Raw genomic sequence first — 144,179 nt, forward strand, 5'->3', positions numbered from 1 at the left:
TTAGTCAAGGAGGTAACATACTTGATGAAACACGATCTCATATGACACCCGATTCATTAAAAGCACAAGTGTGAGTGGATGATTGGACCAAAGCCGAACTAAGAGCCCAAGAAAATCCAAAAGAAAATGAAGATTTATTTGATTTATACGATAGGTCCTCAACGGGAACATCAACCGGTGGTGCAAATAGCGATTAAGGTAAAAGGGATGAAATTGATATAAGGTAAGTAAGAACTACGTGGGCTTTGATTCCTCTAAACCCCAAGAGGATACGTAGGCAACTTAATTTTTTTTTTAAACAAAAAAAAATTAAGTTCAAGCCCATTTTTTTTTTAAATTATGTTCAAACTTAAAAAAAAAAAATTCAGTTCAAAATTTTAAAAAAAAAATCATTATGTTCAACACTCAACAATTCAAGTCTTTAAAAAAATAAATTTAATTGAAGTACTTTTTAATTTTTTAGGTGTATTTTTTAATTTTTTATGTTCAAATAATTTTTTTTTTAAACCGATCTTCAAAATTTAAAATTTTTTAGGTGTATTTTTTAATTTTTTATATTCAAATAATTTTTTTTAACCGGTCTTCATATTTTAAAATTTTTTAACTGTATTTTTTAATTTTTTATGTTCACATAATTTTTTTTTAAATCAGTACTCAAAATTTAAAATTTAAAATTATGCGATTCGCCGGAAAACCAATCGGAACCGTCGGTTTTATAATCGGATCGGAACCGGAACCGGAACCGGAATCGGAACCGGACCATTCCGGTTCCAGCTTTTCTGGAACCGGAACCGCCGGTTCCGGAACCGTGGCCAAGTCTAGGTCCGCTATCGAGTTGTAATAACGAAATCAAAGTTATTTGTAGTATTAACGTAATCAAACGCACAATTTTGAAGCGATATTTTTGTTATCGACCTTTAGAAACGAAAATTTTTGCTTTGTTTACCAATATCTTAATATATAAATTTAATCATGTACTTTGACAATTTTTTATAATCTCTTAAAATAATTGTCTCTCATCAAAATAAATTAATTCACTTTACATTTTTACATTTTATTTTGGCCATGCCAAAATTAAAGTGTATTGTTGTAATGGATCAGGCGGAATTAGGAGCCACAAACAAAATAAGGGCATTTAAGTAATTTTACAATAAACATATAATGAGCTTCTCTTGTCTAATTGCAATTTCCGTCCTAGTGACTAGCTACTTCTAGCGTCTTATAGGTCTTTTTATTATGGGGTCCCTCCAACATGTGGGACCCATACACATTTAAAAATAAAAAAAGAAGAAAATGAATGGTTGTGGGACCTACACAATTTTGAACAAAGAAAAAAAAAGGGGCACATTTTTTTTTGTTGTTCAAAGGTTGGCAGCAAAGCAATTCAAAAGTTGGCATGCAACTTTGACAAATATGGAGAGCCGTGAATGAATTATACACGGCTCTCTTGTAACCTCTCCTATAAATAGAGGTAGCGAATCCCTCTTCAATGTACAAAAACATAGAATAGGAATACACAATTGAGTGTAAAGAATTTTAGAAAAATGTTCCTAAAATTGGGAAAGAAAGAAAATAGAGAGGATTATAATTTTTGGGGCGTTTTTTGGAAAACACTTAGAGTACCACTTTTTTTGTAATCTCTTTTGTACCTACTATTTTCAGTGGAACAATTATTCGGAGTTTTTGTCCCGTGGACGTAGCTCATAACAGTTGAAAGGTGAACCACGTAAATCTTGGTGTTCTTATTTTTCATCTGGCATTTACTGTAATTATTTAATTTTTACCGTAGTTATTATTTCTGGTGGATTCGATCGTCAATATCCAATACGAAATTATTGGAGGTATATGTGGTAATAGTAATTTTAATTTTACTTTTACCACCAGTATTTGTCTGCGGGTCCCACTCAGGATTAGTTATAATCCCAACAACTGGTATCAGAGCCTTTGGTTGGTAAATTCTGTCAATTTTCTACAAAGTTACTATTCACGTGAATAGTGAATTTTGTGAATAGTAAAATTTTGTCAGATTTAGAATTCGACATGTCTAACGACGGGGCAATGATCAAATTGACGGATTCGAATTATTCAATGTGGAAATCCAGAATGGAAGACTACCTCAATTGCAAAGATCTGTACGATCCATTGAAGGTGACAGTACAAAGCCAGAAGAAATGAAACAAAGGCAGTGGGAGAAATTAAAAAAGCAGACATTGGGTACAATACGTCAATGGATAGATGTTAGCATGTACAATCACGTGAGAAAAAAAAAATATCCCCAAGTTCTCTGGAAGAAATTAGAGAATATGTACGAGGCTACGAATGCTCAAGGAAAAGTCTTCATGATGCGTAAAGTCATGAACTTGAAGCTGTTAGAGGGACGATCAATTATACAATACCTGAACGATTTTGAAGGACTCGTAATTGAGTTAGCAGTTAGCGGTATGTCCTTAGAAGACGAGATGCAAGCATGCCTACTGTTGGGATCTCTACCGGATAGTTGGGATACTCTTGTGGTGTCATTGAGTAACTCAGCTCCAAATGGTGTGGTAACGATGTCTATGGTAAAGAATAGACTACTTAATGAAGAGCTAAGAAGAAGAGACGTTGCCAGTACTAGTTCTCAAGCCCTTGTCATAAAGAATAGGGGCCGAAGCAAGAGTAGAGGTCGAGGGCATGTAAAGTCAGGTGGTAGATCCAAGTCCAGAGAGATGAGAAAATGTTACCATTGTGGTAAGGAGGGTCATCTCAAAAGAAATTGTCATTTACTCAAACAGGAGCATGCAAACCGAAGACAAGAGAATGACAAAAATACATCTGCTACAGTCTCCGCAGAAGATGGTGAGGTGACTTTAGTCACTCATGATGCAGATTGCTGTCAATTTAGAGATGCAGATACCGAGTGGATAGTAGACTCCGGTGCTTCATACCATTGTGTTCCAAAAAGGGAATACTTTTCCACTTATAAAGCAGGAGATTTTGGCACTATTAAAATGGGAAATAATAGTGTCTCGCAATTGGTGGGAATCGGTGATATCTGCATAAAAACAAGTGTCAGGTGCACATTAACACTTAAAAATGTGAGACATATTCCCGATCTTCGGTTGAACCTATTGTCTGTGAGTGTACTGGACAAGGAAAGCTATCACCATCATACAGGTGACGGTAATTGGAAACTCACCAAAGGGTCTTTAGTGGTGGCGAGAGAAAAATTATGTTGCTCGCTGTATAAGACGCATGCAATAATAATTGTGGGACAACTGAATACAGTTGCAGATGATGCTTCACCAAATTTGTGGCATAGGCGGCTGGCGCACGTTAGTGAGAAAGGGTTGAATATGTTGGCTAAGAAGTCCCTCATACCATTAGCCAAAGGTAAAATAAACCCTTGTGATTATTGTTTATTTGGGAAGCAACATCGTGTCTCATTTTTGAAAAGCTCTAGAAGGAGAGACAACAAGTTGGAGTTGGTACACTCTGACATATGTGGTCCCATGGAGTTAGAATCACTTGGAGGAAGTAGGTATTTTCTAACCGTCATTGATGATTTCTCGCGAAAAACATAGATATATTTGTTGCGCACAAAAGACCAAGTATTCAAGCACTTTCAGCAATTTCATGCGATGGTGGAAAGGGAGACTGGAGTGGCATTGAAGTGTTTGCGCACAGATAATGGTGGTGAATATATCTCTAAGGAGTTTAGAGATTATTGTAGTCAGCACGGTATCAGGCATGAAAAGACAGTTCTTGGTACACCTCAACACAACGGTGTTGCTGAACGGATGAATCGCACCATTATTGAAAGTGTCAGATCCATGCTCAAAATGGCCAACTTACCTAAGCCATTTTGGGGAGAAGCTGTCAATACTGTTGTCTACCTAATCAACCGATTACCTTCAGCACCTTTGGATTTTGATATCCCGGAGAAGGTCTGGATAGGTAGAAATATTTCATACTCTCACCTGAGGGTATTTGGCTGCAAGGCATTTATGCATGTTCCGAAGGATCAGACATCAAAGCTTGATGACAAGTCAGTTCCTTGCACTTTTGTTAGTTATAGAGACGAAGAGTTTGGCTATAGGTTATGGGACCCAGTGAAAAAGAAAGTTGTGCAGAGCCGAGACGTAGTATTCCACGAGAATGAGATCGTGGCAGATACAACTTGTGAAGAATCCACAAGTGATGGTGTTGTTGATATTACACTAGGAAGCATTCCTACAGATGATGCCACAAGAGGAGGAATGCCAGAATCAGAACGAGAAGAAGAAGAAGAGCCAGTCGTAGGGGATCAAGAGACAATTGTAGATGATAACAGTGATGCAGAGGGTGTTGAGCAGGGGGAGCCAGAGAACCCCATTACACCAGAAGGAGTTGAACCTCAGTTAAGAAGGTCAACCAGAGAGCGCCAACCATCTACAAGGTACTCTAGTTCTGATTACATTTTGATTACTGATGAGGGGGAGCCAGAGAGCTTCCATGATGTGCATTCTTGCAAAGACAAAGATTGTTGGACAAAGGCCATGCAAGAGGAGATGAATTCTTTGAAAAAGAATGACACGTATGAGCTGGTGAAACTTCCAAAAGGGAAGAGAACACTCAAGAACAAATGGGTGTGCAAACTGAAGAAAGATGATGGCAAACTAGTGAGATACAAAACTCGATTGGTTGTCAAAGGCTTTACTCAAAAGAAAGGTATTGACTTTGATGACATTTTTTCACTAGTTGTGAAAATGAGTTCTATTCGAGTGGTGCTAGGTCTAGTAGCCAGTTTGAATCTTGAGTTGGAGCAGCTTGATGTAAAGACGGCATTCTTGCATGGGGATCTAGAAGAAGAAATCTATATGGAACAACCAGAAGGATTCAAGGTCAAGGGAAAAGAGGACATGGTTTGTCACTTGAAGAAGAGCTTGTACGGGTTGAAACAAGCGCCATGACAATGGTATAAAAAGTTTGATTCTTTCATGGTGAATCAAGGATACAAAAGGACATATGCAGATCCTTGTGTATATGTCCAGAAATTCCCTGATGGTAAATTTATCATCCTTCTCTTATATGTTGATGATATGCTAATCGTTGGACCAGATGCACACATGATTAGCAGGTTAAAAAGTGATTTGTCAAAAGCATTTGACATGAAGGATTTGGGATCGACAAGGCAAATTCTCGGAATGGAGATTATTCGAGACAGAAAGTCCTGCAGGTTATGGTTATCGCAGGAAAAATATATTGAACGAGTTCTAGAGAGGTTCAATATGAAGAATGCTAAACTAGTTAGCACTCCGCTTGCCGCTCACTTCAAGTTGAGTAAGAAATCCTACCCATCAACAGAGAAAGAAAAAGGAGATATGTCAAATGTTCCATATTCTTCAGCGGTCGGAAGTTTGATGTACGCAATGGTGTGTACGAGACTAGATATCGCTCATGCAGTTGGCGTTGTGAGCCGATTTCTGTCAAATCGCCAGAAGACACATTGGGAAGCAGTGAAGTGGATCTTCAGATACCTGAGAGGAACTTCAAATTTATGTTTAACTTTTGGAGGTGAAAAGGCTGCACTTGTTGGTTACACAGATGCAGATATGGCAGGTGATCTTGATGAAAGAAAATCTACATCAGGATACCTATTTACATTCTCAGGGGGAGCTATTTCATGGCAGTCAAGATTACAAAAATGTGTTTCGTTATAACCGACTGAAGCAGAGTACGTTGCAGCAACGGAAGCAGGAAAGGAAATGCTTTGGTTAAAGAGATTTTTTCAAGAATTGGGTGTGCAGCAGGAAGAATATATAGTTTATTGTGATAGTCAGAGTGCGTTAGACTTGAGCAAAAATACTATGTATCATGCACGAACGAAACACATTAATGTAAGATACTATTGGCTTAGATCTGCCATTGAAGAGAAGCAGTTTCAGTTGCGAAAGATCCACACAGACAGAAATGCTGCAAATATATTGACAAAGGTCGTTCTGAAGGAGAAGTTCGAACTATGTGTCAAAGCGGCAGGAATGGAGAGTCTCACCATGTAGTCGGGGGGGGGGGAGAATTATTGTGGGATCCCTCCAACTTGTGGGACCCACACACATTTGAAAATAAAAAAAAAAGAAGAAAATGAGTGGTTGTGGGACCCACACAATTTTGAACAAAGAAAAAAAAAGGGGCACATTTGTTTTTATTGTTCAAAGGTTGGCAGCAAAGCAATTCATTTCAAAGAGGTAGCGAATCCCTCTTCAATGTACAAAAACATAGAATAAGAATATACAATTGAGTGTAAAGAATTTTAGGAAAAGATTCCTAAAATTGGGAAAGAGAGAAAATAGTGAGAATTATAATTTTTGGGGTGTTTTTTGGAAAACACTTAGAGTGCCACTATTTTTGTAATCTCTTTTGTACCTACTATTTTTAGTGGAACAATTTTTCGGAGTTTTTGTCCTATGGACGTAGCCCATAACCGTTGAAGGGTGAACCACGTAAATCTTAGTGTTCTTATTTTTCATCTGACATTTACGGTAATTATTTAATTTTTACCGTAGTTATTATTTCTTGTGGATTCAATCGTCAATATTCAATACAAAATTATTGGAGGTATATGTGGTAATAGTAATTTTAATTTTACTTTTACCACCAGTATTTTTTCGCAGGTCCCACTCGGGATCAGTTATAATCCCAACACTTTTTCGGTTCTCGATTTTTTTGAAAAAATTTTGACTCAAGTTGAGATCAAGTTAGCTCATCTACTAAACGAGGTGAGCTCGAGTCTAATAATACATCAAATCTAATAATATTCAATTTAAAAATTCATCAATTTTTTTATATATATAAATATAATATTTATTTTATGCTCACTCAAACCTTGAGCTTCAAATCTTAAACATTTATTGAGCCAAGTTCAAACTTTTATCGAGCCAAGTTCAATCCCAAAATTTTTAGATTTATCAAATTTTGAGTGGAGCTAAATTTTATCGGCTCGATTCAACTTGTTTACACCCTATCTGCACCCACCCAGTTATATACCAAGCTAATTTGATGAAAATAAGAGTCCTAAATAATAACAAAAATTTAAAATAACAAAACAAATAAGCAATGGAGAGATCGATGATCCATGAGAAAACAAGATTTACTGACTGTAATTTTGAGTCAGTTTGAATTGGTTTGAACGGTTTAAGCGGTTTAACGAGCATCCTTAGATGATACTATATTCATGGCTAGTGTTTTTGAGAAAAGGAACAAAAGCACAAAAGAAAAGAGTAGAAAGGGAAGGGAAGAAATATTAAAATCGAGAGGGAAGAGAAGAAGATAAAACGATGAAGAGAGAGAGTAAAGGAATAAGATATCATGAACAACAAATTGACAAATATGCCCATTTTGCTTTTCGTTTCTTTTTCTTTATATAGCTATCACGTTCTCCTAAAAAAACTAACTGCTACACATGTTACTTACAAATACATATTACAGTTCAGTCCTCAATAGTAACCAATATTAACAATTAAGTCCTATTATTAATTATAGTAAAATTAAATTATATTTTACCTTGTTTGTAAAATCCTCCGATTTTACGATACGAGTTCATATACCCTCCATTGATTCCAACTAAATATGTGATTTTAACAACCTTGTATGTAACATTAGGGATAATAATAGAAGAGATAGCATAGCAGGAACAAACTCAGTCAAGAGAGCAATGTTGTTATTTTACATAGAAAAACCAAACATCTGAGAAGCAGTTGTTCTTAATATCGAAAACTGTTGTTCTTAATACGAAGGTGTCTGCAGTGGTACTGAAATCTCTGTCAAAGTTTAAGGTGCCAAATCAGATTTCCTCCCCTTAAAGTTCAAAGTGAGTTTATGTATTTGACCCCCTCCCTCCCCTGTTTATCACATGCTTCAAGTTATAGCAGAATATCATGTGAAGACACTTGTGCTATATGTTTGGACAGAAGGAAAATGTACAAAGAAAATAATAAGAAAACAATATCTTTTTCTTGTTTGCAAAGGAAAAAAAAAAATGAGGGAAGGAAAATAATAATATTTAGAGGAAACATGTAAAAAACCTTTAGTAATGATCCAGTGATGGGAAAAATTTTATTTTCCTCTTATACCCAAATATAAGAAAGAAAAAATAATTTTCTTTCAAAGATTCTCTTTTCCCTCTTTATCTTCTTTTTTTCTATGATTCAAACATAGTGTCAAGAGTGCATCTATTCTTTGAGGTGTCCGCTTTGGCCCTTAGGCCTCACAAGTTTCCTTTTTCGGAAAAAAGGCCCTAAAGGGCTTGCAAACTCTTAGCTACCTTGATTCCCAGTCGATGTAAGATTGGGTGTCATCACCATACAACTAGTTTAACTAGAAATTAGTGTAGCAGACTTAAAATTAAGCATTATACTGAACAAAGCAATACAAATAAATTATTTAGATTAAAGATTGGCAAAAGATAATATTAGAAATCCGATTTCTGTCAAAGCATCCCTAAGTAAATCTCCAAAAGTTCCTCCAGCATACATTACTCTCTGTTTTACCCATTTCTGGTTTGCATAATACAGTCCTAAGTTGCATCACTTTATTAGGCGTAATATATACAGTCCTACGTACAACTAAGTAACTAAGAGGTTCCTCTAACCTCATATTGATGGGAAATTCTGAGAGGAGATTGGCTTGAAACAGCCCTGTCTTCAGACCATAGCTCCAAATTAACAGTCCCAGTGCCCCAATGGATGTAACACTTGAACACCTCGCTAGTGTTAAAGTGATTGACTAACCCGACACCCAAACATTTATCAACAAGCATCCATTCTCCTGAAGTGGGAAACGCAGAAAAAAGTCTAACAGTATTAACAACATCATTTCAAAAATCATCCATTTTTTTGTCATTCATGGAAGTTCTATTATTAAGAGAATTCCAGCTTGCAAGAAGAAAAAGCGGTAGCGGAGGAAGGGAAACATCAAATATTGATCCGTACAAACAAAAGAATTGAAGGGAAAAAAAAAAAAAATACTATTAAGCACTTCTCCAAAGTTGTAAAGCTGCAATTAATAATAGACGACTTGATGCCTGAAATTAGTTTTACTTGTTTGATGGCAATAATAGGTTTCACCATTTCTTCGCATTTGCTCTATTGACTGACTAAGACAACTACTATAGGACCCTAGTGTATATATGAACTGCAATTTCACATTTAACTAATTTTGACCATTGTATCAGTATATATAAGAAATGAGAAAAGGATCAGCAGCACATCGCATTTATATACATTTTATGCCAGGAATTTCAGCCTCTAATGTAGCAGTCTAGCAATGTTAATGGCATAATACTAGCAGTCAAAGGCCTTGAAAACGGCTGGAAATATAATCACCTAGTTGAACCTTATCATAAGTGGGAACAACTCATGTAGTTTCTATATATGATTTACAACTTTCTGTGTAGAGGAGGCTCTTTCAGTGAGTCTAGGAACTCATGTTGAGCATTTTGAGTTGCAGGTTGGCAGCCATCATCTTTACTTGGGATTATTGTAATTTTAATCTCTATAATTATGGTGAATTTACCAATTTTGTTTTAGCCTTATGCATGTAGATCTAATTCAAGAAAAGTGAACTATTTGTATATATCATTTTGATTATTTTCTGTTTTTTTGAAATTTTAATTTTCCAATGCAATTAAATTTTGCACTTTTTGAAGTTGCTGATCAGATGATTAGGTAGCATCAGATATTGTTTCACAAGCTAATACATGGAATTTGGTAATTAAATCATGCATGTAACCGAAAAGCATTTCTGTTCAGATGCTTGAGTAAATTAGAAAATGTCACAATGCACAGATACACACATAGGCTCATGCACATAATTTTTGAGGTCTCAAAAGTAAAAAGGCAGGGACGAAAAAAAAAAAAAAAAAAAAGAAGAAGAAAAGTCAGATTTGATAAGTTGAAGCATGGATACAGACAGACACAAATGCAGAACACATCATAAATACAACTTCACATGGACATACCAATACAGCTATTTCAAAAATTAGTACACAACATGGGAGGGACACAATAATAAAAAATTTATTTCATTATATTTTTTATAAGCAGTATATAACTGTATTTAAAAAATAAGCCAAAATTAAAAATAAATTTAACACACTCAACCATAATTTTAACATATTTATCAATAAAATCCATAATAAATTCAAAACTTAAAAATCTAATACATCATAAATATTATTGGTGAAAGAGCACTGTTGAAAGTTAATTTTTTTCATATTTAGCTCATATTATTCCTTACAGCTTTAAAAATTTCAAACTAATGAAAACAAGATTATCTTAAAAAAGCGTTTTATGATAATTTTGCTATTCCAGCTGTGTATATATAATTTGGACTATAAAGCCATGTCTGATACATGTGGAATACGTGTCAGACAAGTGTTGTCAGACACTTCAGCAGAACAAAAGTGTTTGTGCTTTATAGTAAATGCATCACACAGATAACTTTGCATACAATGAATGCAAATTTAAGTTCATTAAGAAAATGAGACTGAGGAACATGGATTTTCAAGCTGAATATAATGCATCAGCAAATAAATTCCCACAACCCCAAACAAACAGAACATCATCAAGGAAGACAACTCTAAGTGACAAGAATGAAATCCATGATCAATTAGAGAAGCATTTACCCTGGGACATATAGTTCGTACATGTAAACTAATTTCATAAAAGGCATGACGGGTGTTAACAAATCCATGAATGGAGCCCCATTTGTTGTCCAACAAAGAACTAGGTAACTTAACAGGGAAATTGTTTTAGCCAAATTTGTTCAGACCTTTTGCTTTATGTGTTTTTTTTTTTATATTTTTTTCATTGCAATTCTTCTGTTTCACATATGTTTTTTCACTTTTTTATTGTAGTAAAAAAAATTAAATTAAATTTATAGAAGCAAAGAATAGGAAAAGACAGATGAAGAAGACAGGCACCTACTAAAATAAAGGGAAGCAAATACCATTTGGAAGAAGATTCCCTTGATAAAATTGATCCCCAGATTCAGGCCAAATTTCATGCTTTGATCCATCAATGGAAGTGAAAGAGACAAAAGTGTCCATGGGATGCAACAGGGTAAAGGTCGGATGTACTCTCAAGCAAACAAGCCTACATCACAACATTAACAACAACAAAGAGGTAAGAATCAACATTTATTTTTCACACAATAAAATAAAAATTGATCAGAAGAAAGAAGAAAATGTAGCATGCAAGAGAAGCAACCAAGGAAGAAGAAACTAAAGACAACTCATGATCAAATATGACTGAAATGAAATATCTCAATTACCATCTCAAAGAGACAATAAGATGTACTGAATTAAATGAACTGCAGAATGTAGCTGCATAATAAGTACCAAGAACTGTGCATAGCAGATTGTCATACACTTTCATCTGCCATTGTCCTGACCAACTCCAAATGCACAATAAATGACATATACTAAAACTTAGTTGGCGCACACCAAGGCATAGCCTAGTGATAAGTGCATATACGACCTGGGAATAGATCCAGGTTTGAATCCCTCACCGCAATACTCAAAAAAAAACACTTATTTACCAACAAGGTATTGGTTGAGGTGGTTAGCGACTTCAATCCATGTAAGGGTGAAACCACAAGTTCGATCCCTGGAAGTGCACTTTGCTGGGAGGGCCAAAAACCTTTACGTAAGCGTACTTTGCAGGGAGGGACAAAAAGCCTTTACGCTAGACGGTTCGAGGGGGATTAAACCTCCTGGTTATAATAAAAAAAAAAACACTTTGTTGGCATTTGCTTCCAGAATGTATTTCATCTTCAAGAGTCAACAGGAATATGATGTCAAGGTATAAAATGTTAACGAACGTATTATTGTTTATTAATGATTAAAAATTTTGAGGAATACATCATTACCATATTTGAATAAAGCTATAGTTGAATTAAATCTTTCAAAATTTCGATAGGTATGCTTATTCATTTAAACTACTTTTACCTAAAGGCAAATGAAAAAATGTTAAACTTTGTGCACTATTCCAGTATTTTTCAATCCTATTAATTCTATCAATTGTAGAGATAAGTTTTCGATATTGAAAATAATTGTGGCCAATCCAATAAAGTCGTTGTAGGTTCAATTAGGGGAAAAAAACATTTTTTCTTAAAAATTTTCTTTTTCATATATAATTCTTGTTTCTTTATCAATCATTGCTTTATAATATGCGAAAGGAAAATAAAAGAACAATATTTTTTTATGTATTAGCATTGTGAAAAAATAAAGGGAAAAAAAAAACAAACGTTTAGGTTCTTTTGCATCTCTTTCTGACATGGGTTCTATTCAGTGCACCTCTACCATCAATTCAAATTTTGTTCACCTTTTTATCTGTTAGTTCTATTATAAAAGCTCTTAATTGTAAAGTTGTGTTTTTCCTATTTATTATGTTTTGCATAATCTGAGAACAGGGAAACGATTGGCTTTGGTAGATTGCAAGATGATCTAAATCTCCTTGAAAAGAGTAGCAATTGGCTAGCTCCAAGTGTATCCTGAGCACTGTAAGGAAGTAGTAGTGGTACTAGTCAAGAAGTAATTATGTAGAATAAGCGATTAGGACATCCCTTTGTCGTTCTGAAAAAAATTATATCCTAACTTGTTTGGCCAGTGTCAATTAGAATCCCTAGTTTGTGATGCTTGTGAACTTGCTAAACATGCAAGGAACACTTATGTTTCCCATAATAATAAAAGTTATATTCCTTTCACAACTATTCAATCTGATATATGTGGACTACTCCTATTTCATTATCTAAAAAGAGGTGGTTAGTTACCTTCATTGATTATTGTATTAAATTAACTTGGGTTTATTTGTTTAAAACAAAAAACGAAAGTGTTCTCTTGCTCCATGGTTATCAAAAACATATAAACATATTGCTACGAATCTGTTGATACTGCAAGTTGAGTTGTTGGATTTATCCATGGTAATCAAAATCACAATTAAAATCGTACGAGTTCATGATCCCAATTGCCTAAAATGTGTTCACTTGCAAAATTGCAAATTACAAAAATCGTTATGACGTCATGAAATGACTTCAAAAATTGATGAAATAGTTAAAATCACAAATTGCTTCCCATGGAATTTTAGAAAAACACCAAGTCTCTGTGAAAATGCAATGCAAATTAGAATCTAATAGCAGATATATTTCGGGCTCTAAAACACTAAGTCTCCATGAAAGAATCAATGTCAATTACCTTATCAGAGAAGATCGAAGAAATCAAGAGAAAAATAGAGATAAAGAAGATATACAAGCTTTTGTTTTTGATCCTTAGAATTGGTGTGAAAAACCCTAACTTTTCTGTAAGAGAAAAGAAGAGAGAGATTTAGAAGAGAAGAGATGGAGACTTAGGTCATGAATCATAAGAAAAGAAAAGAGATAGGGACTCAGAAAGGTCGTGAGATGGAATTCAAAAGAGACAAAAAGTTTGACCTTTTCCCAGTTGCTTTTAAGGGAGTTTTATGGATTTAAAGAGATGGGTGAGCTGTCTAATAATGATTCAATGGGACTAATTGCCCCTTGAAGCATATGCACCCTTATTCATGACCAATTTATTTGACAGCTATACAATGGTCCAATTATAGGTCGAGCCACCAAGCACAAACTTTGGGTTTTTTACGATATGACTTTTCTAAATTAAAATTCAATTAGAAATTTTTATCATATAATAATTTTTTACTATTTTGATTTAAGTGATAATTAATAATTTTTATTTTAGGCGTGTTTATAAAATCTTCTGATTTCACGATTCAATTTTACAATTTGATTTTCTAGACCCTCTACCTATTCTGCTTAGAAAAGCGATTTTAACAACCTTGGATTGATTAATATTGCAGGTTGGACAATAGGCAAAATGAATGTATTTTCACCATCCTTACACTCAATCTATTCCGAATTATTAAGTATCACCAGAAATCATTAGCAAAGATATTAAAAATAAATCTCTTTTGGTCTAACCTGGAAAATCCACCAGAACCAGCTCCAACCCTACGGGCTATAATGCCAGAATAAATATGGACAACCTTTGGATCATCTTTTTTAATAGATATCTGTCGTTGAAGAACCAATCCTCCACCAATATCACCTTCCAGTATAAGAGATTCCACCTCTCCTGCATGCTCAAGATCCCGCCTACCCAGAAATAATTTAATTTCTGTAAACTCAAGTCCATAGCAAGCACATAAACAGAAGTGATAGTAGCAGAAATTAAAGTTCCTTTCAAGTATAAACAACCATTAAGAAATTGCAAAGCTCTGACCCTTCCAGGGTATAATAGATTCCTATGATTCCTGAACCTTTGTGGTTCAGGCTGTGGTAAGTATAATTATCTCCAGTGGAGATGGGGTGAAAATTGGACAGCAAGATCTCAGTTTCATAGGAGAAAGATTGCAAAACTACAACTGTGTAAGGAGAAACAAAAGCTTAGCAACACCAGCTTAGCACATCTCGACCCACTTACTCAATGACATTGTATTCCTCTGAGCATCCTGCAGACCGGTACTCCATGCCACTATATTCTTCATATCCATCAACCTCAATCCTGCTATGCAGCCACTGTATTCCTGTGATTGATCATCAAGAAAATAGAAATCATATATTGCATAACTAAATAGCAGAAGGACACAAGAAATTCTCACTTTTATCTTCTCAAAATTCATGAAGCCCCCTAAATGAATCAGCAATAAACCCCCTAAATAAATCCGAAATATCCCTCTTTAAACCTTTGAAAGAGACAAAAATACATTTTCCTTAAATTGTATCTTTGCATCCATTATATGAGTTCTACTAAGAGATGTTAGCCAACCTTCTCCTTGTGTTTGTCTCCTTTTTCCATTTTTTTTGGTATATAAAAACGATATTGATTATTGAACAGAATTTAGCTGACGAAATGGTAAAATTTATTTATTCCAGAAAGAAAGTATGCTTTTGGTAGGGCCTCAACAAATTGTACTTCCGAGTGCTCCATTTTGATAGGTTATAATTGGGTAATGACCAAAGAATTGTATAATGTGATCTCAAAGGGCTAATGGTATTGTGGATCATATAAAGAGAATTATAATCAGTACGTGATGGAAGATGCTCCATGGAAATAATTCTCCCCCCAATCCAGGGAACTATTTTTAAAATCCAATCACCACTTTTCAATTCAACTGGTACTCTCGAAAGTTCTGCTCCCTTGGGTCCAGAAACCTCTTCAACATCTGGAATATGCCTAGAGCTTTCTGCATTTAACAATTTAACAATGAGTAAAGAGCTTCACATTCCTATTAAAATCACATATGATATAAAGAACCATGTGAATTTCAGAACTTATAAGTAAATTTAAGCATATAGGAAATAAATTTGCTAAATAACCTACTATAAAAGTTGAATGCAAGAGAGTCGTAGCTGTTTTGCACACTTATTTTAACAACGGAAAAAACTAGAAAATAGACATAAAGAGGACAACTCCAAATGGCCTAGCAAAAGCTCAGTCAAAATTGTGTAGTAAGAACAGTTGACACTCATCATTTCTGAGGCATGTTTATCCACAATAATGTGAGTTTCCAACTCCCCTTTCACCAAATTAAATTTTGCAAATTTACATATTGAAGCAATATATTACTTTTAAAATTTTTCCAATTTCCTGATCTTCGAATTTCAGCTGATTAACAATTTAGTTTATGCTTTACTTTCAATTACATCCTTAAAATTCTGAACAAAATTCCGATTCAGCACAGGCACCAAATTTTCATCTATTAACAGCAGTTAACAGTAAATTCAAACCCAAAATCTATGAACTGTAGAAACCACATTTAATTTTATCCCAAGCCCAAGAAAGCAACATACAACCATACCAAAAAGTAAATCTTGTAGCTAAAAGAAAATCCAAGGGACAATAATTGAAAAAGGAGACAAGAAAAAGAGGCAGCTTTCAACTATGAATTCAAACCAAACCTGCTCATTTTGTAGAAATTAAAGGAAAGAATATGTTTTATTTCTTTCAATTGTGACATATTTTCAACCTCTACTCCACTATATATATACAAAAAATTGTTCCAATATAGGAAGTAATCTAAATAGGAATAACATTAAACTAGGAAACATAATCTTTACACTAATTCGAAATAAACCTAAACTAGGAAACACAATATTTACTTTAATCACAAAGATTTCAACACTCCCCCTCAAGTTGGTGCATAGATATTACTCATGCCCAACTTGCAAACTAAAGGATCAAACAACTTGCTAGGCAAACCCTTTGTGAAAAACATCAGCTAGTTGCTCTTTTGAAGCTATATAGGAGACGCTTATAAAACCTTCAACTATCTTCTCTTTTATAAAGTGACGATCAATCTCTATGTGCTTAGTTCGATCATGCTGGACTGGATTGTTCATAATACTGATGGCTGCTTTACTATCACAAAATAAGGATATATTTGTTGTTTCAACCAACTTTAACTCTTCCATTAATCTGCGCAACCATAGAAGTTCACAGATTCTCTATGCCATAGCTCTATACTCAGCTTCTGCACTGGACCTTGCAACAACAGCCTGCTTCTTGCTTCTCCATGTGACCAGGTTTCCTCCAACAAAAACACAATAACCTGAGGTTGATCTCCTGTCATCAAGGGAACTAGTCCAATACGCATCTGTATAGCCTGTTATTGTTAAATGGCCATGTTTAGAAAATAAAAGTCCTCTACCTGGAGCTGATTTTAAATATCTCAGAATCCGATGCACTGCTTCTAAATGAGACTCCCGAGGGTCATGCATGTACTGACTCACTAAACTTACAGCATAGGCAATATCTGGTCTAGTATGGGCAAGGTAAATCAACCTCCCAACCAATCTCTGATACCTGCCAATGTCAACTGAACTTCCCACTCCAGCTTGAAGCTTATGATTAGCTTCAATAGGTGATTCTGCAGGTTTACATCCCAATATACCAGTTTCTTTAAGGAGATCAAGGATATACTTTCTCTGAGAAATAAAAATCCCTTTTTCTGACCTAGCAACTTCTATCCCAAGGAAATATCTCAACTTTCTCAAATCCTAAGCTCAAACTCCCTAGCTAACAAATTTCTCAAGTGAGTCATTTCTTCTTCATTATTTCTATTCATCACTATATCATCAACATAGACAATAAGCAACGTGATCTTACCTTCATGATGTTTAATGAATAAAGTATGATCAGCATCGCTCTGAATATACCCAAAGGAAAGCATAGCTTTACTAAATCTTCCAAACCATGCTCTTGGTGATTGTTTTAGCCCATATAATGACTTCTTCAGCTTGCAAACTTTTCCTCTGGTTTTGTCATCATCAAATCCAGGAGGAATCTCCATATACACCTCTTCTTTCAAATCACCATGTAGAAAAGCATTTTTAACATCAAATTGATGTAACTCCCAGTCAAGATTGACTGCACAAGACAACAAAATTCTGATTGTGTTCATCTTGGCTACAGGGGCAAATGTTTCCTGATAATCAGCACCATAGGTCTGGCTGAATCCTCTGGCTACCAATCTAGCCTTGTACCTCTCAATTGAACCTTCTGCCCTATGTTTAACTGTGAACACCCATTTACATCCAATTGGCTTCTTTCCTGGTGGAGGAGTTACAAGATCCCATGTCTCATTTTTTGCCAAAGCTCTCATCTCCTCAACCATTGCAGCCTTCCATTTTGAATCCTGTAATGCCTCTTGCCAATCCTGCGGTATAGAAACAGAAGAAACAGACAAAACAAAGGCTCTATAGGAAGGGGACAGAGCATTATAAGAGATGAAATGGGAGATGGGATGTTTAGTGCATGTTCTAACTCCTTTTCTAAGAGAAATAGGGATATCAAGGTCATTGTCAGAAGGACTGGAATCAAGATTAGGATCAGAATCAACAGGAATTAAAGAAGACTCACCAAGTTCTTGTTCTTCTGTATCTTCAGGGACTGAAATTGGAGAGGACGGTTGATCAGAGGTCTCATGCTCCATGGTTGTATCTGTATTAGTCCGCCGTGTGTAGGTTTTCAAATCAGGTCTATCCAATCTTCCTAGAGATTTGGGTAGTTGCTCTCTCTTACTATCTATGTCTATAGGAATCTCCCCCTGGAAAGAAATGTCATCCATCACCTCTTCCAGCTGATATTTCTCCCCTTGAAGAGGTGACTGGGAAGAAAAATAAGATTCAAACTCCCGAAAGGTAACATCCATACTCACAAAGTATTTCTTGGAAGAACGATGATAACACTTGTATCCTTTTTGAGTAGTAGAGTAAACGACAAACACACACTTCAAGGCTCTAGGATCTAATTTGCTGAGACCATTCTGATGAACAAAGCAAACACATCCAAAGACTTTAGGAGGTACAATATAAGAGTTTTTTTTCTTGAAGAACCTCTAATGGAGTTTTAAAATTCAAAGTACGAAGAGGCATACAATTGATAAGGTAAGCAGCAGTCAAAATAGCATCCCCAAAATATGGTTTGGGAAGATTCATAGTGAACATAAGGGACCTAGCTAATTCCAGTAAATGCCTATTTTTCCTTTCCGCTACTCCATTTTGAGCACTAGTATTGACACAACTAGTCTGATGGCTAATACCATTAGAATCTAAATAGGTACGAAAATCTGCATTCATGTATTCAGTACCATTATCAGTTCTTAGGATTTTAACATGCGCATCAAACTGAGTACAAATCATTTTATGGAAATTCTGAAAACACGAAAAAACTTCATTTTTTGTTTTCATCAAATAAACCCAAGTCAATCTAATGCAACAATCAATAAAGGTCACAAACCATCTACAACCAGAAAGAGAGACAGTTTTAGTAGGACCCCAAACATCAGAATGAATAGTAGCAAAAGAAATCAAATTTTTATTATTAATCGGAGAATAAGAATGCCTGGTGTGTTTGGCAAGTTCACAAGCATCACATACTAATGAATTAAAATCACATTTAGCAGACAAAGTGGGAAATAAACGTCCTAAAACAGAAAAAGAGGGATGTCCTAATCTCCTATGCCATTGAATAACTTCATCGGAAGGATTTCTAGAAGTTCCTAACAAAGCTTGACTTGTACCCGAATTTGAAAAACGACAAACGTCATCCAACAGATACAGTCCATCGCGCAAGCTACCACTGCCAATCATTCTCCCCGTGTTCAGTTCCTAAAATATACAATGAGTCGGGTAGAAAGTTACTTTGCAATTAAGTGCTTTTGTGAGTAAGCTGACAGATAACAGATTAATGGGAAATCTGGGAACATGAAGAACATGGGAGAGTTTAATATTGGAAGTACAGTCAATAGAACCTGTGCCAGCAATTGGTACTAAGGAGCCATCCGCAATGCGAATTTTGTCTATGCCTTTATATTTAAAATATGTGAGGAAATGTTTTCTAGAGCCTGTTGTATGTTTATTTGCTCCAGAAATCTATAACTCAAGAGGGCCTTGCAATTTTTGCAAGAAAGGTAAGGAAAGCATTACCTGAATTAAAAAAATTGAAGGCCGTAGTCTGAGTTAAGGACGAATCAAGCTGTGACAATAATCGTTTCAGGGACTGAATCTCCTTATCAGAAAAGCTTCCAGCAGTAGATGGTTCCTCAGATAAAGCTCCACTATCAGATATGTGTGCCTATGGTCTAGAAGAACTGACTCGCTTTCCTCCACGCCCTTTAGTTGGGCGTCCATGTAATTTCCAGCAGAACTCCTTAGTGTGTCTGTTCTTACCGCAATAGTCACAAAATAATTGATCTCTATCTGAAGAACTGTTCTTTACAGCCTGGATATGTTCTCTTGCAGAATTAGCAATCAACCCTGCTTTGTCAATGGTAGATCTGTGAACCATAGCGTTCCTCCTAGTCTCCTCTTGCTGTACAAATGAGTATGCTTGTCGTAAGGATGGAAAAGGATCTCGTCCAAGAACTTGGACTCGAATCTGATCATACTCGTTATTTAGGCCAGCGAGAAAATCATACACACGTTCTACTTCAATCAACTTCTGAACTTGAGTCGCATCATCAGTACATCTTGCTTGAAAGTCTTGATAATAATCTAGTTCCTGCCATAACCCACTGAGTTCAGCAAAATACTGAGCGATGGTCAGATCTCCCTGCTTGGTTTCATGAACTTTCTATCGCAATTCATACCTCTGAGCATAGTTTCCAGTTTGTGAATACGTCTGTGAAGCAGCATCCCATATCTTCTTAGCTGAATCAAGAAGCAAATATCCTCAAGAAATAATTGGCTGCATAGAATTTATTAACCAAGACATAATAAGAGAATTCTCAGATTTCCATTTGTTAAAACCCGAATCTGTCGAAACTGGATTAGTCGCTCCACCATCAAGGTATCCTTGCAAACCTCTTGCTTCAATAAATAATAAACAAGACCGAGACCAAGCTAGGTAGTTTGTTGCATCTAACTTCACTGGACTAATCTGAAGTGAGGGACTCTCCGAGTGAAAACTTATATCCACCTTCTTTCCGTCGCCCATACTGTCAGATTAAAAAAAAAAAAAAAAAAATTCAAACAACAGTGTGAAGAACCAACAGCGGTAGAAATACACCGAAAAAAAACGGAAAAAATTCCAAACGCAAAACTGGTGCTGAAGAACAGTAGGGGAAAATAGCCACAACAAGTCGAGCTCGTCGGAACAAGAAATGTCGACGGAGCTTCGCCGGAAACAGCCGCACGCGCCGGCGCGTGAAGAACGGCCGAAATCTTCTGGAGGCGCGTGTGCACACGCACGTGGTCGGACGGCGACGCGGCTTGGACGGAGGGCCGATCGGCGGTCCCTCTTCCTTCTGAGCTGGGCAGTGACGGCCAACTCCCACTCCCGGCGGTACTGTGTGTATCTCAGCCCTATTTCAAACCGAAACCGTTGCCGATAAATTCACGGCAATGGCTCTAATACCATGTAGAAATTAAAGGAAAGAATATGTTTTATTTCTTTCAATTGTGATATATTTTCAACCTCTACTCCACTATATATATACAAAAAATTGATCCAATATAGGAAGTAATCTAAATAGGAATAACCCTAAACTAGGAAACATAATCTTTACACTAATTAGGAATAAACCTAAACTAGGAAACACAATATTTACTTTAATCACAAAGATTTCAACAAATATACTAATAGCAAATCATGAAATTAAAAAAAAAAGACTAACTTATAACAAATTAGAAAGTACAGAAATTAAAATAGGGTTTGGCCAATTGAATTAAAGCATACGATGAAATGAATCAGAACTTCACACTACATATAGTAAGAGTGTAAGACTACAATAGACATTGATCAAGTTACATGCGTGTAAATCCACACAGAGGAGGAAAAGGGGCGGAAGGGAGCTGCAGGTTAACAGCCCTACAAGAGAAATATTACCTAAACGACTCTTGTGTTGTTTCTCACAAGTGGATATCATCTCAGAAACATCAAGTTCTGAAGGCATTGTTATTTGCACAATTTCTCCATCTATGCCCCATGAATCAACCTGTTTAGGAACATATTAAATAAGTTCTGCAAAATAAATATTTCCAATGGTATAATGCTAATCCTAAGCCAATATCACATGAGTACAAAGGATGTACCATTGCACCTCCACCAAGCAATAACTGCACATGTACACGTCTTTTGGGCCTCTTCCAAACCCCTTCTGTTTTGGAAACTCTAACAGTAACAACTGAAGATTGAAGTTCGGCAACATAGTGTGTGAATAGGTAGCCACCTTTGGTGAATTCATATCCATCACCAGCATCTTCAAATAGTACACCTTTAGCTTTTCCTGCAGATCAGAAGAAGGGATTCACACAACCCTTTTCCTTTTTTTATGTTATTGTGTATGTATTAAGATCTGTGACCTCCCCACCAGATCCTAAGAAACTTGGTTTTAAAGCCCAAGGTCTCTAATTAATGCTACTGTATGGAAGTATCCAGAAACTCAGTTCAATATAGAGTTACTCGTGGTTAAACTCAATTCACTGTTTAAGATATTAATTATGCTATTTGCAATCACGTATCAAAAAGTTCATGCATGTTCTCGAAAAGCTTCAAGTCAAATTCTTGAACCGCATGTAAATTAACCCAATTGACACAACATTCTCCAAGCTGAATCATTGTCTATGATTTATATGTACAAGTCAGAGGTTGAAATTCAACCATTACAAGTTAATGACCAAACTCAGATGTTCCCAGCTCATAATATTATATCACTCCTTTTCGACACTTCAATATCAATAAGCTGTACCAAATATACACCATAATCATGTTCTCCAAGGAAACACATAGGTTTATGCTTGTTGATTTTTATGCTGCACACCAGTCCCTCATGTTTGTTATTTCATGGCTGTATCAGTATCTTAACCAGCGATAAGTCTTTCTAATTATTCTTGGGATAAATGCAGATCATAAACACAGGTGCAAGCAAAAGATCAAACTTCATCGAGCAGCCCTAAATTCAGTAATGTTTAAACTTATAATTATCCCTTCAAATGAAAATGTTGAATATATGCTTCATAAAGAATAATGTCTATCAAATTACCATACTCATCTAAGGCTACGAGGAGTGTTAAGTCATCTGACAAATTAGCTTCACCAACATGCTGATGAGGTGGACCCGAAGGAATTATTGATCCACCTCGCAAATATAAATTTGGTAAATCCTGTTAAACATGATTTCAATACAGTCAGGGGCAAGTAAGAATACAAATTCAGAAAGAAGCATGATAAGGTGTGTTAGATACCGGATGTGAATCATCAAAATCAAATCTCAACCAGATTCCTTTGGGCAAAGTCTGAGTCATCTTGTCCATCCCCTGGTCAGGAATTGTGCTACAGCAGATGAAAAGAACTTCAGTACAATTGCATGAGCATAGCACAAAATGGGTCTCCCCAAACAAACAGCTCTCTTTTCCAAACTCAAATTAGAAATTTGCAACTTTAATGGATATTAAACAACAGGAAATGTTCTTTTTCATACAAAACCAAAAAAAAAAAAAAGATCTTGAGATTGGAACCTATAAACATAACCGTAAAGAAGAGGTCATTAAAGTTGTGATCTCTGCATCATGCTGCATGATGGGCATGGATACATAGACCATTCTAATATCAGCCTCGTAGAAAAGAACCAACTTTTAACATCCTTTTGTACATCAATTGTGTTCAAAGACCAAAGTTCAGCTCTATATGCTAACTAAACTATGTTAACCATGGAACAGGCATTTGAGGGTGGGTGATGCGGAACCCCAAGAATTGAGTCTTGACACCCCAAATCAGATTTGATATAAAAACCCTAAATCCCAAATTAGGAATTTCTTCTTGGATGGAATTGCGGATCTTGACCCAATACTCAACTAGAAGTATGAACCATAGATATCAAGGTGAAAGGATGAATGTCACAAAGATTAATTATCGTTAATAAGTTCGAAAGCATGTTCAATGAAGAACCAAAAAGAATTTGCCTCTCTTCAAATAAAATGAATAAACTGAAATCTGTCTTAATCATCTCCTTACAATACTGAAAACTAAGTGTTTATAAGCTAAGAAACCCTAAAAATTAAATAAAACATAAAGCTCAATATAAATATGCCCAATTGTGCTAATTAAAATATAAAACTAATTTAAAGACTCAAGCCCACATGTTTGGACCATGTTAATTAGCATTGAATCTTCTTTTAGGTCCATCTCTTCATGATCACCATAAGCTTGTTGTTTTTCCATTATTCAACACGCATCAGTGGGTTTCAATGAAGGAATAATATTTGTTTAATGTTGGTTGAAAATATATAGGATCTACAAAAAAGTAGCTCGGTATCAAGCAAAAAGTCTATGGAAACTGCAGTCAATATAAATAGCTATTATTTTAGAATATCTAACCATCATCACTTGTCATCCATATGCATATATCCACTTGCAACTGGATACAACCAACTAATTCTCATCAAAGATTTTCAAGCATGATATCCAATAGCAAGGCTATAAATGAGCCAAGCTGTTTGAAACTTAGCCTGAAAATGGGTCATTCAATAAGCTTAATAAGCCAAAAACTCGAGCCTAGCTCATTCAATAATAGAGCTTAGCTCAAGCGTTCAAATGAGACTTGTGAGTTGACTCATGAGCCTCACTATCAAGCTAAAGAGACTTTAAATAAGCTTGAACTTGGCTCGAACTCCACAGTTTTTTTAAACTATAAATTGCAAAAGAGTTGAGCTTGAGCTCAATTTTTCTAGCTCAATCTGAGCTCAAGCCAAGGTTGAGCTCAAGTACAGATTAACAAGGTGAACTAGAGCTCAACAGAACTCACTTCAACTCTGCATACCCTACCAACAGCTACACCAAAGATTCCTTGATACTGAAAAGGTTTTCTTTTATCAAGTCAAAAGGTGAAGTAGCTTCCTCCATGAATAGACATGCCTTTGCAAGAATTTTATCAGAACTGATTACATGTGCTTGATCAGCAAGGTGCTTTATTGATGATACGTTGTGTTAAGGAAAATCAATACAGTGCAAGTATTCCTAATTAGTTCCTAAGTATATTCCTAATTAGTTTATGATTTGTATTCCTAAATAGCTAGGTAGCCTAGGAATTCCTTATATATAAACCTATGTAATTGATTGATGAGATACAAGAAATACAACTAGGAAGCCTTCCCGCAACTTCCCTTACAAGAAGCCACTGCCACCCTAGGAAGCCTTTCTAGGGTTAGTATTTTGTCTCACCACCCACCTCAGCACATTATCCGACGATCAGCGCATCCTCAGAATCCGATCATCGGATTCTCAGTGAGTGGCCCCTACGCCCCACCTCTATCTTCCTTCCCGGTTCACATGCTAGCCCTTGAAGGCACATCCGGTGGAATTTTTCACTCCAGTTCCTCTCTCTAACATCGAAGAGAGACGTGCAACCCGGTGAGTTGCATCGTCATTCTTGGACTTATTCAGTAGGTTTGTTTGCTGCAAATCTGTTGCAGCTGTGTCGGGCAGTCTTCTGCTACTAGTGTTGCTTTAATTTGCTAAGGAAACCTATTTTTCCTTTGGTGCGACAATTGGTTTAGGTAATTTTCGATGATTTTCTAGTGGTTCCTCATTGCATTAATTTGTTTTTTCCATCTCCTGTGCATCAACCACCTTCTCCGGCGTCGACCTATTGAGAGCAGAGCAACCCCAGTGAGTTACGTTGTATTCTTGGCCTTCAGTGGTGTGCTCCATTTGCCAGATTTTCCTTTGCTGCATTTATGAATATTTGCGCTGCTGGGCTTCCTCTTTGAGGCATCGATTATGGAAGCTTGAAACAGCCCTGTGAGTTGTTTTCTGATTCAGTGAGATTTGTTTCTAAGTTCCCCTTGAAATAGCCCTGTGAGTTGTTTTTTGGTTCAGTGAGACTTGTTTCAACAACCCAAGTGTATGCTGTCTTGATTCTGCTATTCGACAACCCAAGTGCCTTTTCTTGATTCTACTACTACTATTTGGTTTGGGATTTTTTTTATCACAATTATGAAGTGGGTATAGTTGCTAAGTATGACATTGTGCTTTGCTGAAAGTAGTTTGTAAGAAGTTGAGCATGATTAACATCTATGCTCCAGCTTAAGGGAGAGTATTAAGGAAAATCAATATAGTACACGTACTCCTAATTAGGTTATGATTTGTATTCCTAAATAGCTAGGTAGCCTAGGAATTCCTCGTATATAAACCTATGTAATCGATTGATGAGATACAAGAAATACAACTACAATATTTTTCTTAACACATTGTTCAAGGTCTTGGAATTTTTTTGTTTAAACCAAAATGGAATTGGTGAAATCGGTTAACTAAAGTTTTAGAAAATGGACTCTACTACTTCAGCTAATTGATTTTCAGCCTTCTCACTTCTCCAAACTTACAATTATTTTGCCAAGAAAAACAAAACTCTCTACCGTCATTTCTCAATTTGAAATTGAGGACAATCCCAACACTATTGTACACTTCATAGTTATAAATGCTAGTACACTACCACACAAAAATTAGAACACAATAACCAACTACTAAAGGGGAGAGAGGGTCCACAATTTTAAATGTGAAACATGAGTGGGTGAATGCAAGATAAAGATAATAAAAAGGCGTCACAAGTGACAGAGAGATGAGTTAGACAGCTGTGAAGAGTTATAGAAAAGTCTAGAACAGTATATAAATAGGGCAAAATAAGCAAAAAACAATGAAAAAGAAAACAGGGGCACAATAGCAGAAAACTAGGGTAAACGAACAACAATCTGCATGAATAACTAATCAGTGGATTCCTATGGGAAGGAAAAAGATGAAATAAATCAGCCAATCAAGTAGGGATGACATCTTTGTGGTTAAAACAAGGCAAGGAACTGATACTAAAGTGCTAATCAAAATTAGCTCAATTTTTTGGTAAATTAATGGATTATTAAATTGAAACACATAACCGAACAACAATCTGCATGAATAACTAATCAGTGGATTCCTATGGGAAGGAAAAAGATGAAATAAATCAGCCAATCAAGTAGGGATGACATCTTTGTGGTTAAAACAAGGCAAGGAACTGATACTAAAGTGCTAATCAAAATTAGCTCAATTTTTTGGTAAATTAATGGATTATTAAATTGAAACACATAACCAAACATCAAAACTAACAAGTGCTTAATTAATTAATCCTGTTAAAGTCCATGGGCCCACACACATAAGCTTATAAGTGAGCGAGAGTTGAAACCCAGTTGCAGAAAACCAATTTCAGACTTTTGATTACACAAAAGGAATTTCAGACTTTGGATCCTTCTCTTTTGGATGCTTATTTCCAGACCATTTCAAAGTCAAATTCTTTCCGACCAAGAGGAGTTGATGCAACTCCTATTCCTAGAGATTTTAGGAGTACTTATTTTAGGAAAAGAAAGTAGAGATTGTAGTGCTTTGTGATTGCATATTCCTACGTATATTAGGATTCCCACTCCTAACATTCTTTAGAACTATTTAAACACTTCGCATTGTAATTAGACTTTGATATGAGAATTATTTTAGCATAATACAATTGAGAATTAGTTTCTCTCTTCCTTAATGATTTGTCCCTTGTTTGCCTTTATTCTTTTTGGTTCTACATCATTTGTAATAAGTTCATACTCATTCCATTATAAGTTCTCTAGTTATTATATTATTATTTCACGTGGATTCATCCCCCAACAAATTTCTTCAATTAGATTTTTGAATCCTAGTTGTCCTTCAATCAGTCATAACGTGTAGGTGGGGAAAGGGGAAAAAGAGGCAATTACCAAATGATGACAATGGCAAGTAGGACCTTCGAAAGGCAATTTAGGAAACAGGACATCCTATTTTGCATGAAGTGAGGACTCTCGGTCATCAGATGCACAAGCCTTCATTTCCAACTTAAAATCTAACCATTCCACCGCAGACCAGTCCTCTCACGCAACTAATAATAATAATTAGAAGAAAAGGTTATAAACCACTTCCCATTGTGAGTGATGATATTAGGCCCCTCAAGTACATACAAGTTTGTAATTGCATCATAATCTGTTGACTTAGAGGATTTTTTGGAATTCTTGTTTTCTTTACTTTATTGTAAATTTCCTATATAGTTGAAGTTTTATGTGTATATATACACCTTGATTTAAATCACAATTGGAAAAGAGAACAAATCCTGTTTCTACAAATCAAAATAATCTATCAAATTATCTCGGGATAAAGAGAACAAAACCTTGCGTGGATAAGAAGTGGACCCAATAAGAAGGAATTTTCAAGCGTTCTTAAGCTCAGATCTTTAGAATCTGCATAAGCCAATTTATGTTCACCTATCAGTATTAACTATTGAAAAGAATTTATGTTATCAAAAGTCCTTTAAATAGCAATATATTGTTAAAGAGCACATGATCATACCAGCAAAAAAAGTAGGAGTTACTACCGGACTACCCGTAGTGTGAGCAACATAAAACAGTGTGTATATGTGTGGTATCAGGCGATAACGTCTCTTTAGAGCAACACGGCAAACTTCTTCACACTAATGAAATTGAATTTAGTTCATAATGAAGGTAACAACATAATAGGATAAGGAACCCAAACTTAGAAGGTGATAGAGAAAATTTAGAAAGAGACAAAAATATGAATAGAAACATCAATATATCATTTCTATCTACTAATTCATTCATAACAAGGATTAATTATGAGCCAGTGCAAGGCTATTGAATCACTGGTTTTGGCATGATCAGCTTAGGGTACAGCCCATCAAGAACAAAAGTTCCCCAACTCTTGACCTTGTTTAACAGACAACGTGCAACTCAATCTTTGAACATTAATCAGTAACAAGCCTTTTCCATATCAAGACAACCTCACTAGACGCCTTAAAACAATGCCATGTGGCATGAGATTAACGATGCTCAAGCCTCATGGTTTCTCTATAGATACCCCAGTCAGTTATTGTTTTGGAGGACCTTGAAACTCACCCTCACTACCTACTTCTTTCTCTCTCTAGCCTCATGAATTTATATATATTCTTTAGCTACATCAAAGCGCAACATCCCCTTTTTCACTTCATAAATTCTTATCTCAATTATCAATACAAGACAGTCCAAGAGGGCATCACCTTTCTAGTTCTTAGGTCACATCATGCACAAGGTCCATTAACCTTGCCCATCCTTCCTCTCATGCCTCTTCCTAGCCAGTTCATTTCTTGTTGTGCAAAGCATCATGCACTAAACCTCTGCTTCTCTATACTCTTGTCCTATGAACCTCCATCTACATTACAATATGCAAGCACGTGATATCATCACACATATCAACTTTGGGCTCCACTCAATTAAAATGGAAAGTTTATATATCATTTTGGTAGCTATTATGAAATTGCTAGTTCATTGGACAAACCTCTTCCCCAAAAGACCATGGCTCATGGTCAGAACTGCCAATTTCAGAGTGTCCACGGCAGAAAGGAAACATTGCGCCTACACCCATCCACCTACCAAACAACTTGGGCGTTGCATTTCCTCCAACTCCACCAATATCAGGCCCTGAAAGTGGCTGACCACTGAGTCCCTGTTCATAAATTAAAAACAAAAAATCAGGGCCAATAATTATGTGGCAAGAGGTAAATTCAAAATAAATTTTACTTGTTTAAGTAATTTATTTCTCTCTCTAGGGGAATAAAAAAAAGAAGCGTTTTGTTCCTTCAAACTCAAATTATGACATTAGAAATACTGAGGTTCAATTATGAATTCAAGAGAAGAAGGAAGAACTTGTGAAGATAAAGGGGGTTACTTTAAGGAAAACAAGGTCAGCAATTTGCTTATTATCATGAATAGGTTAGAATTCTGGGTCGAGCTTTGTTCAATGGTGCTCTTCGATTTCCTTGGGTCTGTGTGGAGAGGTAGAGCCAGAACAAAGCATTTGGAGGGGCTCTAGTTTTAGAGTTCTGTACAAGGAGTTGAGGAAAGCATCGCTTTGGCAGTTTTGTGGGCTACAAGGATGCGGCAGAATTTAGGAGAACTTGAGAATCTAGAAAATTTGGAGAGATTAAAAGAAGTGGGTGCGAGGGAGCATACAGTTCATTGTTTTCCTTGGGTAATTTTGTCAATAGCCTTCAAGTATGACTTCATACCTCTGGTGGAGCATTAAAGTCTCCAACTTTCCATCCAGTGTTTACCAAAATTACTTACCAATTGAAGTACCATGGCGATAGACATGTGCAGATGCTCCCAATTTGAAAGATTATCTCCTGTCCGTGTTGCAGCATACCTTTGGCTACCAATATATCCAGCTCTAGTGAGAACAAAGGGACGCTTGTTTTCATTAGCTAATTTCATGCCTTCAAATGTTGATCTTGCCATCAGCATGCCATACACCTAAAGCAAGGACTTCGATTTCAGAAATTGTCTGGTTTTCGATATAAAAAATAAATAAAACAATCACCACATTGAACTGTCCCTAAATTACATTAACAGAAATCATTCTGCCATTAAAAAATTACAAAAGTCAGGCTCAAGATGAATACATTGTGATAGTATGAGTGATCTTGACATCCTCCAAGTTCACCATCGCCTCGATGAATATTGCTTTCAGGCATCGTCTTAGTTACTGTCTGAAAAGTAAAATAATAAGCCAGGTGGCGCTGCAGAAATTGCAAGCACTGAGAATAGACACGGTAATCACCTTAAAAATGGCTGGCTCATTCATATCATTCCATATGCCATCAACACCATTTGAAATAAAATCTTTAACCAAATTAGCCCACCAAGAGCGAACTTTTGACTGAGTGAAGTCTGGAAAAACACAAGGTCCAGGCCACACCTCTCCTGAAAATGGGTAATTAAAAACAATGACAATAGTTTTTCTTTTTTTTTTTTTTCCTTTTGCTTTTTCTTTTTTTTTTTTTCTTCAATCCCGGAGCAAAGGCTGGGAGAAGGCAAGAAAACTAAAGTTAACTACTCATGCGAGACTGAAAACACACCAATAAAAGGTCTTCCATCTGCTCTTTGAATCCAATAATCATTTTCAGAACCACTATCATATACCGAATAGCCCTCTTCACATTTGATACCAGGGTCAAGCATCCAAATTGCTTTAAATCCACTGTCATGGAGATCTTTCACCAAAGATTGAGGATCTGGAAAACATTCCTGAAACAATTCATAATGAAATCTTCCTATCAAAATTGAGAATCATGAAATTATCAAACAAAAGGCAATCTATCCATGCCAAAAACCCTTCATTCAGAAGACATTAAAGACAGAAAATAATGAAGTTGTAAAGCTCAGTAATAAATGCATATTATTAACTGCTGATAATATCTCCGTATTCCACTGTTTCTCCTATAAATAAAAATTTAGGAGGGTTAGTTTGCTTCCTTTAAAGACTTGAATACTTCAGTGTCATTGTATTTGCATCCCTAGACTTACACTGTTATGTAGGAAGGCAGGTTTCACTTTCTGAGTACAGGTTGCAATAAATTTAATATCCGAAGGATCTAAGAGAAGCATACCTGGTCAAATGTGAAACAGCGAAAACCATCCATGTAGTCAATGTCCATCCATATGACATCACATGGTATATCCTTCTCCCTAAATGTTCTGGCAATCTTGTAAAGACAAATGCAACCATCAAAGGACCCATAGTGCAAGAAATAGAAAAGACTTTGAGAATGAGAAATAATAAAAACTGTATTTCCACAGTTAAAACGGTATAGCTTGAGATCCCAAAGTGTTCAACATGCCATAAGACGGTATAGTTGAGATCCCAAAGTGCTTAACACGTCAACTGCGTAAATGCATCAAAATCATACCGCACGAACCCTCTTATCGGAATCATAGCTCCAACGGCATTGGTGATATCCCAGGGACCACTTTGGAGGCATAAAAACAGTTCCTAACCACAGGTTTTAAGCATAAATTACTAACACAAATAAAAAAATTAGAAAAAAAAAATAAACAAATAGATTTCACCCAAAGGCTACCTGGGTACTGATTTAATTATTTAACCCATAAGGTAATATATACCACATAAATAACAGTTTTGTGTCTTCTACCATTGGTTATAAATGGCATGATCTTTGTCCAAGATGATGGTAGGAATTGAAACTATGAACCACCACCTAGGTCAAAATCCATCACATAAGCTATATATTGTATGTAGAATAAAATATTAACATAGTGTAAGACCAAAGCTGACACAACATGCACACAAAAATATCATCAAAAGACAGAATAGATTAACAAAGAAAAATCTGGAATGGTCAAGAAAATTACCAATAGCTCGGGATAAAGATTTAAGAACATCTGTAGGTGAAGCAAAAGGACCAAATGTAATGATAGGATACAATGCTGGAGCAATGAACTGAATTCTTGACTCTTTCCTCAGATCAATCTGTTTAATATGTTTGGCAGTAAATTAGGTAAATATATAAGCACTTCATTAAAGATTTTAAAACAGTTGCATAATAAATGTAACATTACCTCACAGCGACGAGTGGTGTCAGCAAGAACCCCCAGTGCCTCTCCATTTGGAAGAACAGCTAGCACCCAAGGATGCGATTGGTACAAAGATGTCGTTCCACGGCCGTAACCCCATGCAACTGTATTCCAAGTGAAAACCTGCATTTTTGAAACGAAACTGCTGAAATTTAGATGTTGCGAGCCATAGCATTACTAATTTGGTTTTTATTTGAAAGTCTAAATTTCTCTGATGAATAAGGGAAGGGATTTCTGGAGCTTGTGATCCTGGGAATCTATAAGGATTTGGTTTGAGAACTCTATACGAGTTTGATGCCTCTAATCCAACAGGTAGAGGTAAAGATTAGAAAACTTTTGAACTAAAATACGCACTCCAGGGTTTATTTGTATGGTTGTTCTAGCTGTGTGGTTATCAGATTTTTGCAATTATTACACACATATACAAACTTGTGCAAAAAGCAAGAGTTTTTGAGTCTATGGAAGTTTGGAGTTATGAGTGAGGATCAAAACTTTCACAAGTTAATAAATGATCACAATTTACAAATTTTACTCCGCATGCCTGTATATATAGACCAATAAATATGGGTTAACTGCTTATAAACATAAACAAAGAAAGAGGGCTAACTGCAAAAAGAAAACATTGTTAGAGCTGCTTGTGAGCAACTTGTTACTTGATGTTTTTGGTATTGACATGAGAAACAATGACTTACTCTCTTCCCTGTCCGCTCGAGTGGTCCACTAACTTCTCCAGTTCCATAAAAGGAGGTACCATTGGGAAACTAGACCAGAAAAAAGGACATTCACATTAAAGATGCTGTGAAGAAGAAAAATAAAACTAAAACCAAACGAGGTTCCAAAAAAGAAACCAACAAAATTTAACTAGTAACTGGGTACAAATATGAAAAATCTATGAATATCTCACCTCAAGTTTAACAATCAGCTTGCCTAGAAGACATTCAAAAGTAGGTATATATAAAGGAACAGAATGATTGTTGATTGGTGTATCCCTATCTCTAGTATTGATAAATGAAATACTAGGACATGCAGCAAGTCTATCATCACCAAAACAATCAAATCGGAAAATTCCATCCTCCAATATAGGCTCAAAAATCATATCCCCCGAGATGACATCAGAAGTTACTGTCTTCTTTTCATGATCAGCCATTCTAGAAACCAACAATGTCAACTTCGTATCGAGTCTCTTCTTTCTGATTCTGCAAACAAGAATTTAATTCGAACTACCAAAATAAATTAGAAATTGTACAAAAATCAGCCAAAGTTAATTCAACCAAACAAATTGATCAATCCCAAAATTAGAAAGAAATAAAGAGAGAGAGGGATGATAAATAGAAACACATGAAATAGAGTGTACATTCTACCTTACTGGCTGCATGGTTATGGAATTGAACTTACATTTTCAGAAATTAAAATCAAAATCAAAATGCATAAATAAATTGCAGACACTTGAAAGCAATCAATTAATCAATAACCAAAAAATGACAAATTAAAATAAAAAAGGAATCAAAATAAGAATCCGAATGCAGAAACAGTTGACACACGAATAAATATTGCACTTTTAGAAACTTGAAAGCAATCAATAAAAAAAAGGGAGAGAACCTGGATGATCGAAAACGAGAAAGTGGAGTAAGAGTGAAAAGCGAGCGAGTAGGAGAAGCAAGCTTATAATGGCTGAGGAATAAGAATGGCAGTCCTTGTCCAGGCAGTACTTGTTCCATTGAAATCCTGTTAAACTGCTTATTTATTTATTTATTTATTTATTTATTTATTATTTTCGTTCTATCTTGCCAGTTAAAGTGAGAAAGACGAGAAGTTTGGTGGGAAAGTTTGCATATCCACGTGGCGTCTCTTTGTTTTTTTGGATGAGGCTGAGATATTCATATTCCTCACTATGGGCTCTGTTCTGCCCGTGCCCGTTTGGTTTTGAATGCTAGCATTTAGTGGGTTCGGTAACGAGTTGTAATAACGAAATCAAAGTTATTTATACCATTAACGTAATCAAACGCACAATTTTGAAGCGATATTTTTGTTATGGACCTTTAGAAACGAAAATTTTTGTTTTGTTTACCAATATTTTAATATATAAATTTAACAATGTACTTTGACAATTTTTTATAATATCTTAAAATAATTATGCCTCTCATTAAAATAAATTAATTCACTTTACATTTTTACATTTTATTTTATCCATGCCAAAATTAAAGTGCATTGTTGTAATGGATCCCGAGGAATTAGGAGCCACAAACAATATAAGGGCATTTAAGTAATTTCACAATAAACATATAATGAGCTTCTCTTGTCTAATTGCAATTTCCGTCCTAGTGATTAGCTACTTCTAGCATCTTATAGGTCTTTTTGTTGTGGGATCCCTCCAACTTGTGGGACCCGCACACATTTGAAAATAACAAAAAGAAGAAAATGAGTGGTTGTGGAACCTACATAATTTTGAACAAAGAAAAAAAAAAGGGGCACATTTTTTTTTTGTTGTTCAAAAATTGGCAGCAAAGCAATTCAAAGGTTGGCATGCAACTTTGACAAAGATGGAGAGCCGTGAATGAATTATACACGGCTCTCTCGTAACCTCTCCTATAAATAGAGGTAGTGAATCCCTCTTCAATGTACAAAAACATAGAATAGGAATACACAATTGAGTGTAGACAATTATGGAAAAATTCTTAAAATTGGGAAAGAGAGAAAATAGTGAGAATTATAATTTTTGGGGTGTTTTTTGGAAAACACTTAGAGTGCCACTATTTTTGTAATCTCTTTTGTACCTACTATTTTTAGTGGAAGAATTATTCGGAGTTTTTGTCCTGTGGACGTAGCCCATAACCGTTGAAGGGTAAACCACGTAAATCTCAGTATTTTTATTTTTCATCTGGCATTTACGGTAATTATTTAATTTTTACCGTAGTTATTATTTCTGGTGGATTCGATCGTCAATATCCAATACGAAATTATTGGAGGTATATGTGGTAATAGTAATTTTAATTTTACTTTTACCACTAGTATTTTTCCGCGCGCTCCACTCGGGATCAGTTATAATCTCAACACTTTTTCAGTTCTCGATTTTTTTGGAAAAAATTTGATTCAAGTTGAGATCAAGTTAGCTCATCTACTAAATGAACTGAGTTCGAATCTAATAATATATCAAATCTAATAATATTCAATTTAAAAATTCATCGAGTTTTTTATATATATAAATATAATATTTATTTTATGCTCACTCAAACCTTAAGCTTCAAATCTTAAACATTTATTCAGCCAAATTCAAGTTTAAAATTTTTTAAATTGAATTCGAGCTTCAAATCAAACTTGAGCCAAGTTCAAACTTTTATCGAGCCGAGCTCAATCCCAAAATTTTTAGATTTATCAAGCTTTGAGTGGAGCTAAATTTTATCGGCTCGATTCAACTTGTTTACACCCTATCTGCACCCACCCAATTATATACCAAGCTAATTTGATGAAAATAAGAGTCCTAAATATTAACAAAAATTTAAAATAACAAAACAAATAAGCAATGGAGAGATCGATGATCCATGAGAAAGCAAGATTTACTGACTGTAATTTTGAGTCGGTTTGAATTGGTTTGAACGGTTTAAGCGGTTTAACGAGCACCCTTAGATGATACTATATTCATGGCTAGTGTTTTTGAGAAAAGGAACAAAAGCACAAAAGAAAAGAGTAGAAAGGGAAAGGAAGAAACATTAAAATCGAGAGGGAAGAGAAGAAGATAAAAAGATGAAGAGAGAGAGTAAAGGGCTAAGATATCATTAACAACAAATTGACAAATATGCCCATTTTGATTTTCGTTTCTTTTTCTTTATATAGCTAGGGGTGGCCATATTAAGGTTCCGGGAACCGGAACCGTCGGTTCGAACCGGTCCGGAACCGTAACCTGAACCGGTGAGAACCAGAAACCAGGCCAAACCGGAACCGGAACTGGAGATTTCTGTTTCGGTTCCGGTTCCAAATTTCTGGAACCGGAACTGGCAGTTCCAGAGAACCGGTTGGAACCGGACTGGAACCGCCGAACCGGCGGTTCTAGCCGTTATAAACTGTCAAACCAATTTTTTTTTAAAAAAAATTTTGTTGTGAAATCTCTTATTTACCCCTCCCAACAGCCATAAACGGCTACATAACGGCTAGTTTCAAGGGTATTTTTGGAAAATTGAATTTTTGGATTTATTATAAATACCTCATTTTATTTACAAATTCATTACAAAAAAATCTCAACTCTCTCTACTTATTCTCTCTACAATTTACTACACTCTACTTACTCTCTCTACAATATACTACACTCTACTCTATATTATTCATTTATTCTTCTCTACTCTACAATCTCTCTTATTAAGTTATTATTCTCTCTAATTTTTTTTATTCAATTTTCCAAATTATATCTTATTATCATATAATGGAAAGTGGAGGAAACTCAAATTCGGGTAAGGGCAAGGGAAAGATTGGAGAAACACAATATTCATCTATCCCTACAAACGACATCTATGATTTCACTCCCAACCAATTTAATTTTGAGGGATATCCAAATGAAAATTTGGAAATTCCAACTCAAGAATCTGAATTTAATGAGCAATTACAAGAAGAGGAAGAGCAAGAGCAAGAGCAACGAGCACAAATTATTGGAAGAGCAAGACAAAGTTCCGACATATTCGCCATTCATTTCACGAAAAAATTCAAAGGTGAGAAAATGTACAATGTAATTTGCAATTATTGTGGAAAATCTTATAAATTTAAACAAGCGGGCGGCTATGGATCATTTTGGAAGCATTTGGAGACAAAACATCCAACAAAAATAGGAGTTGATCGGTCTCAAACACAAATTTCCGGGTACGCATCTTCTAACATTTCTTTATTTCAATATTCTGAAAAAATACAAAAAGAAGAATTAGCAAAAATGATTTCTATGGAACATTTATCTTTTAGTTTTGGTGAAAAAGTAAGTTTTAATAATTATTGTCAAAAAACTCTAAATCCTTCTGTTAAAAGAGTACCAAGAAATACTGTAAAACGAACTATTATTTCTTTATATAATAAAGGAAAAAAAGAGTTAGAGCTTTTATTTTCTCAAATGAAAATTCGTGTTTCAATTTGTTGTGATATTTGGAGTGATCATTGGCAAATGCATTCTTATATGGGTATTACATGTCATTGGATTGATGATGATTGGAAAATTCAAGAAAGAACTATTGCTTTTCGTGTTTTTGATGATAAACATACTGCAAATAATATTTATAGAATAATTGTTTCAATTTTAGATGAATATAAGTTGACAAAAAAAAAAATTCAATTTCATTTGATAATACTTCTGCAAATACTAAATCAATTATTGAACTTAAAAATATTTGTGAACCAAATATTAGTGGAAAATTTTTTCATATAAGATGTGCATGCCATATTTTAAATTTATGTGTACAAGATGGTTTAAAAATTCTTGAATCTTTTATTTCTCCAATTAAAAAAGTTATTTCATATTTATGGGGACATTCCCAAGTGATGAAAAGTTAGGCTAAATTTTGTAAAGAAAATAATAAAAGACCAAAACGTTTTACAAGGGATGTCCCAACTCGTTGGAATTCAATATATGAATTACTAAACGAGTCTTTTTCTTATAAAGAATTATTATGCTTTTTTGTTACTAATAATATTGAGGATATTAATTTATATCCACAAAATTGGGATATTTGTGCAAAAATTTTAGGTATTTTAAAAATTTTTAATGATGCTACCTATAAATTTAGCGGGGTTTATTATCCCACTTCTCATTTATTTTTACCTATGTGTATTAATATTGTTAGTGCACTTCAAGAATTTGAAAATGATGATTTATTAAAAGATTATATTTTTTCAATGAAAAAAAAAATAGTTATCTTATTTTAAAAATATACCACCCCTTTATCTTGTTGCTATTGTATTTGATCCTAGATGTAAAATTAATTTTTTATGTGATTATTTGACTATTTATTATGAAGTATTAAATCTTGATGTAGAAGATAATGTTAATATAAATGTAGTAATGCATGAAGTTAAACAAAATATTATGCAATTATATAATGAATTTGTTCAAGTTTCTATTTCATCTACTTCTACTTCTTCTCAATCTAATATTTAACAATTTCCAACATAAAGGGTAAGTGGTGTTGGTGTTGCTCAATAAGTTTTACTACAAAGGCAAAAAAGAACAAGGGAATCCAGTTTTTTTTCTGAATTTGATAATTATCTAACCACTTCTATTGAGTTTGATGATGATTATGCAGATACTGATTTTCCAATTTTAGATTGGTGGAGTCGTCACGCAAATACTTTTCCAATTCTTTCTTTAATTGCAAAACAAGTTTTAGCAGCTCCGGTCTCCACTATTGCGGTTGAACAAACTTTTAGTCAAGGAGGAAACATACTTGATGAAACACGATCTCGTATGACACCCGATTCATTAGAAGCACAATCATGCGTGGATTATTGGACCAAGGCCGAACTAAGAGCCCAAGAAAATCCAAAAGAAAATGAAGATTTATATGATTTATACGATGGGTCCTCAACGGGAACATCAACCGGTGGTGCAAATAGCGATTAAGGTAAAAAGGGTGAAATTGGTATAAGGTAAGTAAGAACTACGTGGGCTTTGATTCCTCTAAACCTCAAGAGGATACGTAGGCAACTTAATTTTTTTTTTTTAAAAAAAAAAAATTAAGTTCAAACCCTTTTTTTTTTTTTTTAAATTATGTTCAAACTTTTTTAAACAAAAAATAAATTCAGTTGAAAAATTTTTTTTTAAAAAAAAATTATGTTCAAGTCTTTAAAAAAATAAATTTAATTGAAGTATTTTTTAATTTTTTAGGTGTATTTTTTAATTTTTTATGTTCAAATAATTTTTTTTTAAACCGGTCTTCAAAATTTAAAATTATGCGATTCGCAGGAAAACCGATCGGAACCGTCGGTTTTGTCACCGGACCGGAACCGTACGATTCCAATCCGGAACCGGAACCGGACCTTTTCGGTTCGGTTCCGGAACCATGGCCACCCCTAATAGCTATCACGTTCTCCTAATAAAACTAACTGCTACACATGTTACTTACAAATACATATTACAGTTCAATCCTCAATGGTAACCAATATTAACAATTAAGTCCTATTATTAATTATAGTACAATTAAATTATATTTTACCTTGTTTGTAAAATCTTCTGATTTTACGATACGAGTTCATATACCCTCCATTGATTCCAACTAAAAATGTGATTTTAACAACCTTGTATGTAACATTAGGGATAATAATAGAAGAGATAGCATAGCAGGAACAAACTCAGTCAAGAGAGCAATGTTGTTATTTTACGTAGAAAAACCAAACATCTGAGAAACAGTTGTTCTTAATATCGAAAACTGTTGTTCTTAATACAAAGGTGTCTGCAATGGTACCAAAATCTCTGTCAAAGTTTAAGGTGCCAAATCAGATTTCCTCCCCTTAAAGTTCAAAGTGAATTTATGTATTTGACCCCCTCCCTCCCCCTGTTTATCACATGCTTCAAGTTATAGCAGAATATCATGTGAAGACACTTGTGCCATATGTTTGGACAGAAGGAAAATATAGAAAGAAAATAATAAGAAAACAATATCTTTTTCTTGTTTGCAAAGGAAAAAAAAATAAGGAGGGAAGGAAAATAATAATATTTAGAGGAAACATGTAAAAAACCTATAGTAATGATCCAGTGATGGGAAAAATTTTATTTTCCTCTTATACCCAAATATAAGAAAGAAAAAATAATTTTCTTTCAAAGATTCTCTTTTCCCTCTTTATCTTCTTTTTCCTATGATTCAAACATAGTGTCAAGAGTGCATCTATTCTTTGAGGTGCCCGCTTTGGCCCTTAGGCCTCACAAGTTTCCTTTTTCGGAAAAAAGGCCCTAAAGGGCTTGCAAACTCTTAGCTACCTTGATTCCTAGTCGATGTAAGATTGGGTGTCATCACCATGCAATTATTTTAACTAGAAATTAGTGTAGCAGACTTAAAATTAAGCATTATACTGAACAAAGCAATACAAATAAATTATTTAGATTAAAGATTGGCAAAAGATAATATTAGAAATCCGATTTCTGCCAAAGCATCCCTAAGTAAATCTCCAAAAGTTCCTCAAGCATACAGTACTCTCTGTTTTACCCATTTCTGGTTTGCATAATACAGTCCTAAGTTGCATCACTTTATTAGGCGTAATATATACAGTCCTACGTACAACTAAGTAACTAAGAGGTTCCTCTAACCTCATATTGATGGGAAATTCTGAGAGGAGATTGGCTTGATACAGGCCTGTCTTCAGACCATAGCTCCAAATTAACAGTCCCAGTGCCCCAATGGATGTAACACTTGAACACCTCGCTAGTGTTAAAGTGATTGACTAACCCGACACCCAAACATTTATCAACAAGCATCCATTCTCCTGAAGTGGGAAACGCAGAAAAAAGTATAACAGTATTAACAACATCATTTCAAAAATCATCCATTTTTTTGTCATTCATGGAAGTTCTATTATTAAGAGAATTCCAGCTTGCAAGAAGAAAAAGCGGTAGCGGAGGAAGGGAAACATCAAATATTGATCCGTACAAACAAAAGAATTGAAGGAAAAAAAAAAAAATACCATTAAGCACTTCTCCAAAGTTGTAAAGCTACAATTAATAATAGACGACTTGATGCCTGAAATTAGTTTTACTTGTTTGATGACAATAATAGGTTTCACCATTTCTTCGCATTTGCTCTATTGACTGACTAAGACAACTACTATAGGACCCTAGTGTATATATGAACTGCAATTTCACATTTAACTAATTTTGACCATTGTATCAGTATATATAAGAAATGAGAAAAGGATCAGCAGCACATCGCATTTATATACATTTTATGCCAGGAATTTCAGCCTCTAATGTAGCAGTCTAGCAATGTTAATGGCATAATACTAGCAGTCAAAGGCCTTGAAAACGGCTGGAAATATAATCACCTAGTTGAACCTTATCATAAGTGGGAACAACTCATGTAGTTTCTATATATGATTTACAACTTTCTGTGTAGAGGAGGCTCTTTCAGTGAGTCTAGGAACTCATGTTGAGCATTTTGAGTTGCAGGTTGGCAGCCATCATCTTTACTTGGGATTATTGTAATTTTAATCTCTATAATTATGGTGAATTTACCAATTTTGTTTTAGCCTTATGCATGTAGATCTAATTCTAGAAAAGTGAACTATTTGTATATATAATTTTGATTATTTTCTGTTTTTTTGAAATTTTAATTTTCCAATGCAATTAAATTTTGCACTTTTTGAAGTTGCTGATCAGATGATTAGGTAGCATCAGATATTGTTTCACAAGCTAATACATGGAATTTGGTAATTAAATCATGCATGTAACGGAAAAGCATTTCTGTTCAGATGCTTGAGTAAATTAGAAAATGTCGCAATGCACAGATACACACATGGGCTCATGCACATAATTTTTGAAGTCTCAAAAGTAAAAAGGTGGGGACGAAAAAAAAAAAAAAAAAACAAAACAAAAAGAAGAAGAAGAAGAAGAAAAGTCAGATTTGATAAGGTGAAGCATGGATGCAGACAGACACAAATGCAGAACACATCATAAATACAACTTCACATGGACATACCAATACAGCTATTTCAAAAATTAGGACACAACATGGGAGGGACACAATAATAAAAAATTTATTTCATTATATTTTTTATAAGCAGTATATAACTGTATTTAAAAAATAAGCCAAAATTAAAAATAAATTTAACACACTCAAACATAATTTTAACATATTTATCTATAAAATCCATAATAAATTCAAAACTTAAAAATCTAATACATCATAAATATTATTCGTGAAAGAGCACTGTTGAAAGTTAATTTTTTTCATATTTAGCTCATATTATTCCTTACAGCTTTAAAAATTTCAAACTAATGAAAATAAGATTATCTTAAAAAAGCATTTTATGATATTTTTGCTATTCCAGTTGTTTATATATAATTTGGACTATAAAGCCATGTCTGATACATGTGGAATACGTGTTGGACACGTGTCCGTGTCCTAGAAGTGTTGTCAGACACTTCAGCAGAACAAAAGTGTTTGTGCTTTATAGTAAATGCATCACACAGATAACTTTGCATACAACGAATGCAAATTTAAGTTCATTAAGAAAATGAGACTGAGGAACATGTTTTTCAAGCTGACTATAATGCATCAGCAAATAAATTCCCACAAACCCAAAACAAACAGAACGTCATCAAGGAAGACAACTCTAAGTGACAAGAATGAAATCCATGATCAATTAGAGAAGCATTTACCCTGGGACATATAGTTCGTACATGTAAACTAATTTCATAAAAGGCTTGACGGGTGTTAACAAATCCATGAATGGAGCCCCATTTGTTGTCCAACAAAGAACTAGGTAACTTAACAGGGAAATTGTTTTAGCCAAATTTGTTCAGACCTTTTGCTTTATGTGTTTTTTTTTATATAATTTTTTCGTTGCAATTCTTCTGTTTCACATATGTTTTTTCACTTTTTTATTGTAGTAAAAAAAATTAAATTAAATTTATAGAAGCAAAGAATAGGAAAAGACAGATGAAGAAGACAGGCGCCTACTAAATAAAGGGAAGCAAATACCATTTGGAAGAAGATTCCCTTGATAAAATTGATCCCCAGATTCAGGCCAAATTTCATGCTTTGATCCATCAATGGAAGTGAAAGAGACAAAAGTGTCCATGGGATGCAACAGGGTAAAGGTCGGATGTACTCTCAAGCAAACAAGCCTACATCACAACATTAACAACAACAAAGAGGTAAGAATCAACATTTATTTTTCACATAATAAAATAAAAATTGATCAGAAGAAAGAAGAAAATGCAGCATGCAAGAGAAGCAACCAAGGAAGGAGAAAACTAAAGACAACTCATGATCAATAATGACTGAAATGAAATATCTCAATTACCATCTCAAAGAGACAATAAGATGTACTGAATTAAATGAACTGCAGAATGTAGCTGCATAATAAGTACCAAGAACTGTGCATAGCAGATTGTCATACACTTTCATCTGCCATTGTCCTGACCAACTCCAAATGCACAATAAATGACATATACTAACACTTAGTTGGTGCAGACCAAGGTATAGCCTAGTGATAAGTGCATATACCATCTGGGAATAGATCCAGGTTTGAATCCTTCACCCCAATACTAAAAAAAAAAACACTTATTTACCAACAAGGTGTTGGTTGAGGTGGTTAGCGACTTCAATCCATGTAAGGGTGAAACCACAAGTTCGATCTTTGGAAGTGCACTTTGCTGGGAGGGCCAAAAACCTTTACGCAAGCGCACTTTGCAAGGAGGGACAAAAAGCCTTTACGCTACACAGTTCGAGGGGGATTAAAACTCCTGGTTATACTAAAAAAAAAAAAACACTTTGTTGGCATTTGCTTCCAGAATGTATTTCATCTTCAAGAGTCAATAGGAATATGATGTCAAGGTATAAAATGTTAACGAACGTATTATTGTTTATTAATGATTAAAAATTTTGAGGAATACATCATTACCATATTTGAATAAAACTATAATTGAATTAAATCTTTAAAAATTTAGATACTTATGCTTAATCATTTAAACTACTTTTACCTAAAGGCAAATGAAAAAATGTTAAACTTTATGCACTATTCCAGTATTTTTCAATCCTATGAATTCTATCAATTGTAGAGATAAGTTTTTGATATTGAAAATAATTGTGGCCAATCCAATAAAGTCGTTGTAGGTTCAAGTAGGGGAAAAAAACATAGCAATCCTAATAGAAAAAACATTATTTCTGAAAAATTTTCTTTTTCATATATAATTCTTGTTTCTTTATCAATCATTGCTTTATAATATGTGAAAGGAAAATAAAAGAACAATATTTTTTTATGTATTAGCATTGTGAAAAAATAAAGGGGAAAAAAAAACAAACGTTTAGGTTCTTTTGCATCTATTTCTGACATAGGTTCTATTCAGTGCACCTCTACCATCAATTCAAATTTTGTTCACCTTTTTATCTGTTAGTACTATTATAAAAGCTCTTAATTGTAAAGTTGTTTTTTTCTTATTTATTATGTTTTGCATAATCTGAGAACAGGGGAAACGATTGGCTTTGGTAGATTGCATGATGATCTAAATCTCCTTGAAAAGAGTAGCAATTGTCTAGCTCCAAGTGTTTCCTGAGCACTGTTAGGAAGTAGTAGTGGTACTAGTCAAGAAGTTAATATGTGGCATGAGCGATTAGGACATCCCTTTATCGTTCTGAAAAAATTATATCCTAACTTATTTGGCCAGTGTCAATTAGAATCCCTAGTTTGTGATGCTTGTGAACTTGCTAAACATGCAAGGAGCACTTATGTTTCCCATAATAATAAAAGTTATATTCCTTTCACAACTATTCGTTCTGATATATGTGGACTACTCCTACTATTTCATTATCTAAAAAGAGGTGGTTTGTTACCTTCATTGATTATTGTATTAAATTAACTTGGGTTTATTTGTTTAAAACAAAAAATGAAAGTGTTCTCTTGCTCCATGGTTATCAAAAACATATAAACATATTGCTATGAATCTGTTGATATTGCAAGTTGAGTTGTTGGATTTATCCATGATAACCAAAATCACAATTAAAATCGTACGAGTTCATGACCCCAATTGCCTAAAATGTGTTCACTTGCACACAAAATTGCAAATTACAAAAATCATTATGACGTCATGAAATGACTTCTAAAATTGATGAAATAGTTAAAATCACAAATTGCTTCCCATGGAATTTTAGAAAAACACCAAGTCTCTGTGAAAATGCAATGCAAATTAGAATCTAATAGCAGATATATTTCATGCTCTAAAACACTAAGTCTCCATGAAAGAATCAATGTCAATTACCTTATCAGAGAAGATCGAAGAAATCAAGAGAAAAATAGAGATAAAGAAGATATACAAGCTTTTGATTTTGATCCTTAGAATTGGTGTGAAAACCCCTAACTTTTTTGTAAGAGAAAAGAAGGGAGAGATTTAGAAGAGAAGAGATGGAGACTTAGGTCATGAATCATAAGAAAAGAAAAGAGATAGGGACTCAGAGAGGTCGTGAGATGGAATTCAAAAGAGACAAAAAGTTTGACCTTTTCCCAGTTGCTTTTAAGGGAGTTTTATGGATTTAAAGAGATAGGTGAGCTGTCTGATAATGATTCAATGGGACTAATTGCCCTTTGAAGCATATGGACCCTTAGTCATGACCAATTTATTTGACAGCTATACAATGGTCCAATTATAGGTCGAGCCACCAAGCACAAACTTTGGGTTTTTACGATATGACTTTTATAAATTAAAATTCAATAAATTAGAAATTTTTATCATATAATAATTTTTTACTATTTTGATTTGAAGTGATAATTAATAATTTTTATTTTAGGCGTGTTTATAAAATCTTCTGATTTCACGATTCAATTTTACAATTTGATTTTCTAGACTCTCTACCTATTCTGCTTAGAAAAGCGATTTTAACAACCTTGGATTGATCAATATTGCAGGTTGGACAATAGGCAAAATGAATGTATTTTCACCATCCTTACACTCAATCTATTCCGAATTATTAAGTATCACCAGAAATCATTAGCAAAGATATTAAAAATAAATCTCTTTTGGTCTAACCTGGAAAATCCACCAGAACCAGCTCCAACCTTACGGGCCATAATGCCAGAATCGATATGGACAACCTTTGGATCATCCTTTTTAATAGATATCTGGCGTTGAATAACCAATCCTCCACCAATATCACCTTCCAGTATAAGAGATTCCACCTCTCCTGCATGCTCAAGATCCCGCCTACCCAGAAATAATTTAATTTCTGTAAACTCAAGTCTATAGCAAGCACATAAACAGAAGTATAGTAGCAGAAATTAAAGTTCCTTTCAAGTATAAACAACTATTAAGAAATTGCAAAGCTCTTACCCTTCCAGGGTATAATAGATTCCTATGATTCCTGATCCTTTGTGGTTCAGGCTGTGGTAAGTATAATTATCTCCAGTGGAGATGGGGTGAAAATTGGACTGCAAGATCTCAGTTTCATAGGAGAAAGATTGCAAAACTACAACTGTGTAAGGAGAAACAAAAGCTTAGCAACACTAGCTTAGCACATCTCGACCCACTTACTCAATGACATTGTATTCCTCTGAGCATCCTGCAGACCGGTACTCCATACCACTATATTCTTCATATCCATCAACCTCAATCCTGCTATGCAGCCACTGTATTCCTGTGATTGATCATCAAGAAAATAGAAATCATATATTGCATAACTAAATAGCAGAAGGACACAAGAAATTCTCAATTTTATCTTCTCAAAATTCATGAAGCCCCCTAAATGAATCAGCAATAAACCCCCTAAATAAATCCGAAATATCCCTCTTTAAACCTTTGAAAGAGACAAACATACATTTTCCTTAAATTGTATCTTTGCATCCATTATATGAGTTCTACTAAGAGATGTTAGCCAACCTTCTCCTTGTGTTGTCTCCTTTTTCCATTTTTTTTGGTATATAAAAACAATATTGATTATTGAACAGAATTTAGCTGACGAATGGTAAAATTTATTTATTCCAGAAAGAAAGTATGCTTTTGGTAGGGACTCAACAAATTCTACTTCCGAGTGCTCCATTTTGATAGGTTATAATTGGGTAATGACCAAAGAATTGTATGATGTGATCTCAAAAAGCTAATGGTATTATGGATCATACAAAGAGAATTATAATCAGTACCTGATGGAAGATGCTCCATGGAAATAATTCTCCCCCCAATCCAGGGAACTATTTTTAAAATCCAATCGCCACTTTTCAATTCAACTGGGACTCTCGAAAGTTCTGCTCCCTTGGGTCCAGAAACCTCTTCAACATCTGGAATATGCCTAGAGCTTTCTGCATTTAACAATTTAACAATGAGTAAAGAGCTTCACATTCCTAATAAAATCACATATGATGTAAAGAACCATGTGAATTTCAGAACTTATAAGTAAATTTATGCATATAGGAAATAAATTTGCTAAATAACCTACTATAAAAGTTGAATGCAAGAGAGACGTAGCTGTTTTGCACACTTATTTTAATAACGAAAAAAACTAGAAAATAAACATAAAGAGGACAACTCCAAATGGCCTAGCAAAAGCTCAGTCAAAATTGTGTAGTAAGAACAGTTGACACTCATCATTTCTGAGGCATGTTGATCCACAATAATGTGAGTTTCCAACTCCCTTTTCACCAAATTAAATTTTGCAAATTTACATATTGAAGCAGTATATTACTTTTAAAATTTTTCCAATTTCCTGATCTTCGAATTTCAGCTGATTAACAATTTAGTTTATGCTTTGCTTTCAATTACATCCTTAAAATTCTGAACAAAATTCCAATTCAGCACAGGCACCAAATTTTCATCTATTAACAGCAGTTAACAGTAAATTCAAACCCAAAATCTATCAACTGTAGAAACCACATTTAATTTTATCCCAAGCCCAAGAAAGCAACATACAACCATACCAAAAAGTAAATCTTGTAGCTAAAAGAAAATCCAAGGGACAATAATTGAAAAAGGAGACAAGAAAAAGAGGCAGCTTTCAACCATGAATTCAAACCAAACCTGCTCATTTAGTATACTAATGGCAAATCATGAAATTTAAAAAAAAAAAAAAAAAAAAAAAAAAAGACTAACTTATAACAAATTAGAAAGTACAGAAATTAAAATAGGGTTTGGCCAATTGAATGAGAGCATACAATGAAATGAATCAGAACTTCACACTACATATAGTAAGAGTGTAAGACTACAATAGACATTGATCAAGTTACATGCGTGTAAATCCACAAAGAGGAGGAAAAGGGGCGGAAGGGAGCAGCAGGTTAACAGCCCTACAAGAGAAATATTACCTAAACGACTCTTGTGTTGTTTCTCACAAATGGATATCATCTCAGAAACATCAAGTTCTGAAGGCATTGTTATTTGCACAATTTCTCCATCTATGCCCCATGAATCAACCTGCTTAGGAACATATTAAATAAGTTCTGCAAAATAAATATTTCCAATGGTATAATGCTAATCCTAAGCCAATATCACATGAGTACAAAGGATGTACCATTGCACCTCCACCAAGCAATAACTGCACATGTAGACGTCTTTTGGGCCTCTTCCAAACCCCTTCTGTTTTGGAAACTCTAACAGTAACAACAGAAGATTGAAGTTCAGCAACATAGTGTGTGAATAGGTAGCCACCTTTGGTGAATTCATATCCATCACCAGCATCTTCAAATAGTACACCTTTAGCTTTTCCTGCAGATCAGAAGAAGGGATTCACACAACCCTTTTCCTTTTTTTATTTTATTGTGTATGTATTAAGATCTGTGACCTCCCCACCAGATCCTAACAAACTTGGTTTTAAAGCCCAAGGTCTCTAATTAATGCTACTGTATGGAAGTATCCAGAAACTCAGTTCAATATAGAGTTACCTCGTGGTTAAACTCAATTCACTGTTTAAGATATTAATTATACTATTTGCAATCAAGTATCAAAAAGTTCATGCATGTTCTTGAAAAGCTTCAAGTCAAATTCTTGAACCGCATGTAAATTAACCCAATTGACACAACATTCTCCAAGCTGAATCATTGTCTATAATTTATATGTTCAAGTCAAAGGTTGAAATTCAACCATTAAAAGTTAATGACCAAACTCAGATGTTCCCAGCTCATAATATTATATCACTCCTTTTCGACACTTCAATATCAATAAGCTGTACCAAATATACACCATAATCATGTTCTCCAAGGAAACACATACGTTTATGCTTGTTGATTTTTATGTTGTACACGAGTCCCTCATGTTTGTTATTTCATGGCTGTAGCGGTATCCTAACCAGCGATAAGTCTTTCTAATTATTCTTGGGATAAATGCAGATGATAAAAACAGATGCAAGCAAAAGATCAAACTTCATCGAGCAGCCCTAAATTCAATAATGTTTAAACTTATAATTATCCGTTCAAACGAAAATGTTGAATATATGCTTTATAAAGAATAATGTCTATCAAATTACCATACTCATCTAAGGCTACGAGGAGGGTTAAGTCATCTGACAAATTAGCTTCACCAACATGCTGATGAGGTGGACCCAAAGGAATTATTGATCCACCTCGCAAATATAAATTTGGTATATCCTGTTAAACATGATTTCAATACAGTCAGGGGCAAGTAAGAATACAAATTCAGAAAGAAGCATGATAAGGTGCGTTAGATACCGGATGTGAATCATCAAAATCAAATCTCAACCAGATTCCTTTGGGCAAAGTCTGAGTCATCTTGTCCATCCCCTGGTCAGGAATTGTGCTACAGCAGATGAAAAGAACTTCAGTACAATTGCATGAGCATAGCACAAAATGGGCCTCCCCAAACAAACAGCTCTCTTTTCCAAATTCAAATTAGAAATTTTCAACTTTAATAGATATTAAACAACAGGAAATGTTCTTTTTCATACAAAACCCAAAAAAAAAAAAAAAAAAAAAAAAAAAAAAAAAAAAAAGAAAAAAAGATCTTGAGATTGGAACCTATAAACATAACTGTAAAGAAAAGGTCATTAAAGTTGTGATCCCTGCATCATGCTGCATGATGGGCATGGATGCATAGACCATTCTAATATCAGCCTCGTAGAAAAGAACCAACTTTTAACATCCTTTTGTACATCAATTGTGTTCAAAGACCAAAGTTCAGCTCTATATGCTAACTAAACTATGTTAACTATGGAACAGGCATTTGAGGGTAGGTGATGCGGAACCCCAAGAATTGAATATTGACACCCCAAATCAGATTTGATATAAAAACCCTAAATCCCAAATTAGGAATTTCTTCTTGGATGGAATTGCAGATCTTGACCCAATACTCAACTAGAAGTATGAACCATAGATATCAAGGTGAAAGGATGAATGCCACAAAGATTAATTATCTTTAATAAGTTCAAAAGCATGTTCAATGAAGAACCAAAAAGAATTTGCCTCTCTTGAAATAAAATGCATAAACTGAAATCTGTCTTAATTGTTATGATTTGCTGCTGTAATTAGCTGTAATTAGCTGTAATTAGCTGCTGAGATTAGGAGCTATAATTAGCAGATCTTTAGCAGATTATTTGGGATCCTAGATTATCATTAGCAGATTATTTGGGATCCTTGATTAGTTACCTATATTGTACATATGTAGTACTATTTATATCCCCAATTCTTGAGGGAATAATCAAGTCAATATTTCCTCTCATTCTTCTTCTTCACATGGTATCAGAGCCAACAAAGGGCCTGAATACATTCCTCTTCTTCTCTCTTTCTCTCTTCTAAGGGATTTCCAATTACCCTATTATTCTCTCTCTTCTATAGTCATAGCCACACGCCGTCGACAGATTCTGCCACCTTCCTCTTCACTGTTCTGCTACTGAATATGGCTGAATCAGGTCTAATCAAGTCTCTTCTTCCTAATTCTACAGGTATTACTACTGTAAAACTTCAAGGCAGTAGCAATTACATTTCTTGGTTCAATTCTATTGAGCTATGGTTCTTAGGTCAAGGATATGATGATCATCTTATTAAGAATGCTACTGATATTGTTGCAACCGATAGGACGGCATGGATTAAAATTGATGCTCAGTTGTGTAGCCTATTATGGCATACTCTTGATCCCAAATTACTTCCTCTTTTTCAGTCCTGTAAAACCTGTTGTAAGGTCTGGACAAAAGCCAAAACATTGTATACTAATGATATACAAGGAATTTACAATGTTGTCTCTAATATTGTCCATTTGCAGCAAAATCAAATGGATATGGCTAGTTATATTGGGCAAGTTGAGACATTGAAAGATGAGTTTGTTTCCATTATGCCTTTCACAGAGAATATTGCTGAACAAGAAAAACAAAGAGACAAGTTTCTTATGGTCTTGGCTCTAATCGGCCTTCGACCCGATCTTAGCTCTGTTCGAGATCAAATTTTGACCGATTCCATTGTTCCTACCTTAGAAGATATCTCTGCTCGACTTCTTCGTATTTCCACCACTCCAACTGCACCTCCTAACATTGAAGCCTCTGCTTTTGCCGTCCAGAATAGTAATCAAAAATGGAAAGGTAATAGGTATAAAGTTCACTGCACTTATTGTGATAAACCAGGACATACTCGTGAAACCTGTTGGAAATTACATGGTAAACCGTCTCAGAATCAATCTGCTAGTACTGGACGACCTGCAGCTCATATGGTTCAGAGTAATGGAGCTGGAATTCTTCCTTTGCTTGGTACATCAAGCAACTGCATCACTCTGACAGGATCAGAATATGAAGAATATGCCCAATTCCAGGCAGCCAAACAACAAGCTCAACAACAGCCACCTAGTCTACAGCACTCTAGCACTTCAGTTGCTTGTTTGTCTAAATCCTCAACTGGTACTCCTTGGATACTTGATTCCGGCGCTTCCGATCACATTTCTGGTAATGAAACATTGTTCTCTACTCTCATTCCTACTCTAGACTCATCCACAGTCACCTTAGCTAATGGTTCAGAAACTAAAGTTAAAGGCATTGGGACAGTTCAACTTATTCCATCAGTAACTTTACAATCTGTCTTGTACACCCCTGGCTGTCCTTATAATTTAATTTCTGTTAGCAAAATCACCGAACAGCTTGATTGCATTGTCTTTTTCATAGCTAACTATGGTGTTGTGTAGGATCGGCGTACGGGGAAGACGATTGGAATAGGATACAAGTCACATGGCTTGTATTACATATCCCCTCTGAAAGCCACTATTACATTAGCTTCTGCTTCCGCTGAGCTTCTACACAATCGTTTTGGTCATCCTAGTCTTCTTAAACTTAAACATTTAGTTCCTAGCTTATCTTCATTAAGTGTTTTGGAATGTGAATCTTGTCAACTTGGAAAACAATCTCGTGTTTCATTTCCTAAGATTGTCAATAATAAAGCTTTGGCTATGTTTGATATTGTTCATTCAGACATTTGGGGTCCTAGTCGTGTTAGTACAATTCTGGGATTTAATTATTTTGTTACTTTTATTGATGACTATTCTCGTTGTACATGGCTGTTTCTAATGAAAAGTCGTTCTGAACTATTCTCTATCTTTCAAAAATTCTGTGCTGAAATTCGAACTCAATTTGTGTTTCCATAAAAACATTACGCAGTGATAATGCTAGGGAATATTTTTCTCAGCAATTTAATGAGTTTGTCTTCTTAGGGTATTCTCCATCAATCTTCTTGTGCTTATACACCCCAACAGTATGGAATTGCCGAAAGAAAGAATCGTCATCTTATTGAAACAGCATGAACATTACTTCTTCATAATCAAGTCCCATTTCATTTCTGGGGGGATGCAGTACTTACTGCTTTTTTTCTTATTAACAGGATGCCTTCTTCTGTTTTACAGAATCAAAGCCCTCATTCTGTTTTGTTCCCCGAACAGGACCCCTTTCATCTGCCACTTCGTGTTTTTGGGAGTACTTGTTTTGTTCATGATCATACCCCTGGCAGGGACAAGCTTCAACCAAAGTCCATTAAGTGCATTTTCTTAGGATATCCTCGTCTTCAGAAAGGGTACAAGTGTTATGACCGAATCTCTTCCAAGTTCTTTATCTACGCTGATGTTACTTTCTTTGAAACTACCCCTTATTTTTCTAAACAGCCAGAGCTTGAACAATCTGTTTCCAATGTTCTCCCCTTCCCTATTCTTCCTCCTCCAGCTACATCTCGTCCTCTTCAGATCTATTATCGTCGTCCTACTACTAACCCTGTTTTGAATGCAGATATACAGCCTAGTGACTCATCTCCTATTCCGATCTCATCTCCTGCATCAGTCGTGCCAAACACTGAGGCAAAAAATGCTCCCATTGCCCTTCGCAAAGGTATTCGCTCCACTCGTAATTCTCATCCTATTTACAATTTTTTGAGCTATCATCGTTTATCTCCTTCATATTATGCCTTTGTCTCCACATTGTCTACTGTTTCTATCCCTAAGAGTGTCAGTGAAGCACTTAACCATCCTGGTTGGTCTGCTACTATGACTGAGGAGATGACTGCTTTGCATAATAATGGTACATGGGAACTTGTTTCTTTGCCTCCTGGGAAGAGCACTGTTGGCTATCGATGGGTTTACACGGTTAAAATTGGACCAGATGGTAAAATTGATAGGTTGAAAGCTAGGCTTGTGGCAAAGGGGTACACACAGGTTTATGGCCTTGATTATACTGATACTTTTTCCCATGTGGCCAAAATAGCCTCTGTTTGTCTTCTTCTTTCTTTGGCAGCTATCTATCAATGGCCTCTTCATCAACTTGACATCAAAAATGCTTTCTTGCATGGGGAATTGACCGAGGAAGTACGTATGGAGCAACCTCCTGGTTTTGTTGCTCAGGGGGAGTCTGGTTTGGTATGTCGACTACGTCGATCTCTCTATGGCTTGAAACAATCTCCACGTGCATGGTTTGGAAGATTTAGTGCTGTTGTACAGAAATTTTGCATGCGTCGAAGTGACGTTGATCATTCAGTCTTCTATCGGCATGGAAATCATGGGAAATGTACTTATCTAGTTGTTTATGTTGATGATATTGTCATAACTAGCAATGATCATGAATGGATTTCTCAACTAAAGCAGCATTTATTCAGCAACTTTCAAACTAAAGATTTGGGAAAGCTAAAATATTTTCTTGGGATTGAGGTAGCACAGTCCAAGATTGGAGTTGCAATCTCACAAAGAAAGTATGCTCTTGATATACTAGAAGAAACAGGTATGATGGATTGTAAACCTGTGGATACTCCTATGGATCCCAATGTAAAACTTATTCCAGGACAGGGGAAGCCATTTAAAGATCCTGGCAGATATCGAAGGCTTGTTGGAAAATTAAACTATCTTACTATTACACGACCGGATATTTCTTTTGCCGTGAGTGTGGTTAGTCAATTTCTTTAGTCTCCATGTGATAGTCATTGGGATGTTGTTGTGCGCATTCTGAGATATATCAAAGGAACTCCTGGGCAAGATCTGTTATATGAGAACAAGGGTCATTCACAAGTGGTTGGCTATTCAGATGCAGATTGGACAGGTTCTACCTCTGACAGACGGTCCACTTCTAGTTATTGTATCATGATTGGAGGAAATTTGATATCATGGAAAAGTAAAAAGCAGGATGTTGTGGCTAGGTCAAGCGCAGAAGCAGAGTATCGAGCCATGGCCTTAGCCACTTGTGAACTTGTTTGGCTCAAGCACCTTCTTCAAGAGTTGAAGTGTGGAGAAATAAAACAGATGACATTGATATGTGACAATCAAGCAGCACTCCATATTGCCTCAAATCCAATGTTTCATGAAAGAACAAAACATATTGAGATCGATTGTCATTTCATCAGACAAAAGATTGAGTCAGGATGCATATCTACTTCCTTTGTCAGTTCGAACGATCAATTGGCAGATATACTGACCAAATCTTCACGAGGGCCACGAATTGAATACATTTGTGGCAAGCTAGGAACATACAACATGTATGCTCCAGCTTGAGGGGGACTGTTACGATTTGCTGCTGAGATTAGGAGCTATAATTAGCATATCTTTAGCAGATTATTTGGGATCCTAGATTATCATTAGCAGATTATTTGGGATCCTTGATTAGTTACCTATATTGTACATATGTAGTACTATTTATATCCCCAATTCTTGAGGGAATAATCAAGTCAATATTTCCTCTCATTCTTCTTCTTCACATTAATCATCTCCTTACAATACTGAAAACTAAGTATTTATAAGCTAAGAAACCCTAAAAATTAAATAAAACATAAAGCTCAATTTAAATATGCCCAATTGTGCTAATTAAAATATTAAACTAATTTAAAGACTCAAGGCCCACATGATATTGTGCTTTGCTGAAAGAAGTTTGTAACAAGTTAAGCATTGTTAACATCTATGCTCCAGCTTGAGGGGGAGTGTTAAGGAAAATCAATATAGTACGCATATTCCTAATTAGTTTATGATTTGTATTCCTAAATAGCTAGGTAGCCTAGGAATTCCTCGTATATAAACCTATGTAATCGATTGATGAGATACAAGAAATACAACTACAATATTTTTCTTAACACACTGTTCAAGGTCTTTGAATCTTTTTGTTTAAACCAAAATGGAATTGGCGAAATCGGTTAACTAAAGTTTTAGAAAATGGACTCTACTACTTCAGCTAATTGATTTTCAGCCTTCTCACTTCTCCAAACTGACAATCATTTTGCCAAGAAAAACAAAACTCTCTACCGTCATTTCTCAATTTGAAATTGAGGAAACAATCACAACACTATTGTACACTTCATAGTTATAAATGCTAGTACACTACCACACAAAAATTAGAACACAATAACCAACTACTGAAGGGGAGAGAGGGTCCACAATTTTAAATGTGAAACACGAGTGGGTGAATGCAAGATAATAAAAAGGAAAATAAATCAGCCAATCAAGTAGGGATGACATCTTTGTGGTTAAAACAAGGAAAGGAACTGATACTAAAGTGCTAATCAAAATTAGCTCACTTTTTTGGTAAATTAATGGATTATTAAATTGAAACACATAACCAAACATCAAAACTAACAAGTGCTTAATTAATTAATCCTGTTAAAGTCATGGGCCCATACACATAAGCTTATAAGTGAACGAGTGTTGAAACCCAGTTGCAGAAATCCAATTTCAGACTTTTGATTACACAAAAGTAATTTCAGACTTCGGATCCTTCTCTTTTGGATGCTTATTTCCAGATCATTTCAAAGTCAAATTCTTTTCGACCAAGGGGAGTTGATGCAACTCCTACTCCTAGAGATTTTAGGAGTACTTATTTTAGGAAAAGAAAGTAGAAATCGTAGTGCTTTGTGATTGCATATTCCTACTTATATTAGGTTCCCAATCCTAACATTCTTTAGAACTATTTAAACACTTCGATTGTAATTAGACTTTGATATGAGAATTATTTTAGCATAATACAATTGAGAATTAGTTTCTCTCTTCCTTAATGATTTGTCCCTTGTTTGCCTTTATTCTTTTTGGTTCTACATCATTTGTAATAGGTTCATACTCATTCCATTATAAGTTCTCTAGTTATTATATTATTATTTCACGTGGATTCATCTCCCAACAAATTTCTTCAATTAGATTTTTGAATCCTAGTTGTCCTTCAATCAGTCATAACATCTAGGTGGGGAGAGGGGAAAAAGAGACAATTACCAAATGATGACAATGGCAAGTAGGACCTTCCCAAGGCAATTTAGGAAACAGGACATCCTATTTTGCATGAAGTGAGTACTCTCGGTCATCAGATGCACAAGCCTTCATTTCCAACTTAAAATCTAACCATTCCACTGCAGACCAGTCCTCTCACGCAACGAATAATAATAATTAGAACAAAAGGTTATAAACCACTTCACATTGTGAGTGATGATATTAGGCCCCTCAAGTACATACGAGTTTGTAATTGCATCATAATCTGTTGACTTAGAGGATTTTTTGGGATTCTTGTTTTCTTTCCTTTATTGTAAATTTCCTATAGAGTTGAAGTTTTATTGATTTGTCCCTTGTTTGCCTTTATCATTTTTGGTTCTGCATCATTTGTAATAAGTTCATACTCATTCCATTATAAGTTCTCTAGTTATTATATTATTATTTCTCGTGGATTCATCTCCCAACAAATTTCTTCAATTAGATTTTTGAATCCTAGTTGTCCTTCAATCAGTCATAACATCTAGGTGGGGAGAGGGGAAAAAGAGGCAATTACCAAATGATGACAATGGCAAGTAGGACCTTCCAAAGGCAATTTAGGAAACAGGACATCCTATTTTGCATGAAGTGAGTACTCTCGGTCATCAGATGCACAAGCCTTCATTTCCAACTTAAAATCTAACCATTCCACTGCAGAACAGTCCTCTCACGCAACTAATAATAATAATTAGAACAAAAGGTTATAAACCACTTCACATTGTGAGTGATGATATTAGGCCCCTCAAGTACATACAAGTTTGTAATTGCATCATAATCTGTTGACTTAGAGGATTTTTTGGGATTCTTGTTTTCTTTCCTTTATTGTAAATTTCCTATATAGTTGAAGTTTTATATGTATATATACACCTTGATTTAAATCACAATTGGAAAAGAGAACAAATCCTGTTTCTACAAATCAAAATAATCTATCAAATTATCTCGGGATAAAGAGAACAAAACCTTGCATGGATAAGAAGTGGACCCAACAAGAAGGAATTTTCAAGCGTTCTTAAGCTCAGATCTTTAGAATCTGCATAAGCCAATTTATATTCACCTATCAGTATTAACTATTGAAAAGAATTTATGTTATCAAAAGTCTTTTAAATAGCAATATATTGTTAAAGAGCACATGATCATACCAGCAAAAAAAGTAGGAGTTACTACCGGACTACCCGTAGTGTGAGCAACATAAAACAGTGTGTATATGTGCGGTATCAGGCGATAACGTCTCTTTAGAGCAACACGGCAAACTTCTTCACACTAATGAAATTGATGTTAGTTCATAATGAAGGTAACAACATAATAGGATAAGGAACCCAAACTTAGAAGGTGATAGAGAAAATTTAGAAAGAGACAAAAATATGAATAGATACATCAACATATCATTTCTATCTACTAATTCATTCATAACAAGGATTAATTATGAGCCAGTGCAAGGTTGTAATTTAATCGCTGGTTTTGGCATGATCAGCTTAGGGTACAGCCCATGAAGAACAAAAGCTCCCCAACTCTTGACCTTGTTTAACAGACAATGTGCAACTCAATCTTTGAACATTAATCAATAACAAGCCTTTTCCATATCAAGACAACCTCACTAGACCCCTTAAAACAATGCCATGTGGCATGAGATTAACAATGCTCAAGCCTCATGGTTTCTCTATAGATACCCCAGTCAGTTATTGTTTTGGAGGACCTTGAAACTCACCCTCACTACCTACTTCTTTCTCTCTCTAGCCTCGTGAATTTATATACATTCTTTAGCTACATCAAAGCGCAACATCCGCTTTTTCACTTCATAAATTCTTATCTCAATTATCAATACACGACAGCCCAAGAGGGCATCACCTTTCTAGTTCTTAGGTCACATCATGCACAAGGTCCATTAACCTTGCCCATCCTTCCTCTCATGCCTCTTCCTAGCTAGTTCATTTCTTGTTGTGCAAAGCATCATGCACTAAACCTCTGCTTCTCTATACTCTTGTCCTATGAACCTCCATCTACATTACAACATGCAAGCACGTGATATCATCATACATATCAACTTTGGGCTCCACTCAATTAAAATGGAAAGTTTATATATCATTTTGGTAGCTATTATGAAATTGCTAGTTCATTGGACAAACCTCTTCCCCAAAAGACCATGGCTCATGGTCAGAAGTGCCCATTTCAGAGTGTCCACGGCAGAAAGGAAACATTGCACCTACACCCATCCACCTACCAAACAACTTGGGCGTTGCATTTCCTGCAAATCCTCCAATATCAGGTCCTGAAAGTGGCTGACCACTGAGTCCCTGTTCATAAATTAAAAACAAAACATCAGAGCCAATAATTATGTGGCAAGAAGTAAATTCAAAATAAATTTTACTTGTTTAAGTAATTTATTTCTCTCTCTAGGGGAATTAAAAAAAGAAGCTTTTTGTTCCTTCAAATCCAAATCATGACATTAGAAATACTGAGGTTCAATTATGAATTCATGAGACGAAGGAAGAACTTGTGAAGATAAAGGGGGTTACTTTAAGGAAAACAAGGTCAGCAATTTGCTTATTATCATGAATAGGTTAGAATTCTGGGTCGAGCTTTGTTAAATGGTGCTCTTCGATTTCCTTGGGTCTGTGTGGAGAGGTAGATCCAGAACAAAGCATTTGGAGGGGCTCTAGTTTTAGAGTTGTGTACAAGGAGTTGAGAAAAGCATCCCTTTGGCTGTTTTGTGGGCTACAAGGATGCGGCAGAATTTAGGAGAACTTGAGAATCTAGAAAATTTGGAGAGATTAAAGAAGTGGGTGCTAGGGAGCATACAGTTCATTGTTTTCCTTGGGTAATTTTGTCAATAGCCTTCAAGTATGACTTCATACCTCTGGTGGAGCATTAAAGTCTCCAACTTTCCATCCAGTGTTTACCAAAATTACTTACCAATTGAAGTACCATGGAGATAGACATGTGCAGATGCTCCCAATTTGAAAGATTATCTCCTGTCCATGTTGCAGCATACCTTTGGCTACCAATATATCCAGCTCTAGTGAGAACAAAGGGACGCTTGTTTTCATTAGCTAATTTCATGCCTTCAAATGTTGATCTTGCCATCAGCATGCCATACACCTAAAGCAAGGACTTCGATTTCAGAAATTGTCTGGTTTTCGATATAAAAAATAAATAAAACAATCACCACATTGAACTGTCCCTAAATTACATTAGCAGAAATCATTCTGCCATTAAAAAATTACAAAAGTCAGGCTCAAGATGAATACATTGTGATAGTATGAGTGATCTTGACATCCTCCAAGTTCAACATCCCCTCGATGAATATTGCTTTCAGGCATCGTCTTAGTTACTGTCTGAAAAGTAAAATAATAAGGCCAGGTGGCGCTGCAGAAATTGCAAGAACTGAGAATAGACATGGTAATCACCTTAAAAATGGCTGGCTCATTCATATCATTCCATATGCCATCAACACCATTTGAAATAAAATCTTTAACTAAATTAGCCCACCAAGAGCGAACTTTTGACTGAGTGAAGTCTGGAAAAACACAAGGTCCAGGCCACACCTCTCCTGCAAATGGGTAATTAAAAACAATGACAATAGTTTTTTTTTTTTTCTCCTTTTGCTTTTTCTTTTTTTTTTTTTTTTTTTTTCTTTAATCCCGGAGCAAAGGTTGGGAGAAGGCAAGAAAACTAAAGTTAACTACTCATGCGAGACTGAAAACACACCAATAAAAGGTCTTCCATCTGCTCTTTGAATCCAAACATCATTTTCAGAACCACTATCATATACCGAATAGCCCTCTTCACATTTGATACCAGGGTCAAGCATCCAAATTGCTTTAAATCCACTGTCATGGAGATCTTTCACCAAAGATTGAGGATCTGGAAAACGCTCCTGAAACAATTCATAATGAAATTTTCCTATCAAAATTGAGAATCATGAATTTATCAAACAAAAGGCAATCTATCCATGCCAAAAACCCTTCATTCAGAAGATCATTAAAGACAGAAAATAATGAAGTTGTAAAGCTCAGTAATAAATGCATATTATTAACTGCTGATAATATCTCTGTATTCCACTGTTTCTTCTATAAGTAAAAATTTAGAAGGGTTAGTTTGCTTCCTTTAAAGACTTGAATACTTCAGTGTCATTGTATTTGCATCCCTAGATTTACACTGTTACATAGGAAGGCAGGTTTCACTTTCTGAGTACAGGTTGCAATAAATTTAATATCCGAAGGATCTAAGAGAAGCATACCTGGTCAAATGTGAAACAGCGAAAACCATCCATGTAGTCAATGTCCATCCATATGACATCACATGGTATATCCTTCTCCCTAAATGTTCTGGCAATCTATTAAAGACAAATGCAACCATCAAAGGACCCATAGTGCAAGAAATAGAAAAGACTTTGCCAATGAGAAATAATAAAAACTGTATTTCCACAGTTAAAACGGTATAGCTTGAGATCCCAAAGTGTTCAACATGCCATAAGACGGTATAGTTGAGATCCCAAAGTGCTTAACACGTCAACTGCGTAAATGCATCAAAATCATACCTCACGAACCCTCTTATCGGAATCATAGCTCCAACGGCATTGGTGATATCCCAGGGACCACTTTGGAGGCATAAAAACAGTTCCTAACCACAGGTTTTAAGCATAAATAACTAACAAAAATAAAAAAAATTAGAAAAAAAATAAACAAATAGATTTCACCCAAAGGCTACCTGGGTACTGATTTAATTATTTAACCCATAAGGTAATATATACCACATAAATAACAGTTTTGTGTCTTCTACCATTGGTTATAAATGGCATGATCTTTGTCCAGGATGATGGTAGGAATTGAAACTATGAACCACCACCACCCCCCCCCCCCTCCCATCAGATCAATCAATTTTCTAGGTCAAAATCCATCACATAAGCTATATATTGTATGTAGAATAAAATATTGACATAGTGTAAGACTAAAGCTGACACAACATGCACACAAAAATATCATCAAAAAACAGAATAGATTAACAAAGAAAAATCTGGAATGGTCAAGAAAATTACCAATAGCTCGGGATAAAGATTTAAGAACATCTGTAGGTGAAGCAAAAGGACCAAATGTAATGATAGGATATGATGCTGGAGCAATGAACTGAATTCTTGACTCTTTCCTCAGATCAATCTGTTTAATATGTTTGGCAGTAAATTAGGTAAATATATAAGCACTTAATTAAAGATTTTAAAACAGTTGCATAATAAATGTAACATTACCTCACAGCGACGAGTGGTGTCAGCAAGAACCCCCAGTGCCTCTCCATTTGGAAGAACAGCTAGCACCCAAGGATGCGATTGGTACAAAGACGTAGTTCCAGGGCCGTAACCCCATGCATCTGTATTCCAAGTGAAAACCTGCATTTTTGAAACGAAACTGCTGAAATTTAGATGCTGCGAGCCATAGCATTACTAATTTGGTTTTTATTTGAAAGTCTAAATTTCTCTGACGAATAAGGGAAGGGATTTCTGGAGCTTGTGATGCTGGGAATCTATAAGGATTTGGTTTGAGAACTCTATACGAGTTTGATGCCTCTAATCCAACAGGTAGAGATAAAGACTAGAAAACTTTTGAACTAAAATACGCACTCCAGGGTTTATTTGTATGGTTGTTCTAGCTGTGTGGTTATCAGATTTTTGCAATTATTACACACATATACAAACTTGTGCAAAAAGCAAGAGTTTTTGAGTCTATGGAAGTTTGGAGTTATGAGTGAGGATCAAAACTTTCACAAGTTAATAAATGATCACAATTTACAAATTTTACTCCGCATGCCTGTATATATAGACCAATAAATATGGGTTAACTGCTTATAAACATAAACAAAGAAAGAGGGCTAACTGCAAAAAGAAAACATTGTTAGAGCTGCTTGTGAGCAACTTGTTACTTGATGTTTTTGGTATTGACATGAGAAACAATGACTTACTCTCTTCCCTGTCCGCTCGAGTGGTCCACTAACTTCTCCAGTTCCATAAAAGGAGGTACCATTGGGAAACTAGACCAGAAAAAAGGACATTCACATTAAAGATGCTGTGAAGAAGAAAAATAAAACTAAAACCAAACGAGGTTCCAAAAAAGAAACCAACAAAATTTAACTAGTAACTGGGTACAAATATGAAAAATCTATGAATATCTCACCTCAAGTTTAACAATCAGCTTGCCTAGAAGACATTCAAAAGTAGGTATATATAAAGGAACAGAATGATTGTTGATTGGTGTATCCCTATCTCTAGTATTGATAAATGAAATACTAGGACATGCAGCAAGTCTATCATCACCAAAACAATCAAATCGGAAAATTCCATCCTCCAATATAGGCTCAAAAATCATATCCCCCGAGATGACATCAGAAGTTACTGTCTTCTTTTCATGATCAGCCATTCTAGAAACCAACAATGTCAACTTCGTATCGAGTCTCTTCTTTCTGATTCTGCAAACAAGAATTTAATTCGAACTACCAAAATAAATTAGAAATTGTACAAAAATCAGCCAAAGTTAATTCAACCAAACAAATTGATCAATCCCAAAATTAGAAAGAAATAAAGAGAGAGAGGGATGATAAATAGAAACACATGAAATAGAGTGTACATTCTACCTTACTGGCTGCATGGTTATGGAATTGAAGTTACATTTTCAGAAATTAAAATCAAAATCAAAATGCATAAATAAATTGAAGACACTTGAAAGCAATCAATTAATCAATAACCAAAAACTGACAAATAAAAATAAAAAAGGAATCAAAATAAGAATCCGAATGCAGAAACAGTTGACACACGAATAAATATTGCACTTTTAGAAACTTGAAAGCAATCAATAAAAAAAAGGGAGAGAACCTGGATGATCGAAACCGAGAAAGTGGAGTAAGAGTGAAAAGCGAGCGAGTAGGAGAAGCAAGCTTATAATGGCTGGGGAATAAGAATGGCAGTCCTTGTCCACGTAGTACTTGTTCCATTGAAATGCTGCTAAACTGCTTATATATTTATTTATTTATTTATTATTTTGGTTTTATCTTGCCAGTTAAAGTGAAAAAGACGAGAAGTTTGGTGGGAAAGTTTGCATATCCACGTGGCGTGGATGGTTTCTCTTTGTTTTTTGGGATGAGGCTGAGATATTCATATTCCTCACTATGGGCTCTGTTCTGCCCGTGCCCGTTTGGTTTTGGATGCTAGCATTTAGTGGGTTCGGTAACGAGTTGTAATAACGAAATCAAAGTTATTTATACCGTTAACGTAATCAAACGCACAATTTTGAAGCGATATTTTTGTTATGGACCTTTAGAAACGAAAATTTTTGTTTTGTTTACCAATATCTTAACATATAAATTTAACGGTGTATTTTGGCAACATCTTATAACCTCTTAAAATAATTATGACTCTCATCGAAATAAATTAATTCACTCTATATTTTTACATTTTATCCGCGGAATTAGGAGCCACAAACAAAATAAGGGCATTTAAGTAATTTCACATCAAACATATTATGAGCTCCTCTTGCCTAATTGCAATTTCCGTCCTAGCGACTAGCTGCTTCCAGCGTCTTATAGGCCTTTTTACCTTCTCGACCTTTTTGGAAAAAAATTGACTTAAGTTGAGATTAAGTTAGCTCATTTACCAATACATCAAATCTAATAATATTCAATTTAAAAATTCATCGAATTTTTTATACACATAAATATAATATTTTTTTTATGCTCACTCGAACCTTGAGCTTCAAATCTCAAATATTTATTGAACCAAATTCAAGTTTAAAATTTTTTAAATTGAATTTGAGCCTCAAATCAAATTTGAGCCAAGTTCAAACTTTTATCGAGCCGAGCTCAATCTCAAAATTTTCAGGTAAGTTTTAAGTTTATCAAGCTTTGAATGGAGCTAAATTTTATCGGCTCGATTCAACTTGTTTACACCTTATTTGCACCTAGTTATATACCAAGCTAATTTGATGAAAATAAGAGTCCTAAATAATAATAAAAATTTAAAATAACCATTATTGATTGGGTTGGTATATGGTTGGTAGTAATTTCCATGGACATTAGACAGTTGATTGCAAAATTTTATGTAGTATAGACACTAAATTGTAAAAAAAATTTACATTCAAATAACAAAATAAAAAATTTAGACATCAAATTTATAATTCTCCCATCATATAAAAATCTAATAGTCAAAAGATTGAGTCCCACTTGTAAAACTTTGGAATCATATAAAAACCTATTTCATTCCCAATTATGTTATATCAAACATGGGAAAAATATATACCTAAATACTTTCATTGCCAAGAATGCCATGCCATTTTGATAAAATAGCTTCCGGACGCTGCGATTTCAAATCAATACGATGTGTCAATAATATAGAAGGAAGGAATAATATATGATGATCTTGACATCACCTTGGAGCATCTTTATTCAATAATTGCAGGCAGAACCATTACAGCACGGAATTAACGATAGCCTCAGTTTTCCTTCAATCTTAATAGCCCAAGATTTCAGAAAATAACATTGCATGGAACAAAACACAAATACTCGGACCAAATGAGAAAAATTACATATACATATAACGAATCAATTTAATTTTGATATTCTTCAAAGAGTAAAATGATGTACAAGTAAATCTTGCCTCTAAAACCAAGTATTTCCCCAGGAGATGTAAACATAAAAACATATCAATTCTTCACCCACAACGAATTTCTCTTAACACAAGTAAATGTCAAATTAGCCTAAAAAAAAGCACTGCACTTCCACCTTGTATGCCAAAATTGATAGCTGTTTGAAACAAGTTTCCTGCTTACAATCTCTCTCTCTCTCTCTCTCTCTCCCTTTTCTTTTTTCTACAACAAAACATTCACACACACAAGAAAAGGGTTTATAGTATTGTCATTTTTTTACTAGCTGTATACCTTCTTGCATTGACTAACAAAACAAATAAGCAATGGAGAGATCGATGATCCATGAGAAAGCATACCAACCCATCTACTTCAGATATCATTTTCATGAATTAGTTTGTTCAGAAGAATAGTCAACAAGGCATCTCTCCTCTCAGCTCTGCTCTCTTCTCTTATCCGCCTCTGTTCTTCCCTCTCCCTAAAAGCCTGCTCAATCATTAATCTTTCTCTCTCAATTTTCTCCATCGACTGTCTCCATTCCTGCTCAAACAACTGCTGCTCATGAGCACGCCTTTCCATCATCTCCCTCCATTGCAACTCCATCTGCTGTTGCCATTGGAAGAACTCCTTAAGCATTTCGTGAATACTACCAATGTCAGGATTTGAGGTGATGGTTACTCTTGAAGACATATCTGTTAGAATTCTTTCACCCTTTCTCTTACGAGAATTAGTTCTTGCTAGCCTCTCCTCCCCACCACTACCATTTTCATCTTCATCTTCATCTTCTGAGAGTTCATTCAATGATCTGTCCACGCTCATTCTCTTTGCCCTTTTCTTTGCCTGGGTAGAACCTGCCTCAGATTCAAAAAGCAATCGCTGCATGTTTTTTGCCCTTTCATTAAATACTGTATGCAGTTCCTTGAAGAATGGACAATGCAGACCATTCTCAGGGTCAGATGTCTCCTTCCCCTGTTAAATTGATAGAATACAATGTTGCTTAATTAAGAAGAAAAAATGTTTTATGCAACATACATACATCTTATGCAAAGAAAATCAATTTCATGAAACAAGAATACTATGAATGTCTAAAAGCACTTCATTTTCCAGTTTTACAGGTTTTAACTTTTATGTTATGGGATTTAGCACCAGCAACCATAACATGGCTGGAAAAGTTAGTTTCTCTTTGGAATCCAAAGCCACAAATATCAAATATTTTCACAGTGACCAAGAGCAACAACATAAAAAGATAAGGCCAGCAGAAGTTAGTTTGTTAATCAGTTTTTCTAACTGTTTCCAGCCACCTATTATCATAGTTTATTGTGGGAAAATCAATTACTAGTATACTATTTGATATTTTTGGTTACTTAAAATTAGAAGTTACAGCTTACAAATTTAATGTTTTTATGTGCTTGATAAATGGAAAGAGGCTTAGTTGGGATAAAAGTTATTTTGCATTTAATGTACTAGTATAGCTATATCTTTGCCAGCAGCTCCAATCATTCCTTGTTAAGTAGCTTATACACATATATGTTTCAAGTAGCTTAAGAATTGTCAAGAATTTCTCAGCAAATTCCTTTACTACTACGTTTTGTACGATGAACTGAAACAGAGTTTATTTGCTATAATCTAGAAAACTAGTAATGCCTCCCTTTTCCAGGCCCAACTCGAAATGCTATTCTGCTGAGTGATAATCTGACTTGTAGAATACGAACAGGTGTTGCAATAAAAATTGCTTAAAACTAGTGTAGCTGATGCTAAGAAGTTGAAGTGGGAAACTAACAACTTTGGCAAAACTCTTTCCAGTGTATAACCACCGGCATCCGAAAGCCCATTGGGCTCCAACCATATTCGGCCCGAGTACTGCAGAGCCTATATAGGAGGCTATTCTCCCAACATAGAAATTTCCATACCAAAGCTTGAAACCAAAGCCTTTGGTTAATGGAGAAGTCCCAACCAATGTTGGTAAAAGGTGATGTCAAATCTGGAGCCTAGGAGCAACTAGTCAAATTCTATTAACTTTCATTTAATAATTTGAGCTTGTAATGAGCTGGACTTATCTTTAACACAAAATGTCACAAACTTTTTAGAGAAGATTGCTCCAAAATGAAGAATTTGCTATTTCAGCTATTGGTTTGCAAGCTTCAATGCTGGTGAGCTGCCAACAAGTGACTAAGATTGGCAAAAATCGGTAGTCTATAAGCAACCAAGATGATTAAATGGAACAATCTCGCTATTGAAATGATTACCCCAAGTATTTTATTGAGCAACGACAAATACTAAATACTTGGGTAATCATTCACATAGCAGGAACACCAACCACCTCATCTCTCCAAGTCTTATGGAATGCCAGAATGTTATAAATGCTTCTATCTATGTAACTAACAACACAATGATCCACGCTATTTTTGGCCTCAAAGTAAACCTTCAGCTACTCAATGCATTGCACACAACTACTCTAGTGAATGAAATGAAATTAGACTGCTCAGCATCCCCAACTCCTAGATTTTCTTGCTCTAAAACTTCATTTGCTGCTTTTATCTAGCTCCCCTTCCCCTGCAGTCAAAATTATCCCACTCTCTTAAGGTTGCTACCAATTGTAGGAACCCTTTCGGCATTGTTACAACAAACATGTTCATAACAATTTCTATTCTACAGCCAAAAAATAACCAAAAGTCATTTGTTACTGAGTAAAAAAATTTTGAAGTAAAAAGTTATACTGGTAAAGTTTGTTGGTATAATTATTAAAGGGCCTAAAGGATGGTGTAAAAATAGTAGAATATTGATTAAGTATGTTTAATTCATATTCGTGCATAATAAGGGTTAGAAAAAGATGATAAACCATAGTGACAGTAATAGTGGTGAAGACTCATCTATAAAGTTCTTGGCGAAGTAGTGACTAAACCATACGTTAAAGAGCACAAGGGAAATTTATTTCAAGTTGAACAAGTTGTGATTTGCATAAAGTTAGTTTTCATTCAATGAATCTTACCCAATTATGGAAAACGTTATGGAATAATATATATGTTTACACTTTCTAAATATAAGGTTTCTCAGTTTATCATCAAATGCAACAACTTTTTTTTTTATTCCACAGTTTTATTACATATGAAAAGGGCTTATGCTATTTAGAACTCTTGAGCTAAATTGCATTTGCTTACAAGCATCATATGTATAAAATCTTCTGCATATATTTGATTGAAAATATATATAGCCTAAAATACTAGAAATGATTACCAAAAACAACTTAAAGGAATATACCAAAAAATTTGAGAAGCAATTATAGCCATAATCAAAAGGAATAAAAAAGATGATACCTTGTAACGATTGACGAGATTCTTCCACTTACATTTGCACTGGTCGGGAGTCCTGCGGTATCCTCTTTCTCTCATTTTAGCACTTACAATCTCCCAAAGCGCCTTATTCCTCTTTGCGATGGTGAAATCTTTCTCCAGCTCCCCTCGAATCCCAATCAAGTCCTTCGTCTCTTGTTCCGTCCACTGTAGCTGTTGCTGCTGTGAGACCCTTTCTCTTGACACTGACGGCGACATCTCCTCCGTTGGACTCACCATTGTTGATGCCGCCGGTATGCTTACCGACGGCCGGAAGGAATTGTTGTTCCCGCCTCTATACATCAATAAATTAACGTTCTACAATACCGTATTAGGGTTTTTCAGATTCTTTCACCACTCTCTCATTTAAGTTTATAATAATAATAACAAGCGCATATTCTTTCTTACAAGAGCGGTATCTATTTTCATGAGTGAAGGATGGGTTGAAGAAACTGGCCATCGTTTTTGCTTCATTTCACAATTTTTGCCATTACCAAAAAGTTACTGTTTTATGGTTAAATGAAAATACAGCCTGAATGTTGGTTATTTTTGTAATTTAATCATTTATTTTTTTCAGTGACGGTGGAGTTCATATTGTGACACTATTAGCACCACATCACCGCCCCATGTTAGAAAAAAAAGGTTAAATTACTAGAAAAATCTGATTTTAGCTGTATTCGCAATTTTAATCAATCTATTCTTTTAATTCAGCCATTGATTTTCTGAATTTATTTATTTATTTATTTTTAATTTTTTTATAATTATTTAATTTTAAAATTTATTATTTTTAAAACAAGTTATTTTCGATTACAAAAATTTTATTTTTTATATTTCAAAAATTTCGAATTTAAGTTGAATTGGAAAATATAGAATATATTTATGTGTTATAATGTTATTTTAGTATTTTGAAATTAAATTGTTGTTTTTTATATAAGTGTATTAATTATTAATTAAGTGAAATAATTAAATAATAAAATTTACATGGTAGACTAATTAACTGTAATTTGAAGACTCATTTAAGAAAAAATAAATTTTACATGATTAAACAATAATTAATTATGTGTTAAGTATGTATAAACAAATCACATGATATTGTCAAAATAAAAAAAAAAAAAAAAAAAAGCTAAAATAGCAAAAACAACCAAAAGTTCAAGTTTTTTTCTTTATCGTTTAGCCTTTTTTTATGTAGCATGGTGATGTGGTATTAATGTGTCAAAATATGGAACTTATAGCATAAATTCACTGTAAGAATTGTCAAAATTATAAAAAAATTATAAACTTACAAAAATAAATAAATTCAATTTTTGTTTTTGTTATTTGGCCTTTTAATTTACCTAATTGACTCTCTTCCTCTCCCTTTTGTATTTTGTTTTTGATAATTTCTCTATTCAGCAACCACCTTGACACAGTATTTAGGGTCATCACTATTTCTATTATTTTATAATGCTTAATTGTGCAGCTTTTATGTTAGTGTTTAGAATTTATAAGTAAATTATAGAATGTTGCTCCTTTTAGTCTTATTAAGGAAAATTAGTTGGTTAAATAGTTAATTTGTATTTATATTTGAACTTCAATGACCTTGTGATCGTTTTATTTGTAGTTAAAAACAATATTTCAATCAAATATTATTTTAAAAAAATTTAATTAGTATTTTTATTTATATGACACATTAAAAAAATTAATATAACATCATATATATAAAAACAATTAATATAACAGTAATTGCTACCGAAATTTTCTCAAATACTAACGCTCATCCATTAATTACTATTATTAACTAATATAAACAACTAAGCTAAATGAATCATAAAATAAATAATTTTATCGAATAAATATAAAATAATATTTGTGCCCGTACTTACAAAATAAATAAACAAAAATATGCTTTCCTAAAAAATTATTTTTAATATATATTTCCTCAAAAATTTTATTTTAAGTTTTAACCGATTTTTTAATTTCAACAAAAAAAAAATTCAACCGGTTACCCTAATTGTGCGGCTTAGTGAGCTTAGACCAAAATCAACAAAAGAAAAAACTACAGTATGATCTCGTGATTTGTAAAATATAATTAGTTCGTCCGTATGCATTGGAAATAAACTAAAATTTCCGAAATAATTTTACTGGTAGTCCCTCCACTTAGGACCTCCACTAGTGTTGACCTTCGGCCAATTCCGATCGGTTTAAGTAAAATTTTTAAAAGAATTTTTTTGTGACTTAACCGAATTTAATCAAATTAATTTTTTAACTGAACTGAATTGAACCATTTTTGATCGAATTAATTTTCATCGTTAACCGAACAGAAATTAAAGAAAATGAAAACTTAATTAGTAAATCGAATTTAATCGAAATTTATGATTAACCAACTTTAACTGAAATAAAAACTAATCGAAATTATTAATCACTATTTAATTAAAATAAAAACTGAAATATTTTTAATTTTATTATTTACTTAATCAAAACGATGTAGTTTTAAAATTCGATTAATTTGATTAATTCAGTTAAATTAAATTTTAATCGAATTTTTAACCAATCTATCGAAATTTTAAATTTCTTTAACTGAAGTTTTAACCGAATATTTTTTCACCGAAATTAATTGGCTGAATTAATCAAATTGGTTGAACCGAATGGTCACCCCTCATCTCGGCACTTAATTGGGCTTACACTTCTATTCGTAACTTTAAAATGCTTCGACTTTAATTCTATAACATTGAAAATGTCTTTGACCGATTTAATTAATTACACGTGGCATATAAAAAAAATTAAAACAGTTTAGGTGGCGTATTACTTTTTTTTTTGTTTTAAAAATACTTTTAAATAGTAAAAAAAATTAAAATTTAATTGATATAGTATAGATATAGATTAATACCATACCCAAATTTTAGCTTAACTGCTCTTTTTATTCCCTAAACGTGTGTAGCGGTTGTTAAAAATTCACAGCATTAATTAAAAATTAAAACAAAAAATAAAAATAATTATCTAGTAATTGAAGCATGAAACTTTAACCATTTGTCTGTACCCCAATGATCCAGTGACCTTACTATTTTGCCAACAAATAAAATTAATTTAATTTGAGTAAATGGTAAAACCTTTCTATTATTATAAATTTACAGCTTAAAACCTAAATAAATTAATAATGTATTTCTTAAAACCATTAATAAATTTTTAGATTTACCAAAGAATATAATTTAATTTTTAATCATTATTTAATTTCAGGTAAGTAATGTAAATTAAGTAATTTATTTTTTAAGTAATAAAAAACATTATTTTTTTAAAGAATACTTTTAAGTAATAAAAAAATAAAATTTACAAATAATTAATTGATTTATTTTAATTTTTTATTACAAAAGTATTTTTAAAATAAAAAATATAATATGCCACATAAACAGTATTTTCATTTTTATATGCCACATGTCATGCCATTTGGCAATCCGCGTTGAAAAATTAATTAAAATGGCCAGACATTTAAGTGTTACAAAATTAACTATGAACATTTTTAAGTTACAAATTGAAGTGTAGACACAATTAAGTACATAGGTTTTAAGTTGAGAGACCACCAATAAAATTAACACAAAATTTTTTTATAGTTTATTTCCGTCAGATTATAAATCTTTTCATTCAATTTTTATATTTTTTTTATTAAGTACTATATGAAATGATAAAAATATTATTTTATTTTAAAAAACATAGGAACAGACTAGATGTATTTTTAAAATATAGAAACTATATTTTAATTTTTCTGATATAATATTTTAGGATCTCTCTTTTAATCTCGTGTCTTCTTATTGCTTAATGAAAAAGATACAAAATTAGACAAAAGAATCTAATAATACAGAAGCAAAATATAAAGATAAATTGATATATTTAAAAAAAAAAGAGCGGATAATACTAGTTGTAATTCAAAACTACGAGATTTATTGTAATTTTTTTCTTAACAAAAAAAGGATGACGTCATCGTACGTTAATAACCGGGTGGAATCCAAACCCTACCCAATTTCATTTCCGAATTCAACATTGTCATTCTACGATCATCTTATGGTCTCGTTGCCCAGCAGAGCCAGGTTTCTGTAACGCTAGATTCAATCGACCATTGCCTGCTTAATCTCGCAAGGTTAGTTTCTGTATTTCTTTCACAAATTTCTTATCCCTGATTAGTATATTAACAGTCAGTTTATGTGCTTTTAGATTTAGGGTTCGATTTATAATTCGTTTATTGTGTTTCTGGTTGAGGTTTGTGATATTCCTAATTGGGTGTCGCTCAATATGGCCTTTATCTGCTCGTGTATGGTGATTTTGTTGATCTGCCCTTTTATGTCTGTGATTCTCTGTTTTGATTGGATTTTAGATGAATATTCGGAAAAAAATTACATGATTTTTAAGAAATAGGGTTCCATTCTTTCATTTACGGCTTACTCCACCACCTCCGTTCCTTCATCCACCGTTTACTCTTTCTTATCATTCATAGATTGCTTGGTTCACAGGTACATATTCCCTTTATTTTTTAATCTGTTCTGTTTTATGTTTTTTTAGGATTTGCTTCTTCTTTTTTTTTTTTTTTTTTTTTTTTTTTGGATTTATTTGTGATGGGCTAATAGGGATAATTGAGCAATATAGGTTGTTAATTTAACATTTGAAATAGATTGCTTTTCAAAACTATGAAAAGAAAAAGATCTAAAATATGTGAAACATATGCTTTTAACTAAATATTGAAGTTACCTGTTGATTGAAGTCCTTTACTTCAATTAATTCGGGCATGGTAAATTACTAAGAGTGGAATGATTTTTGGAAAGTGCTTGTGAAATTCCTGAAAGAAGAGGGAATTAATTAGGTGAATGACTAGATTGACTGATGTCAGGGAAGGGTGGGGGAGAGGCGAGTTTTTGTAAGGGACATAAAGGCAACTGGTCTCTTTTTCTTGGCATGATCTACACCCAATTTAAGCATGTGGATTCCACTTGATGAAGCTTTGGTTCTCCTGTATCTTCTTGTTGTGCACTGGGGAGTGACATGGATATCCTCCCTGCTCTAGTTCTTGGGATTTGATTTCTTAGTTTGATTCCTATTGCTTGATGATATCATGTTTCTACTTTCTGGTATCATTATAAAATTTAAACATGTCCTTTTCTGTCCGTCCTAAATGTTTCTCCTCTCTCTCTCTCTCTCTCTCTCTTTCTATATATATATATATATCAAGCCTAATAACTCTAGGTTTTGAATGTCATCTCATTCTCATGATTCTTAATCAAACTGAGCCGCTCTCATTCCTACTCTCACCAGTCACCATACTTTTTTTTAAAAAAAAAAAATCTCATCATTTGAATCTCATTGCTTGAATCTAATACTGCTAATCTCACCAGTGTCTTCTTGTATGATTTTCTTCTTTTTGATTTTAGATTATATTTTTTATCTGATGCTATGCCTTAAACAAATTTGGCCTTTTTCATGCTGTCATTGTTTGGTCATGCTATTGGTATGCTTTTTCCCTCCTTGTTTTTCTTGTTTTAAGACATTTCTTGTACTGTGTTTTGTTACTAATTTCATTGCTATAGTTTTGGTGAATATGATACTTCTTATAATCCTATGTAATTACAGTTCTGATGGAAAAAATCTCTATGATTTTTATTTTTAAATTTTAGAAATTCTTGGTAATTGAACTTTTATTCTTGCAAAACTTTTCTTCCATTTCTATATTCAATTATTCATGCACCAGAGGATGTTTCTTTTTTTGGGTAATGAAATTAACCCATTTTTCTATTTAGAATGACTTGTGCGGATAAATTTATCTTACATTGCTCGGTTCTGCTAATTTTTTCTTTTTCTCCTTGCAATGAATTAAGGCTTTTTTCTTTTTTCCTAAAAACCACTACTATTATAGACTTTTCATCCTTATTAGATATTTTAATCCCATTCTTTTTAACAATGTGTTGAACTCTTTTCCGCTATCCCATAAAGTTTATCCATTATTCCATTTTGGGATATTCCAAAATAATTGGCCAGTTTTATTTATAGTATGCACTTAAATTTTTTTTCCCATTTTACCCTTCAATAAATTCACTTTTACATGTAGTTTCATTGCATCTTATGTGAATTAGGAATGGCAATGGTAGGGTTCGGGTCGGGTAGTGCAATAACCAAACGCAAACCCAATCCATTCTCAATCCCTATGTCCTACCCAATACCCTATCGGGTAGGGAATGTTATACTCATCTCTGAATCCAGTGGGTTTGGATATACCCACGGGTACTCGTTATGCATAGTTAATCATGGGTATCGATAGTGTTTTTAGAATCGTATGATTCACGATTCAAATCGTACGATTCGTATCGAATCTAATGGAAAATGATATGAATCTTATTGTAGAATGAGAAAGAAGCCTGAATCGATCGAATCAATTGGAAAAAAGTAAAATAAAAGAAAATTGTACCATGCATTGTCTAATCTATGTTTGTTTATTGAGAAACAAGTAGAAAATAGAAGAGAGAACATATACGAAGAGAGGAGGAGAACGAGAAATAAAACAGAGAATTTGAACAGATATTACTATAGGATAAATGACTAATTTTTTCATATATGCATAGTAGACTATTTGTAGCGCACTTTAATCACTGTCACATCACAAGGGAACAAAATATTTCCATTTAAGTCCAAACTAATTCACTCAGTTACTATTATATTCTCTGCAATTACAATCAGGTAATGACATATTATATGTCATTCAATTCAATTTTATTTTATGATTTGCATTTGGATTTTTAATATTTTTTGAATAAAATTAATAAGTTTTAGTTGAACAATCGAATCTTATGATATGATTCGATTCTCGATTCTCAATTCAAAAAAATAGGGATTTCAATTTTCGATTTGACAACTATGGGTATTGATTACCCACGGACCCTCGTTTATCCACTTACTCATATTGTTTAAAAATTAAATTATATAAAATAAAAAATTAATATGAAAATATGAAATACCTAAAAAAATATGAAAATAAATTAATATATAAATAAATATTCGAACAATGATAAATTAACATTTTAATTCCAAAGTTAATTTTCTTATCATAATACTTCACTCAAATGTAATGATAGTGAACTCTCTAAGTGTTAATTGTAACAAAAATTAATTAATAGAATAACTTAAAAACTCATCTAACAGAATCACTGCACGAATATTGACACACCTTGGACTTCACAAAGAAAAAGAGATGTGTAATCATTCTCAACACTCCAAATCACTATTATCATTATGATTTTCTCCAATGATTGAAATTAAAGTTTAAATCAAATATTGGAAATTAAATTTGAAATTTCAAAATCTAAAATTTTAAAATTTTGATCAATTCAAATTCATATATGAAACTTAGAGTGAAGTTATTTTTCACTACACTATATTAAATTAAAAGTAAAATTATAAATTTATATAGATAATGTACTAGAAGTTACCCAATTTATTAAAAATTTCATATTATAATTTTTAAAACATAAAAAACTTTTAAATCTCTCGGGACTTGAATTTCGGGTATGAGATCAGGTTCAGGTTTATTATAGCAATACCCATATCCTACCGATATCTAAAATAAAACTTTCGAATTTTACTCATATTCCACTTAAACCCAGTCAAAACCCTAAGTTTCGGATTTGACTGGGTTCAGGTTGGGTACATACGTGTCTGGTCGGGTTGATTTTGCCAACCCTAATGAGAATGAGGTTAGAAAAGAGAAATACATAAATTATCACTATATAAATTGCATTTTCTTAAAATTTGTAGAAAAAGAAACGTGAGAATCTTTTTGGATGGAGGGAATATTTTTTTCCATATGGGGTACAGAACTGAATGAGCTAATTATCTTATAGTCTTGTCTTCAATGTCAATTCTTTTCATGCATCATTTCATTTTGTACCTTATATGCAAGTTCAATTTGTTACTTAATAAATTGCAGTCTATGTAGTTTTCTTGTATGAACTCGCTATTATAGTTTGTTAATTATAGATAGAACTCATCATTATCATCAACTATAAATGTTTTGTTCCGACGATATAATCTTGAATTTCCATGTACCAAACAAAAGTCGTGTAGGATCACTACTAACCAATTGCACACGTCTGGAATTTAACATATTTAATTTTTGTTAGTCTATTTTTTTTTTCCATCTTAAAAACATAATCTTTATCAAGGATTTCCAATGCCCATCATATCACCATCCAACAGCCTGGATTTGCTTGCATCTGAACTTTTTCGCCTTACATGATGTTGTCTACTTGTGTAAGCAAGCATAATCTCAATTATCATGATATTGTCAAGTAGGAAAAACCTTCTTGAAAATCATTAACCTGCTCTTTAGTTAAAACATCATCAATCTTAATTCTTAATTATATTTCCTTGAAGCAAATTAGTTATCAACAAAGCTACTTAAGCAACTCATATATGCGCTTCTTCCTCAAACTCAAAGTGGTTAGATAAAACTTGTATGTTGTTCATAGAATATTTAATTTAATTTGTTTGGTCCATCGATTGTTTAAAAAGGTACTTCAATGGTCAAGCACATACGTGTATTGGAATTTTAATATTTTGAATGCATGCTAATTTTTTAAATGATTGAATGTCAATGGTCCATGTTGCATTATAGTTGTCTCTTATATGTGTGAAAAATTAACTTTGATTAATTTGATTGCGTGGGATTTCTTTTTTATTAATTTGATTCATTTGTATAGATGGCTATTGTTGATTCATTTGTGTACATGAGTAGCATTAAAATTCAAATTCTAGTTGGAAGAACTTACAAATATATCATGGAGCTTAAGTTAGAGCGCATGTAATTACACAAAAATGATGACATTTGTCCTTCTCATCTAATTCTGTAACTTAGATGATATTTATATACGTTTTATTTGGAAGAATTTGCATGGTGCTTATTGCTTATTTAGAATTTTTATGTATTTGTGTCTATTTTACAAGAGTTTTAAATTTTATTGTTGTGTTAATTATTTTGTTTATGGCTTTTTTTTTTTTTTTTTTTAAGATTCTTGAAGAACATATGCATTTTGTTTATTTAGAATTTTTGGGCCTGTGTGATGAAGTACAAACCTGAGGTTTAATTCCTCGACCTATCGATTGAACTTCTCGGAATCCTCTTTAATTGATTGAAAAGGGTGACAGCCCTAAGGAGTCCTTAGAAATAGAAAGCGAACGAGGACTCCCATGGTCATGATTATTGACTAAACTGCCCTTCTTATTTGATTCTCCTTGCCGACTGCGACTCTGAACGAGCTAACATACATGTTAACTGGGTCATGTTGGTTTTTTGGATCTGTATGCAACTCATTTAATCAAAAGGGGCTATGCGTGTCTTGTTTGTGTAACCCATTTAATTCTCATGTTGTGTTATTGTTCAAATATTTGACACGATTATTAAATGAACGGTGTTCATATTGACCATAATCATATCATGTGTTAGATGAATCCATGTTGAGGAAAGGTAACATAGTGGAGTGAGGAATAAATTTATGAGATCTAATTGCATGCAATTCACTTTTCTTCTGCATGTAACGTGTGGTGGAGTTCGTAGACTGTTATGATATTGCTTTTAAGCTATTTATGCTGGATTAATTGGGCATGTGAACTGCATTTCAAAGAGAAACATATGAATGGTCTGTTGAGTTAAGAGTGTTGCATCATAAACAAGTTCTCACACTGGGTTTCAAGTTCTTTTTGAGGTGTTTGATAGGTCATTGTGCTCTCTGAGTTCTGATTGGTTCCCCTATATCTACTTTGGTGTGTATTGGGGAGTGCCATGGAGATCCTCGCTGCTCTAGTTTTAAGGATTTGATTTGTTAGTTTGATTCCTATTGCTTGATGCAATATGTTTCCACTTTCTGGGTATATGTATCGTTACCTTTTTCTTTACACGTCATGTATATCTGCCCTATATCCCTTTCATTATGATATTAAATATGGTTTTATTCCTATATAATGATCTTATCTTATCTAATTCAATAAGAGAACATGGCAGAAATGTGTTCATGTTAGGGTTAGCTTTCTTACATTTTAACTCGAATGCAGGATGTCAGAACCACCTTTTAGACCCCGGGAGAAGCTCCTTGAGAAGCAAAAATATTTCCAAAACATCCACAAGCACACATATTTGAAAGGACCTTATGACAAGATCACATCTGTTGCCATTCCTTTAGCTTTGGCAGCTACTTCATTGTACATGATTGTGAGTCTATTTACATTTATAAACTCTCAATGATTTTCAATCTCTACTTTTGTAAAGAGATGAGTATCATGTTTCTTTATTATAACTTTGTCACACAATGCGTTTTCAGGGTCGAGGGATTTACAATATGTCCCATGGGATAGGGAAGAAGGAATGAGGAGGCTGTCGGTTTAACGATGGGCTACATGTTTTCTGCTCATATTTTGAAGGATTATTTGCTCTTGAACATGGACCAATGTTGTTTCTCAAGGTTATTTTGTTTAGTGCCTTCAATAATTGCATAGTTGCAGACTTGTAGCTACCAATGGAAATTGACACTTCAATCTTGATGGTTTTATTTTCTGAATCCTTAATATTTCATCTTTGAATATCAAGGTCGATACGTTGGCTTAGTCAGTCTTGGCTCGTTGATAAACTACGCGAGACAATTGATACATTTTTCAGTGCATGGCAAGGATCCCATAGGTGGATGACCATTCTCTTATTAGGAAGTATACTAGGTATTCAGTGGGCACTCCAAACCTATGACCAAATTGTCAAAATGTACGTTGGCAAGGTGAAGCCAACTTCAACTACAAGCAGTGCTGACTTTTTAGTAGTCAGGTAAATAAAAAAAATAATTTGAAAATTCAACTAATGGCAATTGAATAGAAAGAATTATAAAAAAGTAATGTAAAACAGGATATGAATAAAGCGATTTATCAACTGCTTTATTCAAAGCATTTGAAGGCAGAGTGGAAATTTATTCGGCTCAACCTACTAAAAAAAAAAAAAGAAAATTACAAATTGTGTATAATAAAAAAAAAAGAGAAATTACAAATTGTGTAGTTTGGGAAAAAGAGAGGGTCTGTTGCGATCCGTCACCTTGGTTGCTCCGGCAGTACAAGGACCTGGGTGTTTTTATTACTCCGGCATCATTAAGATATGGGTATTCTTAAGGCCGTTAAAGCTTATAGTAAGCATTAGGATCTGGATGTTCTTAAGGCCGTTAAAGCTTATAGAAAGCATGAAACATAAATAATATATGTATTTCTGTATTCACGTAGGACTTAGGGCTGGTAATCAGTTTCAAAAAAGAATTATCTTAAATAATTAACAAAATATATATATATATATATTTTTTCAAGTCAAACGGAAAAGTAAGCCATTTTAAAAGGAAGTGTATTCTCCTTAAATGAGAAAAATTTTTTTCTAGATATTAGCAGACTTCGCATAATCTTTTAAACACATTTGTTTAGACATTGATCATCAGTGGTTACTATTATAGACCATCACTAATAATCACCATTCACTAACCTCCAGCATGCTATTCGTCATTCCAAGTCTGCCACCAGCATTGATCACTAATGTCCAACACAATTTATTATTTTTACGCATTTTTTCTCAGATTTAATAATAAAATTTTACAATATGAAATTTTTAGAGTTATATATATTTTTCTAGTTTATTTAATTAAAAACTAGATTGTTGTCACAATAATATCTTTTAATTAATTTTCAATATTGTCACAAAATAACAGAAAATAGATTGTTGTCTTAACCATTAAAGCTTTTACGATTAAGTTTATTTGGTAGGAATTTCTTTGCCACAATGTAAAATTTACTATTGTAACTAATTTTTTTTACTTTATTTATTTGAGAATGAATTGTTATTATTTTCATTGTTAATTTTGCCGTGGAATATCTAACAAAATTAAGAAATATTTAAATATTTAAAAAATATTTAAATAAAATAATTGACAAAATCAGATACTTTTCCTTTTTCTTGTAGAATACAATTTACAAGCGGAATTTGGCTTGGGCTTGTATTTCCTTCTTAGTCAGGAAATCCAGCTTGGTGTGTTTTTTAATCCCTTGTCTGCAACAAATAAATTTCACAAAATTTTTAAAGAATTTATTTAGAAATTCGTATTTTTGTGTTCGGAATGAAAAAAAAAAAAAAGGATTTCAATTTTAAGAATTCAATTCTATGGAATTGAACATAATTATACCAAATCCACAAAAATAGATGAAATTTCCAAATAAATTACACAAAACTAAGTCATCGAACTTTATAAGACAAAACTATCATTCGCCTTCTATAATGTCATTTTTTTCAATTTTTTACTTATTTAAATTATTTATTCTGTCAAATTTGGTCAAAACCATTTAAAAAATTTATTTTTTAGAAAAATATTTTCTTGTTATTGTGTTTTATATTTTAATATTTTCATTTTTTTTGTATTTTTTATTATTGTGGAGAGAGATTGAAGTTCAATACAAATTTATCACTAAATTAAATGTAATAATTTTATTAATATTATTTTATTTTATATATTTATTTTAATAAAATATAAAAAAAGTATATATCATAACATAAATATAATTATTATTTATTATTTATTTTTGTGAAATTACTATTTCAAAGATATTTTAAGAAATAAAAGCAAATGAATTTTCAATTATGAATTTATTCTATGTACGATAATCGAATATAAAAATTCATTTACAAATGAATTATAGTAGAATTCGTTTACGAATGAATTTCATATTTTAAATTCATTTATACCAACCCATAAATTGAGATTCTATAAAATGGTGTCTATTTTTCGATTTGGATGAATTGTTGTTTCTGCCAACGAAATGGCGTCCTGCTCTTTGACTCCCAAGCGTCAGCCTTTGTGTTATAGTGGTGGTACCACCATCAACGATATTCCTGAAAGTTTACTGGTTGAAATTGGTCCACCTTCCATTTAAATTAGCCAAGCAATCTATGCTTGTCTCTAAGCACTGGTACGCTCTCATGTCTACTCCTTATTTCACTCACCGCTTCTTTCAACTCAATGATACTTCTACTCTCCTTGTACTCTTTGAAAACTACGAGGAGGGAATCCAAAAACTGTTGGTGATGTCAGAAAAAACTATTTTCTGATCTCCTTACTTACCTTGCGAGCCAGTTGTGGTAGCGTGTTGCCAGGATTTGTTACTGTATAGCCCTAGGCTTCTAGGCCAATCTGTTTATTATATATGTAATCCACTTACGAGAAGAAGGATTGAACTCCCACCTTGTCCTCCTCATGATATTCCATCGGGCCTTGGTTTTACATTCCAAGGCTGTGGGAGTAGTTTTAAGTATGGGGTGGTTAGGATTCCATATTTTGGAGGCCACCGCAATGGCTTTAAAGTTCAGATTTATACTTCTGATTTTGCTGCTTGGAGTGAAAACATGTTTACTTGTAAGACTAAGATCTTTAAACGGTTTTTATTGAACCGTGGTGGCATTCTATATAAAGGTATGCTGTTTTGGATTGCTAATATGGATGTATTTGATGGGTCTAGATCCATATAAAGAAGGTGAATTCCCTCGTTTAATTCATCGACCACCAGGATATAGAAGATTTTCCTTTGCAGTTGACAAATGCCTTTGAGTTTGTCAGGGAAACTTAAGATATCTGGAGACTGAATGGGATGATAGAAAATATTTTTTATCCATTCGTGTATGGGATCTAAAGGATTATGAAGAAGTTGAATGGGGTTTGAAGCATGACATTAGCTTCTCTAGCTTGCAATACAACTACAGTTATTGTTTGATTACTCGGACTTTGTTAATCTGTTTACTTGCAATCCCAACAATAGTGACATTGTGTACCTTGTGACGGGTTTGTGCACAATCCTATTGTGCAACATGCGAATGCAAACAGAGATGTGATATGTGTCGTTGATGATATGCTGAACAATTACTGTTACAATGATGCGTTCATCTATGAACTTCCTTGGCAGCCCACTTCCATCCCTTCACTCCCGCTGCAAAACGGGGCTCATCATGTTCAAGGAAAAGATTAAGCTAACCAGGAGGTGTTTTTCCTCCGGAACACGGTGGTCGTTTTGATCATGCTGCTGTAGTGTGCTCCTTTGTGAAGGAAGTTATGAAAGCTATTGGATTGTTTAAGTTGCATGGCGATGGGTCCTTTTAGCTCATTATCGATGGGCACTTGGACAAGAGGTTTTGCTTGCAATTTGGGTAGTTGTTCTATCTTAACAGCTGAGTTATGGGAAATGTTTCTAGGCTTGCAATTAGCTTGGGATTCTCGTATGAGGCAATTAATTGTGGAAGTCGATAGTTCTCAAATATTTGATTGTATTGTTAGATTATAATTTAAATATTTTTAATTGGAAGAGGTAAAGAAAAAGAAAAATATATAAGGAGTGATGGTCTGATTGGTCTTTTCTCTAAAAAACTATCTTTGTATAGTTGTTATATTCTTTTATAGTTGTTATATTCCTTTATTTTTGGCAATGATTATATTCTTTGTATAGTTGTTATATTCCCTTACTCTTAGTCGTAATAGATGCACCCATCATAGTGTCGTAGCTTTATAGTCGTTATATTTTATGGTTTCCATCGTTATCTTTTGTAAATCAAATGTATTTATATTTGGCTATTCATGCCTAAGAGAATATATAATTTTGCTTTCTTTTCGTTTTCATTTATGTGAGGAGTAAGATGTCTCAACTTCGAGTCCTCCCGATCAATTCGGTGAGTTAAGGGCCACAGTGTTATTTTTACTTGTAAATGTCACGACCCGATTCCATGGGCCGGACCGGCACTAGGGCCCAGGTAAGCTTAAGGCCTCCGAGGCCCGTAGTAAGCCTGAAACACTAAAGTTTGCTATCTCAATATAAATTTCAAATATTTAGCCCATATTACAAATAAATAAATAAATAAACCTCAAGATTTTATTACATCTCGGCCCAAATTTATCTTCTACAAAATTTCACAGTTCGGGCCAATTTACAATACATCACATTTCTAATATGGACTCACAGAATCATTTCATCTACGATAATACACAACTAAATGTAAGTAAATTCTACAACTGCGGAGTCACTAACTATTTGGTATACGTAGCTTTTTATACATATAATTACATAGTAAAATAATTATAGAACTAGGAAAATTTCTTTATAGCCATGCGGCGAAGAAACATAGCTTATACCGAATTAAAGAAAAACTTACTTCCTGAAAAATTAAACAAGACATGTGAGTTTTCTAAGGAGTGATAATTATTGCACAACACACGCAGTCACACAAATGTGTAAACATATCAATCTAGTCATCCGACTAGTTATATGCTCACGCAGCCAGTCACACAAATGGCACATCACCAGCACTCACAATCATTAACATCTTCATATAATCACATCACGTGGAAATTGGTCTGTGGCGTCACCGAAACCCCCGATGAGCCGTCCTCCCACATGGCCCATCCTCTCACGTGTGCACCAGGGAGCCGATCCCCCATTCTGGCCGACCGGTCTAATCCTCACTTGACCAGCCCTCTCATTGTTTTTCCATTCTCTTTTCTTTTCCATACCAACAGGAGGCAACCCGGTCGTCTCCATCAAATCTAGATCATCAGGTGCTCACAACAGGAGACCACCCTGCGGGCTGCGATCAAATCTAGATTATCAGGTGCGCCCAATAAAGAAGCCAACCTGTGGTTAACAGTAACGGTAACAGTAGGTGCACACGGGGGTGCCGATCTCCCATTTACCCGGCTAACAGAAACAGAATCAGGATCCATATAACAGAATCAGAATATAACAGAAATCAGAATCAGGATCCGTATAATAGAAACAGTCTCACAAACCCATGGTGACCCACTTCATCCCAATTCCACACAAACAAAGCACAGCAATATCACAACACAATTAATCAAGTATTGCAATTAAATGCAAGCATATTAATCGATTAAACATCATAATGCAATGCAAATAACTAAATAAATAAATAGTATTAACAACAAACAACAATAATAAAATAAATAACAATAATAACAATAATAATGGAAATAAATAAATATGTAAATCATTAAATGAGTAATAAAGATAATAAATAATCAGAGCACTATATTTATCATGTACCAAGTTATAGAACTAATCTAACTAAACTTATTAATTATGTTGTTAATTAAAATTAATTTAAGTTCTATCGAAATTTCGGCAACACCTCCCCTAAAAATTGGACTATCTACCTGCTCAAATATCACAATATTATCATATCTTTATCTATCAATGCACACAGCCCATCCGTCGGGCAATTAAACAAATTTATTTCCCTTCCTCCGTCCAAAATAATCACATCAATATTTAATCGTCAATGTCAAACTTTAACTTACTATATAACATTAAGTAAATAAATAAATAAGCAAATAAGTGAAAAATAGCTATTTGCTTAACCTCCACACGTTACTAGTTAAACAAATTTAATATAGACCCTTAACAATCATATAAAACTATAGCTTATGTATTCAATAATCATCAACTAAATTCGGAGTTTTTCGATACCAAAATTATATAGTACACATTAACTAATCAATCTCATAAATCATCTATAATTTATACATGTCTTTCTTTCTTCATACCATTACTAGAACCGACTTTCTAATCAAACTCACATATATATACACTTAATAGTTCCAAATTAACTAATTAATAAATTATATTAACCTCTAAGCATGATTCAATGATACTACTAATTGCTCTAAAACTATTCACTTGTCTAAGCCTTAATTTATAACTTCTCCTAACAATATTTATCCAAGTTCCTAAATTAGCTTACATCAATATTATACCGATTGCTTCTTAACAAAATTATATTTGTTTGATTATTTATCCAAATTCAATTTAATTAACTAATATTTACTAAGTTTATAATTTATACCGAAGATAAAGAAACTGGTCTTAGAACGTACCAATTGAGAATCGGGCGATGATTCCACGATCAGCGCGAAAAGAAGAGCATTCTGTCTCTCGGGGCCTCGCCGGAGTTTCGCCGGCCGGTCACCGGACCGCTGCCGCCGACCGCCATGCACGGTGGCCGGAAAAGTTAAACCGCCCAGAAAATTGCAAGGTCACCACTACCCGACTCCAATTTTCGTGAGGAAATCAAATCTGCTATCACTTTGTTGAGTCAGTGGCTCGTTTGGCCGGATCGAGCTCGACAGTTCCCTCCTCGCCGCCAACCATGGTGTTTCCTCAAAACTCAGGCGAAAACGCAAATCGGTGGAGGGGAAATGTTCGTCTGGAGGAGAGGAGTCGATCAAGACCTTCAGTTCACCTTGAGCCCGTCGGAAATGGCGAGAAGTCGCCGGAGATCGAAGAGTGTGACTGTCGGAGGAGATGGTCTCGATTCGCGCCGCTGGAGGTCCAATCGGAGCGAGGGGAGGTTGGAAACGTGTCCAGCATCGCCAGAAGAACCGATCGCCTCCTTCATCTTGTTGTACGGTGGCCGGAAACGCGAAGGAGAGGGAGAGGAGAGGCTGTCGCGCGCGCGAGGAAGAAGGAGAGAAAGGAAGGAGAGAAAAGAAAGAAAAAGAAAAGGAAGGAAGGAAAGTGGGCTGGGCCATTCCGGTTCGATTCGAACCGGTTCGGTCCGATTAGTGATTTGGTCTCTTTTTGTTTGGTTTTCGAGTTTTTCACTCGGTTTTCCTATTATTCGTGTGGTTTTCGATAAATCGATTAAATTTCCAGGTCCGGTTCGATTTATTTTAATTATTTTTATTAGGTTATGTAACCTTTCCTCCATTTACTTAATAATAATAAAAGTATTAATAGTAATGATTTTAAATTTAGAATAGTTAATTTATATATATTTATAATAGATTAATCGCTGGTGTTTTATGTTATTTCTCGAAAATTTTTAACTGTTCTCAAACCGAAAATTTCGTAATGAACTATTTTGGGCTTAGGCCCAATTCGAAAATTTGGGCTCGAATTGGGACTGTGTTACAATTGTAGCCTACACGGCCAAAATTTACGATTTTTGATTTAATAAAAATTCAAAAGTTTCGAAAATAAAAATTCAGGGCGTTTCAGTAAAGGCTTTCAATGAATTAAAAATAAAATCATTTAAAATTTTAAAATTAAAAGAATATATATTATTTATTTGTAATTTAATATATTTTAAATGGCCAAGTAAAAAAAATAATTTTATATCTAAAAAAATATATATTTATTATATGATTGTTTTCATTATAATTTAAAGATTTTAATGAGAAGAGATAAAGAGAATGAAAAAAAAAAAAATTTATCTAAGGAATATATATTTAATATTTGATTGTAATACCTATATATTTACATATATTTATATAAACTCCTATAAATGTTCTTATAAAGTTGAAATAAATAGAAGTTTCCACAATACATTTATAAAGTTGAAATAAATAGAAATTTCCACAAGTCAACTTGAAGTTCTTTTTGGCAATATTCTTTTTTTTTTTTTCTAAATTTTAAAATTAGTTTTTTTTATAAATTATTTATATAAACAGACAACGTCAAAAAGCCTAGCCTGCACGATATTGTCAATAATTATTATTTAAATTATTTAAATTATAATTAGTTGTTTTTTGTAAATTTTCTTTTTGTCAACTTGAAGTAAGATATTGTCTGTTTTAGGCCTAGCCTGAACGTTTTGTTCACGAGAGTGATGATCCATCATCCTCAAAAAGCCTCTTGTTTTAGTCTAAAGCTTGTCTGGCCATTCATATATACACTATTGTCCGCATTATACATTGGAAAATGACGATGCAGAAAAAGTTGATCATGAGTATTATTGGAAGTCTTATTGGCTCATTGATATGTCTCACAGATACAACACCTGATATAGTGTACTCAGTGAGTATGATTTTCAGATTTGCACAAGAACCCACCTGATACAAGGTGCAATGCCATAGCAGCCTGAGACACATCATATTTAGCAAACATGGAGCAGCTATTCAAATAATGATTTTCACGTAATTTTGAGATCAACGAGAGATGTGATATATATTCATAATGGAAATTACTCAGCAAGCCAACTGACATGTACAGGAAGGACAATACTGCTCAATTTTTTTTTTTTTTTTTTTTTTTCATATTTGACCAGCCTACAATGTATTATATAGAACCAAATACAGATACAGGAAATCAATATATTGCTAATTAAAAGAAAAAATTCCAAAATTAAAAGAAATTTTGAATTTTGTAGTCCCTAAAACTTTAAACAAAATGCAGTAACAAGCTTGAAACAAATTCTTCTATAAATTTTTTTTTTTTTTTAAAAAAAAAAACACAAATAACAAAATATGATGATTATGAAACAAGAGAAATAGAACCATAAATCAAAAGTTTCACAATTTGACTATGTTAGCACCGGCGACGCTGATCTGACTGACGAAGAGAGTTAGGTGATATACACAAACCTGAATTTCATAAAACTGATCAGGAGATTTAAGGATATGAGACACATGCAAAAGAAGATTTAAGGATATGAGATGTTGCAACGGTGCTGATCTAGCCTAGAAAAGGAGACAAACATGAACCTTTAATGAAAATTTTTAAGCTTGAGGATAAAGCGAGAGAGGTTAAAGAGAAAGAAAGAGGTGATCTTGAGATGGATTAAGGGGCTGCTGGTAGCAAACTACAAGCTGGGTTTGCTGGGTTTTAGAGAGTATATGAACACGAAAGGGCGCTTTCATTTATATTCTGCTTTGACAAGGGTAATACTTGTCATTTAATTAATTTATCTTTCATTTGATTGCTCTTTTTCTAATTGACTAACAGCAAAATGCTCTTTTTCTAATTAAATCAATCTCTCTTATTATTTCTGCAGTATTTTCACTCTTAAAGATCCTTTTGGGTTCATTTTGCTTCCCCTATTTCCAACAGCAAAGTCAGGAAACTTCCCAAAAGATGATCACTAGTGTTGGTTCTTTTACTTTATTGCTGGTATGGAGGGATGATAAAGGATAAGAAAGGAGAAAGGGATGGGATAAGAGTTATTTCTTCTTTGGACATATTTGCTAAGATTGGAAGAGAGAGAATTAATGTAGTAAGATTAGCCCTTCCTCAAAAACCAATTAATAATATACTACATTAAATTTCTATCTCATATAAATCAATTACTTTATTTGGCCTATAAGGAAGATACTGTTGATAAATAGTTAGACCAACTCTTATATGAGCTCCAAGGGGTTGCACAAGTTAGCTGCTTAAATTATCAAGTATAATTGTGAATAATAGGGTAAGAGACGTGGAGGGTAATAGTGACTCCAACCCTGCAAAAAAGGATAGGGTAAGAGATACGTGGCGGGTAACAGTGACTCCAACCCTGCAACAAACCTTCCTAATGCTGATGATAATCAAAATATACTTTATCATCCAATCCTTTGTAGAAAAAGAAAATTAGAAATTTATCTTGTAAAGTTCAAATATCAGTTTATGCATTCCGCCTAAAATTAGGTTTAATGACTAAAAAAGAGCCTGACTTTAGTTTTTTTTTTTTTTTTTTTTTTTTAATTTTGGCCATTTCTTTAATTTTATTAATCCATATCTTGAATTTAATTTTTCCTTTGTCAATTTTAATCTCCATCTAAATTCCATTATACACATGTCATTGTATCAAAAGGTCTAATTACTAAAAAAAAAAGCATTAATTTTAATTTTTTTCAATTTTGTCAAATACATTTAATTTTATCTGTTTAATACCTTATGCTCCATTTGCTATAAATGAATTCAAAATATGAAATTCATTTGTAAATAAATTCTAATATATATATAATTCATTTGTAAATGAATTATTCGTGTTTGTATGATTAGTTCAAAAGATGTAACTCAATTAAATTCCATATAACCATTTATGGAATAAATTCATAATTGAAAATTTATTTGCTTTTGTTTTCTAAAATATCCTTGAAATAATAATTTTATAATAATAAATTCCAATTATATTTATGTTATGCTATATAATTTTTTTTATATTTTCATTAAAATAAATAAATATATAAAGAACTAAATTAAAATTACTGCATTTAATTTAGTGATGAATGCATATTTAATTTGAATTTATCCCTCAATAGTAAAAAAAGCTCAAAATATTAAATAAAAGATGAAAAATATTAAAATAAAAAACACAATAATAGAAAAATATTTTTCTAAAAAAAATTTCTTAACATGGTTTTGGTTAAGTTTGATAAATAAACAAATTAAATAAGTAAAGAATTGAAAATTTGGCTTTATAGGAGAAGAATGATAGTTTTGTCATAAAAAGTTGGATGACTTAATTTTGTGGAATCCATTTGAAAATCTCCAACTATTTTTATGGAATTTAGTGTAATTGTATTTAATTCCATAAAATTGAATTTCCAAAATTGAAATTTATATTTTTTTTTCATTCCAAATGCAAAAATATAAATTTTTAAATGAATTTTATAAAATTTATTTGTTCCGATCAATGGATTAAATTTACTTTTCCTTATCAATTTTGTTTAGGAGTACAAAAGGAAATAAGATGGAAGCTATAAATGAATAAAGGGCGTACGTCTGTGACAGGAAGGAAGTTTACGGTTAGCTCTCACACATGCAATGTGTGTGTGTGTGTGTGTGTGTGTGTGTGTGTGTGTGTGTGTGTGTGTGTGTGTGTGTGAAGGAAGTTTACGGTTAGCTCTCACACATGCCGTGCGTGTGTGTGTGTGTGTGTGTGGACATTATATATTATTTATTAATGGTACGCAGTTTCGTTTCCCCCTTGAAGCAAACAATATGCTTATTTTCATTGTTTGAAAATTAATAATTTTCATTCTTAAAATTTATAAATAAGTATATTTATTTTTGTACAATACAACTACATATTTGCCCTAAATTTTTAATTCTTAAAATTTAAAATTATTAGCTTAATTCAAAAATTGGATCATCTTCAAAAGTAAAATTATATTTTATTAGAGCCAATTTAATTTTATTACTTACATTCTTATTTTATTGAAAAATATTCCCAAATTTTTTTGACATGGGGGCCACTAACGAACAAAATTAAAAATATTAACCAAAATTGAAAAAAAAAAACCAAAATTTAAATTTCTTTTAATCATTAAGCCTTTTTTGATATAATGACGTGGCAATATGTGCAACCCACTAATGGCACATCAGCTAGTTTCTAGTGGAATCCTGGACAGGCAAAACTATGCAAAAGCCTATATTAGAAAAAGCCAAGCCATAAAAGGCATACACCGATTACATTGGTTCAGATAATGAAATAGTCACATGCACTAGTTAAAATACATTAACCGTTCTAAGCACACACAGAAAGCTTCTTCTCCTCCTTTTAATTATTATTCATTTCTAATTTTGCTCTTTTTACAAGGGAAAAACAAATCAACTTGATTCAGCAGGAGGCTTTTCTTTTGGATGTTTGGAGGAATAGTGGTCTCCAAGTTGATTATGATTTGCTAGCTGTGCCTGAAAGTCAAAATTTATAGTTTCAGCATACTTCAAAAACAAAGGGAAAATTTGTATCATTATAGGGATTTGTCCTATTGGTAAAACTACTCACACCATCAGGCATGAGTGGCAGGGGTTTTGGACTCAACCAATGGAGGATTATCTCCCCCATTGCGCAAGTTTAGCCTTGCTGTTGGAGCAGAGTAGCTCCCCTCCCTCTTACAACAATTAACTGTTCACCGATGTATGATGATTTTACAAAAAAAGGAAAAAGATCAGAAAACAAGGAGCAATTACAACTAAAACAGAAAAAAAAAATCATTTTGTAATGAAGCAATATGAGAAGAATGCAAACTATGCAACCAATATTCTCATGAATGGCTGAAGAATGAAATTACTTTTTCTCAGATCTGACTCAAACGGTCTCCCTTGACCATGATGATAATGAATTTTCAAATCAACACAAGTATTGTTTAAGCACAATGATAGCTGACATAAGTACTCGTCCTTGTGACAAAAATCCACCAACAAGCTAGCCAATTTAGTGCATGCACACATGTCAGGTTGTAAAATGAAAAATAAAGCAAGAACAATACTATTAGACTGAGTACTTCTGAAGTAGAATGATTTACTTTTGCATAAATCATTTTCCATATGGTGTAAATCAAGCTTTTATCTCTCGTACTATGCTACTTTGCTTTGTCAAGGATGCTACCATTTATAAAATTGGATTTTCTAGCCAAGCATGATTATCATCAGAAAAAAATTTGGACATTGTTCGAATAGGTGAAATTTTTAAAGGGAGAAAAGAAAAAGTACATGATTTTACTTCTGGTGTCCATAACAAACTGATTTTCCTTAGTAGGGTAGATTTGATAAATAGATATTCGGTGAAGGATGAGAATAAATGTTATAAATTTGAAATGACTACTAACTATATAGTTTTAGATATAATTACTTAAATCTAGTTAAATTACATTTTAAAACACAAGAGTTTCACTCTGCTAAAATAATAGCTCATGTGATTTTTACATACAAGAGATTATATTCAATTTATACCCTAGTTATTTTAGTTACGTTGTTATTTTCAGTTGAAGAACAGGCAGAGTTTAAAGATATATATTGCACAACCGTGTACAGAAAGCAATTCCACTTCACTAAAATTTGGTTAACACAGCCTTGAGTGCAATAACATCAAGCCGATACTCATGAAAGAACATCAACTGTTCATTGTAGTGGTAAACCACAGCCTGTACATCTTCTTCCAGTGGATTCTAGGAACTATGACACTATCAGCTTATTCTGCCCTTTCCAAGTCCTAATAATATAGAATCAACTCTATCCTCTTGTCTGTTAACCATTCCAACTGCACAAATTTGGTTTCATAATGCTCTTTCTGAAAATTTACCAAATGTGCCAAAAGCATAAACTGAGGTGAAACCCGCTTGCTGCAACCATTTGACTGTAAATGGGAACACAGTTGTTTCAGCCTACTAATTAAAGAAAATTTTAACTGTTGCCTCCAAACTAACCTACAGTACCCTTCCTCTACCCAGCACTTCATTTAAATTTGGTTGGGTATCATAACTCTAGTAACACAGGTTGTTGCTCACCTGGACTCTAAGACACAGCAGTGTACAAGCAAGTCAAGCATTTCAAGCTATAACCTCTTTCTTAGTTTCCGACTGAATTTAGCAGTTTCTCTCCAATAATAAATATTTTCCCTAAGCATATAAAGTACACCAAGGCAATAAAACATTAAATAAATAATGCAAAAGATCAGGTTTCAGTAAACTTCATTTCATAATTACAAATCTAGAAAGTTGATTCTAGTATCCCTCCACTATTCTCACGAAGAATATATTAAAAAAAAAAAAAGAATCGTTCCACTTTTTTTAGAATAAAATATGCAACAGGTGCCTCCACTTCACCCAAAAATAAATGTAGCACAAAAAAGGCATTATACATTTCTACTTGCTCTCTCAATGTTTATTTAATTAAGCAAATAATCAAAACCACAAAGGAGAGAGCCAAATAATAATAAATAAAAAAAAGATTCCCCATCAAAGAGACGGCACTAGATGCTCTTTGATTCTCTTCCTCTCTGATCCTTTGAAAAATTCATTTTTTAATTCTTTTCATTCTTTAATATACTCACATATTAAGGAACTCTTTTGTTCATTACAATGCACATACAGTGGTATCAACCTAATATTTTCAATGAAACTATTGATTTCAAGCTGGAAAAAACAACTACAGGCTTGATTAATTTTTTGGTATGCAAAATACTTTCTGAAACTAGCGCCTCATTTAACTTGCGAAATATGTCTGCTGTGAGCTGAGTTTTTTCATTATTAATTTTAATATTTTTTTTCAGCCATCTTTAATGACGCAGATATAAATCACAGAATTTGGTAAAAGAAAACTAGCTGTTAAATAAGCAGTAACCTTAAACAGTTGGACCCTAAAATAAGGCACTTGCCTAGCCAATGCCTTATTGACATCATCTCACCTACATCCAAGCAAGGCATTAAGCTTCTGACTCGCACGTCACACCATCCTAGCACCTAGGTAAGCAGTAAGCCATATAAATGCTTTTAACAACAGACAGTAGCTCGCTGATCTAAATTCAGTCCTCAATAGCTAAGCCGCTGGTTGTTCTTTAAAAAAAAATCTACTAGAAACACACATCATAAACATACAGCATCTTGTCCAATCATGTAGCCAAGAAAGACTCTCTCTTTTCAGTCTAATGTTGCCCAACAAATGCCTTCCACAAATCAAAACCCACCAAGAAGAATTATTACAGCACTAAACAACACAACTTCAACAACCCAGATAATCTAATAACCAAAGCACCATATCTCCCCTCAATTTTTTCTGTTTTTTCTGTTGATATTTAATTGCAAATAAATAGGTTAAATTTTTTTAATTAATGAAGTCAAACCCAATTCAATGTCATGCCAAAGGAATGCAATTTTCGATCGAGTAATTAAAAGCCCAGAATTATGTAAAATTCCGACAAAATAAACAAACCCCACAAACAAAAAACAAGTAAATAATCTGAAAGAGCTAGATCATACAAAGCAGTAAAAAAAAAAAAAAAAAAAAAAAAAAAAAAACCTTGCAGATGGGGCAGCTGACTTTGAGAGCGACAGCTCTGGCTTCAAGCTGAGAGCCCTTTGCCTTCTGATTCCTCTCTGCATTTTTCCTTTGGGCTTCGATCTTCTGCTTTCCTCGGGTCATTCTCTCTCTATCTTTCCCTCTGCCTCTCCAATTTCAGGATCTATCGCATGTACCGTATGGAGCGACTAACATTAACATATGAGGCGGAGTTGAGGAGAGCAAGAATAAAGGCGATGATTCGCTGCGTACATACGCAATAGTAAGTATCCATCATTCACCGTTAAATCTGCATCGATCATTTAATCTGACGGCTACTGGGCTGATTTCATTTGCGTGCCAAAACCTATCATCCAGAATTTTTCCGAGAGTATTTTGGGAAAGTTATTATTTAGTCCCTAAAGTTCGACAAAATTAGTCGGCTCATCGCTGTTGTTTACTAAACTTTTTTTGACATCCTTTGGATTTACTTCTATCTAACCCTTCAGTGCTTTCACAGTAAGAGTAATTACCTTATCCGTTCATTTTATGTGGAGACAATATTACCCTCCAAGGATTATTTTTTAGTCCGGTATCTCCCACGACTTCATAGAAAGTGAATTTCTGATTCTCAGCTGCAATTTCTCAAGCATTGCTATTTTTTACCTATAAACTGACTGAAAACTGTAAATTAAAAATATGTTAATCCTTCCATTGCTTTAAGCCTTTTTTCCTTTGCAATCTAGAAATCCAAAGTTTATGATGTTAAAGTTGAAAAGGTCTTTGTTAGTAGAACTTTGAAGTTTGATAAACTAAGCTGTTTGTGTTGGAAGAAAGGAAACTGATTTCTATTGAGTTCGAGATAAAAAAACAGAGTACAAATACTGCAAGTCACTCTTTGGATGAAGTCTAGAATGACTAATACACTTCTCATAGACCAAATACTGTGTATGAAGATAAATACTGCTAGTACAGGTGCTCTGTATCTAATAAAAAAAACACTGAACTTAACTTTGATATGTGTTGAACTCTCAGAACTTGAATAGTGAGTAATTCCCCCCTCTGGAGTAAATTTGAAATATATATATTGGAATAAAGATAATTGTGTTAAGATAAGAATTATAAGAATCATATATTATCTGCTAGTTAGAGTTTATTTAAGAGTTTAATATCTTTTTATATTATTATTTTGTATATTTTATTATTGTATATTATTAGTAGTCTCTCCATTAGTTATTTGATAATTTTATGTCCATATGTAGTGATTATTATTTATTATCATCAGCATCATCATTCATCTTTTTTTAGCAAGGTTTTATTTTATATATTGTGTCTTTTGCAAGGTGCTAGAGAAGGACATCTTCATTTTGGACATAACAAAGCGTTGGTTCGTCAATCGAGGGATACTTTAAGAGTTGTTTCATTTAATGTGGTAACTCGTCAATACCTCGTCCCGCCTATATAAGGCCATTTCCTTATTTCATTTGCTTCATTCCTCATTTCTTGATTGTTAGAGCATCTCTCTCTCTCGCTCTAACTTATCCAAATAAGTTTTTATATTTCTGTATTTGTTTTCTTCTTTCTCTTTTTGTTGGTCTTGGGTCATGGGTTCTTCTAGTGATGAGGATGTTCAAGTGTTACTTGATCAATCTGAAGATGAGAATACCGAAGATATTGATTCTGGGGTGGGCGAAGCTAAAGGTAGGGAGGAGAATAATTTTTAAGGTTTTTACTTTTATCTGCAAATTATCCACTTGATATGTAGTTAGCGTGACTTTTGAAGCAATAATTTTTATAAATTTCAACTTTTTAAGAGTATTTAATTAATCTAATTTTGCAAGTTGAAATATTAAACAAAATAAATTTGAAAATTGAAATATTTAATATGTATAATTTTATAAAATGAAGTATTTGTTAGGTCAAAATAAAAATTTAAAGATGCCACAAAATTAAAGTAACTAAGTTATGAAGTGAATTTATATGTTGGGTCAAAGTATATGAATAAATTTATGCATTTAAACACTTATAAATCAGAGAAACAAAAGCCATCCATACATCTTTTTTTTTGTTTTTTTTTTTGAAGATAACGAATACTATATAGGAACATGACATATTATTCGTCAAAATGACTTATTATGATTAAAGATACACCTTTAAATTCTCGTCCATGCAAAAATAAGGATATGACTTGCCCTTTGCCAAAATGACTGATCATTATTAAAGATAAATCTTTAAATACTCATCCATGCGAGTATACTTCACTTCTGGATAAAGATTTGAAGCTTCTTCTCCATCTTTTCCTATTTCAAAGTTTGCCAAACAACCCTCGTAAAAAAAGTGATAGAAGTGCCCAATTCCTACTTTGGCTTCATAATCCGCATCTGCAATTGAAAACCAAATAATATATGTAAAAATATTATATACATATTCAAGGACGGAACTGTTCTTTAGCCAATCTTAATGTTGTACCTTTCATGGAGTCTAAGAATTCTTCTGCAGAAATACTTATCTTTTCTAGGCTTTTGCCACTGAGATTTTCCCACATCTCAACTAGTTGCCTTTGCGAGAGAATGTTTTCCGGTGGCCGGAGGTACAATGTTTTGTTCAAAGTTCGAGGATCATCTATTGTTTTAATTGTGTATGTGGCAATGTCATCTTCTTCCATGTAAACAGCTATAAGGGAAAATAAATGATTAAAAATAAATAAAGCATATGATCGATTGTTTCGGTAATTATTGGCTATTTTTAATAGCATTTAGGTGTTTGAATAACTTTAGCTGTTTGAGTATCTTTTTGTAAAAAATTAGAAGCTAAACATTAATTATAGGAGTTAAACTTTTATAAAACGATATATTAACCTCTAAAAGATAATTCAATCGGTATATTATGACACACTATAAAAAATAGTGTTTCACATTTTTAACTAATTAAAACGCTAAAACCTAATTAAAAAGTCGTTGAATAATAAACAAATATTTTATTTTATTAACTTTTGCTTTTAAAGTTATTTTTCTTTTCTACTCAAAAAAATAAATATATTCTTGAACTTACCCTTGACATTGCCATCCCCATAGAGGAACACTTTATTTCTTGGAGGAGAGAGTGTCCCAAGTTGTGAGAGGTTGCCAACAAAGTAACCGGCATAACAATTTGCAGAGACATAAGTGAAGGGTATCTTAGCATTTTCTATTGCCCTTCTCACTTCCATTTTTTGATCAAATGTCACATTTCCAGGTTCGAGTGCATGTCCCATACGCGATGGATCAGTACCAAACTCTGAAGGCAAAAAACGCTGCAAAAGTATAATTTAGTAAAAATGTATTCTTTTCTTTCAGATTTTACCTTCATCATAATTTAAAATGATAACATTTGAAATTTATTTATATTTGGACCTCTTCAATGTATCTGGTTTAAAATAAATGTGACGTTATCAAATACAATAATTAATTAAAATAATATTTTAACCTAATCAAAATACTAAACACTACTCCAACTCTTATCGAACATAGCCTCAATCGAGTGATATATGCAATCTTGGAATGTAATTTAAAAAACTTTATCTATATCTTACATGTAAATATCTACTTTTGGCTTGTCGGTCCATGTAAATATCTTACATGAAATCAACGGTTTCATTTGTATAATAATTCTAATATATGTTTGTATATTCCTTTCAAGGTAAAAGACAATAGTATTTGTATTCCATCTATATTGAAGAAGATCCACAATTAATTAGATTAAATAAAACTCAATTTGCTTTGGGAATTTGGAAGCAATATGCAATTTACCCAACCAATTAATTATCATCAAAAGTACAAAACATCCGCCTTTACTTTAAATAATAAAAGTTATTTAAAAAGTTTTAAATTAGCAAAGAAAAAATTATTTAAAAATATATAATAATAATTATAAAAAATTGCAATGTTTTGTCTTTAATTTTAAAAATAATTAAATAAAACATTTGATTCAAAAAAAAATTATAGGATTAGAAAAATATTTAATTATATTGGATATTTGGTTGAAAATATTTATTATTTTTTAATTATTTATAATTATATTTAATTTAAATCAAATATTTAATATTTTTAATTATAATTTAAAATATTTATTTTTTTATAAAAAATTGGATTTTTTTTTTTTTTGTTCTTTTATTACAAGCTCAAGGGATAAAATGTATAACAAGATAATTTAAATTAAATACTGCTTTAAAATTCATGGGAAAAATTGAGCTTTATTCCTCAATTAAACCCAATCGATTATATCAAAGAGTAAAAATCTTATTCTCTAAATCGTAAAGCTCTCTTCCGAGTTCTCTATTTCTCACTTTTCATCTTAGGAGTCAAAAATTGAGTTGCGTTTGTTTTTTTGTTCGTACTAGTAAAAATTATTATTTTTTTAAACTTACATCGTAAATTATTTATACTCATTGATTTTTACTCATTGCAAATAAATGTAATTAATGTATATATATAATTTTTTTATTATAAATTATAATGTTATAAATAATATATATTATTAAAACTCTAAAAGCATTTACAAAATAGAAAAATATTTTATGAAATAATAAAATAAAAATAACAAATTTTCTCAAAGTCAAGATTAGCTTGACTTGTCTTATTACATTTTAAATTTAGATATTATATATTATAGATAAATAGTTATTATTATTATTATAATAATTAATATATTAATCATTATTTTAGAGCATTATTTAAAATTTTAATATTTTTTCTTTTTACTTTTTGATAAAGTTCACGAGCATATAATTACATTCTTACCATATTTAATATATACCTTATTTAGTATCCATCAAATACTATTACCATATTATATTATATTACTATATAATATGCATATATTGTATTACCAGATAATACGTATATATTACCATATTATATTATATTACCTTATTTAATATATACATTATATATCTTATTTAATATTATATTATATGATCTTTTGATTTCAAAATCACCGGTTCAATTTATATGAAAACTGGAACCGAATAATATTACCATATTAAATATATATCTTATATAATGTATAATATAATTTCTTGTTTTATAGAATAAAATTTAGATTTAAATAGAAAATAAATATTAACAATCAAAATTAAATTATCTTTACTTTTTCAACCAATCAAATTAAAATATTTAATGATACTATTGTCAATCTATAAATTTAATAGAGACATTTTTGAAAATCGTAATGTTCTCCGGCATCTCACTTTTATATATAGAATCATAGAGCATAGATACAGTATACTGATTGAACTTCTCAATTCCTCATTAGAAATATTGATAATTTGAAACAGAAGAATCGTATTTAATTCAATGACTCAACTTTTAATCATAATAAGTTATTTGTTAAGCATGCATTAGGATTGTTCCCTTCATAAAACGATGAGTTTTGTAAATGTTTTATTTAACATTTTATTAGAATTTAATTTATTTTTCTTTGTAGGTATTTTTAAGATGAACACTCATTTTTCATTTTAAATATATTTTTTTATTCTGTTAATTAAATTATAAAATTTTATTTTAAAATTTAATTTAAAGAGAAAAAGCAAAGTAAAAATTGTCTAATATTCTCAAAAAAAAAAATGGGTCTAATAAATTTAAAATTGTGTTTGTATTTTTGTTAAGTACATTTTAAAAGTATTTTTTAAAATTTAATTAAAAAGTAAAGTAAAAATTGGATCTCAATAAATTTAAACTATTTCAAAATAAATTAAAATTCTGCTATTCCCTTCACGCAATTACTTAATTCAACGGTCATGACATTTATTAATGCTATCCAATATTGAAAAACAAAAAACAAATTCAAACTTTCTGAGCTATGCTACTAGAAAAGAAGAATCTAGACGCAATTAGTGAGAAAATTCAAGGCAACCTTTATCATAATTAAGTTTTAGTTCAAAAGTTTAATTTAAATATACTAATTAAAATTAATTAATTAATTAAAAGTTTTCTGATTTCAGGATTCAATCCTCTACATATAAAAGTACAATATCAACTAAATTCAATTTTTTTTCTTATTGAAACAACTCAATATGAAGGTGGAATAAAAAAAAAAAATCAAAAACGACAAACATACCTTGATGTTTCCTGCTTCTTTTATGGCCTCAACAAGTTTGAGCTGCAACAAAAGATTACGGTTCTGAGAATTGCCACCTGAAACGGTGCAAATGACAACATCAACCTTCTTCACAGCTTGCACTAGACTTTGATGATCAGAAAAGGAGCCTTCAACTATGTAAGCTCCTTGTCTTTTAAACGACAACAGCTTTTGCAGCTTCTCAATGTCAAGCCCTAACTCAGGGCGTTGAAGAACATAGGTTATGTGTCCTTGGGCTAAGCTTGCTTTCACAATCCTCTGGCCGATGTACCCGGTAGCCCCAACTATTAGAACCTTGCTCTTTCCCATTTCTCTCTCTTTTTGCTGTCAGTTATTCTGTCGCACCCATCCCTTGCGTTCGCTTAAATAGGAATGACCGATATTCCTATTTTAACAATTGTATTAACCAAACATGACATAAGAGAGTATTACATTTAATGTTGGGACCCACAATACGTGGTTGTCATTTCATGCGAGATTCTAATGTCATAAGTGATATTTAGTAACGGAGCCAGGAACCCAGGATTTTATTTCGGGGCTAAAATAACATGTAATGAGTTCTAACACAGAGCATGTCTAGTGAATTATTTATGGGACTTTTTTTAAAAAATATCCATCGAAACGTTATAAGGAAGAAAAATTTAATTAATATAATATTTCATTTATTTCCGTAAAATAACTTGTATAAAAATATTTTCACAATTTTTTATTATTTGGGGCGTTTAGAAAAATAAGTCAACGGAAAATTTTTTTCTAGTCAAAGGAAAACCGATGTCATTTTTAAGGAAAATGATTTTCCATTTTTAAAAGAGAAAAATATTTTTCAGATATTGAGAAACTTATTATAATCTCATAAATTCATATTTTAATTTATTAATAATCTATAGTTACGGTCACTAGTCACTATTCATTACCAACCACGGTAACTATTGGCCACCAAGTCCCGGCAACTTTCACCACCGGTTGAATCTTATTTTTTTAACAAAACCAGCTAAAGTTATTTAAATATTGAGTATATGCATTAATTTATTTATACAAAACAATTTAAGTTATTATGATAATAATATATGCAGATGGTTGAAATAATAACTTGTTAACAAAAACAAATGTATTTATTATTTTTCATATTAGCTTGTTATCAATTAATTATAGGGTAATAAAAAGATATTAATTTATTTTCTCTCACTCAATTTACTCTAATCTATCTCCTCTTGCATATCACTCTATTTCCTTCTATCGTTTTTGTTTATTTTTTTCTAAAATATTTTATTTTATCCCTTTTTTGGCATGTTAAATGTCTTTACAATTATTAATTGTTACTATTTTTAGTTAATATTTCATAAAAATGTATACATAATATTTAATTAACAACAGAAAAGAAAGTAAGTAATAAAAAATAATATCAAAGAAAATATTAAAAAGCAAATTAAAATAATATGAAAAATAACATGAAATAATGTGATCAAATTAACGAAAAAATGAGTAATTTATTTTGTAATTAAAAAAAATTCTTCATGAAAATTTGAAAAAAATAATTTTAATCTCACAAATAATATATATCGTATATATTATATATATTATTAAATCAATTAGATTTTAAATTTAGGATAGGATTTTAAGTTTATTATATTAAAGAAGAAAACAGAAAAACTATTAAAATAAAAAAAAAATAGAAATAAAGAGAAAAAAGAAATTATAGAAACGGACAAAAAAATTTCAAGAGAAACTATAAAAAAAAAAAAAGCGGAAAAAGAAAACTAAATTAATAAAGAGTTAAAAACTACAAAAAGGTAAAAATCATGCGCCTGAAAACACTCAACCACTGCCCAATTCATATTAAAGTCAACAGTTTTTCACTGGAGTAAAAACACTTTGCGTGCCTTTTACCACTAGCGTGGGCCCCCTTGACCTTGACCCCTCCACCATCTGTCGGTGCAGGTGGTTGGTTCTGAATTCTGATGGCTTTAGATTAAACAAAATAAAAGAATAAGCGAAGCCAAAGTCAGGTAATTAAGTTTAAAAAACAAAAAGAATACTTACGTAATGAAATTTGCAACGTTTCTAATTCTCATTCTTTGTTTTAGTCAATTACGTTATGTACTTTGTTTTTTATCTTCTCATTTCCGTTGGCCTGTAAAAACAGAGAGGACAGTAATGGTTAATCTATGTTGCAGAAAAGAGGTCAATTGATCTCTTTTGCAATTTTTGAATAAATTTTTTTATTATAGTTTATTATATATTGACCCCATAAATTTTATTTTTTTTTTCTAGATCCGCGAGTGGAGAAGAGGGGTTCGGTTATTATAGGTACACCATTGCTCATATTTTGCTTATTTTCTTCTTTTAGTGTTTTCTCCTTATATTTGTAGAGAAGGTGTAAAATCTGCCTTTATAGTAACAACCTTTTTCAATTTTCTTCTGATTTTTACCTTAATTGTCTAAAGGTTTTCTAGTGATTAGTTCTTAATTTTATTCTAGCTATCAATTAGTAAATGAGATAAATTTATCTAAACCGGATTAGTCGCTCCATCCATAGATCAAATTAATAAAAATGAATTTTTTTATTGAAACGAAAGTATTTCTGATCATATAATGAAAAAAAAAAAAAAGAGAATATATAGTGCTAAAATTATGTGATTGTGACCCAATTTTATGAATCAAGAAGTAGATCATCATCAGTATTCAATACCATGATGGCAAATTTTGAAATTCAAAGTTCAACTGATTAAAATTTTTTCGTATTTAAGTCCTTGAATTTTATGAGTTTTTTCCATTAAACTCTTGAGTTTTTATATACCCATGTTGAACCCTGCAACTTTTTATTAAACTTAAGTCTTATTTTGTAACTTCTCTCTAAATGCAAAAGGAGAAAGCAATTACTCTCTCTCTCTCGAAATAGCATAAATAGAAGAAGAAATTTAGAAAGATAAGCTCCACAAACGAGTTTAAATTCTGAAATTGGCTGCTATTAGTTATGAGGTATTTTAGTTTATAAAAATGGATTGAATAATACAATTTAAAAATATGCGTTTATAGAGCTCAATTTATGTTCATGCGCCGATTTGGTAAAAAAAGAAAAAGGAAGGCAAAATAATAATAATAGTTAATTATTGGTTTGGTGTACTGGTCATCCTATACACCATAAGGGCAGGCAAGTGATTTCCATGAATAGAAAAGGACATATTATTTTGGGACCAATGCTGAAACAAAATAATAATAATTCAAAATAAAATAAAATTTAAAACCGATAAAAGTTGTTCTCAATAAAAGAAATTGATTCTTGCTATATATATATATCTATAAATTATTATCTACTGATAATCTTGTTAATTAGTCAAATGCTCCCTCCATTTTCAAATACTTGTTATATTTGAAAAAGTATTATACTTTCAAATACTTATCACATTTGTGGATTTTATAAATAATAAATTATTTTTTTTCAATTTTAACCTTTGTGCATGATCAATAATGATTACTTCACTTCCTCAATAATGTAGTGTAACTTAGATAGATTAAGAGTAATACAGTCAATTCATTAAATAATTTATTGTAACTTAGACAAATTGAATTATTGTCTTATGAGACTTGAAAATCAAAATGTGACAAATATTTGAGAATAGAGGAAGTATACTTTATAAAAAAAAAAAAAAAGAAAAATCATACTACATATATGATAAAGGTAGCAAGAAAAATGAAATTAGCTACACATAAGAGTATAATTGTGCAAGCATTTATCAAACCAGAAGCTAAAATATAAAATATTAAGATGCAACATTAATTTGTTCAACTAAATACTAGTTTAATTCTCAAGGCAAAGAAAATTCTTAGTAGAAGCTTCTTCAAAATTCAATGCCTGCTCATATCAACCATATTGAATATTTGATGCTTATTGTTAACTGAACATTGAATATTCTACTTGCTACTTCCTTATAGTTGTTGCCACTTTAAATTTCAACTCTCCAATGTCTTTAGCATGTTTTAGAATTGACCAACAAAATTATATATTACTTTTATTAATGGAGTTAGTTTTGTGCATTTAACCAACATAGGTTTATATTTCAAGTCATTCTCTGAATGTAGATGACTTACCTTACTCCCGATGTATAGATTCATTCATATACTAAATTATTATCATTGTATATATATAAAGGAGAATCGATGATTTTTGTTGAGTGTTGACATGTCACTTCCTTTGAAGAGAGAGACGTCTTAGTATTTGAGTATTTTTATTTAACTAATTTGAGAAAAAAATTGTAGTTTTTGAAGAAAAAAAATATGTTTTTTTATTATAAATTCTCTCTCTAATTTATGGTTTTTATGAGAGTTAAATACAATGAATTTTAATATTTTTTTTTCTTGTTAATTCTTTATGAGTTTATTAAGTATTATATCATTTCAAGAATTTCATGATGTATGTTTTCAATTTAATAGGATAATCTTTCAATAACATATATAGTTTGATCGAGAAAGTGCTAAGTATTGTTAGTCAGTTCATTGGAGCTTCCAAGTCAGAAATTTAGATATTTCAAATGAGTTTTTTGATATTTTTTTCAGCTATTTGATTGTCGCCTATATGGTTGTTCTCAAACATTGACCAATGTAAGTATAAACACTCATTACACATTTTATACTTATTATGTCATTTAAAAAGTTTTTTTTTTTTTTAATATAGGGAGAGGAGGATATGAATCTCGGTTTATTTTTTTATTTAAAATAACCATATTGGTCTTAAAATAGAAAAATCAAAACCACTTTCCCTTCTATTTATGCAATAGCCTGCATATATTTACGTATGCATTATGCTTCAAGTTATTACTCCGAGAATATGTAAGTTCTTACTAATTTTTCCATTAGTATTTCGTGTTTACACAGTAATATATTTTCTTTATTTCAATCGCCACATATAAATATTATATTAGCATTATTTTCTCTTTCAAGTTTATTAAATGAATAGTCTACTCATTAGTTAGAATAAAAAATTTTAATTTCAAACAATATATTTGAATCATTATGTTTATGCGTTGCATGGATTGTATGCACTTTAATTTTTTAGCAATTTATTTCATACGCATATTTTACATATAAAAAATAAATACATTACATAATCGCGCAAAGCGCACAAAACCGCCTAGTGATTTAATATAAAAGAACTATATAATTTTAATATTTATAATTATTTTAAAAATATTATTTTATTGATTATTTATTATATTTCATCTATAGACTTCTAATAATTGATCATTTTGCTTAATAATACCGTTATTTTTTGATAACTTAAAAGATAATAAAAATGAATAAAGAAAATTTTAAAAATATATAAACAATTAACTTTGATTGAAAAATGTAAATAAATTAATACGATAAAAGAAATAATATGTGACATTTACTCTTTTTTTTTAAAAAAAAAAAAAAAACGTAGTCATTGACTATTATAACAAAACTACTACTTCAATATTTTTTTTTATAAATTTAAAAATGATAAAAGCACCCTATCCTAACAAATTAAAAACAAAAAACTTACATCATTAGCAAAATTAAAACGAAAAATAACTAAAACATTGATATTGCTTTTGCAAATCAAAGTAATCTATTTTACTCAACCCATGAATAAAAAAAGAAAAACACTTCGTGAATCGGTAATCATTAAGTGTCCTTTACTCATGATATTAATTTTTATCACTATCCAAAAATAGGTTGAGCATATAAAAAAAATAAGAATTTTAGCAACTTTAGTAAATGTAATACTCAAAATACATAATACTCAAAATTAAAATTTAGGAAAAAATTAGAGAATAATTAAATTAAAAAAAGAGAGAAAATTATAATTTTGTCCCTATAGTTTATCATAAATTATTAGTCTATCCCTACTTTTTAAAAGATACAATACTAGATCCCCATAGTTTGCCTCCGTCATAAACTTTTATCCTTCTATCCATTTTTTTAATCAATTTTTAGTATAAGTCAAATGCAAAATAAACAGTCAGAAGAGAGAAAATATTATTGTCTAGAATACCCTTAACAACTTTCCTCTTTGAAATCTAAATTAAAATCTCAAAACAATCAGCCATTGAAGCATATATATTAGTCGAAAAAGATAGAATCCGCGATGTGTATGGCCATGAGAACCATCAAAGAAGTAGCATAAGCTCTTATTTTCTTCATGGATAACCATTTTCTTTCCGAAGCTTTGGTCACCGACAGGCACACTGCAACGTCCATTTATGGATTGTGAAGATCTGGATCTCATCCTAGATCCATTTTCTTTGTTTTTTTGCCAACTCTCATTTTCTTTATGTAGGAGAAGAAAATAAAGACATGTATTTCACACAAGACAGTGAGATTAGGACATTGCTCTTCTAAAAACCACCTCCCTCACACCATCCTTAAAGCTCATGTGCAGATAGTTCATCTCCTTTGATTTTTAATCTCTTTTACCTCATTTGACTTGTTTTTTTCGTTCTTTTTTATTGGATGAAGCCATGTATAAGAGAAAAAAAAAAAAGAGAGTTTAATAATTAAGTTGTTTTCAAATTATGGCTATTCCTTTTTTTTTTTTTTTTTTTTTTTATATTCAATTATTGGAAGGTGATTCAATTTTTTGCAAGATTATTGTAAGTTAATTATTGGAAAGTGGGTTTGTAAGGAAGAGAAAGGGGGTTTGTAAAGAAGAGATTGCCTTTAAATTTAGAGGGTATTATCGATTTTTCATAGAAAATTAATGATAGAAGTGCAAAATTTGGACGAAAGGATAACAGAGTGAATTATGGGGGGGTACAGTAGTATATTTCTTAAAAAGTAGGGATACTAATATTTTATTGTAAATTAGAGGGACAAAATTATAATTTTCCTATTAAAAAATAACAAAAGGATACATCAATTTACAGTGTAGTTATTAATTATTAAAAAAACTAATTAATACTCTATTATTAATTCAATAAATTTATTATTTAATTTTTGAGTATTGGGGAAAGGAGATTCGAATTACATCTATTGCTAGATCATACATACTTTCCACTAGGATATGCCCTAATGTGCTTATTTTTTTGAATAACAAGAAGGGATTTAACGCAAAAGATTATATCCTAGGCCAAACAACCCCAATAGCATCAGCATTAAAAAGCTCTCAAGTCCCAACAAAAGAAGGATCTAGATAATGAAGCCCATGAGATCAGAAGAGAGCCTCATATGCTAAAGAATTAGCTAGATAATTAGCCTCGTGAAAGATCTTAATAACATCAACCACCCATTGCTTGTTAATCAGAGCAACACAGCCCGAAACCAAATTCCTATAACATAAAGAATTTGTACCTAGACTGTTCAACATATTAACAACAACCTGTCAATCAGTTTGAAGCACCACTTTTTTCCAACCCTTGGTCCAAGCAATGTTGAGAGCAAGCGAGATATACCATAATTTAGCCTCTAAAGCATTGCCATACCCTATATTAGCAGTAAAGCCTCCTAGCAAACTTCTCGAACTATCCTTAAAGCAACCCTCACTTTTAGCTGCCCCAAGATTCCCATGAGAACTCCCATCAATATTTTATCGTAATCCAACGATGTGGAGTAGCCTCCCAGTTGATAAGAAAAGTTGAGTTTCTAGCATGTGGTAATAGCCCACTGTCCTCTTTATTCCATGCAAGATGAATTTTTAAAGCCTTTATTTGGAAGAACGAAGAGGTTAAGGATCTATGTTGAGTAGGAGGATTGAATACATTGTCATTTTGAAAATTCCACAACCACCAAATAATAATAACAAACAAAATGTTCCATACACAACCACCATCAGCCACAACATTATAATGCAAATTCTTGTCCAACCAACTTTGCAAGTTAGCAAAAAAGAAAGAAGGCACCATCTGAGAAGCATGATAAAGATTATAAATGCATTTCGCATTGGGACAGTTTATAGTCAAATGTAAAACTATCTTAAGAACTTGCAGACAAGCATAACAATATGGGTTTGACGAGAAGCCACATCCACATTAACCATAATTTCATTATGAGCAACCTGCTAGAAGAACATATGTATTCGCTATGGCATTTTGAGAAGCCAAATAACCCGCTAGATCGAACCATTAGTTGAAGACTCAAAATTAGCTAAATAATGATAGGAGGACTGTACCGAGTATTGATCAGATGTCGAATGCTGCCAGGCGACCCCATTCAAATCATTAACATCCTCCACTAAGAAGTGGGGTTGGAGAACATTGAGGACCCAAGAAGGAAGCCAATGAGATGTACTATCCCATTGCCACCCACTACTCGAACTCCAGTAAGTAGAGACCATCCTTGTTGTTAAGAATATCCAATTCCTTGGTAATATAACTAGATTAGAGGCCCAATATGTAACCAGTTGTCTAGCCAAATTTTGGTGGTAATGCCATTTCACACATCAAACACGACACCTTTCTTCTCAACATCGAGTCCAGCGAGTTTATTGCAAAACGTTCAATCATGAACAAATTTCAAATGAATCAAGCTCAAACCAAGCTCGAGCTTAGTAATTTTCAAACGAGCTGAGCTCGAGCTTCAAAATAAAAGCTCGAATCTAGCTTAAGCTTGCATCAAAACTTCACGAACCAAATTTAAACAACTGAATATTCGAATCGGCTTGATTCATTTATAGCTTTATCACCAACTAAATTTTGTAATATTATGCAACATAAGCAAACTTTTTGATGCATTTCATTAAAAAGCATAGCAAGTATCCATTAGTATGTCAATGAATATTAGTGTAACAAGTATGTCCAAGTTAAATTCTGAGCACATTAGTATTGATGGCAATGCACACACACAGAGCAGCTTCTAAGTTAACCAAACCTTCAACAAAGCATAGCAAGTATCCATTTTTTCTCACTCCTTTCGCGATCAGAAGAGTCATTAACATATTGATATCGAACTCCATTTATTGTCTAAGGAGAATCATTAAGGTTATTTCTTATAATCATATTCTAGAATGCTTTTGTTTTATATTTTTAGAAAGCCAATTATATTTTTAAAATCTTGTGATTGTAGTTATTATATCAATATTGTTATGTTATTTCACAGATTGGAAAATCAAAGCAACATGCAGATTCATTAAAATTTCAAGATTTTGAGGTATAAATTATTTTGTGAAATTTGATGTCACAGTTTATGGTATATCATTTTTTTTTTGTTCATCTCTCTGTTGATTTCTGGTGACAGAAATCGATGCAAATTATATATTTATGTAATCTTTTTCCTTTTTTTGTGGCATTGTATTTTAGAAGAAACTCTTAGATCAATTTTTTATTATTTTGCAAATGATTTTATCCTTTTAATTAAAATTTGAACTGTTTTGAATCTTAACATTTGAGTGTTTTAAAATTTTTAGCAATTGATTTCTTCTTCTTCATAGCCAGAAGCAAAAAAGTGCAGGAGAGCAACAAGAAAAGACCTAAAGATTCAACTTATTTTTTATATTTAGATTTTTGAAGAAAATTATTTATTAATTGTTTGAATAATAAAGCAACTATAAACAAACAAGAAATGCATGATAAGTATTTGTATTTTAGTTTCTTTGAGTAAATTCCGAGAATTCTTTTTAAAAAAATTTTGTTTCAGTGTTAGTGAATTTATTTATTTTTTGAATTAAAAAGTTGATTTATTCTAATAACACAGTTAGAGTTTAACTAAAACTGATTTAATAAATTAAGCAAATATGATGATGATAATTAAATAATAAAAAAAAAATTAATTTTTAAATATTATGTAAAAACAAGGAAAAGTATCAGATCAGGGCTTCATCATATAATGATGACAAGTATTAAATAATAAAAAATTAAATTTTAAAACATTGTGTACAAAAAAAAGAAAAGTATCAGATCAGGTTAACGATTTTATTATAAGAATTTTCCTTTTCTTTTTCTTATTTTCTATTTTTTATTTGCTTTTGAGGGATGAAAAATTAGGGTTAATTTTGTCATTTAAAAATTTTCTCTCACATTTAACCTCCTTTTGATGATTCGAGTGACAGCTAAATACATAGAAAAATGGACAGAAAGACTAAAGTGTTCAATGAGATTAAAACTTGAGGACTTAATCATGCATTTTGCAAAAGACAGATTCTGATTAGTGTATTTAACAATTATATAGAACATGATAGTAATTTTTCCATGAAAAAATTAATTTCCAGTGCGTCTTTGTAGGGTAATTCATTAAATATACACAAACTTTTATGTCTTTTAACAATCACATTCTAAATCCAACTTAACCCCTCACACATTCCAATTGTAACTTTTTATTATAAGTGTACCCTAATTTGAAATCGGTTAAAATCAGTGAATAAAATATATTAAATGTGGATCTCATAACTCATACTTGAGTTAACTTAACTGAAGGAGTAAGTTGGTTAATATAAATATCTTAAACTTTAGTTGTTTGTAACAATTGCACCCCAAAACGACTTTAATTCCCAGATATCCCAATTTTAACTTTTTATCATATCTGAATCTTGAATTCAAATTATGGAAAATATAATATCATAATTGCACCTTGAATTCAAATTAGAGATCACATTTAATTACAATCCCATCCTAAATTCAAAATTTATCTTATTTTAATAGGACGACCTTAGATTACCAGAGAAAAAAATAATCAAAAAGAGATAAGTTCATAATAAAGCAAAATACTCTGCAATAGCTTCAGAATAAAGCAAAATACTTACAGTTTCTATTTTTTATCCAATAAACTTGTCATGATTTGTATTTGGATGTTTGCAGGTTTAAGGTTATTTTTGTGGTACACCATATTTTCTCGAGTAATCTAGGATTTACATATCAAAATGAGATGAAATTTTGAACTTAGAGTTTAATTATGATAGTATATTTGTCATAATTAGAATTCATATCTTATTGATTACTTATTTTTTAGTAATTTAGGGTTTGCTCTATTAAAATAAGATAAAATTTGAATTTAGTTGAAATTGTAATTAAATGTGACCCCTAATTATAATACTATATTTGCTATAATTTGAATTCGAGGTGTAATTGTGATAAAAAGTTAAAATTGGATTATTTGAGTAATTAAAGTCGTTTTGAGGTACAATTGTTATAATTGCCAAAGTTTGGGTTATTTTATTTAGCAAACTCATTTTTTGGGTTAAGTTAATTCAGGTATAAACTGTATGACCTACATGTAATATAATTTATTCACTAATTTTGACAAATTTTGAATTAAGGTATAATTGTGACAAAACGTTTCAGTTAGGGTGCCTGAGAGGGTATAATTGTGACAAAACGTTTCAGTTAGGGTGCCTGAGAGATTAAGTTGAATTTTAGAGTGAAATTATTACCCGACGCAGTTTGAAGTATATTTAATAATTTACCAGTGTCTGCACGAAAAGGTTCACTTTTCTTCTTTTCTAGCAATATCCAAGTCGCGCTTTGGTTCAGTGTCAGGTTGCTAATTTGAAGCCTATTTCCTTGACGAGGTGAAACTAAAATAATCTTGTCCTTTTCGTTTTACTCTGGTTTTTGTCGTGTTTGTATGGAGTTGTTTTCTGATTCAGTTAAAAGTAAAGCATGTCTTATTCCAGTTTTACCTAAGTGGGTATCTCTTGACGTTGTATTTTAGCATTCTTAGAAGTGTATTTGGAACATTGTTTAGTGCACATTTTTTAATGTCTTTCTCGTAGTTGAGGCCAGAGGCTCTGGGTTTGTAGTGGATTTAAGTTGGAAGGTTGTTTCTTAGGGTTTTAGGTTTCTGTTGTTTGGGATTTCAGGATTTAATGTTGGATTGCAGGCTTTGAAATTTTTAGCATGATTTGTGTGGAGATATGGAAATATTAGGAAAAGGATTTTGATTTTGGCTTTCTAGATGATAGAATGTGCATTGTGCTACTGCATTTGCTGGTTGCTGCAAATGGTCTGAATGATGGATGCTTCTATGTTGTTGATTTGGTGCTTTAAGCAAAAAAGGTTGCAAAATTTGAAGTTTATGCAAAAGGGATTAGATTATCAAATGACTGACTGGTTATCTGACTTCTCTCTGTGTATCTGTGTTGTTTTCAGATTTTCGTGAGGGATTGGCTGTAACCAGTCAGAAAGTTATGGGTACAAAAAGTGTTGGGAAGAAAGGGCATGAGAAAGAGAAAATGAACAACGCAGAGGAAGGTTTTTGTAATGAAGATAAAAAAAATAAAGTACAGGACTGTGGTGTTAATGACAATGATTTTGAACCAAGTGATACTGAAATTGAGGCTGTTAGCATTGAGGGCGGCCTAAATAATCAAGAGATAGAAAATAAGAAGAAGCATAAGGATAGAAAGTCAGGGCAAGGGAGTGCCAATGTAGAATCTCAGGTGATGAAAAGGGTGGATGACGGGCATAGAATCTCTACTAGTGAAAATGTTCCTGAGATGATTAATGGCAAAGAAGTAGATCAAAGAAAGAAAAAAACTAAGAAACAGAAAATGCACAAAGATGCGGTTCATGATCATGTAATTAAAAGTGCAACAGACAGAGAAGAGGTTGAAAATGGAAGGGATCACGTCTATGTTGAGGATCCAAGGAAGGAGAGGAAGAAAAAGAAGGGGCAGCATAATGTGAATTTGGAGAGTAGATCAACAAAAATCACGGCTGAGACAGTTAATGATGAAATTAATAGAATAGAGGATGTGAGTAGCATAGATTTAGCTGAAAATCAGGTGGGAGATGGAAAGGTAGGAGCTCATGCCTGTAATGCAGCGGATGGGAAAGATAAGAAGAAGCGGAAACAAGAGGAGATTGGTGGTGTTGGTCTAATAAATGAAGATGTTGGAAATGAAAGTGAATGCTTGGATGAAAATATCATGAAAATGGTTGATCATTCAGAGAAGGAGAGGAAGAAAAAGAAAAAACATGATGGTGTGGAAGGAAAAGGTGGTGAAAGAGAACAGAGAATTGGTGGAGGTGTTGAGGCTACTGATTCATCAGAAAAGTCTACACCAAATACAGCTAAGGGAGTAAGTTTATCTGAAAATATGGAGGCTTTCCCTTCTTCTGATGGTCCTAGTGATCAGGAGACTCAAAAGGACGAATTGGTGCGAGGAAAGCGATTCTCACCTGAGGAAGATGAGATGGTTAAGGTGGCTGTTTTGAACTATATTGATTCTCACGGATTGGGTGAAGAAGGCCTAAAAATGGTTCTGCATTGTAAAAAGTATCCTCAAGTTAAAAACTGTTGGAAGGAAATAGGAGCCGCCTTATCTTGGAGACCTCAGTTGAGTGTCTATTATCGAGCCCATATTTTGTTTCAAAGGGATAAGAAACGCAAATGGACTCCGGAAGAGGTTGAACTTGTGCAGAAGTTCCATGAGAAATATGGTTCTGACTGGAAAACTTTGGCTGAGATACTTGGCAAACATAGGTTTCATGTGAAAGATACATGGCGTAGAATAAAACTTAAAAATAGGACAGAAGGGAAATGGTCTCAAGAGGAGTACCAAAAATTATTTGATTTAGTGAATAAGGATTTGCGTTTGAAAGCTCTTGAGGAAGCAAGAAAAAGCAAACATGGGATGTTGCGGGATAATATATGTTGGACAGCAATTAGTGACCAGTTAGGTACTAGAACTGCTCCTACGTGCTGTCTTAAATGGTATAACCATTTAACATCGCCTATGGTAGCTCAAGGTGAGTGGCTTGACGTGGATGACTATAGCCTTGTGATTGAGCTTTATGATTTGGGTGCATGTTGCATGGAAGATGTGGACTGGGATAGTCTTCTGGAACATAGGTCGGGTGATGTATGCCGGAAAAGATGGAGCCAAATGGTCAAACACATTGGTGAACATGGGAATAAGTCATTTGCTGACCAGGTTGAAGTTCTTTCGAAGCGATACTGCGCAGATATTCTTGAAGCAAGAGAAGCTCATAACAGCAAACCTACTCTTACTTGAGGTTCTAAATGCAACTAGGAACAAGAGGTTGTGATGCCACCATATAATTTTTTTTGTTGCTTGTTTTGGGTTTGCTTTGAGACTGATTGTAGGCTGACGTTAAGAATTTTGTGTAGTTAAAAATGATATTTTATGGCACAAGACGTTTTCAACGTCTCTTAAGATCTCCTTCCCTTTTTTGCTTTTTTTATTACCAAGTTCAAGATGAATATGGTTTGAGTGGCATCCGTCCTATGTTATTGGGAGAAAACTTTTATATAATATGATTTGATACTTCGTTCATTGTTTCTCAGTTTATTTGCTTTTATCAGTGTTGGTGGCATTTGTTTTTGTTGTTATCGTTCTTTCTCTGAAATTTGGAACCCAAAAAAATCTTGGACAGTATAATTTTCTGTTGGCTGATAGGTGATCATATTCTGATTTACAAACTACTGGGGTTTTCTTAACATGATACTAGCGTTATCATCCTGAAAATAAATTACCACATACTCTCTGAATACCCTCAGACCAATTTTGTAGAACTGCGACAGGATGATGCTTTTTTTTCCCGATTTTATATTTTTCCATGTTGAAAAAGAATGTTCATTATGTAGGGTCTAAAATATGGATTTCAATTGCGATCCTTGTGATGGAAACAGGGTTGCTACTGCCGTTAGTTGTGTCTTCATGCTCTGTTTCTTTGGTAACAATTGAAAAATATATTAAAAGAGTTCACTAAAATTATGGAACGTTTGAGCAAACTAATGTATGGTATTAGTGGATCCACCATAAATATTAGCATAAATCAAAAGCTTGAAGTTTGATAAAAAAATTACCAAAAACAAGTAAAAAGCATGATAGTCCAAATTAACTCGCTTGAGGAAAATGATAAAACGCTCATATAGAGACTCTTATTCACATGATTTTTGTTTATTTACTAAGTTAAGTTTCTTAAGTGAAATCTAGCCTCAAATTTATGCATTTAGATTTTGCAGGATGTGATTTGAATAAAAACTGAAAATCAGTTCAAACTGACTGCAAATTGCGATGGAGCTGGCTGATTTCTTTTGAGCCCCAATAGCGGTAACAGCCGTTGTGTCCCTTGTGTTACTGGTTATAGGCAAATAACAAGCATTATCATGAAAAAATTGCATATTATGCCCCAGGTTTGACAGTATTGGCGCCTAATACGCCATTATAGCAGCACAATGGCTGTTGTTCAATTCACAGTCTACGTTTTCTTGGTATATGCTATTCGTACTTGTGCTGTTGTAATTTATATAGCTTTCCCCTGTCCGAATGAGGAATTATTTACACCCAATGCATATGGAAATATGGCACCTTGTACTTGTCAGTAAGAAAGGAAATAGGAGGAAAATGTGTGATCAGTTTTTCCATCGTTTCCGAATCAGTATACATAATTAGGGAACAATTATAAGAGGAGAATAATTATCTTTTATTGTTATTTCTTTCCTTGTATAGACCTGTACCTTAGCTATATTAAACAGTGTAAAGCAATAGAATAATCAATCAATACGATTCCTTCAAACTATGTCTCAAATCATACTTTGTGACATGGTATCAGAGCAGGTTCAGTGATCTTAGGATCAAATAGTTTCAATTGCTCATCATTTACCAACTTACCGACAGAAATCCAGTCACCATGTCCGACGACGGCAACTCCTCGTCAGCCACCAGTGTACCAACCCAGAAGACACCGACCACCATGTTCGAAGACGGCAACTTGGAGAAACAGTCTGGCATCAGCAACGATGACCTGACGATTCAATTAGCAAATCTTATCAGAAATGGCCTAAGTAACCAAAACCAAAAACAAACCCTTTCAGATAATTTAATCATTAGCGTTAAATTGAACAGCCAAAATTATGCGTTATGGGCACACGTGATTAAGGTTGCAATTGGAGGAAAGTCCAAGGCCTTGTTAAGCTACCTCACTGGAATTCCAGCGCCACCACAGATCGGCGACGAGAAATACGAAAAATGGGAACAAGTTCTCATGGCTAATTCAGAATATTGAACCCCAATTAGCAAGCAATCTGACCGAGTTTCCCACAGCAAGAGCACTATGGAATGCTCTTGTTACAACATACAACAATGGCAGGGACAAGTTACAAACCTTTGATCTTCATTCAAGGGCAAATGGTATAAAGCAAAATGGAGCTCCTTTAGAAGATTTCTGGATTACCATGCAAGGAGTATGGGGTGAGATCGACCAGCGGGAACCTAATCCAATGACCTCAGAGGCAGATATCGCCACATATAACATAATACGTCAAGAACAAAAACTGTTCCAGTTCCTGAATGCCATCGATCATGAATATAATCAAATAAAAAGAGAAATTTTAAGATAGGATCCGTTACCCTCACTGGAAGCCGCCTATGCCACTGTTCGGAAAGAGGCGGCCCGTCTCAACATTTTAGGACCGGCCTCTGGCGTCTCGTCAAGGGCATAGGCAGCGGCTTAGTTGCAACTGAAACTGAAGCCATGGGAATGGCGGCATAGGGACTGCGATGGTCAAGCTCCATCGGCAAGCCAGGCGGTTCATCGTTCCACTCAGACAAGGCGAAACTCAAGTGCACTCACTGTGGGATGAGTAAACACACAAAAGAAAATTATTTTCGGATTGTGGGATATCCCGATTGGTGGAATGATGGACATAAAAGGGTCGGCCAAGCCACAGGAGGAAAAGCCGCCATCGCCGTGAGCAACCCCGAGGCTACCAGCAGCAGCGGTGGTGGCCAAGGAGGCATCGGAGATGGAGGCAGCGTGGGAAAGGCTATGGCGGCTAGGGTTGAAGAAAGTGGTAATATGGGTTATAAGGATAAAGGGTTTGGAAATTTTCTCCTAAGTCCTTCCAATTTGGCTAAATTACTTTCTGCCCTAGATTTATTACAAATTGACCCAAAAAAAATCTTTGTCTATTTTAAATATGGTCTGGAATTTTGATAACAGTAAGAATGCATCATGGATTTTTTGATTGTGCAGCCACCGACACCATGACATTCGATGCCAACGATATTAAAAAACAGTCCAACCCACAAAGACACACGTTGGAGCAGCCAATGGGGAAATAGTTCCTGTAGAGGGAGCCGGGTCTATTGAAATATCACCCACACTAAAACTGTCAAATTGTCTTTATGTCCCTTCACTTTCACATAAATTGCTGTCTATTAGTCATGTAACAAAGGAACTTAATTGTACCATGCTAATGACACCCACTTTCTGTATATTGCAGGGCATCAGGACAGGAACGATTATTGGATGTGGCACTGAGCACCAAGGGCTGTACTAAGTGGATGAAGTTGCCCAACATGGTACTGTTATGCTAGCACATGGAACTGCGGATCGAGAAGCTTGGCTTTGGCACCGGAGATTAGGACATCCATCCACGGGTTATTTACATCTTTTATTTCCTAAACTCTTTAAATCCAATAAAATATTGCATTGTGAGACTTGTGTTTTGGCGAAAAGCCACAGATAGACTTTCAGGCCAAATAATACTAGGGTTGATTTAACTTTTTCATTAGTTCATTCTGATGTATGGGGTCCAGCACCTGTCATGGGAGGAAACGGTTTTCGTTATTTTTTGATATTTGTGGATGATTGTACTCGCATGACATTGGTATATTTTTTGAAAAACAAGTCAGAGATTGTTGATAAATTTATCTTATTTTATACCATGATCCAAACCCAATTTACTAAGACAATTCAAATTTTAAGATCCGACAACAGGGGAGAATTTGTCAACATAGCCATGAAACAATTTTTCCAATAAAAAGGATTAGTACATCAAACTACTTGTCCTCATACTCCTGAACAAAATGGTGTTGCCGAAAGGAAAAATAGGATTCTCCTTAAAATAACTCGAGCTCTTCTTATTGAGTCTCGGGTCCCTAAAATTTTTTGGCCTGAAGCTGTAGCTATTGCCACCTATCTTCTAAATAGACTCCCAACCAAAATCCTTGACCTTCAAACTCCACTTCAAGCCTTGGCCCAATTTACCAAAATCCTCTCGACCTTAACTCTTCAACCACGAATTTTTGGTTGCTCTGTCTTTGTTCACATTCTAAAAACTGAAAGATCTAAATTTGACCAATGTGCAGAAAAATGTGTATTTGTTGGGTACAGGGTTAATAAAAAAGGGTACCGATGCTATAATCCTAAAACCAGTCGTATGTTCACCACAATGAATAGTGATTTCCTTGAAACTGAATACTTTTATACTACCCAACTTGGTGGTCAGGGGGAGAAGGAATATATGGACACACTGAGTTGGCTTCCAGAACCAGTGGTCCCACAGGTGGATTTGGATCTTCAGGAAGAGAACCCACAAGTAACAGAACAGAAAGGAAACAGTATTATTGGGCCAACTTCAGATACTTCCATACAGTTTTACGGAGCCTAGTGTCTCAAAAAATACTATTCCTAACCTAGTGTCCGAGGTAAGAGAAACTGAAACTCCCGAGTCTCCTGTTGTTTCCACTAATCCCAGTGACTATGAGACTGTAGCAGAACATGTGGCAAAACAGGAAGAACGATATGTATCACCACCCAGAAGCAATAGGGGAGTTCCACCAAACAGATACTCTCCAGAAAAAAAATCTCGGAGGTCCAGATACCCAGTAGCAAACATAGCCAGGGGGAGTTTATCCAGAGAAGCCAAGGCATTTATCTCATTTCTGTGAGGAAAAGATCCCGACCACAGTAGAACATGCCTTGACATCAGAAAAATGGACCAATGCAATGAAAGAGGAAATGAATGCTTTGATCTAGAACCACACATGGGAGAAATGTGCTTTACCGACAGGAAAGAAACCAGTTGGGTGTCGCTAGGTCTTCACAATAAAGCATAAGCCAGATGGTTCCATTGAAAGGTACAAGGCGCGATTAGTGGCAAAAGGATATACCCAGACTTATAGCATTGATTACTCAGGGACTTTTTCACCAGTAGCAAAAATTGACACTATCAGGGTATTGTTCCCAATAGCAGCAAACAAGGGATGGCCACTTCATTAGTTTGATGTGAAGAATGCTTTTCTGCATGGGGATCTGAAAGAAGAAGTTTATATGGAGGCTCCACCAGGTTTCACAGAGGAATTCCAGAAAGGGGAGGTGTGCCGGTTGAAAAAATCACTTTATGGACTTAAGCAGTCACCTAGAGCCTGGTTTGGTAAATTTACACAAGCAATGAAGGGATATGGGTTCAAACAGAGCAATTCCAATCACACTTTGTTCCTGAAGCGGAAAGGCAGACTTGTAACCTGTTTGATCATTTATATTGATGACATGATCATTACAGGAGATGACATGGAAGAAATGACCAAGCTAAGGGAAAATCTGTTCACAGAGTTTGAAATGAAAGACCTGGGAAGACAGAAGTATTTTCTCGGAATTGAGGTTCTGAGATCAAAAAGGGGGATTTTTATATGTCAAAAGAAATACATTCTAGATCTGTTGGCAGAACGGGAATGATCGATTGTAAACCCGCTGACACACCAATGGTGGTGAATCATGGACTGAAGATAGTGGAAGGAGCAGAACTAGCAGGTAAGGAGAAGTATCAAAGGTTGGTTGGAAAACTGATATATCTCTCACATACTCGGCCAGACATAGCTTATGTGGTCGGAGTGGTAAACCAGTTTATGCATTAACCCAGACGGACCATATGGAAGCTGTATCGAGGATTGTAAGGTATCTAAAAGGGACATCTGGACATGGAGTTCTGGTCAAAGCACATGGACACTTAGAAATACAGGGGTATACTGATGCTGACTGGGCATGTAATCCAGTGGACCGGAGGTCCACATCAGGATATTTTACTCTTTTGGGGGGTAACCTAGTCACATGGAGGAGCAAAAAGCAAAAAGTTGTAACTTTGTCCAGTGCAGAGGCTGAATTTCGAGGAGTGGCATGAGGTTTGACTGAAATATTGTGGTTGCGAAAATTGTTAACTGAAATTGGGTTTCCACCATTTGAGGCTTGCAAGATAATGTGTGATAACCAGGCAGTGATTAGTATTTCAGAAAATCCGGTACAACATGATCGGACAAAACATGTGGAAGTTGATAGACACTTCATAAAAGAGAAGTTAGATGTAGGTAGTGTAGAATTAAACTTCTTACGCTCTAAGATCAACTAGCAGATATATTAACCAAGGCAGTGAACGGAATAATCGTCAGTGAAATTTTTGGCAAGTTGAGGATTGGCAATCCCACTACTCAACTTGAGGGGGAGTGTCAGTAAGAAAGGAAATAGGAGGAAAATGTGGGATCGGTTTTTCCATCATTTCCCAATCAGTATACATAATTAGGGAACAATTAAGGAGGAGAATAATTATCTTTTATTGTTATTTCTTTTCTTGTATAGACCTGTACCTTAGCTATATTAAACAGTGTAAAGTAACAGAATAATCAATCAATACGATTCCTTCAAACTATGTCTCAAATCATACTTTGTGACAGTACTGACATTCACGTGGGATTCACTGAAATTATGGAAAGTGGATCACGCATGAATGTAAGAGAGGATGGACATGTAGCAAGTGCATCCAAGAATTTTTCTGTTTTAATAATATATTCTGCAGCTTCCTTTACTGCCGTTTGGGTTAATTCTGCACGATTTAAGATTCCAGATTTGTGTTGATTGTTAAACTTGTTTGGCACTGCTTCTGAAACTATCTTTCTGATAATCAAGTAAAAAGTTCAAGTATTCTGTGACAAAAATTGTGTCAATGTTAGAGTATTGTTATTGTTATTATTTGTGTATGATGTTAGTAATTGTTAGTGTATTTCCCTTCATTTTTAAAATACTCAATTATATCCATGTCTTTCATACTCTTGCCTCATGGATAATTGCTGTTCTTGTCATAAACAGGAGATTACTTTTGCTGCAGGGACTGATTGATGGATAATCAGAAGCGCAGAATCTTGATGGTTTAAGACCTTTTCTACCCCAACTTTGGTGGTGTGGAAAACCACATTTATTACCTTTCTCGGTGCCTGTTAAAGCTTGGTCACAAGGTCAGAGGTTCAGCCTCCTGTCTGCCAGAGAGCAGCATCAAATTGATTTCCTTGGTTTTAGATATTGTTGATTGCATAAACCATTCACTACATAAATAAATTTTCAGTGGTGGTTATGACTCATGCTTATGGTAATCGCGCTGGGGTCCGAAACATGACTGGTGGGTTGAAAGTTTACCATGTGCCATGGAGACCATTTCTTAAAATGGGTTACAAAGTTGGTTTCACGGACCATTCACTTTATGCTTTTACTGATGTTGGAAGCATCCACATGAACAAGGTATTGCAATTTACTTTAGCAGATGTAACTCGGGCCATATTTGTTTTTCATACAAGAAAGGAGAACACGGTGCTAGGGTCAGGTCTTCCTCCAGAAAAGGTCATTGAGATAACCAAATGCTGTGAACACTGCAATGTTCAAGCCTTCCCCAGAGCGACCTGGCTGGTGGTAATGAAATTGTCATTGTTGTCGCAAGTAGACTGGCATATCGAAAGGGTGCAGACTTGCTTATTGAAGTCATTCCTGAACTTTGCCGTTTGCATCCAAATGTGAGTATTTCGAACTGTTATATTGAGTTTATGATTCTGTGACACCTTTATTGCACTTGCATTTGCTTTCTTGGATTCTTTGCTGGAAAGTTGTTTATTTTTCCGAGCAAGTTATACTAATGGAAAACATCATAATGATTAGGCGTTCCTTATTGGACTTACGGGTCACAGAGTTACCCGTGCATGACTTTTGATTCTTGGTGTTTGATAATTGCATGAGGTTGATACCAGGTGGAATCTGCAAGTCAACTGTTCAACCTGAACCGGCATTTGTACCGCCGGTCTTGGTTCTGATTCCGGTTCCAATTCCAGTTCTGGCCGGTTTCAATGCGGTTTCGATGAATCAACGGTTTCGATCACAGTTTCCGGCGATATATGTAGTATTTTTTCAAAAAAAAAAAAAATCGGTTCTAATATTACATATTTCTTTCAAAAAAATTAATGAGTTTAAAAAATATTGGTAAATTTTATTTTAAATAAAATTTAAAATGCCTGTACTCATATAAGAATAAAAGTAATTAATTTTATAAAAAATAATCAAATAAATTATCATTTTTATTTTTTCTAACTGTTATTAATTAAATGTATTGCTAGAAAATTTTGAAAAATACTTCAAACAACTAATTTTAAACTAAGTAAATAATTTAAAAGAAAAAAAAAAAAAGTTAAACTCCCATTCTTATCAAACAATATACTTTTAGACTAAATGTTTCACTTTTTTTTACCATTTTACTTTTTTAGATTTTTAACTTTTTAAGTAAAGTGTATTTTCAAAAAAAAAAAAAATCTTAAGTAAATTGTATCATGTAGTAAAATATTATTTAGACTTTAGAGATGTTTAGAATAGGCTAATTGATTATACTTTTGAAAATAAAAATAGAAAATTTTCGGTTCAAACGGACTGAAACCGCTGTTTCTAGATCAGTTCAGGTTTAGATTTTAACATTCATATGTGCCTTAACCATCCCTTGAATCGCTGATTTCGATTCAAAACTTTGAACTGATAGTTTCAATCCAGTTTCGATTCATCTACAATATGATTTGATTTCGGTTCAAAATGAATCGATGGCTATGCCTATATTAGTTATTATATATATAAAAGAGGATCATGATTTTTTCCTATATGTTGAGGAGAAAGAATTAATAATATTTGAGTATTTTCTTTTATCTTAATTGTGAGAGATTTCATATTTTAAAGAGAGATTTCAAAGAGAAAAGTTTCCGCAATATATGTATTATTTTTTCAAAAAAAAAAAAATCGATTCTAATATTACATATTTTTTTTTAAAAAATTAATGAGTTTAAAAAATATTAGTAAATTTTATTTTAAATAAAATTTAGAATGCCCATACTCATATAATGTCATGACCCGAAACCATAGGCCGGACCGGCACTAGAACCCAGGTAAGCTTAAAGCCCTCAAAGCCCGTAATAAGCCTGAATTACTAAAATTTTCACTTTTTCAATATAAATTTCAAACATTCAGCCCATATTACTATGCAAAATAAATCTCATAAATATTTTATACCTCGGCCCAAATTAACTTTTCACGGATTGAATCCAATTTACAATACGTCACATTTATAATATGGGCTCTCAGAATCATTTCATCTATATTAATACACGACTAAATATATGTAAATTCTACGACTGCGGAGTCACTAACGGTTAGATATACATAGATTTTTATACATATAGATACATAGCAAAATAATTATTGAACTAGGGAAATTTTTTTTCTAGCCTTGCGGCAAAGGAACATAGCTTAACCGAATTAAAGAGAAACTTACTTCTTGAAAAATTAAACAAGATATGTGAGCCTTCTAAGGAGTAATACTTATTGCACAACATACGCATTCACACAAATGTGTAAATATATCAATCTAGTCATCCGACTAGTTATATGCTCACACAGCTAGTCACACAAATGGCATATCACCAGCACTCATAATTATTAACATCTTCACATAATCACATCACGTGGAAATTGATCTGTGGCGTCACCGAAACCCCCAATGACCCGTCCTCACACATAGCCCATCCTCTCATAACGTGTGCACCAGGGAGCCGATCCCCCATACATGACCGACCGGTCTAATCCTCATTTGACCAACACTCTCATTGTTTTTTCATTCTCTCTTTTCCATACCAAGAGGAGGCAACACGGTCGTCTCCGTCAAATCTAAATCATCAGGCGCACACTACAGGATGCCACCCTGCAGGCTACCATCAAATCCAGATTATCAGGTGCGCCCAATAAGAAGTCACCCTATGGTTTCCATAAAATCCGTATCATCAAGTGCACACGGAGACGCCGATCTCCCATTTACCCGGCTGACGGTCAAATTCCACAATTTCCATATTTCATAGACCGTCCTCACAAATTCATGGTGACCCACTTCATCCCAACTCCACACAAACATGGCAAAAGATTGTCATATCACAACTAATCAAACATTGCAATTAAATGCAGATATATTGATCAGTCAAACATCGTAATGCAATGCACAATTAGACATCCATACTCAAAAGCAAATAAATAAATAAATAATATTAACAATAAACAACAACGATAAAATAAATAATAATAATAATAATAATAAACAATAATAATGAAAATAATTAAATAATTAAATGAATAATAATGATAATAAATAAATAATTAGAGCACTTTATTTATTATGAATTAAGTTATAGAATTAATCTAAATAAACTTACTAATTATGTTATTAATTAAAACTAGTCTAAGTTCTATCGAAATTTCGGCAACATCTCCCCTAAAATTTGGACTATCCACCCGTTAAAATATAAAAAATTTATCATATATTTATCAATCAATACACACAGCCCATTCGACGGGCAATCAAACAAATTTATTTCCCTTCCTCCATCCAAAGCAATCACATTAATATTTAATCGTCAATGCCAAACTTTAACTTACTATATACTGTTAAGAAAAAAAATAAATAAGCAAATTAGTGAAAATAGCTATTTGCTTAACATCAATTCTACTAGTTAAAACTATCCAGTTGTATACTATTAACAATCATATATATCTATAACTTATGTATTCCTTTTCATAATTAAGTGGGGTCTCATGATTCAGCTTATTGATCTGTAAATCATTATCCTCATCAAACAAAATTATATGTACTAACTCATTTTAACCGTGTATCAATTATAATTAAAAATTTTTACACATCAAATAGTAAGAAAATCTTAAAAGTACACTCGTTATATATATTTGTCCTTCTAAAACAACACAAGATCTCAAGGTAGTTGCTGCCAATATACAAAAATTCAGAGTTCTTCTATGCTGAAATCATAGATTACCCACCAATTAACAAATCCCTTGCAAAAAAATTAAACTTACAGCCCCATATATACTATATCCAGCAATACTTTATAGGAATAATTAAAAATAGTTGCTGCCATTTCAAGAAAATTCTCATTTTTGTTCTATCTCGATCATTAAACCTTCACATTAACAACAATTTACGAAAGACATAGTTCTACCACCAAATATGGACTTAACTCGACAAAAACTATAATCTTCTTTAGCTAGAGGCTGCCACTTTAAATTCAATACTCAATTCTAATCTAAAGCTACATTAATCCCTTCAAAACACTCACTAGAATGTGTTTTAATTATAGTTAGTAAATAAAATCAAACCTTTTCCTAAAATTTGCATATATGGAATATATAGGGATTTAATCCTTACTCTAGCTTGACTAATACATGAAATTCCACATCCTAGCACAAAGAATCACAAAATATGCAAAAAGAAAGTTAGAGATGAGCTTACCTAGCTGTAAAACGAGCTGGAAATTGGAAATTTTCGGTTAAAATGACCGAAATTTGCTCTACTACCCAAGATCTGATTCTGCCGTCATTAGCTTGGCCAGAGCTGGAGAGGATCGTGGCCGGTGAGGTCGCTAGAGGGAATGGAAGAGCTCAACCGGCCGATCCTTGGCTGGTTTCGCTGGAGGAGCAGAGAAACGACGAGTCGACTGTCCAAAAGCAGGAAATAGCGATCGTAGCTCCTCGTTTTGCTGCGCCAACCGGAAACAGAGGAGAGAATGCGAGAAAGGAAGAGACCGGAGCTTCATCGCTGATCGCTAGAAAATCGAGTGAGCTGCGACGCGATTTTTTGATCGGACGAAATCGCAGGTTCCCTGCGATAGTTGCGCTCGCCAAAGATGAAAAGAGAGAAACAGGAAGAGAGGCTGGAGCTGCGGTGAGGCGGCGGCGCGGCAAGGAGGTGCTGGTTCTGGTGGTCGGAAAAACGAGACCAAGGGGAGGGGGAGCTACTGGGGTCCGTGTTCCAGAGGGAAGGAAGAAGAAGAAAGAAAAGAAAAAGAAAAAAAAAAAAAAAGAGAAAGAAAATCTGAGTTTCTACACTATTCCGGTTCGATTCGAACCAGTTTGGTCCAAATCAGTAATTTGACTTGATTTTTATTTGGTTTACGGATTTTCACCTGGTTTTCGAAAAACTCAAATTGATTTTCGGGTTCGGTTTAATTTATTTTTATTATTTTACTTAAGTTTCAGAACATTTCCTTATTTTACTCAATAATAATAAAAACAATAATAATAATAGTATTTGATTTTAAGATAATTAATTTATATATTAGTCACACTCGTATTTTTATATTTATAATAGATTAGCAGCTAGAGTTCCATTTAATTTCTCAAAAATTTGAAGTGTCTCCAAATCGGGAATTCTGATAATATATTTGGGTTTAGGCCCAATTCGCAAAACTTTGGACTCGAATTGAGATTTTATTATACTTGTATCCCATACATTCAAAATTTCTGATTTTTTATTTAATAAAAATTTAAAGGTTTTGAAAGTAAAAATTCAGGGTATTTCATATAAGAATAAAATTAATTAATTTTACAAAAAATAATCAAATAAATTTTCATTTTCATTTTTTGTAACTGTTATTAATTAAATGCATTGTTAGAAAATTTTGAAAAATACTTCAAACAACTAATTTTAAACCATGTAAACAATTTAAAAGAAAAAAAAAAGTTAAACTCCCATTCGTATCAAACAATATACTTTTAGACTAAATGTTTCACTTTTTTTTTACCATTTTACTTTTTTAAATTTTTAACTTTTTAAGTAAAGTGTATTTTCAAAAAAAAAATCTTAAGTAAAGTGTATCATGTAATAAAATATTATTTAGACTTTAGAGGTGTTTAGAATAGGCTAATTGATTATAATTTTGAAAATAAAAATAGAAAATTTCTAGTTCAAACGGACTGAAACCGCCGTTTCTGAATCAGTTCAGGTTCAGATTTAATATTCACATGTACCTTAACCGGCCCTTGAACTGCTGGTTCCGATTCAAAACTTTGAATTGATGGTTCCAATCTGGTTTCGGTTCATTTATAGTATGATTTGGTTTCAGTTCAAAATGAAGCAGTGGTCTTACCTATATTAGTTATTATATATATAAAAGAGGATCATGAGTTTTTTCTATATATTGACATGGCGCTGTATTTGAGAAGAGAGAATTTACAATATTTGAGTATTTTCTTTTGTTTTAATTGGGAAAGATTTCAGATTTTAAAGAGAGATTTCAAAGAGAAAATGAAGTAATATATATATATATATATATATATATATATATATATATATATATATATATATATATATATTAATGAAGCTTTTAGCTTTGCCCACTGAGCCGATTCCATATGAACCCGTTGTAAGACCCATTTGTTGAGATTTGTTGGGCAGTGAAGGGTATAACCGGAGGGCATACTCGGGTAGCTTCTAAGATTCTTTAATATATTATACAATGGATCCTTTATTGTGTCGATCTGTAAGTAATGTTAAATCGGATGATTCTGATTCTTCAGAAATAAAAAGAATAATAAATAGAAATGAATTAATATTGCAAGATTTTAGTAAAGCTATAGATGATTGGGAAATACCTAAAGTAGATAAAGAACAAATTTATAAAATTAGTAAATTTCCGTTATGGAACACAGATTATGTTATTAAAACTGAAGAACGTGATTTTCAATTAAGCAAACCTTTTGAACGGATCACTCTTCTTTCATCTAAAACATTACAGCAACATAAAAATAAAAAGTATAAATATATTCATATAGGATTAATACAAGTAGGTATAAAACCTTTAACTAGAGAAGGATTAAACACTAGTATATTGGCAGTAGTAAGAGATGCTAGATTTTTAAATTTTCAAGATTCTTTATTAGGATCTGTTGAAACAAGCTTAAGTGAAGGACCAATCTCATTTGAGGTTTATCCAGATATGACTGTTTCTTTAAATGATCTTAATATTCTAGAAAGTATAATTTTAGAAGTTAAAACTCATAATTATAAAATGAAGCAAGGATCTATTCCAATTGCTTTAATCTATAAAATCCATTATAAAGCTATGAATTCAGCTTTTAGTACTAAATACAAATTACAACCAAAAATTGGAGAAACTAAGTTTCTTCAAACTGATTTGGCTAAAACCAATACTGTTATACCTAAAACCATCCAATGGAAGGATATCACCTTACCAGAGGAATGGATTTTGGAAGGGATTGTCCCTCCCCCAGAACCAGAACCTGTTAAACCAAATGTCAATTTACAAAAAATTGAACAATTTGAAGATGGTAAAGTAACTTTAAAATTTAATAGAAGTCAAAGTTCTAGGTATACAGGATCAACATCTTCTGAGATTATAGATGATGATAAGCCGAAAATACCTTCAGTAATTTATGCCAGATATAAAGAAAATGAATCTAAACCAATTATTCAAACCTTAGTAAAACCTAGGTATTCTACTTCAGATATACCTGCATCTAGTCAATCATTTAACATGAAAGGAGTTGATTATAGTAATTCAGTCCCTCAGGCAGTTTATAACCCTGTTGACAATTATTTAAATCAACAATCTAATTTAGTAAACAATTCACCAGAATCACCAACAGCTTCAGCCATCACTGAAAATGTTAGTGAATTAAATAGAGAACTAAATGTTTTAACTAAAAATGAAATTAATAAAGATTTGGTAAGAGAAATAACCAAAACAAAGAATTTAATGAAGTTTAATAGCATAGTAAAAACTCATAATTTTGATATCTTAAAAGAAGAATATTTTGAATATCAACTTCAAACTCAGAATAAAATTAAATTTTTAGACTGGTTTTCATTAATTAAAAATAATTCAACTAAAAGTCTTAACCCAATAACAATTCGTGATAAAAGACCAGAATGGATAGTAAATGATAGGATAATTCAAAGTGATTTTCCTCCTAAAGCCATTAGTAAATTTAAATATCAAGATAATGATATTACTTGTGCACCATATAAAGTAACTAGAGAAAATGATTCAGATAAAAAATTAATTGAGCAAAATAATTTTAGTAATGCTAGTTTAATTTGTTTAAATACACAATTAAAAAAGATAGAACAATTACTTCAAGATAAACCCATAGTACTTGAACAATCTAAAGGTAAAGAGTTAGTAAAGTCACATATGTTTAAACCATTTCAGGTATCTAAAACTAGTCAAAAGGAATTAAATTCACAATTTATAGGAACTTTAAAACAACAGCTTAGTCAACTTGAGGCAAGTTCGGGATCTACTCCCCAAATGGTTCAGGATTCTACTAATGCTTCCAGAAATATAAATCTTTTAGAAGAAACTTCTAGCTCTGAAGATAGTAAACCTGACTCAGATAGTGTTCAACAATTTGTAAATAATATAACCCATAGAGAAATAGTTTCTAGGGCCCCAGACTTAGGATTAATTGATAAACCTCCATACATATCCCAATTTCATTATAATGCTAATACATTATATGAATGGAATATTGATGGCTTATCTGAATATAAAATTTTAAGTATTTTGCAACAAATGACCATGGCTGCGAATGCCTATAAAACCCAATCACCTATATCTGATAAAGCCGTTGCTGAAATCCTCATTGCAGGATTTACAGGACAATTAAAGGGATGGTGGGATTACCATCTTATTGAAAAAGATCAATTAGATATTTTAAATGCAGTTCAAGTAAATGACCAGGATCAACCTTTATTTGATGAAAATGGTGAACCTATTCAAGATGCAGTTGCAACCTTAATATTAACCATTTCATTACATTTTATAGGCGATCCATCACATATAAAAGATAAAAATGCTGAACTTTTAAGTAATTTAAAATGTAAACACTTAGGTCAATTTCAATTATATAAAACCACTTTTCTTACACGATTAATGTTAAGAGAAGATTCTAATCAAGCTTTTTGGAAAGAAAAATTCTTAGCTGGTTTACCCTATTTTTTAGGAGAAAGGGTTAGGAATTATATTAAACAACAACATGGTAACCCAATTCCATACAATAAATTAACTTATGGCCAATTAATAAGTATAATTCAAAAAGAAGGATTACAAATTTGTCAAGATTTAAAACTTCAAAAAACTTTAAAATATGAGTTAAAAAAGACTAAACAAGAATTAGGAAGTTTTTGTAAACAATTTGACTATAATATAACCCCTACTCAACAATGTAGTGGTCAATGCTCTAAACCCACAAGCTATAAAAAACATTATAAAAAACACTATAGGTCTAAACCTAGTAAAGAAGAATTTTATCACCAAGATAAACGTAGACACCATAAAAAACCTAAGAGTAAAAAACCATACAAAAAGACTAATAAGATTTCATATAAAGACTTAACTTGTTTTAAATGTGGAAAGAAAGGACATACCTCTAAATTTTGCAAGTTCAATAAAAAATTGCATGAATTAAACTTAGAAGATGATGTTATAAATAAAATTCATGAATTGTATCTTACTTCTGATACATCAGATTCTGAGGTACAAGAAAGTGAAAATCAAGTTGATGAACTAGGTTCAACGACCAGTTCTTCAGAAAAATCTGTAAATATGTTAACTAAAGATCAAAGTACACTCTTAGAAGTAGTAAATACTCTCACAGATAATGATCTTAAAAGTCAACTTCTTAAAAAATTAATTAAAAGTTTTGAAGCAGATAAAGAAGTAAAAATAATCACACCTAAAATTCAGACTAATACTTATGATTTAACTACTATATTAAATAAGAATAAAAAATTAGAAACAAAAATATCATTAGAAGATCTATATAAAGAACTTAGAATTTTAAAACATGAAGTCAAAGAATTAAAACATCAAGCACAAATACATGATGCCAAAATAAAACATTTAGAAACTCAATTAATATCTAGTTCCTCTTCGGATGAACCAGATGATAAAATAACAGATGAAATAAATGAGCTAAATGAAGACGAAGAAATAAATCCACATTTTCTCTTTCTTTTACAAGAAATAACATCTAGAAAATATTTAGTAAAATTAAATTTACAAATTTCACATGATTTTATAATAAATGGTATAGCTTTATTTGATACAGGAGCAGATTTAAATTGTATAAAATCTGATTTAATTCCACATAGATTTTGGTCAGAAACACATGAAAAACTGACTACAGCCAATAAATCTAAATTAGAAATTCTTGGTAAAATTGAAGCAGATATAATCAATAATGGATTAGAAATTAAAACAATATTCTTACTTTCACCACAGATAAATTATATGGTAATCTTAGGAACACCATTCATTAACCTAATTACACCATATTCGGTAAAAGAAGATTGCATTAAATTCAAGGTCAAAGGAAGTAGAGCTAGGTTAGAATTTACTGAAAAACCTAGGAGAAAAAATTTAAATTTATTAAGAGCTCATTCTATTAAAACTTTGGAAATTAATTCTTTAATAAAATCTAAAGAAGAAGACTTAAATCATTTGAGAAATTATACATATCTTCAACGGATTAAAAAGCAACTCGAAGATAAAGATATTCAAATTAGAATTGGTAAATTAAAGACATTTATGGAAAATAAATTATGTGCAGATCACCCACATGCATTTTGGAATCGTAAACAACACATAGTAGATTTACCCTATGAGAAGGATTTTGATGAAAAGTCCATTACAACTAAAGCTCGACCTATTCAAATGAGCCCTGAACTCATAAACCATTGTAAAAAAGAAATTCAGGATTTAGAAAATAAAAAATTAATTAGCAAATCTAGAAGTCCTTGGTCTTGTGCAGCTTTTTATGTCAATAAAAATGCTGAGATAGAAAGAGGCGTCCCTAGATTAGTAATTAATTATAAACCACTAAATACAGCCTTAAAATGGATAAGGTATCCATTACCCAATAAGAAGGATTTATTAAAACAGTTATATCAGGCAAATATTTTTAGTAAATTTGATATGAAATCTGGTTACTGGCAGATCCAGATTCATCCTGATGATAGATATAAAACAGCATTTACAGTTCCCTTCGGTCAATACGAATGGAATGTAATGCCTTTTGGATTAAAAAATGCTCCTTCTGAGTTTCAGAGGATCATGAATGATATATTTAATCCCCATAGTGAATTTTGTATAGTATATATTGATGATGTTCTAGTTTTTAGTAGAACATTAGAAGAACATTTTAAACACTTAAAAACATTTTGCATGGTAATTGAAATGAATGGATTAGCATTGAGTAAAACTAAAATGGACTTATTTAAAACTAAAGTTAGGTTTTTGGGTCATTACATAGAACAAGGTATTATCCAGCCCATAGAACGAGCTATGGTATTTGGGTCCAAGTTCCCTGATGAGTTAACTAATAAAACCCAACTCCAACGTTTTCTTGGATGTTTAAATTATGTTATAGATTTTTATCCAAACCTCAATTGCATGATAAAACCATTACATGATAGGCTTAAGAAAGATGCTGGCCCATGGACAGCCCAGCATACACAGTTAGTAAAAAAGATAAAAGCTTTAGTCAAAGAAATTCCATATCTTTATATCCCTCATCCAACAGCATACAAGATAGTTGAAACTGACGCTTCAGATGTTGGCTATGGTGGTATTTTAAAACAAGTAATTAATGATAAAGAACGCATTATTCAGTATACGTCTGGTCATTGGAACCAAACTCAAATAAATTATTCTACTATTAAAAAGGAGATTTTAAGTATAGTAATTTGCATCAATAAATTCCAATCTGATTTATTAAATCAAAAATTTTTACTTCGTATTGATTGTAAATCTGCAAAAGATGTTTTACAAAAAGATGTAAAAAATCTGGCTTCTAAACAAATTTTTGCACGATGGCAAGCTTTACTTAGTATATTTGAATTTGATATTGAATTTATTAAAAGAGATAAAAATAACATTCCAGACTTTCTGACTCGCGAATTCTTACAGAACGATGGGCAGGAAAAAGGATAAGGGCAAAGCCCCTAAAGAAGAACCTGAATCACCCACTAAAGCTCTCTCTGAGCATTCAGAAGATTTACCTAAAACCCTAAACACTAAACTTTCTCCAGACCTTAAAAAATGGATTGAACAACTAAGTCAATCTCCAGAAGTGTTTAAGGCGTTACAAAGTATAGCGTCCTCTTCCACAGAGGCGCCAGGTATGTCTTCTACACCTAAAGCGATCGTACCCGTTCATGGTACGGCTAGTCTGTCTCAAACGGTAGGCAGTAAAGACTTATCAAATCCGTTGATGGCTGTGGATTTGCCAAAAATCCAGTATACGCAAAGTATACATAAATGGTTTCTTAAATCTATTTTTCATTATGAAATTGAAATAGAAGATGGATACAATAACACTAATCCTTGGTCTGTTTTAAAACAGTATTACCCTGAGGATTGGTACTTTGCTCCAACTGATCTTTCAAAACCCCAAGAATATTATCATAATATTCTCTTGGATACTGGATCTGTCAAAATTAAACATAATTATGATTCAAAAAATAAATCTGTTATTTTATATTCTTCACTTAAAATCCAACGGATTCTTCATCCTAAGGACTGGCCTAAACCCTCTCTTTCTACCCCTGTACAATTTAAAGTTTTATATAAACATGTTCACAGTACTGTATACAATTATTTTGATTATCGTGATGCATGGGAAAGAGTTTTTGCTATTCAAAATCCCACTGCTACGCATTCATGGCTAATCTATTTTGACACGTCCTTTCGTACTGATTGTAAAGTGCCTAACTGGTTTAAAAAATGGTGGGAAACTAGGGGAATTTCCAATGAAATTATCCCTCCTCCAATCCAGGCCTTATATCAGTATTTTAAAGCCCATTATAAACCCAATCCTGCAGAAGCCCATATTCCTTCCCTTATGTACTATTGTATGGCCTTCTTCACGCCCTGGGTATATCAATGGTATTTGGACACTCAGTATGCCGTAGGAACATACCAGATTCCTATGTTGGTAAAAAGACACAAGATTAAAAGGTGGGGATCTTTCAAGAACTCTACCACGGAACTTAAAATTGATCTCTGGATACGAGATAAATTAAAACAGGTTTCTCCATTAACCTATGCAACCACTCTTGCATTAAAGGATCAACCGACTTTCGGAATCCAAAAAGCACAGTGCCAAGCAAGGTTAGCTGCTGCTAAAACTCCAGATGAGTATAGGAGAATCTGTCAAGAAATGCTTCAGCATCTTTCAACAGATTCTGATTCTCCAGTAAAACCCTCATCCAGTAAAAAGCAGGCAGACTGTTCCAGTAAAATATCTAAATCAAGCAAACAGAAGTGGGCTGACATGGCTTCCTCTTCCTCATCAACATCATTCCCACTATCCTCCAACGAAGATAGTAATGATGAAAATTTTGAATCCATTATAGTCAAAAGTAAAGCTGAAAAGGCAAAAGAAAAATTAAAACAAAAAAGCAAAGCAAAGAAAAAAGAAAAAGAAGGACACATCGTCCTCATCTGAGTAAAAGGCAGGTGAAACCTTATTTCACCATCATTCAATAGTAAAAGTTAAATCACTGTTTCTACAGGAAAAGCCAACGCATCATCCACAGTAAAGATTCGATGGCAGACCAACAACTATTCATCCACAGTAAAGGTCAACACTGCTCAAGATTCGGTGGCAGACCAAGCACTGTTCATAAATAGTAAAAGTAGAATAGTAAAGATTCTTTTCTATGTTATTTAAAGGGAGCCTATCCTCTTGTGAAGGCATAAGCTTGTATAACCAACTACTCTAAACTCTCTAATCCTCTCCTCTAAAAGTTCTTTGTAAGCATTCAACGTTCGAAGTCTGGATTGTAAACTTTTACTTGTAAGTTTAAATTTGAATTTCATATTTAAATAAAGTTATTTATTTAAATTTATAAACTGTTACTACTAAAGCCCTGTTAAAGGCTTTCTTCTCTTCTCCCTCCACACTCTGACTTAGTTCTGGGGATCCCAGGCTAAGGTTGCAGGAACCCTCAACCTTAATTAAAATTGAAATATACTTGGTTGAGTTAATTGATAAATATTAGTTTGTATAAGTATGCTCTGTGGTTGCACCTCTGTGTGATCTTCCACATCAGAAATATTGTTCTTGTTTGTTCATAAACATAAACTGTATATATATATATATATATATATATATATATGATTCTCTCACTAAAGCTCTTTCTGAACACTCAGAAGACCTTAGTAAAGCCCTTACTAGTAAACCAGACCCCACTAAAAACCTTCAACAATGGATTGAAGAACTTAGTAAATCTCCAGAAATCGTAAAGGCGCTACAAAGTATTGCATCCTCTTCCACAGAGGACCCAGGTATGATTTCTCAACCTAAAGCGATCGTATCCGCTCATGATACGGCTACTCCGTCTCAAACGGTAGGCGGTAAAGAGTTATCAAATCCGTTGAAGGCTGTGGCTTTGCCAAAAAGCCAATTATCATTTAGTTCCAGTATACATAAATGGTTTGTAAAAAATGTATATGATTATGAAATTGAAGTTGAGGATGGATATACTGATATCAATCCTTGGCAAGTTATTCAAAAATATTATCCTGAGCATTGGTATTTTGTCCCAACGGACCCTTCAAAACCTCAGGAATACTACCATAGTATTTTAGTAGATACTGGTTCAGTAAAAATCAAACATACATTTGATACTCAACATAAAATAGTTATTTCATACTCTTCTCTTCAGATAAAACGCGTCATCCATCCTAAGGATTGGCCCGTATCTTCTTTATATACTCCTGTTAGATTTAAAACTCTTTCTAAGTATAATCCTACTTATAATTATTTTGATTATAAAGACGCATGGGAAAAGGTTTTTTGTATTCAAAACCCAACTCACACTCATTCTTGGTTAATTTATTTTGACCAAAATATTCGTAAAGATTTAAAAATCCCTAATTGGTTTAAAAAGTGGTGGCAGTCAAGAGGACTTTCTAAAGATATTGTTACCCCAGAAATCCTTTCATTATATCACTATTTTAAAACCAATTATAAACCTACCCTTGAAGAAGCCCATATACCATCTTTAATGTATTATAGTATGACCTTCTTCACACCATGGGTATACCAATGGTTTTTTGACTATCAGCATGTTCCTGGTACTCAAATTCCAATGATAATAAAATGTCACAAGATAAAATGGTGGGGATCATTCAAAAACTCCACTACTCAACTTAAAATCAGTCAATGGATCACCAGTAAAAAGGCCAGCTCATCATCCCTTAAAAATTTAACTTATGCTAAAACACTTGCTTTACCAGAAAACCCTGATTTTGGGATTCAAAAAGCTAAGTGCCAAGCCAGGTTAGCTGCAGCGAAAACTCCTGAGGAATATAAACTGATCTGTGAAGAAATGTTCCAATTACTTTCTACCAGTTCAGATCCACAGGTAAAACCTTCATCCAGTAAAATTCAAGCAGAGTCTTCAAGTCAATCATCGACCAAGACTGTTCATAAAGGCAAAGGTAAAATATCATCATCGTCCTCGGATACCTCCAACTCATCTTCTGAAGATAGTGATGAATCTTTGTCTGTTGTAAAAATCAAAAGTAAAGCTAAAGCAAAAGAAAGAAAAGAAAAAATAAAGAAAAAGAAAAAGAAAGCCGACAAGATTAAAAGAAAAGTAAAGAAAGGATTATCGTTATCCTCATCTTGTTCGGACTCCATATAAAACAAGGCAGGTGGAACCTTATTTCACCATCCAACAGTAAAGGCCAAACTACTGTGTCTACAGGAAAAGCCAAGATGCTATTTCAACAGTAAAAGTCAAGATTCGATGGCAGACAATCCACTGTTCATCTACAGTAAAAGGTCAACACTGTTTAAGATTAGGTGGCAGACCAAATACTATTCATGAATAGTAAAAGATTCTTTTCTTTTTAAAGGGAGCCTATCCTCTTGTGAAGGCACGAGGACTAACTTAGGATTATTATTGTAAACCACTCAACTCTCCCACTCCTTTCTCTTCTCAAGTTCTCTAGTAAGGATTCCAAGTTCGAAGTCTGTTTGTAAAACAACATACTTGTAAGTATAAAATTGTATTTTAATATTTGTATTTAAATAAAATTGTTTGTTTAAATTTATAAACTGCTACTTTCTAAGTCTGTGTTTACGGCACCTTTCTCTTCTCCCTCCACACTCTGACTTAGTTCTGGGGATCCCAGGCTAAGGTTGCAGGAACCCTCAACCTTAATTAAAATAAAATCAATTAAAATTGGTTGAGTTGATTGATAAATATTAAATAAATTGTTTATTGTGTTGATTATAAGTATGCTCTGTGGATGCAGCCTAGTCTGATCTTCCACATCAGAAATTTGTTTTGCATGTTTTATAAATTGAATATCATAAGTATATCATAAGTATTGATATATAGGCTGGAAACCCAGAGGTGCGGGCTACTGGTCCAAAGGACTATTTAATAGTCATCTTCTTGGTATAACAACGCCACGTATCATACTTTAATATGCAATACATACATGTTATTATAAATGCCTTAAATCGGACAGTTGTAATTATTATCTATGATTTAGATTTAAATAGATCTTTTACTTATTTCATCCCATTCAGTATATTTATTAATTAATGTTTAGTGTTTAGAGTCGTTCGATCTTTGGGTTAGTAATTGGTATCAGAGCCATACGATCTAAACACTGTTAATTGATCTAATTGGTAAAGTCTTCATTGGACATATATCATGTATGGTATTGGATATGCCTACTGGACCCGTGAGTAAGACCCTTTGTTGAGAATTTTGTTGGGCATCGAAAGGGTGTAACCAGGCAGTGGTCGCTACCTAAGTGATATATCAAAATGGATCCTTTACTATGTAGATCAGTTAGTAGTATTAAATCTGATGATTCTGATTCCTCAGAAATTAAAAAGTAATAAATAGAAATGAATTAATATTACAAGATTTTAATAAAGCCATAGATGAATGGGAAATACCTAAAGTTGATAAAGAACAGATTTATAAAGTTAGTAAATTTCCTTTATGGAATACGGATTATGTTATTAAAACTGAGGAAAGAGATTTTCAACTCAGTAAACCTTTTGAAAGAATAACTTTACTTTCTTCTAAAACTTTACAGCAACATAAACATAAAAAATATAAGTATATTCATATAGGTTTAATTCAAGTAGGTATAAAACCTTTAACTAGAGAAGGATTAAACACTAGTATTCTTGCCGTAGTGAGAGATGCTAGGTTTTTAAATTTCCAAGATTCTTTATTAGGTTCTGTGGAAACAAGCTTAAGTGAAGGACCGATCTCTTTTGAGGTCTATCCAGATATGACTGTTTCTTTAAATGATTTAAATATTTTAGAAAGTATAGTTTTAGAAATTAAAACTCATAATTATAAAATGAAACAAGGATCAATCCCTATAGCTTTAATATATAAAATTCATTATAAAGCAATGAATTCAGCTTTTAGTACAAATATAAATTGCAACCTAAACTTGGAGAAACGAGATTTCTTCAAACAGACTTAACTAAAACCAACACGGTGATACCTAAAACCATCCAATGGAAGGATATAACCTTACCAGAGGAATGGATTTTGGAAGGGATAGTTCCCCCTCCAGAACACGATAAGGTTAAACCAAATGTCAATTTGCAAAAAATTGAACAATTTGAAGATGGTAAAGTGACATTAAAATTTAATAGAAGTCAAAGCTCTAGGTATACAGGATCTTCATCTTCTGTTGTTACAGATGATGATAAACCAAAAATACCTTCAGTAATATATGCAAGGTATAAAGACACTGAACCTAAACCAATTATACAAACATTGGTAAAACCTAGGTATTCTACATCCGATATACCTAATTCTAGTCAATCATTTAAAATGAAAGGAGTTGATTATAGTAATTCAGTTCCACAGGCAGTCTATAACCCTGTTGACAATTACTTAAATCAACAATCTAATTTAGTAAACACTTCACCAGAATCGCCAACAGCTTCAGCTATAACTGAAAATGTTAGTGAGATCAATCGTGAAGTAAATGTCTTAACTAAAGAAGATATTAATAAAGATCTTATAAAAGAAATTACTAAAACTAAAAATTTAATGAAGTTTAATAAAATATTGAAAACTCATGTTTTTGAAGATTTAAAGGAAGAATATCTAAGTTATCAACTTCAAACCCAAACTAAAATGAAGTTTTTCGACTGGTTCTCATTAAGAAATAATAATTCCAATAAAAGTTTAAATCCTATAACAATTCGTGATAAAAGACCTGAATGGATAGTAAATGACAGGACAATTCAGAGTGATTTTCCTCCTAAAACCATTAGTAAATTAAAATATCAAGACAATGAGATAGTATGTGCACCATATAAAATAGCTAGAGATAATGATTCTGATAAAAAATTAATTGAACAAAATAATTTTAGTAATGCTAGTTTAATTTGTTTAAATACACAATTAAAAAAGATAGAACATTTACTTCAAAATAAACCACTGATAACTGAACAAGTAAAGGGTAAAGAAATTGTAAAATCTCATATGTTTAAACCATATCAAATTTCTAAATCTAGTCAAAAAGAATTAAATTCTAAATTTCTAGGATCTCTTAAACATCAACTTAGTCAAATTGAGTTAAGTTCTGAATCTACTCAGCATGTAGTTCATGATACCTCTCAAGCTTCTAGAGATATAAATCTTTTAGAAGATACTTCTAACACTGAAGTCAGTGAACCGGACTCAGATGATGCTAAACAATTTGTAAATACTATAACCCATAGAGAGTTAGTCTCTAAGGCTCCAGATTTAGGAATAATTGATAGACCTCCATATATATCCCAATTTCATTATAATGCTAATACATTATATGAATGGAACATAGATGGATTATCTGAATATAAAATTTTAAGTATTTTGCAACAAATGACAATGGCTGCAAATGCGTATAAAACCCAGTCACCCATATCTGATAAAGCAGTAACTGAAATCCTTATTGCAGGATTTACAGGACAATTAAAAGGATGGTGGGATTATCATCTCACTGAAAAACAACATTTAGACATTTTAAATTCTGTTCAAGTAAATGATGAGGATGAACCTCTATATGATGAACATGGTGAGCCCCTCCAGGATGCTGTTGCAACCTTAATACTCACTATTTCATTACATTTTATAGGCGACCCATCCCATATAAAGGATAAAAATGCAGAACTCTTAAGTAATCTAAAATGTAAACAGTTAAGTGATTTTCAATCATACAAAACCACTTTTCTCACACGATTAATGTTACGTGAAGATTCCAACCAAGCTTTTTGGAAAGAAAAATTCTTAGCTGGTTTACCTTATTTTTTAGGGGAAAGAGTTAGGAATTATATAAAACAACAACATGGTAATCCAATTCCATATAGTAAATTAACTTATGGTCAATTAATTAGTATAATTCACAAAGAAGGATTGCAAATTTGCCAAGATTTAAAACTTCAAAGAACTTTAAAATATGAATTGAAAAAGACTAAACAAGAATTAGGAAGTTTTTGCAAACAATTTGATTATGGTATAACATCAACACAACAATGTAGTGGTCAATGTTCTAAACCTTCAAGCCTTAAAAAACATTATAAAAAGCATTATAAGTCTAAACCAAGTAAAGATAAATATTATCAAAAAGAAAAGTCTAAACATTACAAAAAATCTAAAAGAAACAAACCATATAAAACTTCCACTAAAACTTCATATAAGGATTTAACTTGTTTTAAATGTGGTAAGAAAGGACACACATCTAAATTTTGTAAATTTAATAAGAAATTAAATGAATTACAGTTAGATGAAGAAATTGTAAATAAAATTTATGAATTGTATCTTAATTCTGATACATCAGAATCTGAGGTACAAGAGAGTGATTATCAAATTGATGAACTCGGTTCAACAACCAGTTCCTCAGATAAATCAATAAATATGTTAACTAAAGATCAAAGTACACTCTTAGAAGTAGTAAATGGTATAACAGATAATGATATTAAAAGTCAACTTCTTAAAAAATTAATTAAAAGTTTTGAAGAAAATAAAGAAGTAAAAAATATAACTCCTAAAATCCAAACTAATACTTATGATCTCACTACTATCTTAAATAAAAATAAAAAGGTAGACATAGATATTTCACTTAAAAATTTATATAAAGAAATCAAAATCTTAAAAAATGAAATAAAAGAATTAAAAAATCAGGCACAGCTAAATGCAACAAGAATAAAACATTTAGAAACCCAGTTAGTATCTAGTTCCTCTTCGGAAGATCTAGGTGATGAACTAAAAGATGAAATAAATGAATTAAATGAAGAAGAAGAAATAAACCCAAATTTTCTCTTTCTTTTACAGGAAATAACATCACGAAAATATTTGGTAAAAATAACTCTTAAAATATCAAATGATTTTATTATAGATGGCATAGCCTTATTTGATACAGGTGCAGATTTAAATTGTATAAATTCTGACATAGTACCTAGAAGATATTGGTCGGAAACTAAAGAAAGATTATCTACAGCAAATAAATCGAAATTAGAAATTGTAGGTAAAATTGATGCAGATATTGTAAATAATGACTTAGAAATTAAAACCATTTTTCTGCTTTCTCCACAAATAAATTATATGGTAATATTAGGAACGCCATTTATAAACTTAATAACACCATATTCAGTAAAAGAAGATTGCATTAAATTTAAAATAAACAATAGTAAAGCTAGGTTAGAATTCACTGAAAAACCTAGGCGGAAAAACTTAAATTTACTTAAAGCTCATTCCATAAAAACCTTAGAAATTAATTCTTTGTTACAATCTAAGGAAAAAGATTTAAAAGATTTAGAAAACAATGCATATTTAAGAAGAATTAAAACACAATTAAACACTGAAGAGATTCAGAATAAAATAAAAGATTTAAACGAATTTATGGAAAATAGACTATGTGCGGACCACCCCAATGCATTTTGGGCCCGTAAACAGCATATAGTAGATTTACCATATGAAAAAGACTTTGATGAAAAGTCTATTACAACTAAAGTCAGGCCCATTCAAATGAGCCCTGAACTTATAGAACATTGTAAAAAAGAAATTAAAGATTTAGAGGATAAAAAATTGATTAGAAAATCTAGAAGTCCTTGGTCTTGTGCAGCTTTTTATGTCAATAAAAATGCTGAGATAGAAAGAGGAATACCTAGATTAGTAATTAATTATAAACCATTGAATACAGCTTTAAAATGGATAAGATATCCAATTCCTAATAAAAAAGATCTCTTAAAAATATTATATAATGCAAATATATTTAGTAAATTTGACATGAAATCTGGTTATTGGCAGATCCAGATTCACCCTAAAGATAGGTATAAAACGGCATTCACAGTCCCTTTTGGACAATATGAATGGAATGTGATGCCCTTTGGACTAAAAAATGCACCATCAGAATTTCAGAGAATAATGAATGACATATTCAATCCTTATTCTCATTTCTGTATTGTGTATATTGATGATGTTTTAGTTTATAGTCAAACTATAGAACATCACGTTAAACACTTAAAAACATTTTGTATGGTTATTGAACAAAATGGGTTAGTTCTTAGTAAAACAAAAATGGACTTATTCAAAACAAAAGTTAGGTTTTTGGGTCATTATATAGAACAGGGAATTATTCAGCCTATAGAAAGAGCTATGATTTTTGGATCTAAATTCCCTGATGAACTAACTAATAAAACCCAACTCCAACGTTTTCTTGGATGCTTAAATTATGTAATAGATTTTTACCCAAACCTAAATTGTCTAATTAAGCCCTTACATGATAGGCTTAAGAAAAATGCTGGCCCATGGACAGCCCAACATACACAGTTAGTAAAAAAGATAAAGGCTTTGGTAAAAGAAATCCCATATCTTTATATCCCTAATCCAATAGCATTTAAAATAGTTGAAACTGATGCTTCAAATGTTGGATACGGTGGTATCTTAAAACAAGTCATTAATGGTAAAGAACGTATAATTCAGTATACATCTGGTCATTGGAACACAACTCAATTAAATTATTCTACTATTAAAAAGGAGATATTAAGTATAGTAATTTTTATCAATAAATTTCAATCTGATTTATTAAATCAAAAATTTTTACTTAGAATTGATTGTAAATCTGCAAAAGATGTTTTGCAAAAAGATGTTAAAAACCTTGCTTCTAAGCAAATCTTTGCCAGATGGCAAGCAGTTCTTAGTATATTTGAATTTGATATTGAATTTATTAAGGGTAATAATAATAATATTCCAGACTTTCTAACTAGAGAATTCTTACAGAACGATGGGAAAGAAGAAGGATAAGGGGAAGAAACCCTTAAATGAATCTGATTCTCTCACTAAAGCTCTTTCTGAACACTCAGAAGACCTTAGTAAAGCCCTTACTAGTAAACCAAACCCCACTAAAAACCTTCAACAATGGATTGCAGAACTTAGTAAATCTCCAGAAATCGTAAAGGCGCTACAAAGTATTGCATCCTCTTCTACAGAGGACCCAGGTATGATTTCTCAACCTAAAGCGATCGTATCCGCTCATGATACGGCTACTCCGTCTCAAACGGTAGGCGGTAAAGAGTTATCAAATCCGTTGAAGGCTGTGGCTTTGCCAAAAAGCCAATTATCATTTACTTCCAGTATACATAAATGGTTTGTAAAAAATGTATATGATTATGAAATTGAAGTTGAGGATGGATATACTGATATCAATCCTTGGCAAGTTATTCAAAAATATTATCCTGAGCATTGGTATTTTGTCCCAACGGACCCTTCAAAACCTCAGGAATACTACCATAGTATTTTAGTAGATGCTGGTTCAGTAAAAATCAAACATACATTTGATACTCAACATAAAACAGTTATTTCATACTCTTCTCTTCAGATAAAACGCGTCATCCATCCTAAGGATTGGCCCGTATCTTCTTTATATACTCCTGTTAGATTTAAAACTCTTTCTAAGTATAATCCTACTTATAATTATTTTGATTATAAAGACGCATGGGAAAAGGTTTTTTGTATTCAAAACCCAACTCACACTCATTCTTGGTTAATTTATTTTGACCAAAATATTCGTAAAGATTTAAAAATCCCTAATTGGTTTAAAAAGTGGTGGCAGTCAAGAGGACTTTCTGAAGATATTATTACCCCAGAAATCCTTTCATTATATCACTATTTTAAAACCAATTATAAACCTACCCCTGAAGAAGCCCATATACCATCTTTAATGTATTATAGTATGACCTTCTTCACACCATGGGTATACCAATGGTTTTTTGACTATCAGCATGTTCCTGGTACTCAAATTCCAATGATAATAAAATGTCACAAGATAAAATGGTGGGGATCATTCAAAAACTCCACTACCCAACTTAAAATCAGTCAATGGATCACCAGTAAAAAGGCCAGCTCATCATCCCTTAAAAATTTAACTTATGCTAAAACACTTGC

At 32.9% G+C, this 144,179-nt stretch overlaps 6 protein-coding genes and 2 long non-coding RNA genes across 15 annotated transcripts; 2 read left to right on the forward strand and 6 right to left on the reverse strand.

The window, feature by feature from the left end:
• Window positions 1-8,374: 8,374 nt before the first annotated feature.
• Window positions 8,375-33,711, reverse strand: LOC149492825 (uncharacterized). Of its 6 annotated transcripts, none has more exons than XM_089716043.1 (23): window positions 33,553-33,711; window positions 32,858-33,149; window positions 32,646-32,714; window positions 31,939-32,076; window positions 31,732-31,849; window positions 31,278-31,351; window positions 30,969-31,064; window positions 30,438-30,606; window positions 30,140-30,282; window positions 29,982-30,068; window positions 29,647-29,832; window positions 28,859-29,026; window positions 27,878-27,998; window positions 27,699-27,768; window positions 22,738-22,825; window positions 22,536-22,656; window positions 21,586-21,779; window positions 21,380-21,488; window positions 15,081-15,236; window positions 14,474-14,576; window positions 13,972-14,145; window positions 10,966-11,111; window positions 8,375-8,784 (listed from the first exon to the last, which is right to left on the reverse strand). In XM_089716043.1, the coding sequence occupies exons 1-23, from the start codon at window positions 33,669-33,671 to the stop codon at window positions 8,591-8,593; spliced, it is 3,135 nt and encodes a 1,044-aa protein (XP_089572169.1). In that variant the 5' UTR covers window positions 33,672-33,711; the 3' UTR covers window positions 8,375-8,590. The 6 variants fall into 6 exon arrangements, 4 of the variants coding, with proteins under 4 accessions (XP_089572169.1, XP_089572170.1, XP_089572168.1 ...); XM_089716044.1 differs by having other exon boundaries at window positions 15,150-15,236; window positions 31,269-31,351; XM_089716042.1 differs by having other exon boundaries at window positions 31,269-31,351.
• A 6,277-nt stretch (window positions 33,712-39,988) lies between these two features.
• LOC105632662 (uncharacterized) lies at window positions 39,989-63,301 on the reverse strand. Of its 2 annotated transcripts, none has more exons than XM_089716091.1 (23): window positions 63,144-63,301; window positions 62,449-62,740; window positions 62,237-62,305; window positions 61,530-61,667; window positions 61,323-61,440; window positions 60,825-60,907; window positions 60,525-60,620; window positions 59,993-60,161; window positions 59,692-59,834; window positions 59,533-59,619; window positions 59,198-59,383; window positions 58,411-58,578; window positions 57,427-57,547; window positions 57,248-57,317; window positions 49,276-49,363; window positions 49,074-49,194; window positions 48,123-48,316; window positions 47,917-48,025; window positions 46,762-46,917; window positions 46,157-46,259; window positions 45,656-45,829; window positions 42,612-42,757; window positions 39,989-40,398 (listed from the first exon to the last, which is right to left on the reverse strand). In XM_089716091.1, exons 1-23 carry the CDS (start codon window positions 63,260-63,262, stop codon window positions 40,205-40,207), a joined length of 3,144 nt encoding a protein of 1,047 aa, XP_089572217.1. In that variant the 5' UTR covers window positions 63,263-63,301; the 3' UTR covers window positions 39,989-40,204. The 2 variants fall into 2 exon arrangements, with proteins under 2 accessions (XP_089572217.1, XP_089572218.1); XM_089716092.1 differs by having other exon boundaries at window positions 62,449-62,764; window positions 63,144-63,264.
• A 1,550-nt stretch (window positions 63,302-64,851) lies between these two features.
• On the reverse strand, window positions 64,852-68,671 carry LOC105632661 (trihelix transcription factor GT-3b). The gene is made up of 2 exons (XM_089716745.1): window positions 68,220-68,671; window positions 64,852-65,874 (listed from the first exon to the last, which is right to left on the reverse strand). Exons 1-2 carry the CDS (start codon window positions 68,535-68,537, stop codon window positions 65,278-65,280), a joined length of 915 nt encoding a protein of 304 aa, XP_089572871.1. The 5' UTR covers window positions 68,538-68,671; the 3' UTR covers window positions 64,852-65,277.
• A 3,511-nt stretch (window positions 68,672-72,182) lies between these two features.
• LOC105632660 (uncharacterized) lies at window positions 72,183-78,793 on the forward strand. The gene is made up of 3 exons (XM_012215098.4): window positions 72,183-72,342; window positions 78,291-78,447; window positions 78,557-78,793. The coding sequence occupies exons 2-3, from the start codon at window positions 78,292-78,294 to the stop codon at window positions 78,602-78,604; spliced, it is 204 nt and encodes a 67-aa protein (XP_012070488.1). The 5' UTR covers window positions 72,183-72,342; window position 78,291; the 3' UTR covers window positions 78,605-78,793.
• An 11,621-nt stretch (window positions 78,794-90,414) lies between these two features.
• LOC105632659 (uncharacterized) lies at window positions 90,415-94,123 on the reverse strand. Its single transcript, XR_016318965.1, has 3 exons — window positions 93,804-94,123; window positions 90,793-90,912; window positions 90,415-90,698 (listed from the first exon to the last, which is right to left on the reverse strand). It is a non-coding gene; the product is annotated as an uncharacterized LOC105632659 (long non-coding RNA).
• Window positions 94,124-95,780: 1,657 nt separating this feature from the next.
• LOC105632658 (isoflavone reductase homolog) lies at window positions 95,781-100,252 on the reverse strand. Its single transcript, XM_012215097.4, has 4 exons — window positions 99,879-100,252; window positions 96,834-97,074; window positions 96,252-96,455; window positions 95,781-96,163 (listed from the first exon to the last, which is right to left on the reverse strand). Exons 1-4 carry the CDS (start codon window positions 100,206-100,208, stop codon window positions 96,000-96,002), a joined length of 939 nt encoding a protein of 312 aa, XP_012070487.1. The 5' UTR covers window positions 100,209-100,252; the 3' UTR covers window positions 95,781-95,999.
• Window positions 100,253-111,196: 10,944 nt separating this feature from the next.
• On the forward strand, window positions 111,197-113,964 carry LOC149492826 (uncharacterized). 2 transcript variants are annotated; one of them, XM_089715837.1, is made up of 2 exons: window positions 111,197-111,354; window positions 111,935-113,964. In XM_089715837.1, the coding sequence occupies exon 2, from the start codon at window positions 111,973-111,975 to the stop codon at window positions 113,800-113,802; it is 1,830 nt and encodes a 609-aa protein (XP_089571963.1). In that variant the 5' UTR covers window positions 111,197-111,354; window positions 111,935-111,972; the 3' UTR covers window positions 113,803-113,964. The 2 variants fall into 2 exon arrangements, with proteins under 2 accessions (XP_089571963.1, XP_089571964.1); XM_089715838.1 differs by lacking the exon at window positions 111,197-111,354 and adding an exon at window positions 111,361-111,841.
• Window positions 113,965-122,869: 8,905 nt separating this feature from the next.
• LOC149492827 (uncharacterized) lies at window positions 122,870-125,708 on the reverse strand. Its single transcript, XR_016318679.1, has 2 exons — window positions 125,178-125,708; window positions 122,870-124,318 (listed from the first exon to the last, which is right to left on the reverse strand). It is a non-coding gene; the product is annotated as an uncharacterized LOC149492827 (long non-coding RNA).
• Window positions 125,709-144,179: the final 18,471 nt, after the last annotated feature.

This window comes from Jatropha curcas, chromosome 11 (genome assembly GCF_041381405.1).
Source record: "Jatropha curcas cultivar XTBG-Jc1 chromosome 11, XTBG_Jcur_1.0, whole genome shotgun sequence".
Lineage (NCBI taxonomy): Eukaryota > Viridiplantae > Streptophyta > Magnoliopsida > Malpighiales > Euphorbiaceae > Jatropha > Jatropha curcas.

What these genes read in the sequence shown, in the direction of transcription:
- LOC105632660 (XM_012215098.4), top strand. Translation starts at nt 78,292, where the DNA reads ATGTCAGAACCACCTTTTAGACCCCGGGAGAAGCTCCTTGAGAAGCAA. An exon ending in CTACTTCATTGTACATGATT is followed by an intron (nt 78,448 to 78,556) that starts GTGAGTCTATTT and finishes ATGCGTTTTCAG; the next exon opens with GGTCGAGGGATTTACAATAT.
- LOC105632662 (XM_089716091.1), bottom strand. Translation starts at nt 63,262, where the DNA reads ATGGAACAAGTACTACGTGGACAAGGACTGCCATTCTTATTCCCCAGC. An exon ending in ACACCACTCGTCGCTGTGAG is followed by an intron (nt 61,441 to 61,529) that starts GTAATGTTACAT and finishes CATATTAAACAG; the next exon opens with ATTGATCTGAGGAAAGAGTC. An exon ending in AGGGAATCTTCTTCCAAATG is followed by an intron (nt 40,399 to 42,611) that starts GTATTTGCTTCC and finishes TTCCCACTTCAG; the next exon opens with GAGAATGGATGCTTGTTGAT.
- LOC105632661 (XM_089716745.1), bottom strand. Translation starts at nt 68,537, where the DNA reads ATGTATAGAGGCGGGAACAACAATTCCTTCCGGCCGTCGGTAAGCATA. An exon ending in ATCTCGTCAATCGTTACAAG is followed by an intron (nt 65,875 to 68,219) that starts GTATCATCTTTT and finishes TCAATTTAACAG; the next exon opens with GGGAAGGAGACATCTGACCC.
- LOC105632658 (XM_012215097.4), bottom strand. Translation starts at nt 100,208, where the DNA reads ATGGGAAAGAGCAAGGTTCTAATAGTTGGGGCTACCGGGTACATCGGC. An exon ending in TGGGGATGGCAATGTCAAGG is followed by an intron (nt 96,456 to 96,833) that starts GTAAGTTCAAGA and finishes TTTCCCTTATAG; the next exon opens with CTGTTTACATGGAAGAAGAT. An exon ending in ATTCTTAGACTCCATGAAAG is followed by an intron (nt 96,164 to 96,251) that starts GTACAACATTAA and finishes TTTCAATTGCAG; the next exon opens with ATGCGGATTATGAAGCCAAA.
- LOC149492826 (XM_089715837.1), top strand. Translation starts at nt 111,973, where the DNA reads ATGGGTACAAAAAGTGTTGGGAAGAAAGGGCATGAGAAAGAGAAAATG.
- LOC149492825 (XM_089716042.1), bottom strand. Translation starts at nt 33,671, where the DNA reads ATGGAACAAGTACTGCCTGGACAAGGACTGCCATTCTTATTCCTCAGC. An exon ending in CATGGAGCATCTTCCATCAC is followed by an intron (nt 14,577 to 15,080) that starts GTACTGATTATA and finishes GATCAATCACAG; the next exon opens with GAATACAGTGGCTGCATAGC. An exon ending in GGTTCTGGTGGATTTTCCAG is followed by an intron (nt 11,112 to 13,971) that starts GTTAGACCAAAA and finishes GTTGTGATGTAG; the next exon opens with GCTTGTTTGCTTGAGAGTAC.